We start from the raw sequence: 144,179 nt of genomic DNA on the forward strand, positions 1-144,179 counted from the left end.
AACTCTGGGCCTCCAATTACTGTGGCGGTCCTCATGAGATCCAGTTTCATCATAGCGCTTACTGGTTTTTGCGACTGAAACTTTCAAAGTTCATGAAATGTTCCGCATTCACTAACCTTCATGTCTTAAAGTAATGATGAACTGTCATTTATCTTTGCTTATTTGAGCTGTTCTTACCATAATATGGACTTGGTCTTTTACCAAATAGGGCTATCTTCTGTATACCACCCTACCTTGTCACAACACAACTGATTGGCTAAAACGCATTAAGAAGGAAGGAAATTCCACTATTTAACTTTTAAGAACGCAATTGAAATGCATTCCAGGTGACTACCTCATGAAGCTGGTTGAGAGAGTGCCAAGAGTGGGCAAAGCTGTCATCAAGGCAAAGGGTGGCTACTTGAAGAATCTCAAATATAAAATATATTTTGATTTGTTTAACACTTTTTTGGTTACTGCATGATTCCATATGTGTGTTTTCATAGTTTTGATATCTTCACTATTATTCTACAATGTAGAAAATAGTACAAATAAAGAAAAACCTTTGAATGATTAGGTGTTCGAAAACTTTTGACTGGTAGTGTAGATTTCTTTTAAAGGCACACATAGCCTACATATCAATGCATACACACAAACTATCAAACTGTCAAATAGGGGAGAGGCGTTGTGCCCGCGAGGTGTTGCTTTATCTGTTTTTTGAAACCAGGTTTGCTGTTTATTTTAGCAATATGAGATGGAAGGAAGTTCCATGCAATTAGGGTTCTATATAATACTGTACACTTTCTTGAATTTGTTCTGGTTTTGGGGATTGTGAAAAGACCCCTGGTGGCATGTCTGGTGGGATAAGTCTGTGTGTCAGAGCTGTGTGTAAGTTGACTTTGCAAACTATTTGGGATTTTCAACACATTAATGTTTCTTATAAAAAATAAAAAGTGATTCAGTCAGTCTCTCCTCAACTCTTAGACAAGAGAGACTGGCATGCATAATATTTATATTCCTTGCAGCACTTGACCACACGACTGGACAATAATGAGGATTAGACAAAACTAGAGCCTGCAGAACTTGCTTTTTGGAGTGTGGTGTCAAAAAAAGCAGAGCATCTCTTTAGTTTATGTTGATGTTAAATGTACTGTATGTAAATTGTAGTCTTTTGTGTTGTCACATAGTGGAGTTGGCTAATGGGGATCCTAATAAAATGAAATGTAAATAACATGATGCTGCCACCCCGATACTTGAAAATACAGAGGGTTTCACTCTGTATTGTATTGGATTTCACCCAAACCTGTAGTTTTAATTTAGGCCAAAAAGTAAATTTATTTGAAATGGTGTCTTGCAGTATTACTTAACGGCCATGTTGCAAACAGAATGGAAGATTTGGAGTGGACACAGGCTTCTTTCTTTTCACTTTTCATACAGGCCAGTAATGTGGAGTTAATGCAATATTGTTGATCCTCTGTATTCTCAAATATTGTGGTGGCAGCATCATGTTATGGGTATGCTTGTCATCTGGCAGGGATTGAGAGTTTATCAGCCTCAGTCCTGCTTTAAATCTGCTTGAAAATCAGAGCCAAATTTACTGAGCTTGAACAATATGGACAAAAACAACAGATATGAGTCTCCCGAGTGGCGCAGCGGTCTAAGGCACTGCATCGGGGTGCTAGAGGCGTCACTACAGACCCGGATTAGAACCCGGGTTGTATCACAACCGGCCGTGATCGTGAGTCCCATAGGGCGGCGCACAATGGCCCAGTGTCGTCCGGGTTAGGGGAAGGTTTGGCGGGGGTGGCTTTACTTGGCTCATTGCGCTCTAGCGACTCCTTGTGGCGGGCCGGATGCCTGCTGACCTCGATCATCAGTTGAACGGTGTTTCCTCCGACACATTGGTGCCGCTGGCTTCCTGATTGAGCGGGCGGGTGTTAAGAAGCGCGGTTTGGTGGGTCATGTTTCGGAGGATGCATGACTCGACCATCGACTCCAGAGCCCGTTGGGAAGTTGCAGTGATCATCACGATCGAGATCGAATTTGGGGAGAAAAAGGGGGTAAAAAGTTTTAATAAATGGATATACATTTCTGTTGCCCTAAGAGTTGTGCAAGGTTTATAGAATCTTATTCAAAATTATAAACTGGGTGGTTCAAGCCCTGAATGCTGATTGGCTAAAAGCTGTGGTATATCAGAGCGTATACCACGGGTATGACCAAAAATGTATTTTTACTAATTATGTTGTTAACCAGCATATAATAGCAATATGGCACAATATGGCACATGTGGTAAATGGCCAATATACCACATCTAACGGCTGTATCCAAGCACCCCGCGTTGCGTCGTGCATAAGAACAGCCCTTAGCCGGGCTATATTGGCCATATACCACACCTCCTCATGCCTTATTGCTTAATTATTCACAGCTGTATTGGCTGCCTAAGGTTCTTCCACCAAGTATTAGCTCTGGGTTGTGAGATATATGCAGTCAATACATATTTTATTAATTAGGAAAATGCTCTATAATTGTCCATTGACTTTGAAAATGTGAATTAGGTTGGATAGATCGGTAGGTAACAAATCTAATTTAATAATTTTTAAAATTTGCTTTTTAGGTAGCAAAATACGAAGACAGTGCATGGGGTGTGCAGACTTTCACTAGAGACTGTATGTAGTGCACTACCTTTGACAAGAGTAGTAGTGCACTACATAGGGAATAGGGTTCCATTTGGGATGTAAACAGGGAGCCCTTCATTGAGAGTATCCGCCACGCTAAGATCAATGTAGAGCCTAGCATTTGTGGCTAGTAATTAAAAGGAAGGAGGGAGGGAGGAAAGAGGGGGGAACATGTAACAGGTGAGTTACTGTTGTCCGTGTCCTAATGCGTTCGTCAATGTGTGATGTCTTTCTTTTCGAGGTACATCTGAGGTTATGCTAAGGACTAAAACATAACACGCACATCAACTGGCTTATTGAATCTCACTTAGAACTAGGACAGATTGCATACATACACTATGTCTGACAACAAAGAGGTTAACTGTTGTTACTGTGTGCTTTTGGTTCAGTTTGAAGTTGATGATCAGATTCCTTGATTTTCACATGGTAGTAGTCAAAACCAATGTGGTCTATATGAATTATGAATGATTGTTAAATAATGATTATTCAGATTTCATAAGTTGTTTTACCTGACAAAAATATTACCTGACTATATCTAAGTCTATTTTTCTCCGGACCCCAAAAATATTATCAGCACCTCCTGCTGGCAGGTTCAGCACTGTGATCCCTGGTCAAAAGTAGTGCACTACAAAGGGAATAGGGTGCCATTTGGGATGTAGATTTATGTCCATTTGGGACTCAGGAAATATATTGAGATATGTCTGGTTCTAGCTCACACCACACATAGCCAGATACCCATTAATTAAATCCATCTCTCACTGGAACGTGAACAGACCTATGTGTGGACTTGAAATCAGCTGAAAAGAGAAGTGTAAAAGAAAAACATGGTAAACAGAGAGCTGAGGAGAGATCAGGCCTGTGTCCTGTTGTTGTTTAAGCTCAGCTCTACCAGAGTAAACGGTGAGTGATAAGAAAAGGGCACAGTTGACATTAGAGTGGCAGAGGAACTAAAAGTTGCATCATGTGAAACCCCCTCGCCCCCGCACATATCGACACAGCCGGTTTCAAAGGGAATCCTCTCACCCACCACTGTTCCATGGCACTGTGTGTATGTGTGTGTGTGTGTGTGTGAACTTGTGTCTGTGTGTGAACTTAACGCTCTGAGAGAAGGGGAGAGCCTTTGAAAACACAGTTCTACAGAAAAAAGTATTTATTTTATTGGGACATGGTTTACAGCATTGCTAGCATTTCCTCATGTCTAAACAACCACGTGTTTGTGCAGGAAGACAAGACCTATAAGCCCCAGATATTTAGTGACACAAATTTTCCCTACAACTGCATAGGATCTTGCATCAACGATGTTACAGTGTAATGTTACAGTGTTGAGAAATTGGCTAGGTTTACGAGGAGTATTTTTTCCCTCTGTATTCAGCAGATGGAACCAACAGTATGATAAAATACTGAATTGTTTTTTTTTTAGAGAGAGATTTTTTGGACATTTCAGAATTTGGACATGTTCTCTCTGTTGCAAGGACTATGTGCAATGATTAGGGATGTGATCTCTAAACGAGTTACAGTATGAGTTAGCATGCTGCAAAATGACAAAACGCCTACAGCGTAAAGCCCACAAGACTCCACAGACTAGGAGAAGAAGACCCCCCCCCCCCCCCCCCCCCCCTCTCCATCAGGGAATCTATATTTCATAAACGGGCTCCAGTGCCCAATTATCAGCAGATAAGTTGCAGGACGCCCTGCAGCAGCGGCAGAGCTATTTAGACGGGGGGAAAGGAGGGAAGACAGGCGAGAAGGCAGGCAGGGACTCAAACCTCCAGGGGCACTTCGCCCTCCCTCCCTCCCTCTCTCACCACACTCCTTTTTTCCCCCTCCTTCCCTTCCTTCTCTGACAGCCTCCTCCCTTACCTTGCTGCCAGGGTTCAATAAGCGCTGGTGGCGGCTACGCTAGCACCCCAAGCCCTCAGTCAGGGAGCCACTATATTACCACCACCACGCAACGCTGAACTCAACCTGTACCCAGCTACGTCAGGGTTGGCCACACCACACGCACACCTTCTTATAAAGAAGCTATGGATTCTTCCTCAGCCTGGAAAACAATGGGGTAATTCATACAAACGTGGATGGTGGTTCCCTGTTTGTTTTGTGAAAACCAAAGCTTTTGATTTAAAGCTAGGATAGCTTATATTTATGATTCCTACCTTTATTTTGCAGTCGACAAAAACAGCACAGTTCTCATAGCGACTAACACTGGGATAAAATTGTATCCCCTTTGATGAGGCTTTGACCTCTACCTTGACCTCACGTTAAGTCATTCCTGTCTCTGCTAAAGTGCTTCATGTGGTCTTGTTTCCTACATATTATGGCGTCATCGGCTTCATCAGATAAATACTTTAATGTCAGGGGTTTTTCACGCCGACAAAATGAATGAGTCTGGAATAAATGACTTTGAACCCAGAGTTGATTCGTTTGAGAAAAAGCTGTATGTTGTGTCGGCGTCACACACTTTATTTTGCCTCTGTCTACTCGGGAGAGCAGCTCCAGGCACCAATGCTGTGCAAGGTTGAACAGAGGTCAGGCACGGCTCATGGATACGCAACGGATATCGATTCGGAGGGACAAATGACACACACACACTGTGCAGGGCATCTCAGCCCAGCCCATAGATCAGCCAAGGGCAGTATGCCGGCTGGGTCAGAGGGACGGTTGTGTGTGTGTGTGTGTGTGTGTTTGCTTGTGTGTGTTTGTGTCTGTGTGCGTGCGTGCGTGCGTGCGTGCTTGAAATGATAACACCAACATCACACACATACACACACAAAGCCTCTCACAAGGTACCTGTCTACCTTTAATTTTGCCACCCATTACCCAATGACATTGTGGAGCTATCCACCTTTCTTTCATGAAGAATAAATATATGGGCACTAGAATAAACTTATCATAGTGAATAATCCAAACTAGTATGCATCGGTTGGTCAAACACTAAAACCTATGGTTGACACTTGAGTTGTGCAAATAAAAAACATTTGCCCAAGAGAAAGTCTTCTTTGTAGCTTCAGTTTAGGCTACCATCTACCATAGCCTTTCAGAGAGACTGAGGCTGGGCCAGGGACAGCCTGGGTTTGGCTGGGGACTGAGCTGGCACAATGCCCACTCCTGTAGCTAGCAGTAGTTGAGGGGTTGTGTGTGTGTGTGTGCACTCACGTATGTGTGTGAGAGAGAGAGAGAGAGAGAGAGAGAGAGAGAGAGAGAGAGAGAGAGAGAGAGAGAGAGAGAGGTGTGGGAAGCAGTGAAGCGGAGAAGGCCAGGCAATGCTCCCGGGCATGGAAAGAAGGCCAACTCTATCCCCCACTACAGAGACCTCCAGAGTCCCTGCTGGACTGGAGGAGAGAGAGCGATAGAGAGAGAAAAGAGAGAGAAAAATAGAGCGAGAGAGAGAGATTGAGAGTGGAGGGGAAGGGGAATAAGGGCTTGGATTAGTATCACTCATACGAAAATGGAGATACAGACAAAATCAACATTCAAATTGAAACACAAACAAGTACACATACAAGTACACATACACACACACACACACTACACATTCTTGCCAAGCATGCCCACAAATTAAAACGATACATAATGCATGACGAGTCAGTCAAGTCGACAGTGGCCATGGCCCCCATCACTGCATCAACGTCGAGCTAACCACCATGAGGTTTTTTTTTATTTTTTTATAACCCCCTAGATTTCAAGGCAACAAACTCTACTTTCACACATGCACTCTCTCTCTTCCTCTCCCCTTTCTTTAGCTCTTGTTCTCAATCGATGTCTGCAAAAGCATCTCTCAACTGCCTGGCGCTCACCATGTAGCCCTAATGACTGATGGCTTTGAAAATACTCTTCACAGAGAGAGAGAGAGAGAGAGAGAGAGAGAGAGAGAGAGAGCGAGAGCGAGAGCGAGAGAGAGAGAGAGAGAGAGAGAGAGAGAGGGAGAGAGAGAGACAGAGAGAGAGAAGTTTCCCCTTTTTGAAGCACAGGTTCCATTGCGAGAATCCCCCGGCCCCAGACATCTGGTTACAGTTAGCACCGTGACGCGTTTCCTGTCCCGAGCCGGGCCCACGGTTCACTAGTCAAACGCCACAACAGCAACACTCACTCGCTGGCTCGCTGTCAGAGGTTGAGGCCCTGTACACGCTATTTATAAACACTCCGACATGGGCTGAGGTCTATGGCTTCCGATACCACTTTGACACTTTCAAAACACTATTCCATAGTGCAAGAACAATAAAGCTATAAAAAAAGCAAAGAGAGTCGCACACTCTAGATGTATAACCTCCCAGTAATGTATTGGGTAAAAAACCACCAACGTTTCAGTATCACTGTGCCTTCTTCAGGGTGCAAGAACAACACATACTAACACCATTGTGAGAGACTTATCTAGAAGCACCACTGTATTGAGGCCCACTCAGTGGTGTAGTAGTGGTGTAGTATAGCTGTTGATGCACCTTATTAATGGTAACAGCGTTTAAATCAAATCAAGTTTATTTTATATAGCCCTTCGTACATCAGCTAATATCTCGAAGTGCTGTACAGAAACCCAGCCTAAAACCCCAAACAGCAAGCAATGCAGGTGTAGAAGCACGGTGGCTAGGTTTACCTAACCTATATTGAAAATATTATGACCGCTACTTTTTTCACTGCTCATTTTTTCACTGCTCGTCACTAGGCCCAATGTCAGTGAAAAACTGGATACTTATGCTCTGTGACTGTTACTCTGCACTGAGAGCATGACCTTGATCAACCACATCCATTCCCAATAATGATGACATTATACAAAACAGTACTAATGTCATGAAACATAAACTGACTTATCTAACGATTTGAGCGGACCAACTTCTGTAGCATTATGTCATTAATGTATGTTGGTAGATTCAAGGGGTGCGTCAAGGAGTGGTTTCACAAACACAGATTTGAAATGCTAAAAAGCTGTTTCATTGGACACTCTTCTCTTTTTTAGTCCAGGAATAGGCTTAATCTGTGTCTGGGAGCTAACGTTCAGTTTGTAGAGCTGTGTTAAGCAGATATGTCCTGTGCCAATAGTCTTTGTGTGAGGTGGAGGAGTGGAAAAGTGTGACCCCAGAGAGTATCAGTGGAATGTGTAACAGAGCTGAGGGTTGAACCCACACACAGGCATTCTCTAGAGGGAAACCCTGTGTACTGACTGGGCAACGCCAGGGCTTGTGGGTAACGAAAGTGAGAAAGGAGGGGGAGAGATGCAAGACAGAGAAACAAAAATATGAAGAAGCGGAGGTGGAGAGAGAGAGAGTATAGGCCTCGGAAGGGCTTTCCTGTGTTGGAGGGACACCATTTTGACATTTTTTTATATTACACAAATGTCAGTTACCTCAGAAGTAAGGGTTTACAATTTGTAGGCTACTTCTCCAAATAGAGGAGGTTCTAGAATTCAGTTGGAAAATGCATACCGCATACACTGAAAAGACAAAACAGAAACGTATCGGTCCCATATTGCCTAATGAATCCTTGTGTCATAAACTCTCCTACTAATGTAGTGTAACCTCTGAACTTTACTCTTTAAATATCAGTTGAATTCGATCGTCCCACTAAATTTCCAATATTCATATCATTGACTAGAGATTCAAATGATATATAGGGGGAAAATGGTTCTAACCAATCCAATCTGAGCTGAAAATACACGTTTAGGTTTGCAATTGAATCAGAAGACGGGCAAACGAGAACAAATAAAAGTTTAAGGAGAGTATTGATCTGGTGAGGGTCACGGTGAGGTCAGCGCTATATGAGGTTCAAAACACGGGTCTCGGTGCAGTCCATGACCTCCTGACCCGCTCTACCGTAACAATGGCGAATGACCCACAGCTGCACCTGCCCGCCGGGTAGAATGTGGGTTAGCTGAGTTCTACTGACAAAGATGGCGGAGCTAAGCTAGCTGATGCTTTTGCACTGGAGCTAACTGATGGTGCATTTTATGTAGTCTCGTTTCTGTGTATGTTTCCTTCTCTATTTCTCTCTCTCTCTTTCCCTCTCTCTTTTCCAACTTAAATGATCCATCTCTCAGTCTCCATTTTATATATTCCTACCGTTTCTCCCTCTCCACTTTTTCTCTCCCTCCATCCCTCTCTCCCTTCCCCCTGCATCCATCTCTCCCAGGCAGGCGGCAGTAACCTCCCTCCAGCCTAATATCCTTCAGGAGCCCTCAGGTTCCAACCTGTCAATAACCCAGCGCCTCGCTCCTCTGTGGCCCAGTTAACCTCCTCACCGGCTGCAACATCATAGGTCCCGCATCCAAAATGGCACCCTATTCCCTGTGTAGTGCACTACTTTTGAACAGGGCCCATAGGTCTTTAGCGATAAATGTTGCACTATCTAGGGAATCAGATGCTATTTGGGACACAGCCAGGGTCCTCCCGTTCCTTAGCCAACCCGCAGCCCCAGCCCTGTGTCTCTCTGGCCAACCGCTAAGATCAGGGAAAGGGCAACACCTTGGCAGCGCCGTCGACCAATATGGCCAGTAATGTTTTTAGTTTACTGCTGAGTTAGATACATGGGATGCTGGTCACGTCTATGGAACACTCACAGGCAATGGAACTGCAGGAAGATGGTGAAATCTTTTGGTTGAATCTTAAATGAGAGCCAAGTTGAGTCCACTACCACTAAATGTTTTCTCTATACATTTTAGTGAAATACACTACAATAAAACATGTTTTTGATTTGGGAGTAGAAAATAAGGCAGTTAAGGAAGATTAAAACAGTTAAATGTATCTATGGCACAGACATAGAGATAAACATAGAATTCCAAAATGAATTCCCATCCACAGAAACTAAAGACACAAACACATAGTCTACTGTATACAATACCGTGGTGTTTGCACCCCAGTAAGAGCAGCCACTGCCTTGGCAGCAGCTAATTGGAGATCCTAATTAAATACTAAATACTAAACCTAAACCATGTTGGATACATGTGTAAGTACTTAAAGGAAACACACGCATACACCTGGTACACAACATTACACACACACACACACACACACACACACACACACACACACACACACACACACACACACACACACACACACACACACACACACACACACACACACACACACACACACACACACACACACACACCTTGAACATCCCGTCCACACACTTCACACACATCATACACACAGAGGACACAAGTTCCGCATGGCACCAACGGTCTTGTGAAGGCCTCATGTGAGTCTGGGATGAGGGTCCTCCCTAGACTACACAAGAATAACCTCCTCTCCTAACTCAGAGGCAGCGTGTCTCTCTCCTGTGATCTCCTGTTACTGCGGTTGGCAGCACAGACTTGATGAAAATCCTCTCCTCTCTAATGGAGGTGTCGGGTTGCCATTTTGCGATCGGCAGCAGGGCGGCGGCTTGATCTACAGTGCCTGCCTGCGTCATCCCCCGGGCCGACGGGTTAAGGGTACCACCACACTATCCTTTCCAGGTACAGGTATGATTTACGCACCCGGCTACGCCCCCCACCCTTCCCTTTCTTTCTTAATCACTATACTCTCTCTCTCTTAGGGTTTGTGATTTACTATAGTTCTCTATTGAATAAACTTCCTTGACTCTTTACTTACTTGAAATAAATTAGGTCAGTTGCTGGCCGTAACTACTGGTGTGTCCATGAGCCTGTTGAAATAGCATCGTTATTGGATGTTTTACAAGCGGCTGCTCTCTTGATTGTTGCCATACTTACAGACTGGTCTTCCCACTATACAGTTCATCTCTGCAACAATGTTTCTCCTAACCTGCACAGTGGTTTGTCTCTCAGTGTGTCATGGCTTCTTCGATGGAACAGACCATCCTGGGGAAGCAAGGGGGGTTTATTGCAGTGTCGCCCCGTCGAGGTGAGGTGCACTCGGGGGTCAGTGAATAGGACCCTCTAACTGCAGCGAGGGTGCATTAGCTCTCCCACTCAGTGTGGAATGGCACTCATGAATCATGCATGAGGGACATCTGCCACCACTGAATTATAGATATGTGGAGCCAAAACATATGGGAACAGTCTAGCGTGTGTTAATGGAAAACTCCCTATGACAAAATATGGGTTTTCCCACATGGTACATATCGTGTCAAACACATATCGTACGTATCTACAAATTGACATTTACATTTGAGTCATTTGATGCTGTTGACGTTTTGAAAGATGGTGCATGGAAAGAACCAAGACAGTGGCGCACATTCTACTCTGTATCAACCTGTTTTTTTTTAATTTTGCGCAAGCATTTACCCAATAATAGCGAGATATGCAGTGCATTGTTTATATAGGGAGGGTTACTTAACGGCGATCAGCGATTACCCTTCGATGTTTTTTTAACACTACGTAACTGTTCACGAGCATTTACAAAACATTGGATGTGCCAATGAAAAATGCACAGGTGAGGATGATGCATTGCTTTTTGTTTGATCAATATGACTGAATCAATCTGAAGGGGTATGGCTCAGTGAATACCAAGGTTAGCGTCAATTCCATCGCAATTCAGGAACTAAACTGAACTTACACTTTAGAAACGTTGAGGAACATTTGAATTTCAGTTACTTCCTGCAATTGGTGTATTTGAAATGGAATTGACTGCAACCTTGGTATAAAAAAAAAAGGTGACCTCCAATTTCCTCTTCCTGGTAGTTTGTAAAGGTTAATGTGATGGAGCAATTTTTCTAGGATTCCCTCTCACTTCTCAACTGAAGCCTGCTTGAATAGTCTATACTCTCTGCTTACAAATCCGCCCGTCTTTGGAGAGGGGGGTTTTCTTCCGGACCAGTTGAGCAGGAGGCCAAGTCCACCAGGGACCACTTCGATCTCAGCCTTTCTTCTGAGGATTATCCTCTTATCAGCGCATTAAAGCTGGGCTAAGAACTGCCAGTAATTAGCCTATCTTTAATTAACGAGCACCTCGCTCCAAACCACCCACATCTCACACGTAGACTACATCTTCGAAGACTGTATGTTCTTTAAATCAGGCCTGTTTTCTGTTGTGTTATTTTCTGTTGTTTAAGCTCAGCTCTACCAGAGTAAACGGTGAGTCTTAAGAAAAGGGCAAATTTGACTTCGGAGTAGTATGAACTGAAAGTTGCATCATGCGGAACCCCCGCGCCCTCACACATATCTACACCGCAGGTTTCAAAGGGAATCCTCTCCCCCACCACTGTTCCATGGCGACTTACTGTGTGTGTGCGTGTGTGTGTGTATGTGTGAAGGGTGTTTTGTGGGCCAAAACTGTGTTACCACTCACTCACCGACTATTTTCATGCCCATTGATGCTTGCCGATATTCGACAGTGGAAACAGGTGTAGGCTGTAGGTGGGAGAGTGGTGGTAGGAAACACCAGGATGATCTGAGAATGCTTCTCACAACCAAATATTTTGCCAACTACATAGCCAGATCTATGTACTGTATGTACTACATTAAAATAAATACTGATGAACTTGTCTTTCTTGCATTCACACTCGCACTTGTCTTTTCTCACTGACCATGATATATGGTTGTTTACTTGAATGCGCTGACTGCAAGTCATTTGACTAGAAGAGTGTCTGCTAAATGACTGAAAATGTCAAATGTCATGTAAAATGTACGTACGCTAGCTCAGTGTTCAGAGACAACCCAATAGTTTTGTAACACTGACAGTGGGCTAATTACTTGCTAATAAAATCCGAGAGCATGGGGTCATCTGAAGGCGAATGTGAGCACTGTGACAGCTGCACATGAAAAATATGGAGGGGAGGGAGGGAGCGGGCGGTGCCGCCGCTGTGCCCTGCCCTGGTGCTTGCCAAATGGAATGGGTGGAGGGGTGGAGGCCAGAGCATGCATACATTAGCAGGCCCCGGCACACTAATTGCTTCTCACTTAGACAAATCTCCCGCAAATCATGGCCGAGCCGGCAGCGTTGCTTGAGCCCCCCGGGACGTCAGGCAGGCGGGCAGAGGAGGAGGGGAGGGAGGAGGAGGGTGGGAAGGCGGGGGGGGGGGGGGGGTTCCGAGTGGAGCGTGAGCACCAGAGCAGGATGGAGGGGGGAGGGAGAAGGAGGGAGGGTTTTGCTCCCCTGAGACAGAATGGGAAAAAAGAGCTTCAACACTTGAGAGCACCTCTCTCTTTCTCTCCACTCATCCACAGCCTAGGCTGCATGCCCCCCCCCCCACCCCCTCAACCCCCAACACCCCCTATCCTCAGAACCCCCACCACTTCTCCACCCCCCCTCTCTCAGATCTCTGCTCGCACCTCTCTCTCTCACCTATCACTCTCTCTCTCTCTCTCTCTCTCTCACCATCGCTCCTCTGAAAAGAGTGGCGAGTGGAGGAAAGATGAAACTCTATAAAGATGGAGCGAAAAAAATCAATAACACAGATGGATAGCCGGATAACAGGGTCCAGCATGCTCTAGCATGGGGCAATACAGATGGTGCCCACACAACTTCCACACAGGCAGAGAGACGGGGGGGGGGGGAGAGGAAAACAAGGTGGTGGGGATCTAACTGAGGAAGCCTATAACACATACACACACACGCACAGCTAAGTTTAGTCCCAATTCAACCTAATTAGTGAAAACCATGTGCAGTACATTGAAGTTACCTGGTAAAATGAATGATTACCTTGTAAAATGCCAGGTAAAGATGAATACTATTCGGCCTGCCACCTGACTCTGGAGATCATCTGAAATACTGAATGGCTGGAGGCAATAGCTTTCTTATTTTCTGTTGTATAACATTTTCTGTGTTATATTATACCACACTATAACATACCATACTACTGTATGTTGTACAAATACACTCGCTGGGAAGTATCCATAATTCCCACATACAGTGGGGCAAAAAAGTATTTAGTCAGCCACCAATTGTGCAAGTTCTCCCACTTAAAAAGATGAGAGAGGCCTGTAATTTTCATCATAGGTACACTTCAACTATGACAGACAAAATGAGGGGAAAAAAATCCAGAAAACCACATTGTAGGATTTTTTATGAATTTATTTGCAAATTATGGTTGAAAATAAGTATTTGGTCAATGACAAAAGTTTATCTCAATACTTTGTTATATACCCTTTGTTGGCAATGACAGAGGTCAAACGTTTTCTGTAAGTCTTCACAAGGTTTTCACACACTGTTGCTGGTATTTTGGCCCATTCCTCCATGCAGATCTCCTCTAGAGCAGTGATGTTTTGGGGCTGTTGCTGGGCAACACGGACTTTCAACTCCCTCCAAAGATTTTCTATGGGGTTGAGATCTGGAGACTGGCTAGGCCACTCCAGGACCTTGAAATGCTTCTTACGAAGCCACTCCTTCGTTGCCCGGGCGGTGTGTTTGGGATCATTGTCATGCTGAAAGACCCAGCCACGTTTCATCTTCAATGCCCTTGCTGATGGAAGGAGGTTTTCACTCAAAATCTCACGATACATGGCCCCATTCATTTTGTCCTTTACACGGATCAGTCGTCCTGGTCCCTTTGCAGAAAAACAGCCCCAAAGCATGATGTTTCCACCCCCATGCTTCACAGTAGGTATGGTGTTCTTTGGATGCAACTCAGCATTCTTTGTCCTCCAAACACGACGAGTTGAGTTTTTACCAAAAAGTTCTATTTTGGTTTCATCTGACCATATGACATTCTCCCAATCTTCTTCTGGATCATCCAAATGCTCTCTAGCAAACTTCAGACGGGCCTGGACATGTACTGGCTTAAGCAGGGGGACACGTCTGGCACTGCAGGATTTGAGTCCCTGGCGGCGTAGTGTGTTACTGATGGTAGGCTTTGTTACTTTGGTCCCAGCTCTCTGCATGTCATTCACTAGGTCCCCCCGTGTGGTTCTGGGATTTTTTCTCACCGTTCTGGTGATCATTTTGACCCCACGGGGTGAGATCTTGCGTGGAGCCCCAGATCGAGGGAGATTATCAGTGGTCTTGTATGTCTTCCATTTCCTAATAATTGCTCCCACAGTTGATTTCTTCAAACCAAGCTGCTTACCTATTGCAGATTCAGTCTTCCCAGCCTGGTGCAGGTCTACAGTTTTGTTTCTGGTGTCCTTTGACAGCTCTTTGGTCTTGGCCATAGTGGAGTTTGGAGTGTGACTGTTTGAGGTTGTGGACAGGTATCTTTTATACTGATAACAAGTTCAAACAGGTGCCATTAATACAGGTAACGAGTGAAGGACAGAGGAGCCTCTTAAAGAAGAAGTTACAGGTCTGTGAGAGCCAGAAATCTTGCTTGTTTGTAGGTGACCAAATACTTATTTTCCACCATAATTTGCAAATACATTCATTAAAAATCCTACAATGTGATTTTCTGGATTTTTTTTCTCATTTTGTCTGTCATAGTTGAAGTGTACCTATGATGAAAATTACAGGCCTCTCTCATCTTTTTAAGTGCGAGAACTTGCACAATTGGTGGCTGACTAAATACTTTTTTGCCCCACTGTATGTACCTATTGGGATGACAGAGCCCACACTCATCAAACTCATTTCTGCTTATGTCATTGACATTTGTCACATTTGAGACATGGCAAGCTGATTACGCAAGGAAATGTATACTAATGTGAAGTTTTGTTATGATTTAGAATGTGGGATATGAGTATAGGTGTTTTACACTAGTGGTGCTTGAGGTATGATCTGGTGAACAGTTCTACATAAATACAATCAACTGTCACTTCATTTACATCCCATGAGAAACCATGACATAATCATTTACACATCCCAAAAGTATTCATACAGTTACTTTTGACTTGTGGTATATTCATGATACCCTTCTCTGAGCTGAATCTCTGGCGCAATCTGTGGACAGTTACGGTTAGGCACAGATTGTCTCAAAATTGTACATGGTTCTAAATGGTCCTGATGTTGGGTTAAATTCCCTGCTTGCTTTGTGTGAAACATAAAGACAGATTGGAACCAAATCTTGATGATAAAACATCAAATACTCTACAACAGTGTTGCTGTATGTTTCACCCACAAAGGCAAGAGAGAACTTCTTTGAGGATGCTGCTCTCTTGTGGTAATACAAGATACCCAAAACAGAATATAATTAATCTTCAAAATGTTCCCCATTCCCACTCTAAAATAACTAAATTATTAAAATACTACACATAAGTCAATTTTAAAGACATACTATACTATAGTGTATAGACTATAAGACACCGGGAAGTTTAAAGATCGTATCCCCCATATTTAAGAAAGTAACAAGTAACACGTCTCTTTCAGAGACAATTAAAGCTTCCTATAAATAAATATTCATGTGAACTCAGCAAAAAAAAGAAACGTCCCTTTCTCAGGACCCTGTATTTCAAAGAGAATTCATAAAAATCCAAATCACTTCACAGATCTTCATTGTAAAGGGTTTTAACACTGTTTCCCATGCTTGTTCATTGAACCATAAACAATTAATGAACATGCACCTGTGGAACGGTCGTTAGGAAACTAACAGCTTACAGACAGTAGGCAATTAAGGTCACAATTATGAAAACTTAGGACACTAAAGAGGCCTTTCTACTGACTCTGAAAAACACCAAAAGAAAGATGCCCAGGCTCCCTGCTCATCTGCGTGAACGTGCCTTAGGCATGCTGCAAGGAGGCATGAGGACTACAGATGTGGCCAGGGCAATAAATTGCAATGTTCATACTGTGAGACGCCTAAGACAGGGCTACAGGGAGACAGGACGGACAGCTGATCATTCTCGCAGTGGCAGAGCATGTCTAACAACACCTGCACAGGATTGGTACATCTGAACATCACACCTGAGGGACAGGTACAGGAAGGCTGCCCAAGTTACACCAGGAATGCACAATCCTTCCATCAGTGTTCAGACTGTCCGCAACAGGCTGAGAGAGGTTGGCTGAGGGCTTGTAGGCCTGTTGTAAGGCAGGTCCTCACCAGACATCACCGGCAACAACGTCGCCTATGGGCACAAACCCACCATCGCTGGACCAGACAGGACTGGCAAAAAGTGCTCTTTACTGACGAGTCGCGGTTTTGTCTCACCAGGGGTGATGGTCAGATTTGCGTTTACCGTCGAAGGAATGAGCGTTACACCGAGGCCTGTACTCTGGAGCGGGATCGATTTGGAGGTGGAGGTCCGTCATGGTCTGGGGCGGTGTGTCGCAGCCTCATCGGACTGAGCTTGTTGTCACTGCAGGCAATCTCAACACTGTGCATTACAGGGAAGACATCCTCCTCCCTCATGTGGTACCCTTCCTGCAGGCTCATCCTGACATGACCCTCCAGCATGACAATGCCACCAGCCATACTGCTCGTTCTGTGCGTGATTGCCTGCAATACAGGAATGTCAGTGTTCTGCCATGGCCAGCGAAGAGCCCGGATCTCAATCCCATTGAGCACGTCTGGGACCTGTTGGATCAGAGGGTGAGGGCTAGGGCCATTCCCCCCCAGAAATGTCCGGGAACTTGCAGGTGCCTTGGTGGAAGAGTGGGGTAACATCTAACAGCAAGAAATGCCCAATCTGGTGCAGTCCATGAGGAGTAGATGCACTGCAGTACTTAATGCAGTTGGTGGCCACACCAGATACTGACTGTTACTTTTGATTTTGATCCCCCCCCCTTTGTTCAGGGACATATTATTCCATTTCTGTTAGTCACATGTCTGTGGAACTTGCTCAGTTTATGTCTCAGTTGTTGAATCTTGTTATGTTCATACAAATATTTACACATGTTAAGTTTGCTGAAAGTAAACGCAGTTGACAGTGAGAGGACGTTTTTTTTTGCTGAGTTTAGATGTTATGCCATGTTTCCGTGAAGCAAATAACGTTACAGTCTCTGATGTCTCTCTGGAATGCTACCCTTGCTCGGATTTCATCAACCTTGTTGTCAAGAGACTGGGCATTGGCGAGTAGTATGCTCGGGAGCGGTGCGCGATGTGCCCGTCTCCGGAGCCTGACCAGAAGACCGCTTCGTCTGCCCCTTTTACGGTGTCGTTGTATTGGTTCGCCGGCTGGGATCCGATCCATTGTCCCGGGTGGTGGGCAAAACACAGGATCCGCTTCGGGAAAGTCGTATTCCTGGTCGTAATGATGGTGAGTTGACGTTGCTCTTATATCCAGTAGTTCCTCCCGACTGTATGTAATAAAACCTAAGATTACCTGGGGTACCAATGTAATAAATAACACGTAAAAAAAACAAAATACTGCATCGTTTCCTAGGAACGCGAAGCGAGGCGGCCATCTCTGTCGGCGCCGGAACCATCTTTTATATATCAAAGATAAACAAATTACTTTACACATTAACACAATACATCTTGATCAAATCAAAATGGCTGCAGCAACTGTGACTATCACCAGCGATGCAAAAGCTGATGATGTCAAGGAAAATGAGACCTGGAGGAAGGTTGTGGGACGAAATGCCTCAAAGGAGAATGCTTTACCCATGTTCATCTTAGAGAGAGAAATCCTGACAAAGGAGAAGGCCTTAGCCAACCCCATTAAGGAGGAAGAGCTCTACTTCAGTCTAATATATGAAATTCATTCAAACCACATGAGGTCAGTACAGACAGTACGTGAATATATATATTCTAAGTAAGGAAGCAAGAGCAAAGCTTCTGATCAGAAGAATAACAGTCAGAGCAAAACATAGTGTTCAAAGAGAACAATCCTTTCAGTTTGAAGTCACGCATGGCTGACCAGAAATCAATTCAAGTTGCAATTAAATAACTATTTGAATCAGCAGATGATAGTGTTGTGACTGAGTTTCTGGATAAAGCTGGATGCAAGGTGGTGGGGAGGGTGATGAAGCACATGAACCGATACAAGGGTCAACTCACAAACTGCTCAAATGGAGATTTGTATATGTTGAAGCAGCACCCATCACTCCCATAACACGTTCTGTAAAGATTGGCCCTCACTGGGTCAAAGTATTTTATGATGGACAAGGCCCTGCTCGTAGACAGGACTGGCAGACACAACCCGGCTCCAAAGGGAGTCAGGAGATGCTAGAGTACAGTCCTACTACACAGGAAAACATTAGGTGTATATAGTGGAAACTTTTTCACACTATGTACAGGACAACAATCCTGTACCCATGAGTATCGCAGACGTACCACATATCTCAATTGAAATGACATAAAGTGAGACTGAGGTTGAAGAGGATAATTCCTCGGCCCCCAAGGACAAAGGTGGACTGAATAAAATATTGGAGTTGGTACCTGGTAAGTCAAAGTCTACAACAATGACCTCTCAATCTAAAATAAAAAGAAGAACAGTAAAAATGCAAAAAGATGAAGCTAGGAAAGTGGTTACTAAACCCAGGGCCATCCATGGTTAAAACTACACAACCCACAGATTGACTGGGCCACCGGAAGGGTAACTACTTGGAGTCCATTTTGTCATTCCAATTGTCTACATTCTGCCCTTCCTCCTGCCTTGTTTGTACCCCAGTCCATTCCAGAACCCCCAGACCTGTCTTCTGTTCCTCCAGAGTATCACGGTCTAGCTCATGTATTCAGCAAGCACCACACCCCATCTCTGCCGCCTCATCGGCCGTACGACTGTGCTATCGAGCTTCAGCCTGGAGCTCCTCTCCCCAGTAGCAGGTTGTATAACCTCTCTCGCCCCGAGCAAGAGGCTATGGAGGAATACATCCATGATTCCCTGGCTGTCGGACATGTCAGGCCTTCTTCCTCTCCGGTGGGAGCTGGGGTTTTCTTTGTCAAGAAAAAGGATGGGTCATTGAGGCCGTGCATAGACTTCCGTGGGTTGAATAGTATCACTGTCAGGAACAAGTATCCCTTGCCACTCATCAGTTCTGCTTTAGCCCCCCTCAATGGTGCCACGGTGTTCACTAAACTCGACCTCCGGAATGCCTACCACCTTATCCGCATCAGAGAGGGGGGAAACGGCGTTCAACACACCTCTTGGACACTTTGAGTATTTGGTCATGCCGTTTGGTCTCACTAACTGTTTTTCAGAGCCTGGTGAATAATTTTGGAGGGATGGTATTGGATGCTTTGTTTTTGTCTGTGGATGACATTCTTCTTTTTCAAAGGACCTTGAGGCTCACAAGCAACACGTTCACCAAGTCCTCCAACGGCTGTTGGAGAATAAACTTTTTGTTAAGGCTGAGAAGTGGGAGTTCATGTTTCCTGTGTCCTTTTTGGGTTACATTATTGCACAAGGACAGCTACGAATGGACCCTGCCAAGGTTAGGGCAGTCACAGTGGCCTGTGCCCACTAAGCTGAAACAGCTACAGCATTTTCTGGGGTTTGCCAATTTTTACAGACGTTTCATCTGACTACAGTCGTTTGGCAGCTCCTCTCACCTCCACCTCCACTCCGTTCCACTGGTCCCCCGAAGGCAGAGGCAGCGTTCTGGAAACTCAAGCACCGCTTCACTTCCACTCCAATCCTTACCCTGCCAGACCCAGAACTCCAGTTCGTCCTCGAGGTGGACGCTTCCGACACCAGGGTAGGTGCTGTCCTGTCTCAACGTTCACCCTCTGATAAGAAGCTCCATCCACGTGCCTTCTTGTCCCGCAAGCTCTCCCCTGTAGAGAGAAATTTTGACATGGGTAACAGGGAACTTCTGGCTTTGAAGCTGGCTCTTGAGGAGTGGCGTCACTGGTTAGAGGGCTCAGTTCTCCCCTTCATTGTGTGGCCGGATCATAAAAACCTATCCTACATCCAGACCGCCAAACTTCTGAACTCTCGGCAGGCCAGGTGGGCGTTTTCTGAAAGATTCAACTTCACTCACTTATCACCCCGGATCTAATACTAAGCCCGACGCCCTCTCCCGTCAGTTCACCGCAGACAACACGTTCCGAGCCAGAAACCATTATGCCATACTGTAATTACATATGTTACTGACATCTACAGGCACAAGGGGGTAAGATAGGACACATAATTCTCTATGGCAGTTAATTCAGTTCAATATGTTGACTGCATAGATCAAAGGCAATCTAATTTCAGTCAGTCTCGACATTTTGAATGTGCTCCTACACCCCCCCCCCCCCCCCCCCCCCCCACACACACACACACTGTTCCACTACACAAAATTGACAGCCTGAACTGTTTCTCAGAAACAACTCCGTGCCAAAGTCGATATCAAACTGTACACTATCTACAGTTGAAGTCGGACGTTTACATACACCTTAGCCAAATACATTTGAACTCAGTTTTTCACAATTCCTGACATTTAATCCTAGTAAAAATGCGATGTCTTGGGTCAGTTAGGATCACCACTTTATTTTAAGAATGTGAAATGTCAGAATAATAGTAGAGAGAATTATTTATTTCAGCTTTAATTTCTTTCATCACATTCCCAGTGGGGTCATAAGTTTACATACACTGAATTAGTATTTGGTAGCATTGCTTTTAAATTGTTTAACTTGGGTCAAACATTTTGGGTAGCCTTCCACAAGCATCCCACAATAAGTTTGGTGAATTTTGGCCCATTCCTCCTGACAGAGCTGGAGTAACTGAGTCAGGTTTGTAGGCCTCCTTGCTCGCACATGCCTTGTTCAGTTCTGCCCACACATTTACTATAGGATTGAGGTCAGGGCTTTGTGATGGCCACTCCAATAACTTGACTTTGTTGTCCTTCAGCCATTTTGCCACAACTTTGGAAGTATGCTTGGGGTCATTGTCCATTTGGAAGACCCATTTGCGACCAAGCTTTAACTTCCAGACTGATGTCTTGAGATGTTGCTTCAATATATCCACATAATGTCCTTTCCTCATGATGCCATCTATTTTGTGAAGTGCACCAGTCCCTCCTGCAGCAAAGCACCCTCACAACATAATGCTGCCACACCCGTGCTTCACGGCTGGTATGGTCTTCTTCGGCTTGCAAGCGTCCCCTTTTTCCTCCAAACATAACGATCGTCACTATGTCCAAACAGTTCTATTTTTGTTTCATCAGACCAGAGGACATTTCTCCAAAAAGTACGATCTTTGTCCCCATGTGCAGTTGCAAACTGTAGTCTGGCTTTTTGATGGCAGTTTTAGAGCAGTGGCTACTTCCTTGCTGAACGGCCTTTCAGGTTATGTCAATATAGGACTCGTTTTACTGTGGATATAGATACTTTTGTACCTGTTTCCTCCAGCATCTGCACAAGGTACTTTGCTGTTGTTCTGGGATTGATTTGCACTTTTCACACCAAAGTACGTTAATCTCTAGGAGACAGAAAGCATCTCCTGAGCGGTATGACAGCTGCGTGGTCCCATGGTGTTTATACTTGCATACTATTGTTTGTACAGATGAATGTGGTACCTTCAGGCGTTTGGAAAATGCTCCCAAGGATGAATCAGACTTTTGGAGGTCTACAATCTTTTTTCTGAGGTCTTGGCTGATTTCTTTTGATTTTCCCATGATGTCAAGCAAAGAGGCACTGGGTTTGAAGGTAGGCCTTGAAATACATCCACAGGTACACCTCCAGTTGCCTCAAATGATGTCAATCAGAAGCTTCTAAAGCCATGACATCATTTTCTGGAATTTTCCAAGCTGTTTAAAGGCACAGTCAACTTAGTGTATGTAAACTTCTGACCCACTGGAATTGTGATACAGTGAATTATAAGTGAAATAATCTGTCTGTAAACAATTGTTGGAAAAATTACTTGTGTCATGCACAAAGTAGATGTCCTAACCGACTTGCCAAAACTATAGTTTGTTAACAAGAAATTTGAGGAGTGATTGAAAAACAAGTTTTAATGACTCCAACCTAAGTGTATGTAAACTTCCGACTTCAACTGTATGTCTGCACATATCTGTCGGTTTCCAGAGTAGGCCCAATGTGGTTTACGGGGACTTGAGGTTTGGTCTCTAATGGGCCACAGAGAATGAAACAGGGAAAGAGGAGGCATCAGAGCCAGGAGGATGGAGGAGGAGTGAAGCTGCCAGGAGGAGTGGACCTGCTCTCTATAACCAAAGGTGGGCATGAAGAGGTGAATCCAGGTGGTGAAATGTGGAACCAGTATACTGCGTTTCGACCTGAAGGTCTTCGTCAGGCTGAAGCCAAGTTCATATCTGCTCTCAGTCTTGCCAAAGGGGCCTCCAGGCTGGGTTTGGACCCCCTCTGGACAGCGGAGAGAACATTTTTAGTTGTACAGGTAATTTCCTGTAATTCTACCAATTTTGCCATGGGGTGGAGAGAAATGTTTTAGTTTTACATCTAATTTTCTGTAATTCTACACATGCTGCCATGACTTATGCCATGTTAATGATATCTGAGTGAGAGTGACTTACAAAATCAATGGGGCCCCCCTAGAGGTCAGGGCCCCTGGGTATTCTCGAAAACCAGACCTTAGGCAACCGGAGCATTTGAAAAAAGTAAGAGGCAATGCAGATGTCTAGAGAGAATAGCCCCTGGGCACGTGACCTGTAAGCAAGGTCGGTATTCTGCCATGATTACTACAAGTTTAGATTGCTGGCTAGACTAATTTACCAATCGAAAAATTGTTAGCTGACATGGCTAATTGAGTGACTCTCAGTGACTGACATAAGAAGAGAAAAACTCCTAACGCACAACCACATTTCAATATTGCACCTAGTGTAATCTACTATTCAACAGTAAATTGAGACCCTGACTGAGTTCCTTATTTATTTATTTTTGGTCGGCGGCCCCCTAGTGGCCAGGTACCCTAGGCAACCGCCTATGTTGCTTATGCCTGGGGCCGGCCCTGAGCCAGCTCCTTTACCAAAGGGAGAGCAATAGCAGGACAACAAGAGAAACCTAGCACACAAGTTGTTCACACCAACCAGCATCAGTTTCCTGAACTATAAGGACTATAAACTATAACCCAGCAGCTACACAGCAAATGTACTGTATGTCTGTCTGATTATGTCTTGTGATATCCTGTGATATGTTGAAGTGGTGTGTGTGCCAGATTCCCTATGGGACAAAATTTTTCTTGCTTCCTTCCTTCCTTTCCTCCTTCCTTCATACATTCATTGTACCACAGACTACTGGGACACACTACAGAAATAAAGGCTTTTCTAACTATGGCTTTTGTAAACACAAACCGAAGAAGTGCCTGAAAAGGAATCTACATTGTATTTGTATTTTTTATGGATCCCCATTAGCTGCTGTAATCATGACTAGTTTGATGCATGCATAAAAAAAATATATATATATTAATTGTTTGTTATGATGCTATGTTTTTGTATTTATGTTTTGATGGTCTGTTTTAACCTGCCCAGTGACTATGGATGTGAAATAGCTTCCTAGTTACGTTTAAATGAATAAATATATAAACACATGAATAATGATGAACATATTATGATGATTATGGTTATTATTATTATTATTGTCACGTTATTGTTGTTGGCGACAATGAATTCGCTATGAAAAGTTAATGAAGTATTGAATATGGGGACTAGTTATGGGATGTTCTGTTGTCTGACAGTGGTGCATGGATTTGCCTTCAACGTGCTCCGTCTGGCATTGGAAGTAGTTCCGGTGGTTTTGGAAGAGAACTGAGTCGGAGCGGGGAGACCCGGCGGGATTCTGTTGTTGGAGAAGCAAATGCGAATAGCCGGGTGAGGAAGTCTTCAAATCAAGGGACGCAACTGACCACAGAACCGGTCAATATGACACGAGTATCGCATGGGGCATGCAACTTCAGTGACAGCCCTAGAAGGTGAAGTAGCTCCGTCCTCGGAGGAAATGTTCAAGTGCAGCACTGGAACAGCTGAACCTCTCAAATTTGAACCGGTTAATAACCATCCACCCGGGTAAGTAAAGCGAATTTGGGAATGTCGTAACGTTAGGCCTAATAAGGCCTGGAGAAAATATCTCACATAGGCAAAGAAATGTACTTGAGCTCCGGGGTTGCGCTGTGGACAGGCCCTGACAGGTTCTCTCTCCCTGTCATCATACTATGCAGATAGACAGCCCATGTTATTTGAGGATATTAACTTCAAGTTTGCAATATCCTATACCTTTTTTCAGGGTGATCCTCGGTCGTGATGCTCAGATTGATTCTGCTGTTTAATTGCCTTGCAAGTAGTAAAATGACTTTTACATTGAATTTCGATTCGTCGAAATTGAAACGGATGCTCAAACATTCTGACATGTAACGTTATGCATCCATACATGCGTTATAAGTTCTACTTTTTAGACCCGCGTGAACTTTTGAAGCGATGACAGTTGTGAAATGTCAAAGTAGGCTACTGGGGCTGCCTCTCAGTAACTGGTAAATTACAGAACAAAAATCTAGTGCAATTTTAGTGACGTAAGTAGCATTATTGTATTACGATGTTGTCACTTCCCACCTATGTGTCAGTTTAATGGATGTGATGTTGTGTTTGCAACAATTGTTGCACACTAAAATTCAGCAAATAGTTACAATATTTATATTTCGAAATGGTCCGTTGCAAAGTTTCCACTGATTTTATCTTGTCGAAGACAGGTAATTTTCTTGCTACAATTTAGCCATGTACGAACTAATATATTATTTAGTCATTTTTATTGAAAGCGTCAAACTAAGTGCATGTCAAAAGGAAGGTACCGGAAATACAAGAATGATGGCTATTCACTGGCAGCCTACTCATGTCCATGACAAATAACATCTGTAGCCTACAGTATATTGGCATGTTTTTGTTTGAATAATGACCATGGCTTTTATGTCTGCCTATGAATACAGACAGAACCTACTACATTAAGATTTTTTGCATTATGCTATATCTTCAGACGTGCATTTGTTCTATGGGCCTTGTATCTTTTATCCATTTTTGGTGTTAACGCCTGTATTCAAGTCTCATAAAATCAGGTTTGCCATAGAGGAGTTGGGAATGACTCCTTTCACAACACTGCAGTTTAGGTGTACTGGAAAAATTGAATGTTTAATCTTACCAGACCATTAAGTGAGAGGGTGAAAGAGAATTGTTTATTTTATAAAGAGAGAACACTGGTTCCTGATTTGGACAAGTCCCTTACTCCTATCAAGATCAGAGTTGTCTGAACAGATTTTTCTCCACATTTTGTGTTGAGTTTTACGTGCAGTCTTAAATGGTGTTGATTGAAGGTAATTTGGCATTTTAATTGTAGAACAGCTGCCACACACTCTCGGCTAATTGCCATGTAGACGTTCTCAATAGATCACTCATAGACCATTAAGTGCCTCATTAAGATATATTATGCAGATTCCCATTAAACGTGATAAAAAGGAACCCTCCTAATGTTTTTTGATTTGTATTTTAATCTCTGAGGTCAATATAATTACGGTCATTGTCAGCAAATGCATCACTAATAAATTAGGGATTCAGCATCAACTCACTTAGGAATTGAAATTGGAGATTCCGTTTGGTTGCTAGGTGTTGGGAAATTGTGCTATATTTTCATGAATATTGTTTATTATTTACTCTCCATAATGCCATCGATGCTGTAGAGATTCACGAGGCTCGAACTCAGGTAGCCATGACCAAAGGCAGCGACCGTTACCACTGCTCCAAGAAAGCTATTTCCATTGGGTGAGAGGTTTGGTCTTATTAACAGCCACCCACTGGAGAGCTTGTCCCTCATGTGTACATGCATCTCCGATAGCCAAACCAGGTCATCCTCATTCCAACACTATTGTAGCGATTTTTTGGGGGAAAGTGTTGCTTCTCCTTGTACCTATGAACACAACATAGCACGGACAATACCTATGACCACAAACAATAATTCACTCATAATTCACTCCCCCTCCCCTCATGTATTGATGCTTTTATATACAGTGGCAAGAAAAAGTATGTGAACCCTTTGGAATTACCTGGATTTCTGCATAAATTAGTCATAAAATTTGATCTGATCTTCATCTGTCACAACAATAGACAAACATAGTGTGCTTAAACTAATAACACACATTATTGTATATTTCTTGTCTATATTGAATACATCATTTAAACATTCAGTGTAGGTTGGAAAAAGTATTTGAACCCCTAGGCTAATGACTTCTCCAAAATATAATTGGAGTCAGGAGCCTGGAGTCCAATCGATGAGATGAGATTGGAGCTGTGGGTTAGAGCTGCCTTGCCCTATAAAAACAATCACAAAATTTGAGTTTGCTATTTCCAAGAAGCATTGTCTGATGTGAACCATGCCTCGAACAAAATAGATCTCAGAAGATCTAAGATTAAGAATTGTTGACTTGCATAAAGCTGGAAAGGGTTACAAAAGTATCTCTAAAAGCCTTGATGTTCTTCAGTCCACGGTAAGACAAATTGTCTAGAAATGGAGAAAGTTCAGCACTGTTGCTACTCTTCCTTGGCCATACTGCCATGGGAGGATCCCACGGAAGAAGCCACTGCTGTCCAAAGAAAACATTGCTGCACGTCTGAAGTTTGCAAAAGTGCACCTGGATGTTCCACAGCGCTACTGGCAAAATATTCTGTGGACAGATTAAACTACAGTTGAGTTGTTTGGAAGGAACACAACACTGTGTGGAGAAAAAAAGGCACAGCACATTAACATCAAAACCTCATCCCAACTGTAAAGTATGGTGAAGGGAGCATCATGGTTTGGGGCTGCCTCAGGGCCTGGACAGCTTGCTATCATAGACGGGGAAATTATTTACCAAGTTTATCAAGACATTTTGCAGGAGAATGTAAGGCTATCTGTAAAGAGGAATGGTCCAAAATTCCTCCTGACCGTTGTGCAGGTCTGATCCGCAACTACAGAAAACATTTGGTTGAGGTTATTGCTGCCAAAGGAGGGTCAACCAGTTATTAAATCCAAGGGTTCACATACTTTTCCCACCCTGCACTGAATGTTTACATGGTGTGTTCAATAAAGACATGAACACGTATACTTGTTTGTGTGTGTAAGCAGACTGTGTTTGTCTATTGTTGTGACCTAGATGAAGATCAGATCAAATTATATGACCAATTTATACAGAAATCCAGGTATTTCCAAAGGGTTCACATACTTTTTCTTGCCACTATTATCTGTGAACATTTCCTGTAACCTGCAAAGGTTTCAAAGTTGTATGCTGTTTTATGTATGCTTTACTGTAGAATGTATAGTGGTTCCTTTCAAAGTTGTGTCGTACTGCAGCACAGTTTGTGGTCTACCACAGAATTCTATGGCACATTATTTAAGTGTCAGCTAGGGCTGGACGATATGACGAGATATAAACTCAGCAAAAAAAGAAATGTCCTTTTACTGTCAACTGCGTTTATTTTCAGCAAACTTAACATGTGTAAATATTTGTATGAACATACGATTCAACAATGGACTAAGTTCCACAGACATGTGACTAACAGAAATGGAATAATGTGTCCCTGAACAAAGGGGGGGTCAAAATCAAAAGTAACAGTCAGTATCTGGTGTGGCCACCAGCTGCAATAAGTACTGCAGTGCATATCCTTGTCATGGACTGCACCAGATTTGCCAGTTCTTGCTGTGAGATGTTACCCCACTCTTCCACCAAGGCATGAATGGCCCTAGCCCTCACCCTCCGATCCAACAGGTCCCAGACGTGCTCAACGGGATTGAGATCCGGGCTCTTCGCTGGCCATGGCAGAACACTGACATTCCTGTCTTGCAGGAAATCACGCACAGAATGAGCAGTATGGCTGGTGGCATTGTCATGCTGGAAGGTCATGTCAGGATGAGCCAGCAGGAAGGGTACCACATGATAGAGAAGGATGTCTTCCCTGTAACACACAGCGTTGAGATTGCCTGCAATGACAACAAGCTCAGTCTGATGAGGCTGTGACACACCGCCCCAGACCATGACGGACCCTCCACCTCCAAATCGATCCCGCTCCAGAGTAGAGGTCGACCGATTAATCGGAATGGCCGATTTAATTAGGGCCAATTTCAAGTTTTCATAACAATCGGAAAACGGTAATTTTGGATGCTGATTTTGCCTATTTTTATTTTTTTACACCTTTATTTAACTAGGCAAGTCAGTTAAGAACACATTCTTATTTTCAATGACGGCCTAGGAACGGTGGGTTAACTGCCTTGTTCAGGGTTAGAACGACAGATTTTTACCTCAGCTCAGGGATTCAATCTTGCAACCTTACGGTTAACTAGTCCAACGCTCTAACCACCTGCCTCACGAGGAGCCCGCCTGTTACGTGAATGCAGTAAGAAGCCACACATAAAAAACAATCAATCATAATCACTAGTTATTCACTACACATGGTTGATGACATTACTAGTTTATCTGGCGTGTCCTGCGTTGCATATAATCGATGCAGTGCGCATTCGCGAAAAGGACTGTCGTTGCTCCAATGTGTACCTAACCATAAAAATCAATGCCTTTCTTCAAAAAATCAATACACAGAAGTATATATTTTTAAACCTGCATATTTAGCGAAAAGAAATCCAGGTTAGCAGGCAATATTAACCAGGTGAAATTGTGTCACTTCTCTTGCGTTTATTGCACGCAGAGTCAGAGTATATGCAACAGTTTGGGACGCCTGGCTCATTGCGAACTAATTTGCCAGAGTTTTACGTAATTATGACATAACATTGAAGGTTGTGCAGTGTAACAGGATTATTTAGACTTATGGATGCCACCCGTTAGATAAAATACGGAACGGTTCTATATTTCACTGAAAGAATAAACGTTTTGTTTTCGAGATGATAGTTTCCGGATTCAACCATATTAATGACCTAAGGCTCGTATTTCTGTGTGTTATTGTGTTATAATTAAGTCTATGATTTGATAGAGCGGTCTGACTGAGCGATGGTAGGCACCAGCAGGCTCGTAAGCATTAATTCAAACAGCACTTTCGTGCGTTTTGCCAGCAGCTCTTCGCAATGCTTCAAGCTGTTTATGTCTTCAAGCCTATCAACTCCCGAGCTTAGGCTGGTGTAACCGATGTGAAATGGCTAGCTAGTTAGCGGGGTGCGCGCTAATAGTCAAATGTCACTCGCTCTGAGACTTGGAGTAGTTGTTCCCCTTGCTCTGCATGGGTAACGCTGCTTCGAGGGTGGCTGTTGTCGATGTGTTCCTGGTTCGAGCCCAGGTAGCGGCGAGGACAGGGATGGAAGCTATACTGTTACACTGGCAATACTAAAGTGCCTATAAGAACATCAAATAGTCAAAGGTATATGAAATACAAATCGTATAGAGAGAAATAGTCCTATAATTCCTATAATAACTACAACCTAAAACTTCTTACCTGGGAATATTGAAGACTCATGTTAAAAGGAACCACCAGATTTCATATGTTCTCATGTTCTGAGCAAGGAACTTAAACATTAGCTTTCTTACATGGCACATATTGCACTTTTACTTTCTTCTCCAACACTTTGTTTTTGCATTATTTAAACCAAATTGAACATGGTTCATTATTTATTTGATTCTAAATTTACTTTATTGATGTCTTACATTAAGTTAAAATAAGTGTTCATTCAGTATTGTTGTAATTGTCATTATTACAAAAAACAAAAAACAGCCGATTTTAATCGGTATCGGCTTTTTTTGGTCCTCTAATAATCAGTATCGGTATCGGCGTTGAAAAATCATAATCGGTCGACCTCTAGTCCAGAGAACAGGCCTAGTTGTAACGCTCATTCCTTCAAAGGTAAACGCGTATCCGACCATCACCATTGTGAGACACAACCGCGACCCGTCAGTGAAGAGCACTTTTTGCCAGTCCTGTCTGGTCCAGCGACGGTGGGATTGTGCCCAAAGGCGACATTGTTGTTGGTGATGTCTGGTGAGGACCTCAGTCCAGTCTCTCTCAGCCTATTGTGGACTGAGCACTGATGGAGGGATTGTGCGTTCCTGGTGTAACTCGGCAGTTGTTGTTGCCATCCTGTACCTGTCCCACAGGTGTGATGTTCGGATGTACCGATCCTGTGCAGGTGTTACACGTGGTCTGCCACTGCGAGGACGATCAGCTGTCCTTCCTGTCTCCCTGTAGCGCTCTCTTAGGCGTCACACAGTACGGACATTGCAATTTATTGCTCTGGCCACATCTGCAGTCCTCATGCCTCCTTGCAGCATGCCTAAGGCACATTCACGCAGATGAGCAGGGACCCTGGGCATCTTTCTTTTGGTGTTTTTCAGAGTGAGTAGAAAGGCCTCTTTAGTGTCCTAAGTTTTCACAACTGTGACCTTAATTGGTCACCGTCTGTAAGCTGTTAGTGTGTTAACGACCGTTCCACAGGTGCATGTTCATTAATTGTTTATGGTTCATTGAACAAGCATGGGAAACAGTGTTTAAACCCTTTACTATGAAGATCTGTGAAGTTATTTGGCTTTTTACTAATTATCTTTGAAAGACAGGGTCCTGAAAAAGGGATGTATTCTTTTTTTGCTGAGTGTGTGTGTAATATATATATATATATGTCAAGTTTACATACACTTAGGTAGGAGTCATTAACTCGTTTTTTTCAATCACTCCACAAATTTCTTGTTAACAAACTATTGTTATGGCAAGTCGGTTAGGACATCTACTTTGTGCATGACACAAGTATTTTTTCCAACAATTGTTTACAGACCGATTATTTCATTTATAATTCACTGTATCACAATTCCAGTGGGTCAGAAGTTTACATACACTAAGTTGACTGTGCCTTTAAACAGCTTGGAAAATTCCAGAAAATTATGTCATGGCTTTAGAAGCTTCTGATAGGCTAATTGACATAATTTGAGTCAATTGGAGGTCTACCTGTGGATGTACACTGCTCAAAAAAATAAAGGGAACACTAAAATAACACATCCTAGATCTGAATGAATTAAATATTCTTATTAAATACTTTTTTATTTACATAGTTGAATGTGCTGACAACAAAATCACACAAACATTATCAATGGAAATCAAATTTATCAACCCATGGAGGTCTGGATTTGGAGTCACACTCAAAATTAAAGTGGAAAACCACACTACAGGCTGATCCAACTTTGATGTAATGTCCTTAAAACAAGTCAAAATGAGGCTCAGTAGTGTGTGTGGCCTCCACGTGCCTGTATGACCTCCCTACAACGCCTGGGCATGCTCCTGATGAGGTGGCGGATGGTCTCCTGAGGGATCTCCTCCCAGACCTGGACTAAAGCATCCGCCAACTCCTGGACAGTCTGTGGTGCAACGTGGCGTTGGTGGATGGAGCGAGACATGATGTCCCAGATGTGCTCAATTGGATTCAGGTCTGGGGAACGGGCGGGCCAGTCCATAGCATCAATGCCTTCCTCTTGCAGGAACTGCTGACACACTCCAGCCACATGAGGTCTAGCATTGTCTTGCATTAGGAGGAACCCAGGGCCAACCGCACCAGCATATGGTCTCACAAGGGGTCTGAGGATCTCATCTCGGTACCTAATGGCAGTCAGGCTACCTCTGGCGAGCACATGGAGGGCTGTGCGGCCCCACAAAGAAATGCCACCCCACACCATGACTGACCCACCGCCAAACAGGTCATGCTGGAGGATGTTGCAGGCAGCAGAACGTTCTCCACGGCGTCTCCAGACTCTGTCACGTCTGTCACATGTGCTCAGTGTGAACCTGCTTTCATCTGTGAAGAGCACAGGGCAGAGCACATTTGCCAATCTTGGTGTTCTCTGGCAAATGCCAAACGTCCTGCACGGTGTTGGGCTGTAAGCACAACCCCCACCTGTGGACGTCGGGCCCTCATACCACCCTCATGGAGTCTGTTTCTGACCGTTTGAGCAGACACATGCACATTTGTGGCCTGCTGGAGGTCATTTTGCAGGGCTCTGGCAGTGCTCCTCCTGCTCCTCCTTGCACAAAGGCGGAGGTAGCGGTCCTGCTGCTGGGTTGTTGCCCTCCTACGGCCTCCTCCACGTCTCCTGATGTACTGGCCTGTCTCCTGGTAGCGCCTCCATGCTCTGGACACTACGCTGACAGACACAGCAAACCTTCTTGCCACAGCTCGCATTGATGTGCCATCCTGGATGAGCTGCACTACCTGAGCCACTTGTGTGGGTTGTAGACTCCGTCTCATGCTACCACTAGAGTGAAAGCACCGCCAGCATTCAAAAGTGACCAAAACATCAGCCAGGAAGCATAGGAACTGAGAAGTGGTCTGTGGTCACCACCTGCAGAACCACTCCTTTATTGGTGGTGTCTTGCTAATTGCCTATAATTTCCACCTGTTGTCTATTCCATTTGCACAACAGCATGTGAAATTTATTGTCAATCAGTGTTGCTTCCTAAGTGGACAGTTTGATTTCACAGCAGTGTGATTGACTTGGAGTTACATTGTGTTGTTTAAGTGTTCCCTTTATTTTTTTGAGCACTGTATATATATTTTTTTTCACATCTAGCCCGAGCTATCCTTTTGTAAAGGTTGAAGAGTCTATTGTCCTGCTAATAGCCCATCATGGAAACGTTGTTTGCACCCATATGTTTAAGGCCTACAGTAGGTTATATTAATCCACGCCTTCTGGGAATGTGTAAAAGTCCAAAGGTTATGGGTGGAGTTAGATTTTTTTGCTGTCAGAAGTATTAAAATCCACCAATGTCAGCCTTTAAATGCTTTATTATCCAAATGTTTAAAGTACATGTGGGCGACGGAGAGAATGCCTTTGACTGTTTTTAATATTAGGGCTTCCAGGAGGAACGGAAAATTGCGTGTCAATTCATAAACCATGTGCCATGGAATCGGTACATCGAGGATCTTCCCAACTATTTTGCAATCTATATGGTAAAGCTGTCATTTTTTTGGTGCTTAAATGAAAATTCAAATGTATACCACTTATCACAATTTTCTTTAAACAATTTTGGTATTTAATGCAGGGCCGACAGACAAGTTCCTTTCTTTCCTCCCCCTTCCACTTGATGACGGTTCCAATTGATAAAGTAATTTCTGCCCTGACTGTAAAATCAATCAAGGCTAAAGTGACTTTAATTTAAGGTTTCAATTAGAAAAATGTGGCGCTGTACAATGTGACCGGTCGAGAGTATTGTAAATTTAATATCTGATTGATTTATCAAGACCAGTCCCCATTCTGTCATTCAGTAATAATAATAATAATAATAATAATCGTTGGATAACAGATCGTCTCCCGGAACACATTAAGAGGCGGCTTCTATCTTCAATATAATCATTAATTCAGAAGGTTAAACCCATAGGTTTTAGGCCTGCAGTAGGTTATAATAAACAAAAATTGTGTGTCAATTCATAAACCATATGCCATGGAATCAGTACATTGAAAATCCCTTCCCAACTGTTTTGCAATCTATATGGCTATCAAAAAAACAAAAAAACAAAAACTGGTATATATTTTTATTTATGACAATTTTCTTTAACCGATTTTGATATTTTGGACATGATTTCGTTTCAAATAACCAAAAGTGAGCGGTTGTAATCTGAATAAAGGGGAAAAGGCCATTCTTGAACATGGGGTGAGACATTCTTACTAATTTGTAATTGAAGCCAGTTTGTTATTTGGAATTATTTATTTCTGTTTTTTAGAGGAAGAGAAACCAAAAGCCCACTGTGCCTATTTTTCAAAAATCATCAGTTCACATGTCAAGTAAAATTCCCCCACTGTATTTACCCAAGTTCCCTCTTAACTCCAGGACCACCAACAGTTTTATTTTATTATTATATATTTTTTTGCCTGATGCAGGACTCTACTGCCGGAGAAGAGAGACTCTCAGACTGAAAATGCCTCCATTAATTGCCACAGTTTCGACTACCGATAGATCAGCGTTCTAACTCCCCTTTGTGATAGTGTGGTGCAATGACAGAATGCCACAATCTACCACTAACGGTCGCAGCATAAGCTCGTAACTTTTAAAGGAAGAACCACTAACTACATTATACCTGGTTAAATACAAGGTAAATGTTTGGGTTAAGCAACATTAAATATGAAAAAGACAAAGGGATAGTTGAGGATTTTGGCACTGAGGCCCTATATCTACTTCCCGAGAGTCAGATTAACTCGTGTATACAATTTTTATCTATCTGCATCCAGTATGAAGGTTGTTTCACGAGCCACTGCTAAATAGCGTTAGCTCAATGACTGGAAGTCTACAGGAACAGCTAGCAGTTAGACTTCCAGTCATTGCGCTAACGCTAGTTAGCAATTGCACTGACGCTTGTTAGCAACTTCCTTCAAACTGCACGCAGATACATAAAAATGACATTCACAAGTTTTCTGACTATGAAGAAGTAGATAAATGGCCTCATTGCCAAAATCCCAAACTATCCCTTTAAAAAAACTGTAGGCCCAAGTTCCAGTTTAGTGATTACAATGCCATGCCATATTTAAGTGATCAATCCTGAGAAGCTGGTGTTTGGAGGATATATTGGCACTGGTGTTAGGCCTGAGACTAAGTCAAGGGCCGGCAAACCATGCCAATATATCCTCCAAACACCGGCTTCGAAGGCATTATCACTTTTATACAACGGGTTGCCAACATATTCAAATAATGATTGACATATTTTCATTAAACATTGTATTTTGCTTTCATTCATTCTATTTAATCCTTCCACAAGATATAGTCATGACACATCTAAGGTTGCTACCCACACCGGCTGGTTGTTCGTTCTATCGGTTCGGTTGACAGACATTTATTTGGATACATCCATAACAATGAGCTAATGATCTGCGATTTTGCTTGTCATAAAAGAATGTGCTCTCTTGTCAGGACACTGTTGTTCAGAAGATCTAGCCAACAACACAGCTAACACAATAACTTCAAACTGAAGCTGGAAAGACTAGCTGCATTTTGTTTAGTTTGACCTGTTTTTTGACCTGGCTGATGAGACAGTGGATTGCGCAGTGAGATGGAACAGAGTAAATAGGCATTTTAACATCATAGATTTAGCCAGTGGTAACTTGTGGAATAGACACCAGCTGGAATGTGGTTTTAACCAATCAGCATCCAGGATTAGACCCACCCGTTGCATAACATATAACATCATTTGATAACCTCTTTGGTCAAAGAGTAATGCTGTAACATTACTGACTATTATTTTCATAGGAGTGTAGATGTCTGTAAATTGTGCATTTAAATTACAGCTCCAAATCAGACGACATGTCTCTGAAATTGTGCAATCGTCTCTCCAGTGACATTCATCCAAGGGAATATTCCCACCTTTGCATACCAATTTGATCATTTGGAAATCCAGTCCTTTGCCCCGAAAGCATTATTAATGCCCCCTTGTTAAAGTGATTATTCAAATGATCTGCCATTAGGGGGAGTAATGTGCATTTAAGTCTCCATTCTGCTTGGGCTATTCCCAACATGTAACTAACTTTTATATTGGATGTTTTCACAGTAAATGTATACCTACTGTGCTGTATTTTCTTTTTCAGAATATAGCCTATTTTGTTGGACAGACTGCAAAGAGAGACAGGAAAGGGAGGAGGAGAGATGGTGTGCTAGAAGGGCATAGGCTGGATTTGAACCCACACCAGCACTGGTATATATGTGTGTTCCTGAAGGCAGTGGCAGTAACCGTTACACCACCCCAGGCCACTAGTGTGCTGCACCTTTTAAATGCATTCTACCTCTTGTGTGTCACGATGAAGAGGAAATTATATTACTGACAGCGTGTACCTTGTGTTATTGCCCAGGTACTTCTAGATTAATCTGAACATCCATTCTGTGAACCTGGGCTGTGTACTCTGATTGTGGTCCGGGCCCTCAAACTGTTGCACATCACCCGAATTGATGAGATTTTCAACCATTAGAAAGACCTTTCTGATTTCCGTTGAATAGTGTGTTCTGTCATTTCAAAGCTAGGGAAAGACGTCAGAGTGGGACTCATTACATTGAAAGGGTGGCAGTAGTTAACATTAGACACGCATTAGTTTTTTCTCGCCAATGTAACAGTGTGGTCAAAGACTTAGTAGCGTAGTTGTAGTCACGATCTGGTTACATTACCTATAAGTACACATTGTTACGTTTTTGGGTTATTAAATATTTATTAACTTATTTATTATTTCCGGATATCTTCTAAACTACCCACTATGCACAATTTCTCAAGGTCATATGGAGGACCTACTCTGTGCTACCGAGTTTGTATGCTAGCACGGTAGCTGGCTAAAGTTATCCATTAGCCATGCTAGCATGTAATTACATTCCAGATCCAAGTGTTGGTGGTGGTGAATTACAATCCACCAATTACGAGGAAGTGTGATGTAAACAAAGAGCAGGCTCTAGTGCTTTCTTGCCGTGGGTTAAAAAGGAAATCAAAAATCATACCTGCATGCTAATTGTGTAGTACCTCTTTGGTTCTTATTTTTGTTTTGTTAACATTTCGGCATGTTCTCTTTGAAGTAGTCTTGTAATTTTGCTAGCTGACTGACATCTGGAATCTATCTATTTTGGATTTTGACCTGGTGAAGCGCCCGCCTCCTCCTTGCTTTGGTAGCTAACTTGGCCGCCACTCTTTTAAAGGTTTTACCATCGATGGGCCCCAACCATCAATCTCTAAAGTGTCTGCTCTCTCCTTTGCTTATAATCTGCGGTTATGTTTCGGTTGTGTTCTAGCTGGTCTTCAGTAGTTGGGCTCCAGCTTTCTGAGAGTAACCGTGGAGCTTGGCTGGCTAGGCTAATAGCTAGTTGGCTAAATAGCTAACGTTAGCTGGCTGGCTAGCTTGCTGGTTAAGATAACATTATTTCATAACTGGTGAGATGGCGTAATGTATTTGGAAAACATTGGTTTACTGTTGATAGCAACTGGCTGACTCAATAAATCAACTTGCAAGGTTTCTAGCCAACTAGCCTGCTATTGTTATCCCTACTAGCCGGCTAACGTTAAAATATTTGCTTGTAAATTAAATTAAAAAGAAACCAGTGCAAACAATTTGGTTTAATTTAAAGTTAAACATTTGGAGTTTACATTATAGGGAATAGGCTGGCTTGCCGGGTCCTCCAAATTGCATCACACCCCGGATTTTTTTTTTCTTTCCCACATGACTTCAGCATTCTTTGAAATTCTGATCAGTTTTATTTAATAACTTGTAACAGTTTTTAATTGAGGTGTAACTTTGCATTGGGACTTTTGATGTGTGTACTAATGCAAATCCATATGCTACATGTGATTTACGTTTATGCTACCTACCCTTTAAGTGTCTCGTATAGAACTGGTTTGGCAGAACTGAACTGGCATTTGCAAACTTCTTATTGCTGCCAACTATCTTAGTGAGAAGAACACAAAGCTCCACTTCTGAACATTGTGTAAAACCTTGGGTTGACACAGTATTGCATTGTACTGGTTGTTTTTAATGAGTAACAATTGTCAGCCTATTTGCACGTGAAACAATGTTATTATAAATAACCATAAAAAAGCTGTGATACTTCTAAAACATGTAAATTTCTCCCCATTTTAAAGTGCAACAAAACCAAAGCCGTTCCTTCAAGTGAATGCCTCTAGGTTTTGGGGGTTGTTCCATTATTAATGCTATGCAGAAGCCAAACTTTTAGGTTGGCGCAGTTGGGTGCTTTAATCTATTTTTGCTGTAAATCAATGCATTTTTAAAGAGGACAACTGAACATTGGTGGATGTGGGAATGCAGTTGATTTCTCGGTGATGCAGTGCTGTAACCTTTACTGTGCTGAGCCCGAGTTCACAAACAGCATCCTTCCCTCTCCTGGGACCTCTCGTAGGGGGAGTGTGCCCAAATGCTGCACTCCCATATTTTATTTATGGAAAAATACACCTTTTTAACTTTGCTGTTCTCTGGATTTTTTCTGGTTGTCGATGGGTTGCAACCTCTTCTCTCCTGTAAGCCGTTTTTAGGTGTAGGCTAGATATTTGATTCTAAGTTCTCGAGGGCCACAGTGTGTTGGCAGTTCATTAGCTATTGGTTGAGATCTGAAAAGCAGTGCTGGGGTGAATCATTTCCATTTTCTCCTGTTGATCTGGGATGTGAATTGATAACATTTCATGAATAATTTGTATTTTATTTTCCCTGAAATAAAAATGTATTTCACTTATTTAACCTCTCTAGGGTACGTGGGACGGTAGCGTCCCACCTTGTCAACAGCCAGTGAAACTACAGGGCGCCAAATTCAAAACAACAGAAATCCCATAATTAAAATTCCTCAAACATACATGTATTTTACACCATTTTAAAGATACACTTCTTGTAAATCCAGCCACAGTGTCCGATTTTCAAAAAGGCTTTATGACGAAAGCAAACCAAACGATTATGTTTGAGTGCCTATTCACAGAATAACACAGCCATTTTTCCAGCCAAAGAGAGGATTCACAAAAAGCAGAAATATAGATAAAATTAATCACTAACCTTTGATCTTCATCAGATGACACTCATAGGACTTCATGTTACACAATACATGTATGTTTTGTTCGGTAAAGTTCATATTTATATCCAAAAATCAGAGTTTACATTGGCGCGTTCAGTAGTTCCAAAACATCTGGTGATTTTGCAGAGAGCCACATCAATTTAAAGAAATACTCATTATAAATGTTGATGAAAATACAAGTGTTATGCATGGAATTTTAGATGCACTTCTACTTAATGCAACCGCTGTGTCAGATTTCAAAAAAAGCTTTACGGAAAAATCAAACCATGCAATAATCTGAGGTCTGCGCTCAGAGCCCAATCAAAACAAAAGGATATCCGCCATGTTGTGCGGTCAACAGAAGTCAGAAATAACAATAAACATTCACTTACCTTTGATATTCATGAGAATGCACTCCCAGGAATCCCAGTTCCACAATAAATGTTTGTTTTGTTCGATAATGTCCATTTATGTCCAAATTCCTCCTTGTTGTTCTAGCGTTCAGTACACTTTCTAAACTCACGACACGCGGGCAAGTTCAGCGGAAAGTACGGACGAAAAGTTAGTTATATTACAGTCTGTAGAAACATGACAAACGAAGTATTGAATCAATCTTTAGGATGTTTTTAACATAATTCTTCAATAATGTTCCAACCGGAGAATTATTTTGTCTTCAGAAGTGCGATGGAACAGAGCTCTCTCTCAAATGAACGCGCATCGTCAGCGCATGTTCAGCTCATGGTAGACCTTACTCAATCCCCTCTCATTCGGCCCCACTTCACAGTAGAAGCATCAGACAAGGCTCTAAAGACTGTTGACATCTAGTGGAAGCCTTAGGAAGTGCAACATGACCAATATCCCACTGTATCTTCAATAGGGAATGAGTTGAAAAATGACCAACCTCAGATTTCCCACTTCCTGGTTGGATTTTTTCTCAGGTTTTTGCCTGCCATATGAGTTCGGTTATACACAGACATCATTCAGTGTTTTCTATCCAAATCTACTAATAATATGCATATTCTAGCTTTCATGGCTGAGCAGGCAGTTTACTCTGGGCACGCTTTTCATCCGGATGTGAAAATACTGCCCCCTACCCCAAAGAAGTTAATCAATTTGAAATTATTAAATCAGCGTGGATTCAACCATAATCTCTGAACCCAAAACCAAATCTTGCACTAGCTAGCTGTCTACTTAATTTGACTGTGGGCGAGTGTTTAAAATCTGAATACACTTGGCCTGAAATAAAGGGCGTGGTCAAACATCAAATTGACCACAGGCCCTTTTCTTAGGATGAATTTACAGTCAGCCCTGCTGAACTCAGTAGCCTACTTATGGCCCCATCCTTCCATGGGATGTTTATTTATTCCAAACCATGCACAAATTGTCCATTGATCAATGTATGATTCAAATCGAGTTAGGGCGCATGCATCTCAAGTCAGGATTCGACCCAAAGAGGACACCTACATTTACATTTTAGTAATTTAAGTAGACGCTCTTATCCAGAGGGACTTACAGTAGAGTGCATACATTTGAATTTTTTTCGTAACTAGTGAAGTATCAAACAGTAATTACAGTCAAGGGGCTTAACTCAATTTTATTGAAAGATGAGCAAGAACCTTCAAATGACGACATCGGCTTTGGCATCGAGGTGGAAAGTAATTACAATGTTGTTTTTGGCTTTTTGGACCCTTTGCTCCCTCTTTTCAATGCCCATTACTCCCAGACATGACAGTTCTCGACACGCCGACAGGCTCCTTTAGAGACATTAGGTTACCCACACAACGCATGGGTGTGCAACATGGGTGTGCAACTTTAAGGGGCTTTTTGAACAACGTTCAAATTGTTTTCAGTTTCAATCAAAATCTTTGCTCATTATATTTTATTGGTCATGTTTTTTTAATGTAGGCTAATAGTTGCTAATAAGTGTAAAACTGCTCTATTGCTCACTATTCTCTCTTGAAGGTACTCCCTCTTCCCTCCCGTATGGCAGGTGTGATTTTAGCTCAAAGAAATTGTGGGGTAAAGAATAGCATATTTCAGGATTTATCTGAACTCGTTCACCAATATATGCAGAACTTGTATTCAGTTTCAGGCAAATTATGAAATAATGAGCATCAGGATAATAAGGATTTATAGGAAACCAGGCAATTACCAAACTCCTGCTAATCTAATCCTCTTTGGGATCACCCCCTTCTCTCTGCCCTGAGTGTTTATAATTATACTTTAGTGTCATGCATAGGCAGTGGCTGCTAGACTGACAATATATATATATTTTTTCAAGGTACATAAGTTAAAGCATGGTCTTAAGATGTAAGTCCTGTGATTATATTGGTGTCGTTGCTGTGCGACTAGGGCTGGGCATTATATCGAATTAGATCAATTAGAATTAATGTTTCTGCGCGGTATTCCAAATGCATGTATCGCAAGAAATCAAACTTTTTGTTATTTTTCATTTGTATAAGCGTTTTGTCCCCTTGTTTTCATGTTGCATTTTTGGTCTCATCTCCTTCACTCCTCTGTGCTGTGTGCAGCTTCCCATTTTACACCAGCGATCTGTATATAATGACGAGATGCACTTCTCTGCCCTAACAATGAGATGCTGTACAAAAGGCAGGCAGGCAGGCGATAAGCTTAGGTCCAAAATAAGCCCATAGAAACGTAATGGCCTTATTTTGGACAGATTTTAGAAGCATTTTAGCCAAACACTGTTATACTAGCTGTCTAGTCTGTTTTATAAATGTGCAATAAGCATAAACACAATGTTATATAAGGAATTGTCATTCTGAGAAGTAAGGTAAGCCACTTGATTTCAATATCTGAACAAGTGGACTGGCTAACATGCTTTTCAAACAGTTGGAGACAGAAGTGTGTGTTCGTAACAATTCAACCTTGTTCGCTAGCAAATAGATCCAAGTTGGCTAAACGTGAAATCACGGCCGGCCTGCTCATTAGGCAGGATTAGGAGGCCCCCTATGGCGGCAGATTGACGAGGGCGCCATTTTCTGAGCTAGACTGACCAAGACGCACCTCCAACAACACATAAAACCTAACATAATTCTGCCCAAAAACAATGACAATTTCTGTCAACCTGTGGCATATTGGCTTTTTAGGTGAGCGCTGATGGCACCCTATGATAAGCAGTGCCCACTTTGTCAAAGGCAGGACTCAATATTTATCTTGTCCATTCCCAGCACGCCTCTCTAGGGTTGTTGAAGAGACGCGGCGCTCCACGTTCCATCCCCAAAATTATTGCATATAGTAGAAAGTGTATGCAGCCTTCTTTGTAGCCTACAGACTGGAGATAAAATGTATGACAAACTTTTTACATCATGAAGGTTTTTCTGATCAAATAGCCTAACCTAAAGGGCCTCCTGGGTGGCGTAGTGGTCTAGGGCACTGCATCGCAGCGCTAGCTGTGCCACCAGAGACTCTGGGTTCGCGCCCAGGCTCTGTCGCAGCCGGCCGCGACCGGGAGGTCCGTGGGGCGACGCACAATTAGCCTAGCGTCGTCCAGGTTAGGGAGGGTTTGGCCGGTAGGGATATCCTTGTCTCATCGCGCACCAGCGACTCCTGTGGCGGGCCGGGCGCAGTGTGCGCTAACCAAGGTAGCCAGGTGCACGGTGTTTCCTCTGACACGTTGGTGCTGCTGGCTTCCGGGTTGGAGGCGCGCTGTGTTAAGAAGCAGTGCGGCTTGGTTGGGTTGTGTTTCGGAGGACGCATGGCTTTCGACCTTCATCTCTCCCGAGCCCGTACGGGAGATGTTGCGATGAGACAAGATAGTAATTACTAACAATTTGGATACCACGAAATTGGGGAGAAAAGGGGGTAAAAAAAGAAGAAAAAAAATTTCCTAACCTAAATGGCAACCAATCAAATAAATAAAATGCGCTGACCATGCGCGTTCATGTGAGAGAGAGCTCGGTTCCATCGCACTTCTGAAGACAATGGAATTCTCCGGTTGGAACATTATTGAAGAATTATGTTAACATCCTAAAGATTGATTCAATACTTCGTTTGTCATGTTTCTACGGACTGTAATAGAACTAACTTTTCGTCCGTACTTTCTGCTGGACTTGCCCGCGTGTCGTGAGTTTAGAAAGTGTACTGAACGCTAGAACAACAAGGAGGAATTTGGACATAAATGATAGACATTATCGAACAAAACAAACATTTATTGTGGAACTGGGATTCCTGGGAGTGCCTTCTAATGAAGAAGTGAATGTTTATAATGTTCTGACTTCTGTTGACTGCAAAATATGGCGGATATATTTGTCTTGATTGGGCTCTGAGCAACGACTCAGATTATTGCATGGTTTGCTTTTTCCGTAAAGCTTTTTTGAAATCTGACACAGCAGTTGTATTAAGGAGAAGTGCATCTAAAATTCCATGCATAACAGTTGTATCTTTTAGCAATGTTTATTATGAGTATTCCTGTAAATTGATGTGGCTCTCAGCAAAATCAAAGGATGTTTTGGATCTTCTGAACGTAACACGCCAATGTAAACTCCGATTTTTGGATATAAATATGAAATTTATCGAACAAAACATACATGTATTGTGTAACATGAAGTCCTATGAGTGTCATCTGATGAAGATCATCAAAGGTTCGTGATTAATTTTATCTATATTTCTGCTTTTTGTGAATCCTCTCTTTGGCTGGAAAAATGGCTGTTATTCTGTGAATAGGCACTCACCTAACATAATCGTTTGGTTTGCTTTCGTCGTAAAGCCTTTTTGAAATCGGACACTGTGGCTGGATTTACAACAAGTGTTTCTTTAAAATGGTGTAAAATACATGTATGTTTGAGGAATTTTAATTATGGGATTTCTGTTGTTTTGAATTTGGCGCCCTGCAGTTTCACTGGCTGTTGAAGAAGTGGGACGCTACCGTCTCACGTACCCTAGAGAGGTTAAACAGCCTGGAGGTGTGTTGGGTTATTGTCCTGTTGAAAAGCAAATGATAGTCCCACTAAGCGACAACCAGACGGGATGGCGTATCGCTGCAGAATGCTGTGGTAGCCATGCTGGTTAAGTGTGCCTTGAATTTTAAATAAATCACTGACAGTGTCACCTGCAAAGCACCCCCACACCATCACAACCCCTCCTCCAGTCTTCACAGTGGGAACCACACATTTGGAGATCATCCGGTGACCTACTCAGCATCTCACAAAGACACGGCGGTTGGAACCAGAAATCTCACATTTTGGATGCATCAGAACAAAGGACAGATTTCCATCTGTCTAATGTCCATTGCTAGTGTTTCTTGGCCCAAGCCAGTCCCTTCTTCTTATTGGTGTCCTTTAGTAGTAGTTTCTTTGCAGGAATTTGACCATGAAGGCCTGATTCACACAGTCTCATCTGAACAGCTGATGTTGATGTGTCTGTTACTTGAACTCTGAAGCATTTATTTGGGCTACAATTTCTGAGGTGCAGTTAACTCTAATGAACTTATCCTCTGCAGCAGAGGTAACTCTGGGCCTTCCATTCCTGTGGCGGTCCTCATGAGAGCCAGTTTCATCATAGCGCTTCATGTTTTTTGCACTTAAAGAAACGTTCAAAGTTCTTGAAATTTCCCGGATTGACAGACCATGTCTTAAAGTGATGGACGTTCGTTTTTCTTTGTTTATTTGAGCTGTTCTTGCCATAATATGGACTTGGTTTTTCACCAAATAGGGCTATCTTCTGTATACCACCCTTACCTTGTCGCAACACAACTGATTGGTTGAAACGCATGAAGAAGGAAAGAAATTCCACAAAGGCAATGGAATTGTATTCCAGGTGACTACCTCATGAAGCTGGTTGAGAGAATACCAAGAGTGTGCAAAGCTGTCAAGGCTACTTTTAAACAAACCAAAATATATATTTGAGATTCTTCACACTTTTTTTTCTGGATTCTTGCACAGTCTCATTGAATATCTTGATCTCTTTTCTAGCCTCTCTGGATTAAAACCTAATTATGACAAGTGTACCATATTACGTATTGGATTGTTGGTGTTTACACTACCGTGTAGTTTTCCAATAAAATGGGCGGCTGGTGAAGTAGACATACTTGGTATTCACATTTCAAAAAATATAAATGAACTTACCACAATTAATTTCTATAGAAAGTTAGCAAAAATAGATAAGATTCTTCAACCAAATACCTGTGTATTTATGGAAAATAACTGATTAACTCTTTGGTTCTATCACAGTTTACTTACTTACTAATGGCACTGCCTACTCCAGATGACTCGTTTTTTTTATATCATATGAGCAAAAAATATTTCATTTCATTTGTAATGCTAAGCCAGACAAAATTAAACGTGCCTATTTATAGAATGAATATGAGTTTGCGGTGCTAAAATTAAATATTAAAGCTTTAAACCTCTCACTAAATACATAAATTATACTTAAACCCCAAATGCTTCTCCAGTAGATTATTAAGAAAGGCTAATCCTTTGTTAAAAAATTGCCTTTTGCCTTTATACAGATTACAACTGCTCATTTCCGACTAATAATTGTATCACCCTTTCTTAAACAAGCCAAACAAAGCTGGTTACAATTTCAGTTTTATCCTCCAGAAAAGAGAGAACAAATATTATGGTTAAATTCAAATATACTGATTAATAAACAAATATTTTATGGATTTTTTTTTATTTTTACAAATTTGATTATATTTGTTAGTGATATTATTAATAGAAACTGAGGAGTTATGTCACATGCAGTTATCGAAAATATATGGGAATATCTGCTCTATCCAAATTTACAACCATATATATATATATATATATATATATATATATATATATATATATATATATATATATATATATATATATATATATACACACACACACACACAGTGGGGAGAACAAGTATTTGAAAATGTAAAATTAATTACTTAAATCATACAATGTGATTTTCTGGATTTTTGTTTTAGATTCCGTCTCTCACAGTTGAAGTGTACCTATGTATACACACACACACACACACACACAATTGAAGTTTACATACACTTAGGTTGGAGTCATTTAACCGTGGGAAATAAAGCCCCAGACCATTATTCCTAATCCACCAAACTTTACAGTTGGCACTATGCATTTGGGCAAGTATGGTTCTTCTGGCATCCGCCAGGGGAAGCTCTAGCAGGGCATATTTTTGACGAACAGACTTGTTAGAAAGGTAGCATCCTATGACGGTGCCACATTGAAAGTAACAGCTCTTCAGTAAGGCCATTCTACTGCCAATCTTCGTCTATGGAGATTGCATGGCTGTGTGCTCGATTTTATACACCTGTCAGTAACGGGTGAGGCTGAAAATGGCCAAATCCACTCATGTGAAGGGGTGTCCACATACTTTTGCATATATAGTGTATATTCAGTGCATTTGGAGAGTATTCAGACTCCTTGTCTTTTTTGTTACGTTACAGCCTTATTCTAAAATAGAGGGAAAACATTTTATTTAATCCATCTACACACAATACCCCATAATGATATAGTGGGGGGAAAGAAACACAATATAAATAATTATACAGCGCCTTTGCTATGAGACTCGAAATTGAGCTCCGGTGCATCCTGTTTACATTGATCATCATTGAGAAGTTGCTACACTTGATTGGTGTCAACCTGTGGTAAATTCAATTGATTGGACATGATTTGTGAAGACACACACCTGTCTATATAAGGTCCCACAGTTGACAGTGCATGTCAGAGCAAAAACAAAGCCGCAAAGTCGAAGGAATTGTCCATAGAGCTCCGAGACAGGATTGTGTCAAGGCCCAGATCTGGGGCAGTGTACCAAAACATTTATTCTAGGAATGCACAATATATCGGTGAACATATCGGAATCGGCTGGTATTAGCTAAAAATTAACATTGGTATCGGCCCGATGTCTAGTTTAATGCCAATCTGCAAAACCGATATCAAAGCTGACGTGCACACCTACAGTTGAAGTCAGAAGTTTACATACTTAGGTTGGAGTCATTAACTCGTTTTTCAACCACTCCACAAATTTCTTGTTAAACTATAGTTTTGCCAAGTTCGTTAGGACATCTACTTTGTACATGACAAGTAATTTTTCCAACAATTGTTTACAGACAGATTATTTCACTTATAATTCACAGTATCACAATTCCAGCAGGTCAGAAGTTTACATACACTAAGTTGACTGCCTTTAAACAGCTTGGAAAATTCCAGAAAATTATGTCATGGCTTTAGAAGCTTCTGATAAACTAATTGACATCATTTGAGTTAATTGGAGGTGTACCTGTGGATGTATTTCAAGGTCTACCTTCAAACTCAGTGCTTCTTTGCTTGACATCAGGTGAAAATCTAAATAAATCAGCCAAGACCTCAGAAAAAAAATTGTAGACCTCCACAAGTCTGGTTCATCCTTGGGAGCATTTTCCAAACGCCTGAAGGTACCATGTTCATCTGGACAAACCATAGTACCCAAGTATAAACACCATGGGACCATGCAGCCGTCATACTGCTCAGGAAGAAGACGGGTTCTGTCTCCTAGAAATGAATGTACTTTGGTGCGAAAAGTGCAAATCAATCCCAGAATAACAGCAGAGGACCTTGTGAAGATGCTGGATGAAACCGGTACAAAGTATCTTTATCCACAGTAAAACGAGTCCTATATCGACATAACCTGAAAGGCCGCTCAGCAAGGAAGATGCCACTGCTCCAAAACCACCATTAAAAAAAAAGCCAGACTATGGTTTGCAACTGCACATGGGGACAAAGATTGTTCTTTTTGGAGAAATGTCCTCTGGTCTGATGAAACAAAAATAGAACTGTTTGGCCATAATGACCATCATTATGTTTGGAGGAAAAAGGGGTCGCTTGCAAGCCGAAGAACACCATCCCAACCGTGAAGCACGGTGGTGGCAGCATGTTGTGGGGTTGCTTTGCTTCAGGAGGGACTGGTGTACTTCACAAAATAGATGGCTTCATGAGGATGGAAATTATGTGGATATATTGAAGCAACATCTCAAGACATCAGTCTGGAAGTTAAAGCTTGGTCTCAGATGGGTCTTCCAAATGGTCAATGACCCCAAGCATACTTCCAAAGTTGTGGCAAAATGGCTTAAGGACAACAAAGTCGAGGTATTGGAGTGGCTGTCACAAAGCCTTGATCTCAGTCCCATAGAAAATGTGTGGGTAGAACTAAACAAGGCGTGTGTGAGCAAGGAGGCCTACAAACCAGCTCTGTCAGGAGGAATGGGCCAAAATTCACCCAACTTATTGTGGGATGCTTGTGGAAGGCTACCTGAAATGTTTGACCCAAGTTAAAGTGCCTTAGACCACTGCGTCCATGTGTGCGTGTTAACTATTTAACTGTACTAGAATGCTTAAAAGGCCGCTAAAATTCTAAATATCAGTTATCGGTATCGTTTTTTGGGGGGGGGGGGGGCAAGGAAAATATCGGTATCGGCCAAAAATGTCATATCGGTGCATCACTAATTTCTACAGCATTGAAGGTCCCCAAGAACACAGTGGCCTCCATCATTCTTAAATGGAAGAAGTTTGTAACAACCAAGACTAGGAAGAGTTGTCCGCCCGGCCATCCTGAGCAATCGGGGGAGAAGGGTCTTGGTCAGGGAGGTGACCAAGAACCTGTTGGTCACTGTGACAGAGCTCCCGAGTTCCTCTGTGAATATGGGAGAACCCTCCGACAAGGACAACCATTTCTGCAGCGCTCCACCAATCAGGCCTTTTGGTGGAGTGGCCAGATGGAAGCCACTCTTCAGTAAAAGGCACATGACAGCCTGCTGTTTGCCAAAAGGCACCTAAAGGACTCTGACCATGTGAAACAAGATTCTCTAGTCTGATGAAATCAAGATTGAACTCTTTGGCCTGAGTGCCAAGCGTCACGTCTGGACAAAACTTGGCACCTATTCCTACAGTGAAGCTTGGTGGTGGCAGTCATGATCGAGAGAAAGATGAACGGACCTCAGACTGGGGAAAGGTTCAGCTTCCAACAGAACAACAACCCTAATCAAACGACCAAGACAAAGCAGGAGTGACTTCGGGACAAGTCTCAATGTCCTTGAGTGGCCCAGCCAGAGCCCGGACTTGAACCCAATCTCTGGAGAGACCTGAAAATAGCTGTGCAGCGATGCTCCCCATCCAACCTTACAGAGCTTTAGTGGATCTGCAGGTGAAGAATGGGGAAAAACTCCCCAAATACAGGTGTGCCAAGCTTGTAGCATTATACCCAAGAAGACTGGTCTGTAATCACTGCCAAAGGTGCTTCAACAAAGTACTGAGGAAAGGGTCTGAATACTTACGTGATATTTCAATTATAATTTTTTTAATGAATTAGCCAAAATTTCTTAACCTGTTTTTGCTTTGTAATTGATATTGTGTTTAGATTGATGAAGGGGGAAAAAAAACAATTTAATCAATTTTAGAAGAAGGCTGTAACGTAACAATATGGAAAAAGTCAAGGGTCTGAACTTTCCGAATGCACTGTGTGTGTATAATTGAATGTATAGACAATATAGAATATGTAGTATATCTGAAGAATAGTATATGTGACCAGTGTTCCCTGACTATGTAGGGCAGCAGCCTCTAAGGTGCATGGTAGGCGGCTAGTGACTAATGTTCAGGGCAGGGTACTGGGTAGAGGCTGGCTAGTGGTGACTATTTAACATACTGATGGCCTTGAGGTAGAAGCTGTTTTTCAGTCTCTCTGACCCAGCTTTGATGCACCTGTACTGACCTTCCCTTCTGGATTGAAGCGGGGTGATCAGGCTGTGGCTCGGGTGGCTGAGATCCTTGATATTATTCTTGGCCTTCTTGTGACAGAGTGCTGTAGATGTCCTGGAGGGCAGGCAGTGTGCCCTCGGTGACGTGTTGGGCTATAACAGCACCAACTGCTTCCTCATCACGCTTTAATTTACCACCCTTAATGAATGCATTTGCAGACGTGGCACAAGCCCTTTCTATCCAAGGTCGCAGGGTTTCTACTAGTCTTGCACTTTTGTCTGTAATTCCTGTGTCAAGTCACACGCTTGACAGGCAATTATTCTATGGATGGCTGTGGTTCAAGGTGTGGTTGCATTCAGAGATTTTATTTTGGAGCTTGCTTCATCATGGCTGAGCCGTGGTTACATTTACATTTACATTTAAGTCATTTAGCAGACGCTCTTATCCAGAGCGACTTACAAGTACATACATTCATACTTTTTTTTTTGTACTGGTCCCCCGTGGGAATCGAACCCACAACCCTGGCGTTGCAAGCGCCATGCTCTACCAACTGAGCCACACGGGACCAGGTTACAGAAGCTAAATACCTCTGATGGTTTTAACACGTAACCAATCAAACCTGTGGTAAGGACCTCAGTGCTTCTCAATAGCTAGCCTATTTAACTGTTTTACGCAGCAACGCACAGCACAACCTAGCAACCTAGCAACCTAGCTTGCCTCTGCAGACTTGAAAGAAAACAAATTAGCATGATTTGTAATGGCACACTTGCTTCAGATACAATAGGGGAGCGCTCCCAGATATATGGGTTAGGCCAGTCACTGTGGAACTGGTTGACTGGGTAATCACCGTCTTTGGGTGCTCACCCCCCTTCCCCCAGCAGCAGTGCTATGACCCCTCTCTGTTGTAACGTATTACTCAACCTAGCACCTCCACTACTCTTAACGCCGCCACAACATTCAAGCCCACGCTCTCAACTGCAACAACAACCGCAGCAGCACAGCAGATCGGGGCTTGTGGCAGCTTGATTTGCAGCTAAAGCCTACTCTTAATGAGGGAAAAAATAAGAACTTGTGCAAAAGCTCACCTGGCATTTTCCTTTTTCTTTTGCCATGCATGTTTGACTAGATGAATATGTGTTAAACATTTGGGGGTTTTTCAACTGAAAAATAAACTGGTTTGCGGGCGGAGTATTATCTCTGTTTTCTCCTCTTGTATGTTGCTCTCCAGGGGGATCCGCAGAGACCGAGAGTTTTGTATTCCGGGTAGATCGGCTCGTTGAAGTTTCAGGAGACGATAGTGTGTGTGATTGCGTGGGCTGGTGTGTTCTGTTTAAGGACATGTGAAGGTTGTTTTAATGACTCAAAGATGTGCAGGTATCCTTTGGAGACTTAGCTCTACTCCTGACCAGGTTTAGTCAGGAAATTGTCTTTACAGGGTTCAAGCAGGACGTTGGTCCACACTGAAATGATCCTATACTCTGAAATAAATATTTAAGATTTTATTTATATATAAACTGCGATTTTAGGATCTTAATTGTGTACAGCATCATTTAGCCTTGCTTGTGTTCTGACAGTGAATGTTATATACACTGAGTGGACAAAGCATTAGGAACACCTTCCAAATCTTGAGTTGCACCTCCTTTTGACCTCAGAACAGCGTCGGGGCATGGGTCAAAAGTGTTCCACAGGGATGCTGGCCCATGTTGACTCCAATGCTTCCCACAGTTGTCTCGATGTCTTTTGGGTGGTGGACCGTTCTTGATGCACACGGGAAACTGTTGAGTGTGAAAAACCCAGCAGCGTTGCAGTTCTTGACACACCTAAACCAGTGCGCCTGGCACCTACTACCATACCACGTTCAAAGGCACTTAAATATTTTGTCTTTCCATTCACCCTCTGAATGGCGCACATACACAATCCATGTCTCTTATCTCAAGGCTTAAAAAGACTAACCTGTCTCCTCCCCTTCATCTACACTGATTTGAAGTGAATTTAACAGGTGACTTCAAAAAGAGATCATAGCTTTCACCTGGTCAGTCTGTCATGGAAAGAGCGGGTGTTCCTAATGTTTCGTACACTCAGTGTATACAGTGCCTTCAGAAAGTTTTCAAGATTTTGTTGTCTTAAGTGGGATTAAAATGGATTTAGTTGTCTTTTTTTGTTAACGATCTACACACAATACTTTAATGCCAAAGTGGAAGAAAAAGTATTAAAAATTATATTTGAATTTTATTTTCCATTATCATATATCTTGATTAGATTCAAAAGTATTGGAAAGAGCAGGTGTTCTTAATGTTTTGTATACTCAGTATATATATCTTTTGTTTTATTTATTATTTCTGGGGGGTTGGGCCCCCCCCCCCCCCCCACTATGCTTAAGTTAACTATCGAAGCTGTTCCAAATCAATGATATCCAGCTGAGGGCTCCAGCTATGCATTTGGTTTGCTAACTTGACAGCTATGTGGCTAGATGGCAAGATTAATCTTCTTGGTTAAAGCAGAGACCATCAATCCCATCCTGGATGAAGACCCATGTTGCCTAAATTGTTTGGTGTTTATTTAATAATTTTTTACAAATAGCGCCCCTTGTGTGCACTTCTGGTAATACCGTATACCCCGGTATGGAACAGAAACTGTATGAAAATCTGGATTCTGCTCAACCCTAATCACTATAATGATTCACAGGTATTCACTATTAATCTCTAATAGCATTAACATTCTTGTTAACAAACTATAGTTTTGGCAAGTCGGTTAGGACATCTACTTTGTGTATGACACAAGTCATTTTTCCAACAATTGTTCAGACAGATTATTTCACTTATAATTCACTGTATCACAATTCCAGTGGGTCAGAAGTTTACATACACTAAGTTGACTTTACCTTCAAACAGCTTGGAAAATTCCAGAAAATGATAGGCTAGTTGACATAATTTGAGTCAATTGGAGGTGTACCTGTGGATGTATTTCAAGGCCTACCTTCAAACTCAGTGCCTCTTTGCTTGACATCATGGTGAAAATCTAAAGAAATAAGCCAAGACCTCAGGAAAAAAAATGGTAGACCTCCACAAGTCTGGTTCATCCTTCGGAGCAATTTCCAAATGCCTGAAGGTATCACGTTCATCTGTACAAACAATAGTACGCAAATATAAACACCATGGGACAATGCAGCTGTCATACAGCTCAGGAAGGAGACACGTTCTGTCTCCTAGAGATGAACGTACTTTGGTGCGAAAAGTGCAAATCAATCCCAGAACAACAGCAAAGGACCTTGTGAAGATGCTAGAGGAAACGGGTACAAAAGTATCTTTATCCACAGTAAAACGAGTCCTATATCGACATAACCTGAAAGGGCGCTCAGCAAGGAAGAAGCAACTGCTCCAAAACCGCCAATAGAAAGCCAGACTACGTTTTGCAACTGCACATGGGGACAAAGATCATACTTTTTAGAGAAATGTCCTCTGGTCTGATGACATAGAACTGTTTGGCCATAATGACCATCGTTATGTTTGGAGGAAAAAGGGGGAGGCTTGCAAGCCGAAGAACACCATCCCAACCGTGAAGCACGGGGGGATGGTTGTGGGGGTGCTTTGCTGCAGGAGGGACTGGTGCACTTCACAAAATAGATGGCATCATGAGGGAGGACATTTATGTGGATATATTGAAGCAACATCTCAAAACATATGTCAGGAAGTTAAAGCTTGGTCTTCCGAATGGACAATGACCCCGAGCATACTTCCAAAGTTGTGGCAAAATGGCTTAAGGACAACACTCAAGCTATTGGATTGGCCATCACAAAGCCCTGACCTCAATCCTATAGAAAATGTGTGGGCAGAGCTGAAAGTCTTTGCAAGCAAAGAGGCCTACAAACCTGACTCAGTTACACCAGCTCTGTCAGGAGGAATGGGCCAAAATTCACCCAACTTATTGTGTGAAGCTTTTGGAAGACTACCTGAAATGTTTGACCCAAGTTAAACAATTTAAAGGCAATGCTACCAAATACTAATTGAGTGTATGTAAATGTCTGACCCCCTGGGAATGTGATGAAAGAAAAAAAGCTGAAATTAATCATTCTCTCTCTTATTCTGACATTTCATATTCTTAAAATAAAGTGGTGATCCTAACTGACTTAAGACAGGGAATTCTTACTAGGATAAAATGTCAGGAATTGTGAAAAACTGAGTTTAAATGTATTTGGCTAAGGTGTATGTAAACTTCCGACTTCAACTGTAGATGTCCTAGCCTACCTTTTTCAGGTAATACATTCAAGCCTTGTTTTTTGCTCATTTTGGGTTATGCATAAGCTCAACTTATCCTCTGTCTGTCGCGCAGTAAGTAAGCACCTGTGCTCCGCTGGCCTCCTTAAATGCTCCTTAGCTCTTGGGGTCCCATGCAGTAAAAGCTTGACTAGAATAGCTTGCTGGACATTTCTTTGTTGCATTTCCTACACCAATGGACTACTTGAAGAGGGACGCAAGCTCTTGGGGGTAGGCTGTAGCAGTTATTTATTCAGACCCATAACCATTCAATCAATCTTTGTGAAGAAAAGAAATCCTTTTGCATATAATTCCAGTCCTATGTTATTCAAGGATGTCATTAGGGACAACGTAACGTATTTATTTAATTGTTGAAAGCGAGGAAGGATAGGCTAATAAGATTAGTGGAAAAATATATGTCAGCCTACTAATTATACAATTAGGCCCTATTATATTTTATAATCCAAATCACTAGCCTATACTTGTGACTTTGTAGGCCGCATCTGCTGCACCAGAATCACAATTTCTCTTCTGCTTTATCATGGTTTGAATGATGTGTGTAATTCCAGTCCATATAATTCAATAGGCTACTCTCAAAAAGATGAACCTACGGGAGCTAGTTTAATTTATTTGCCCAAGATACCATATAGCCATCAACATCAATGGGCTTTTCATGTTTTTCTGTCGTACGTAATGGGCAGTAGCCCATCATATATGTATTGGATAAGGGCACAATCATTTGGGCATGGGCTCATAAAATGTATTTAATAAATGGCTCATCAGGCTCCGGTAGCATCAGGTTTTAATTTTCATGCTGATCAAAGCTCTTATCAAATGCAGACATTTCCGGTTTTGTCAGGAAATACGGGGTTACCCGGGAGAAAATTAATTTATTCTCGGGATGGAACATTTCTAAAATACCGGGAAAATATTCAAACCTATTCTGTCCTTCCGGGTTCCGCTGAAGAATTGGAATTCCTCCCGAGCTGTTCTCTCATTTTGGCAGGCAGTTGTGAAAACAATTCCCAAGCTTTTAGTCACTCCAGATCGAGTTGCCATTTCTCCTTTGTTGGATGGAGAATGACAGAGGGAAGCTGGATAGACAGAACTCTGAGGAATAGTTTTGCTGTTGTGGTGGGTGGCTTTGTGATATTGCGAAGGCATTTATTTATGGATCTCTGAGTGTCAAGTCCTGGCTGACAACAAACTCACCTTCTTGCTTTCTGTTTTACAGCATTGGAGCCTGAATGAACATGCACCTTAGGACTACACTACCTTTGGGTACAGTACATTCCACAGATGCGTGAGCCAGAGGAGAGATGGAAAGAAACGAAAAGAGTAAGAATTTTATGTAAATATGTTCGTTTGCTGCCGTCTTTGTTTTTTTATGGTCAATTGTATAGGTTTGAGTGAAGTTTAGACTTAGAGGAAACAGTTGCTAGGCTATATAAGATATATTTTTTAAAGCTGCAATATGTAACTTTTTGGGCAACCCAACCAAATATACATATAATTGTAACTTATAGATCTGTCATTCTAATTGAAAGCAGGTCTAAGAAGAAAGGTAGATATGTTCTATGTGTGCTATTTCTATGCTTCCCGTTAAGTTTCGTATACTTTCGGTTTTCTACACCAGCTGAAAATACAATATTTTTTGATTATGGTCAGTGTTTTTGATCAGTGTTTTAGATGGTACAATGATTCTCTACACCAGGTATTACCAAACTGGGGTACGCACAATGCCGCTGGGTGTAAGGCAAAAAGAATTCTTCACATTTTCAAACACTCCATTTAGATTTTTCAATGGGGCTATATATTTGGGTGAGGTTTCTTTCTCGCCTGACTAGCCTCATTTCACTGCCAAAAACATCCAATCACATTAACCGTTACTCTCGCGTGAATATCCACGAACGGTCCGTATGTAGCCAAATGTAGCTGCTGCTCATTCCGTTTGCTCGAAAACTGATTCATGATAAAAAAAAAAAAAAGTAAAGCCAAAGTCCATAGAGACACATACCAGCTCTACTGGTAGTACTGCTACTACCAGCAGTACTACACCTGCAACTGTTGACGACACACAAGTTGTTCTGCTTCCATGAGCACATCCAATGCTAACATCAGTAATTCTACATTTCTTGTTAGCCAAGCTAGCATGGACACTGACAGTTGTCAATCTGATGCAGCCGAAGAGCTACTGCCCCCTTACCCGGGAAAGCACCGAACAACAGACAGGGACGTTGGACCATCGAAGAGGCGCAAAGATGATGAGAACCTCATTGATTTGGGGTTCACTTATATTGGGAGTAGTGCCTTTCCTCAGCCATAGCGTGTTATATGTACAAAAGTACCATCTCACAAATCGATGAAACCGTCACTCTTGCGCAGACATTTAGAAACAAAACATGCCAATTTGAAAAATAAGCCACAGGAGTTTTTTGAGCAAGAATTAAGATGACTTTCGAGTAGAAAGACATTTTATAAGAGCAACAGATACCATTAATAAGAAAGGTCTGGAAGCGTCTTATATGGTGAGCTACCGAGTGGCTAGGACAGGCAAGCCTCATACTATTGTGGAGGACAATTCTTCCTGCTGCCGCGGATATGGCTGGGACAATGCTGGGGGGAAAGGCCAAAAAAACTATACAAACAATGTCTTCATCAAACAACACCGTTTCATGATGCATCAGTGACATGGCAGGAGATGTTTTGAAACAATTACTGCTTTGCATACAAGCCAGTGAATTCTATGCGTTACAGCTGGATGAGTCAACAGATGTGTCAGGCCTGGCACAGCTCCTGGTATATGTCCGTTACGTTTATAGGGGGTCAATAAAGGAGGACATCCTCTTCTGCAAACCACTGGAAACCAGGACAACAGGAGAGGATATTTGTTTAAGTACTGGACAGCTTTGTGACCTCATGTAACTTTGGTGGTCAAGATGTGTTGGCTTTTGTGCCATCCGTACAGATACCATGACAAGGAGACATAGTGGAGTGGTAACGCGTGTGCAAGCAGTTGCTCCTGACGCTACTTGGGTACACTGCAGCATCCACTGAGAAGCTCTTGCTGTCAAAGCAATGCCTGACAGCTTGAAAGATGTTTTGGACACTACAGTGAAAATGGTTAACTTTAAAGCAAGGCCCTTGAACTTTGTATTTTCTGCATTATGCAATGATATAGGCAGGGACCATGTAACGCTTTTACAACCTACAGAAGTGCGCTGCTTATCAAGGGGCAAAGTATTGACACATTTTTTTTAAATTGAGAAACAAGCCTAAAGTTGGCCTATCTGGGTGATGTTTTTTCCTCGCCTGAATGATCTGAATCTAGGATTACAGGGACTCTGATTACGAAGTTGGAGCTCTTCTCTGTCTGCATTAACAAGGACAACACACAGGTCTTTCCATCATTGTATGATTTTTTGTGTGCAAATGAACTCAAGCTTACGGACAATGTCAAATGTGATATAGTGAAGAACCTGAGTGAGTTGGGTGCGCAATCACGCGGGTACTTTCCCGAAACTGTTGACACCAACAACTGGATTCGTTATCCCTCTCATGCCCTGCTTCCAGTCCACATTTCCGATATCTGAATTGGAGAGCTTCATCAAAATTGCGTCAAGCAGTTCTGTGAAAATGTAATTTAATCAGAAGCTACTGCCAGATTTCTGGATTGTAATCCTGCATTGGAAAATCATGTTAAGACACTGATGCCATTTGCAACCACGTACCGATGTGAGTAAATTCTCGTCCGTCACTAGCATGAAATCTAATTACAGGCACAGACTGTGTGTGGAAAATGATTTAAGACTGAGACTCTCCAGTACAACATTGCAGAGTTATGTGCATCCTTTCAAGCACACCCTTCTCATTAACCTGTACTGAGTGTTTCACAATTTATTGGACAAATAAGGTTTTATATGTAAGATGGCTAAATAAAGAGCAAAATTATTGATTATTATACTTGTGCCCTGGTCCTATAAGAGCTCTGTCACTTCCCACGAGCCAGGTTGTGACAACTCACTCATTCTTATGTCTAATAAATGTATTGTGTGTGTGTGTGTTTTGAAGGCTTGCAATGATGGCAAAAAACAATATTTGAGAGTGCGCTTCCCCTGTTGCTAGAGGGGGTACGCAGCTGGAGGTTGAATGTTTGAAGGGGTACAACGTTTGGGAACCACTGCTCTACAGTATACTTGCTTGTATTGTCACAAACGGAAATTAGGCGAACTATTAGAATTGTATCAACCAGGAAATGGCAGGGCGAGTTAGCATAGTGCGTCTTTAAATAGAAGGAAGCTATGCCAGACACAGTTTTGCTGTGCTGAAATCTGGACCATTCCATGAAAAGAATAACATAATGAAATAAATGTATATCCTGACACATCTATTCATCTGTAGCCCAGTCAGCTTCAAGCCATATATCTGTATGTTTATTCTAGTGTTCTTCTTTATCCACCCAATACTGTTGTTTTTTTGGCTATGATTAAAAAACAGAACTTACTGCATAACAGATATGCTATCAAAATGAGCAGTTGTTTAGCAAACATCTTTTCTTCCAGAATTCAGCTGGGACCGCCGTGCAACAGCAATCCAGTGAGCCAAAGGAGAGCATCCCCCTGCCCCTGAGTCCCTCCCCTCCCAACTCCCACAACCCTTCACCACCATGACCACTGAACTAGGGAGCAGCCTGACCTCCATGGACTGGCTTCCCCAGCTCACCATGCGGGCAGCCATCCAGAAGTCCGACTCAGGGCACCACCACCCCCACGGGCATCATGGCCACGGGCCGGGCAAGAAGAGCACCCCGCTGGACCCTGGCACAACACTGGACCAGGAGGAGGCGGCCCAGCACCGGGACGGCAAGCCACCCTACAGCTACGCCAGCCTCATCACCTTTGCCATTAACGGCTCGCCACACAAGAGGATGACCCTCAGTGAGATCTACCAATGGATCTGTCACAACTTCCCCTACTACTGGGAGGCAGGCAGCGGATGGAAGGTAAGGGGTGGAAACGGAGGAATAGAAGTGTGAGGGTGCGTTAAAGGGATGGTTCACTTAAGAATCAGTTCATTTGGGATTGACGGCTGCAGTTTTTTGTGAACTCATGAAAGGTGTGATTAACATTGGACTATCCCTTTAAGGAACTAACTTACTAAACATCCTGGGAATACAGGCACACTGTATTGTGCATGTCAATTTTGTTGACTCCAGATGATGAAATATATAGTATAATCTGGCACATGAACTAATAGGCCCACTTCTCAGCCTCAAGCTTTAAACATTTACTCCCAGATGTACCTGGCCCAGTGCAGAGATGCTGTGATTGAAACGGTGATCTGCATCAAAGGGAACGTGAGCAAATTCATTACAGTCAAGGTGATTACTATCAGCTGCACACAGTGGGAGACAGACATGAAGCCCAAGCAGTCTCTGGGTTCTTTGATTTGGAGAATATACTGTTAATGTACAACTAAAAGAGCTTGTACTGCACACACACACAAAAAAGCATGCACGCACACACAGTTGCACAGTCACACACACTCACTCACGCACATTGAGTAGGAGAGACTCTCACTCGGGTTGGCATACGTGTGCAGTCTACAGATTAGTGGGCCAGCTCAGCTAGAGAAGATGGGTATCGGGGAGTTTACTACCCAGCCCAAGCACGCGTTTGCTTAGTATGATAATGTGGATACGCAGGCAGGAGAGGCTGGAAACCAATGCTAACTCCTCTCCCATTTTGAACCGAAGCGCTTTAGCCACAGGATACACTGAGTGTAATAAGATAACTCGTCAAGGTCATAACACGTCCACATGGTATGAGGGAGCAGGACATGGGATGTGTGTCCCAAATGGTCCCCTATTCTCTTAACAATGTTAAAGCTTTTGAAAAGTAGTGCACTACAAGGGAATAGGGTGCCATTTGGGATCTCAACAGCTCGTTTGATACCAGCTGTTATGGAAAGAGGTACTCTGCTGCGGCTTTATAAGCCGTAATAAACATGTTTAGTTACTATGAGCTATGATGACGTGTTTCTACATGTTACCTGTGAAAATGGGGAAAAAAAGACCGTTACAAATCGGGATATTATTTTTGACAAAATCACAATATTATTTTTGTGCTAGTTGGCTGTACCTGCACCAAAACTCCAGTATTTTTCCTTCCTAGCTTGGTCTGCATCTTCTTCTTTTTAAACAGGGAGACCATTTGTTTTCAGCACTTCTATTTCTATGACTGATCTAATCTTGTTTTCTCATGGCTCTCTTTTCCCTCTGCCACTGACATATGGTGAGAAATATTTTTGAAACACTGATTTATATTGAGATTCGGAGTATCAAATGCATATACAATCGCAAAACATATCGTATCGGCACCTAGCTGTCATGATATCATATCGTGAGGGCCCTGGCAATTCCCAGATCTAATATGTACTTAAAAATATATATGTATATTAATAATAAAAACATACATACATACACTACTGTTCAAAAGTTTGTGGTCACTTAGAAATGTCCTTGTTTTTTAAATAAAAGCACATTTTGTCCATTAAAATAACATCAAATTGATCAGAAATACAGTGTAGACATTAATGTTGTAATTAACTATTGTAGCTGGAAACGGTAGTTTTTTTTTTTATTGGAATATCTACAGAGGCCCATCAGCAACTATCACTCCTGTGTTCCAATGGCACATTGTGTTAGCTAATCCAAGTTTATAATTTTAAAAGGATAATTGATCATTAGAAAACCATTTTGCAATTGTTAGCACAACTGAAAACTGTTGTCCTGATTTTAAAGAAGCAATAAAACTGGCCTTAGACTAGTTGAGTATCTGGAGCATCAGCATTTGTGGGTTTGATTACAGGCTCAAAATGGCTAGAAACAAAGTCCTTTCTTCTGAGAAATGAAGGCTATTCCTTGCAAGAAATTGCCAAGAAACTGAAGATCTCCTACAACATTGTACTACTCCCTTCACAGAACAGCACAAACTGTTTCTAACCAGAATAGAAAGAGGAGTGGGAGGCCCCGGTGCACAACTGAGCAAGAGGACAAGTACATTAATGTCTAGTTTGAGAAACAGAGTCTGGTCTCAAGTTTAAACCAGATCGGATCCACTAATTTCTTCCTTTTGGACTACACATCGCATTTGGTCTCCGCTGGATCTGTTGGCAGATTGGATAGTCTGACTGACTACAACTTTTTTGCGTATGGTTTTTAATTTGTTTTAGTGGGATTTATACCGTGTTGATTTGTGGTCAGTTGTACAGTAGTTGAAGACTACTGAGATTTGATACTCTTTATGGTTGTGTGATAAAGTTTCAGATTTTGATTGTATGATTGAGACTGGGTTTACGCTATACATTATGAACAGACAAACATTGCGTGACTAAGGTCACTGCACTCATTTACCGGGCTGGACACTTTTTAGGCCCAAAAATGTATTTAACTATGCAAGTCGGTTAAGAACAAATTCTTATTTACAATGACGGCTGGGGATCAGTGGGTTAACTGCCTTGTTCAGGGGCAGAATGACAGGATTTTTAGCTTGTCAGCTCTGGGATTTGATCCAGCAACCTTTTGGTTACTGGCCCAAAGCTCTAACCACTAGGCTACCTGTGTGATTATTGTGATAATGCAACAAACGCAAAAGAACAGTGGTTTTGATATATTTTTTTTAAATATATGTTTTAAGGGTTTATGAGAAGTGTATTTCCATACTGACTTTTACATGAATCTTTTGTATCGGTGTAGAGTTGACGGACCGGACGAGACTCATTCCCTCTCAAACAAAAAGGAAAAATAAACATGTTCTCTGGTAGGCATAACCTACCTGGCACCCCTAACAATAACCCCAAGTCAAAACAGTTACAATATGATCAGTGTTTTATTACGTTAGAATAAAACCGAGAAATCTGAAACGTTTCAGTATGTCTTAGCCTACATGCAATACTACTTTTTTGTGTTTTTGCTATTCAGTTGTCATTAGGTGGCATTTTATGAACTGAACTCCTAGCTCACACGCAGAATGCCTAATTTCTTATTTGCCCCTGGTGTTCTTCCTAGATAACATATCCTCCTTTTAGGTTCTACTGTCCCTGGCTCTACTTTCCTATGCCCTCTACTTTGCCCTAGCAGCCCTTTCACATCCATGTGTCCTTCTACCCCACACTGCCCCTAGGCCCTCTTCACCAGAACCCGTATTCAGTATTCTGCTGCCAGCCGAACTACAGGGATTTCCCCTCTTCTCATTGGTTGATAAGTTTCTTTATACCATTATTATTATCAGCGGACAGGGAACCCAACTGAGGCTGAAAAGAATAAGCGTAAAATTTGTACTTTTAGTTTGACTTGAAAATGTAACACAAGTTACCTACAAGGCTGACTTGATTATGGTATCCATTTTTGTAAATCTAGATGTAATGTTATACTATGTCTGCTATGACCTGTGCCTGCCTCTGTGGTCCTTCCCTTATAGCCAGCTAATTGGCTATGAATTAGCGCCCCTAATGTGACGGTGAAAGAATCTGCTCTGTGATGGCCTTTCAACAGATGCCGCGTGTCACACTCAATGATATCATATGAGCAAGTGTCATGGATTTTTTTTCTGACTTCATTCATCGGTTGGGCTTATAATAGTGGGGATTCCTGCATCAGTGATTTTGGGGTCATGGAACTACATTTTTGTGTGTGCGTGAGTGTGTTTCAATTAGGCATGTGACAAATGGACAGTTTTTCTTAACGTTTAAACTGCAATTATTTTATTTTATTTATTTTTCGTTAAAACGATACGAACATTTTATAAAATTCCACGTGAAATCCTATTGCATGGCATGACAGCTAGGCGGCAGTGAAGTTCTACTGCAGTCATACAGTAGGCTCAGGCATCTGGAATCTGCATTGTGGCTGCCTGAACGGGCAGTGAAATGTTGTCCCGAAGACAACTGTTAATTCACCTTGACTCTAGTGTTCCTTCCCTTTGTTTAGTACATTAGCAGCTCAGAACAAAAAATAAATCTAGCCAAGTGATCAGTTATTTTCCCTACATTCTCATTTCCCTCTGTTACGTGTCTCTCACTTGATTTTGATCCGACCACTCCCTCTAGACACACACACACACACACAAGTGTTGTGCACCCAAATTAACAGCGATATTGATGAAAAAGTCGCGTCTCAAATGCCGCTTGCAGCACTTCATTTAGCAAATGACCTCGTAACTCCAGTTGGTCATTGGCAATGGCTGCATATTAACTGCAATAATTTCTGTAATCAGTGCTTTCTTTTCCAACTGTTAACAACAAAGACATGCAGAGTGCTTTGTCCGTGGCAAATAATTAAGGATGCATATCCCCTTTTACTAAAATACATATTTTGTATGGAATACTTTATATCAGTGGTATTCAAAGTCGGGGTCGGGAATTGCAGTGGGGGTCTAAAAATAAAACTATGTTTATTATATTTTGGGGGGGACCAAAAATGAAGAGTACAGATTATTTTATGGGACAATATACAAAAATTTATTGAGAAAGATAATAAAAAATAAATGATTGAGTAAATGTATGTATTGGTTGAATGAATTGAAGATTATTTTTTTGATGTGAAAATCAAATTTTACTTTTTTTATTTAAGGGTGTCGTTAGATTTGGGGTGGTGGGGTCAACAGAATTTGTGGTGATAAAAATGGGGTGCATAGATTCTGGCAAAAAAAGTGTGGGTCCCTGCTATATGGATGTTTTGCTCATTCTTTGTTTACTCTGTTGCTGCAACACAGACACATCTGTAGCCAGTTACATACAGTGCCTTCAAAGTATTCATACCCTTTGACTTGTTCCACATTTGTTGTTACAGCCTGAATTCTAAATTATTCTAAAATCTAATTATTATTCCACCCATCTACACACAATACCCCATAATGACAAAGTGAAAACATGTTTCTAGACATTTTTGCACATTTATTGATAATGAAATATCAATGTAAGTATTCACAGCCCTGAGTCAATACATGTTAGAACCACATTTGACAGCAATTACAGCTGTGAGTCTTTCTTGATAAGTCTCTAAGAGCTTTGCACACCTGAATTGTACAATATTCTTCAAGCTCTGTCAAGTTTGTCGTTGATCATTGCTAGACCATCATTCAAGTCTTACCAAACACTAGGCCACTCGAACGTTCAATGTTGTCTTGGTAAGAAACTCCAGTGTATATTTGGCCTTGTGTTTTAGGATATTGTCTCCCAGTGTCTGTTTTTAAAGCAGGTTTTCCTCTAGGATTTTACTGGTGCTTAATCTATTTCGTTTAATTTTATCCTAAAAAACTAATGTCCTTGCCGATGGCAAGCATACCCATAACATGATGCAGCCAACACCATGCTTGAAAATATGAAGAGTGGTACTAAGTGATATATTGTTGGTTTTGCCCAAAACATAACGCTTTGTATTCAGGACATAAAGTGCATTTCTTTGCCACATTTTTTTGCTGTTTTACTTTAGTACCTTATTGCAAACAGCATGCATGTTTTTGAAATATTTTTATTCTGTACTGGCTTCCTCTTTTTTACTCTGTCAATTAGGTTTCTGTTGTGGAGAAACTACAATGTTGTTGATCCATCCTCAGTTTTCTCCTATCACAGCCATTAAACTCTAACTGTTTTAAACCAGTTAAATGTCACTAAAAGTCATCAAATGTAAATACGTAATCCCCAAATGTATTATTTATCATGAGGGCCATAAACAATAACTGATAATGCTGCATACTCCAAGAAAGGTTAAGATCTCACCTTTCTGGTAAAAAATAGTTATCAATTGCTGAGGTGTTGTCACTTTTGAGGACACAAGCTCAAGTACACAGTACAAATGTTAAGAAAATGAAATATTTTATGATGTATTTCCTATTCAACAAAACTGTACTAATAAGTCTTGATTATATGCTTTCTAAATATAGTATAAACAAATTACTAAGATTTAACCTTTGTTATAACTGTGAAAGACATATTTGTATGTTTAGTGTTGGAGGAAATGTGCATATTTTCTAAAGGTCTCTCTTGATCAAAACGTCTGCCCCAATCGCTGTGAACGTCTCCCAGAGCTCTAGCTTGGCTTCCTGAACTCGTTAGGATTAATTTGAGATGAAAGGAGAGTTCATGTCTATGAAAAACAGTCCGCTTACTGCGGTGGCGGTCTGCCTGCTCATTCTGACGGTGTGCTGGAGTCTCACGTGAGCCTCACTCCACACTTCCTCTGCGCGCCTGAACCACGCATCAACCGCAGGAGCTTCGTTCTGGTCCAGTGGCCACGGAACCAGAGCCGGCTGAAAACCCAAAACACAGTGACATAACGAATTCTGGGCGTAACCCACCCATGGAAGGAATCATGCCCACTCTCCCTGCCGGTCCTGGCAGTGACTCCTCAGGAACCTCCCTAGCTCCTGGTTCATCCTCTCCACTTGCCTGTTGGACTGAGGCCTATACCCAGAAGTGAGGCTGACCGTGACCCCAAGCTTCTCCATAAAGGCTCTCCATACCCGTGAAGTGAATTGGGGCCCACGGTGAGAGTCTATGTCCTCTGGAATGCCATAATCCTGGAAGATCTGCTGGAATAGTGCCTCAGCGACCAGAGAGAGGAATGAAATGACAGGATTTAGAAACTTTCCACAGACACCAAAATGGTGGTGAAACTGTCAGAGGGGAGATCAGTGACAAAGTCAATGGATAGATGAGACCAGGGACGCTGAGGCACGGGAAGGAGTTTCCCTGCTGGAACGTGCCGGGGGGACTTGGTTTGAGCACATACGGAACGGGTTGACGTAGCGACTAACATCCTGCGCCAAAGTAGGCCACCAATACTTCTCAGATTGGGTAGTGCAAGAAATACCTGAATGTCCAGAAATGACAGCTGTGTGCGCCCATGTCAGCCTGCTTGCCCCTAGCCAGTGTCTCCACTCCTCTAATGCCAACTTCACCACTAGGAGCTCTCGATCACCGGCGTCGTAATTCCTCTCTGCAGGGGACAGTTTCTTAGAGTAATACACACAGATACAATTTCTGTGGATTACCTTGTTGCGACATAACTGCCCCCACGCCCACCTCTGAAGCGTCCACCTCCACCACAAAGGATATCATGATGTGGGGGTTTGAGCAATGGGGCGGAGTGACATGTTCCTTCAGTAGGCTTAAAGGCTTCGTCAGCTGCTGGACTCTACACCAACCTACAGGGACCACCCTTGAGGTGTGAGGAGCAGCAATGTAGCGGAAGTTCCTGATGAAACGGCAGAAGTTTTCAAACCCCAAAAACAATACATGGGTGTAACCCTCTGTCCTTGGCCACGAAGAAACCTACGGGCGAATGAAACCTTGGAGCGCCTCATGGATGTACTCCTCCATGGCCTGGGTTTCAGCCACCAACAGATGTCTGTGCGAAGCCGCAGCACGGGTTTTGTTAAATACCTCCTGCAGGTTCTGGTATACCTCCAGGATGTTGGGCTGAAGGGCAACCACAGGACTCCGACGAGGAAGCAGGTCCTCCGGCACTTAGGTGCCCAGTCTGTGATTATCATCCTCGACCATGAGATTGAAGCCAAGGGAGTCTGAGGATGATCTTGTAAGCTAGTGATGAAGGGGATGTTCTCCTGATGACTAGACTACATGGTCAGTGGTTTGGTTGTGTGTGTGATAGTCCCGGAACCTAATGGCTGATTTTATCGAGGATTGAACCAGGAATGGAGAGGAGAGCGGGTATGAGGTGATGTTGAGAGCGGAGGCAAGGGTCTGGTCAATAAAGTTCCTTGTGGCACCGGAATCGACTAATGCTGTAGACACAGTACATGAGGAACAGTCAACTTGTGTGATCGACACCAAAAAGGTTTTGGCAGAAACTGATAAAGAGGGGATACTCACACCTGCCCCCTGACCTCCTGGGGTCCCAACTGGGGAAAGCTCTCGTGGATCCCAAGTTGGGACGTACTGGACACCGCGTCCTCCTTGACCACAATAGAGACCGAGTACCAGCTCTGTCTGCGTCGCTCCGCCGAGGGGAGGCATGTGACCCCTTACCTCCATGGTTCAGGCTCTGATCCAAAGTGTTCACTGAAGGAGGGAGAGAAGGGATGGGAATGCCGACACACCCAAAGGAGGTTATCCTCTCCTCTCTCCCAGACGGCCGTAGCCCATTCCAACGCCTGCCCAGTCAGCAGAGAAATAACTGTGGCAACCTTGGATCTCTCGTGGTACGAGCTCCTATCTGGAACGCAATGTCAAGGTGTTTTAAATGGGGTGCCATCATCTTTATCTGGGAGGGACAAACGGGCTTCGCTGACCTGGGCATGATGCTGAATGGGCTGGTGTGCTGGGTCAACTGGTGGTAGAGTATTCTCTGCTAGTTGAAGGCAACGCCTCTCGGGTAGAGGTCGACCGATTAATCGGAATGGCCGATTTTTAATTAGGGCCGATTTCAAGTTTTCATAACAATCGGTATTTTTGGACACCGATTTGGCCGATTTTCTTTTTTTAAATAAAAATAAATAAATAAATCATACACCTTTATTTAACTAGGCAAGTCAGTTAAGAACACATTCTTATTTTCAATGACGGCCTAGGAACGGTGGGTTAACTGCCTTGTTCAGGGGCAGAACGACAGATTTTTACCTTGTCAGCTCGGGGGTTCAATCTTGCAACCTTACGGTTAACTAGTCCAACGCTCTAACCACCTACTTTACATTGCACTCCACGAGGAGCCTGCCTGTTACGCGAATGCAGTAAGAAGCCAAGGTAAGTTGCTAGCTAGCATTAAACTTATCTTATAAAAAACAATCAATCAATCATAATCACTAGTTAACTACACATGTTTGATGATATTAATAGTTTATCTAGCGTGTCCTGCGTTGCATATAATCGATGCAGTGCGCATTCGTGAAAAAGAACTGTCGTTGCTCCATGTACCTAACCATAAACATCAATGCCTTTCTTAAAATCAGTAAACAAGTATATATTTTTAAACCTGCATATTTAGTTAATATTGCCTGCTAACATGAATTTATTTTAAATAGGAAAATTGTGTCACTTCTCTTGCAACAGAGTCAGGGTATATGCAGCAGTTTGGCCTTCTGGCTCGTTGCGAACTGTGTGAAGACTATTTCTTCCAAACAAAGACAGCCAACTTCGCCAAACGGGGGATGATTTAACAAAAGCGCATTTGTGAAAAAAGCACAATCGTTGCACGACTGTACCTAACCATAAACATCAATGCCTTTCTTAAAATCAATACACAGAAATATACACTGCTCAAAAAAATAAAGGGAACACTTAAACAACTCCAAGTCAATCACACTTCTGTGAAATCAAACTGTCCACTTAGGAAGCAACACTGATTGACAATAAATTTCACATGCTGAGCAGACACATGCACATTTGTGGCCTGCTGGAGGTCATTTTGCAGGGCTCTGGCAGTGCTCCTCCTTGCACAAAGGCGGAGGTAGCGGTCCTGCTGCTGGGTTGTTGCCATCCTACGGCCTCCTCCACGTCTCCTGATGTACTGGCCTGTCTCCTGTTAGCGCCTCCATGCTCTGGACACTACGCTGACAGACACAGCAAACCTTCTTGCCACAGCTCGCATTGATGTGCCATCCTGGATGAGCTGCACTACCTGAGCCACTTTTGTGGGTTGTAGACTCCGTCTCATGCTACCACTAGAGTGAAAGCACCGCCAGCATTCAAAAGTGACCAAAACATCAGCCAGGAAGCATAGGAACTGAGAAGTGGTCTGTGGTCACCACCTGCAGAACCACTCCTTTATTGGGGGTGTCTTGCTAATTGCCTATAATTTCCTCCTTTTGTCTATTCCATTTGCACAACAGCATGTGACATTTATTGTCAATCAGTGTTGCTTCCTAAGTGGACAGTTTGATTTCACAGAAGTGTGATTGACTTGGAGTTACATTGTGTTGTTTAAGTGTTCCCTTTATTTTTTTGAGCAGTGTATATTTTTAAACCTGCATATTTAGCTAAAAGAAATCCAGGTCAGCAGGCAATATTAACCAGGTGAAATTGTGTCACTTCTCTTGCGTTCATTGCACACAAATTCAGGGTATATGCAACAGTTTGGGCCGCCTGGCTCGTTGCAAACTAATTTGCCAGAATTATGACATAACATTGAAGGTTGTGCAATGTAACAGGAATATTTAGACTTATGGATGCCACCCGTTAGATAAAATACGGAACGGTTCCGTATTTCACTGAAAGAATAAACATTTTGTTTTTGAGATGATAGTTTCTGGATTCGACCATATTAATGACCTAAGGCTCGTATTTCTGTGTGTTATTGTGTTATAATTAAGTCTATGATATGATAGAGCAGTCTGACTGAGCGATGGTAGGCACCAGCAGGCTCGTAAGCATTCATTCAAACAGCACTTTCGTGCGTTTGCCAGCAGCTCTTCGCAATGCTTCAAGCATTGCGCTGTTTATGACTTCAAGCCTATCAACTCCCGAGATTAGGCTGGTGTAACCGATGTGAAATAGCTAGCTAGTTAGCGGGGTGCGCGCTAATAGCGTTTCAAACGTCACTCGCTCTGAGAGTTGGAGTAGTTGTTCCCCTTGCTCTGCATGGGTAATGCTGCTTCGAGGGTGGCTGTTGTCGATGTGTTCCTGGTTCGAGCCCAGGTAGGAGAGAGGAGAGGGACGGAAGCTATACTGTTACACTGGCAATACTAAAGTGCCTATAAGAACATCCAATAGTCAAAGGTATATGAAATACAAATCGTATAGAGAGAAATAGTCCTATAATAACTACAACCTAAAACTTCTTACCTGGGAATATTGAAGACTCATGTTAAAAGGAACCACCAGCTTTCATATGTTTTCATGTTCTGAGCAAGGAACTTAAACGTTAGCTTTTTTACATGGCACATATTGCACCTTTACTTTCTTCTCCAACACTTTTGTTTTTGCATTATTTAAACCAAATTGAACATGTTTCATTATTTATTTGAGGCTAAATTGATGTATAATATTAAGTTGTGTTCATTCAGTATTGTTGCAATTGTCATTATTACAAAAAACAAAAAAACAATCGTCCGATTAATCGGTATCGGCTTTTTTTGGTCCTCCAATCGGTATCGGCGTTGAAAAATCATAATCGGTCGACCTCTACTCTCGGGTATGTTCGAGACGTTGAACACTGCGAAGAACCTCTTCCATAGCCATCCCTAGTTGTGCCAGCTGGTCGGGGTGTTGACAAAGTAGGTGTCCCTGCTCGTCGACCGTCTGGGAGATGTTCTGATTTCCTGCTGCTTCTATTTTTGTGGCAATATTCTGTAACGTAGACACTGGGAGTCGAGATGCAGGTGGTAAGTTTAATATAACAATACAACGTAGGAGTAGCATCTAGACATGAGCAACAGAAACAATTCTGCCTGGGTAAGGAACCTAAGGGAGTGCCAGATAAAGGGGAGGTAATGGAGTCCAGGTGTTCGTAATGATGAAAGCCAGGTGTGCGTAATGATGGTTCCCAGGACCGGTGGTTAGTAAACCGGCAACGTCAAACGCTGGAGGGGGGGAGCGGGAGTAGACGTGACAGTGTCACCTTTTCTTATATAATTAGTGTATCAGTAGTACATTTTTTGGTACGGGTTAGGTTCAATAATCTTTGAGTATTGTATTTAGGCATAGGGAAAATACAAAAAGGACCTGTCTCTGAGGGTAAGAAGGATTTTCATAAGGGTTGGAAATTAGTAATCTGTCAGGAGTTAGAATGTTTTGCAGAAATTAATAGAAACCACCTGTCTGGGTTATGATACGTTCGAGGTTGAGTTACTTGCCGTCTAGTTTCTGTGGGAAGTGAGGAGATGACTTTCAACGTCATAGCTGGGGAGTGGAGTGAGGATAACAGGATGCAGATAGCTGAATTGTATCTCAAGAAGGGAAGACCGAGCCAGACCACCTTCTGGCCCAGCCTGGGTCATCCCACTGTGATGTTACCTCATGTACTGTATTGAAGTTATAAGACTATCTTTATGTTCTCAGTTGAAGCATCCAGTTGGGTGTAATAAATCTAGTTTGAGCTTTCTTGGTTTCCGCCTGGAGTTTGTACCAGAAATCTAGAACGTAACAAAAGTCTAAGAAGAGGTAGATCTGTTCTATGTGTGCTTCTTCTATGCTTCCCTTTCTAAAGTTTTGATTTTGCACCTTTTACTTTTGGTTTTGTACACCAGCTGAAAAGACAATTTTTGGTTATTGAAAATATATTTCACAGCGTTTTAGATTGTACAGTGATTCTCTACACTACATTGCTTGTTTTGTCACAAACTGAAATTATATAACATTGTATTCGTTTATATTATTCTGATGACTGTTCGGTTTTCGTTTTTTTTATGAGGAAGAATATGTTTATCTGGATGTGACGTTAGGGAGATGACGTCAAGGATGCTTGATGCAGTGAAGGGGATCTTAGGTAGATCTGATTCAATAAAATACAAATTCCATGTATGATCACTGGGTCGACAAATCCACTAAGGACGGAGCCGGTCACCATGGCCAACCTTTCTCCAGTTTCTGCCATCTTGAAGATTACCAAGTTTTCTTTCATTCCCAGTCTGGCAGCAGATTCGTTCAAATCCAACCACATGCTTTGCTGCACTATAGTGTATTTTTTTGTCGGCCTATAAAAATCTCTCACACACACGGATCCTCGCTAGGTCCCCAGGGAGAGTGGAAGCTCTGTCTCCTTGTGCCCATCACTCACACAATGGGCTCCACCAATGGCAGACTTACCATTCTCCACTGAGCGGGTGGGGTGGTGCTCCATCAAATGAAATGTTAATCTATTTGGCTGCGTTTGAAGCAGTGACTCGTATTCAACCCCCTATCCATACAGGATGTGTCTGTCACCTGTAGTTAAGGTGTCCCAGTGATGTCTCTAGATCCCAGGAGATATTTAGATGTTACAATGCCTCTCCCGTCCCCAGACTCCCCATTCTCTTCCAACCCCTCCACCACACACTGTCTTTATCTCTCTCTACCTGTATCCTCATCCTCTCTCATAACAAGTTTGTTTGCCATCTTACTGTGTTTCTCTTTCCCTTTCAATCTCTGTCTTTCTCTCTGTATCTGGCTCTTGTCTCGGTCTCCATATCTCTCTCTCTCTCTCGCCCTCTGACCTGACCTCGGCCCACATTTCATTGGTATTCAATATGCTACATCTTAATCAGCAACACACAGGTTTTAATTCCAAATAAAACATAAGCAATTCTGTTCACCAGGAGTCCACTGTCCTCCCTCCATTCATTTATCATTTGTTTTAATCCATCCCAACGTTTATGTAGCTTGTACTACCCTTAGACATGGCGACATTCCTCTCACCACTGAGTCTAACAATTTACTCCCGTATATGACGTATATGTCTCTCTCTTCCCCTGCTGCCCTACACTCACCTAAAACAGGGCTCTGATGCCTAGCGCCTTGGGACTGATTCACTGCCCTTTCTTCCTTGTTTCTTTGTCTTACCTTGGTCATTGAAACCACTGTTAGTGACTTTCACTGTGGCTGTATTAACCACACGCACGGTTGCGAAGTGAGCAGAATTAGATTCCACTCTTAAGGCCGGCTGTACTATTTCATCCCAGTGAAAATGTTGATCCACTACCCCCGCGATAACATGTTTCAAACCTGCCATCAAAACGCTGGTCTATTGCGCTTTTGATTTTTCCTTTGTCATTGTGCCAACTCACAACAGCATCTCTGAAATCATTATTAGATTGGAATTTTTCTTCAGCATGGAAGTGCTGACCAATTTTATCCACTTTGCTCAATTTAACCATTACTTGAGCCGAATTGCTAGTTTGATTGTGCACTTCTTTTAGTGCATCCATGGCTTTACTATAGTTTTCCTCTTATTCCCCCTTTTCGGGAGTGTCAGAAACAACGGATGCCATTTCAATGGTGGCTATTTCTGCGCCTCCCTTGACGTTGCTTATGGTGTTTGGATTTCCTCATTCACGGCTCTAATACACACCCTCTAATAACTATTTCCGAAGATAGTAATACCCACTTCCCCGGGGAGTAGTTATGGTATTTGTGCCTATTAATTAGTCACGTCACCTGATACCTTGTATTTGAACCAATACTGAAGCGTCTGCTAATTTACTACTGGTGAATACGGATGACCTTATGTCTTATACCAGTGTTATGCCTCAAATATCACTGTGGTCAACACACACAACCAAAATGATTCACAGTTGTCTCCCTATTTCCACAATCTGCATAAACCAACCTCACTAATTATTGTTATCGTTATGCTTTTCTAACCATGAATGTGGCTCTCCTCCAGAACTTATAGGAAACCTTTTATCACCATCCACGTTCCCTCCTGTTGACTTTCTCCATGGACTACTTCTCTACAACCAACAGGGACCACCCTGTTCGGAATTTACCCTCCACAGGGACCACCTTGTCCGGGACGACTTACCCTCCACAGGGACCACCTTGTCCGGGACGACTTACCCTCCACAGGGACCACCTTGTCCGGGACGACTTACCCTCCACAGGGACCACCTTGTCCGGGACGACTTACCCTCCCCAGGGACCACCCTGCTGGGACTTACCCTTTATCCACGACCGGTCGTAACACAATGGGACTTCTGAATAAATTCAAGCTTTTAGATTTGTATCCTATGACTCACCTCCCCAAGATGTCAGAATGAGTGTAGGAACTGTGCCTACCTTGTTTTTTTTGTGCCCACTCCTGCTCCACTGATTCGGGCTCTCCAGTTTGACTGTTAATCGTGGAAAATCCTGCTGACAATGCCAACTGTTTGGTTCAGACAGAGTGAAAAACTGACAACTAGTCAAAGTTCAAACCAGGTTTATTCACCCACTGGGTCAAACAGCTGAAAAGACAAAGATATGGTTCCACCAGCACAGGTATTTATACCCTCCTATTAGTCTCCTCCTTGCACATATAGGCAGCCAATACATCTCTGTTGCTAGGCAGGAACTTACGTGGTGTGTGTGTGTGTGTAATAGAACTGTTCCTTGTCACTTCATCTGACCTGACTTCGGCCCACATTGCTCACTCCTCCCTAATCCACGGCTATCCAACCTTATCAGCGACTGAAACCAGACTGTTGCCCTTTTGTCCTCTCCATAAGATCCATGAGATTTAACAATTACATTATACATGTAAAGTAGTTATAGTATAGTAACAGGAATGAATATATATTTAAAGTTAGAATCCAACACCTTGATTAACCAGGTCAATCTATGTCATGGAAAGAGCAGGTTTTGTACACTCAGTGTAGACCCTTTATCTTCACCGTAGCCCACACATCACCCTCTTAGACGTATAAATCTCCAGCGCTCCGATTCACTTTGACTAGTGTTAGGGGGCCCTATAAAATCTGAGATATACAGAAGGCGGACGGAATCACAGAATCCAGACAATAAAACGGAAATCAACAATATTCAAAAATGTATTGAACTTAAGTAGGGAATCAACTAAATGTATTAATTTGCCCAGTTTATCATAAGACATGAACAGAATGCGTCAGTGATTTGTATTTCTTGCAACTTTCTGATGAGGCAATGAGAATTCCGTCTATGTGCAGTGCACACAGCTACCACTTTGTGTAGCCGTTATCGATGATGCTAATAAAAAATCTTCTAATAGATGGAAAGGCTTCCCCATAAACCTTGTCAATGAAATCTTAACTACAAAGTAGTCTATACATACCTGGCAGAATGATACAGTATCATGATTATTTGCATCAATCCAATTGCTGTGGACTTAAACATCGAATTTAGCTGTTTTTCTATTTTAAAAAGTGTGATTTTGAGTGAAAACCTGAAAAAACAGGGGACAATGGAAACCTGGGGAAACGGAATTTGTGAGAAAAAAAATATACACATTTTATAGGGCCCTATTACTGTCAATCCCCAAAAGCACTGTCACATTGCACTCTTAGCTAGTAGCTCCAGCACGCTTATGTCACCTTCTGGCCTATATCCTCTAACCATCTGCAGAAAAGCTCCAGCCTCTCTTTCTGTGCATCTGAAAACCCCACATTTTTCAAACTGGCTCTTGTCATGCTTCAGCATAAGCCTTACGTAACAGCCTGCAACCCTTTACTCATCATAGATATTACTAAAGCAGAGTTCTAACAATAGTCACAATGATTATAATCTCGAATCCCCACATCCCCAAATGTATCCAGAGAACAAGGAAGTAGCCTATGATGTAAATTTTACAATCTGCTTTTCCACCTTATGCTGCCTTTCACCAAGATTCATTTAGAAGCTGGGCAGTAGCAAACGCCCCAGGTGTGCCCAATAAGCTACTTATTCACTCCGTCATGAATGGGCGGATGCGGCAGCGAATCACATTAGCTCTATTCCCGTCGTAGCCGCTCAGTGCATTATTGTCAATGCCATCTTGTCGGGTTATGACAAAATCAGCCCATTCAGTGAGAGCGGCACTGCCTCTCGTCGTGGTAACGGTTTATGCCCTGGTACAGCTGGGGGGGGCTGGCTTGCTACAGTAAATTAACTGGTGAAGAGGCCTCATTGTGGAGAGATGTGCTCAGTCTTCAGCTTTCTATATCTGTCTTCTGGGGGACCAATGATGTCACCGCTCAGAGTAGTAGACAAAGCTGTCGTCTTGTGTGTGAGAGGCCTGGTGGTTTTTAATACAGGGATATTTGCGTCTGTGTGTGTTTTGGATCATGGTTTAATCTCTTTGGAAAACTGTCCAGCATAGGATGCCATGGACATAAATGAATTTGTATTTCATGTAGTCACTCTGTTTTAACATGCTGCGTTCTCAAGTAAAGGAAACATACTTACTTCACTCTTTCTCAAACTCGGCCCTACTCAGACTCCTTTTCCTCTATTCGTACCATAGGCGTTCAGCTCACATAAGAGGTGGAGAGAGGATTGAGACGGTGAGGAGCGAATGAAGACCCAACTGTTGATAGAGCGGGAGGGAGAAAGGGATATTAAGAAGAAGGGGAAATTAGAGCGAGAGCGCAGTACTCCGTCGTCTTCTCTCCCCAGTGGTATTATTAGGAGCCCTGAGGGAGAAGACCGTTCATGTCAGGCCAGCCGCACTGGAGCTTTACTGTGTTATAATGTAGGTACAGGAGCTACACACCAACAGGCTGGGAGAGGCTGCTAGCTCCATAGGTTTCCACTGCCATAAGTGGGAATGTTTTACCATTGAGAACCACTTGTGCATTTGATCCCAAAGGATATCTTGTTTGATATAAACTGAGTGTACAAAACGTTAGGAACACCTTCCTAGCATTGAGTTGCGCCCCCTTTTGCCCCCAGAACAGTCTCAATTCGTTGGGGGCTTGGGCTCTGGAAGGTGTCAAGCGTTACCCATGTTGACTCCAATGCTTCCCAAAGTTGTCTCAAGTTGGCTGAATGTCCTTTGGGTGGTGGACCATTCTTGATGCACACGGGATACTGTTGAGCTTCAAAAACCCAGCAGTGATTCAGTTCTTGACACACTCAAACCGGTGCGCCAAGCAACTAGTACCATACCCCATTCAAAGGCACTTAAATCAAGCCCCTTATACCACCCACCACTGCGACCTGTATGCTCTAGTCGGCTGGCCCTCGCTACATATTCGTCGCCAGACCCACTGGCTCCAGGTCATCTATAAGTCTATGCTAGGTAAAGCTCTGCCTTATCTCAGCTCACTAGTCACGATAACAACACCCACCCGTAGCACGCGCTCCAGCAGGTATATCTCACTGGTCATCCCCAAAGCCAACACCTCCTTTGGCCGCCTTTTCTTCCAGTTCTCTGCTGCCAATGACTGGAACGAATTGCAAAAATCGCTGAAGCTGGAGACTTATATTTCCCTCACTAACTTTAAACATCAGCTATCTGAGCAGCTAACCGATCGCTGCAGCTGTACATAGCCCATCTGTAAATAGCCCATCCAATCTACCTACCTCATCCCCGTATTGTTTTTTAAAAACTTTTCTGCTCTTTTGCACACCAGTATTTCTACTTGCACATCATCTGCTCATCTATCACTCCAGTGTAAATTTGCTAAACTGTAATTACTTCGCTACTATGGCCTATTTATTGCCTTACCTCCTCAAGCCATTTGCACACACTGTATATAGACTTTATTTTTTTTCTATTGTGTTATTGACTGTACGCTTGTTTATTCCATGTGTAACTCTGTTGTTTGTGTCGCACTGCTTTGCTTTATCTTGGCCAGGTCGCAGTTGTAAATGAGAACTTGTTGTCAACTAGCTTCCCTGGTTAATTAAAGGTGAAATAAAATAAAATAACAATGTTGCTGTGAATACATGTCTGACATGTCTGTTCTCTTCTCTCTCATCCCTCCCAGAACTCCATACGGCATAATCTGTCCCTGAACAAGTGTTTTCTCAAAGTGCCTCGCTCTAAAGATGACCCTGGAAAAGTAAGTATTCCCTGACCACTATAGTCTGAGTACATATTTCACCTTGAATGACCACATGTTTTGGTAGGAGAAAACAGAGTCAAGTGTGTTTTCTATCAAATCGCCCACAAATGAGGTTGAATATGATGCGTCATTTCGTCATGCTCAGACTCCTCCCTGTACAATGAGAAGAATGAGGAAAAACTGAGAATAAACCAATAGAAAGAGTAATTGTTTTGGAGGATTTCTGGAGGAAAGACAGTACATGCCTTGATAAGAAAAGAAAAAAAAAAAAAAAAGCACAAAGGTGAGGTAGAATCATTCGGGACATTGTAACTGATGTGGACAGTGTTAATTACACTAAAGTACACATTTAATAGCTAAAAAGTGCATTGTTTAAAATCGGTGTACACAGTTGGTGCATTATTTGAATAAGTGCATGCATTAATGATAATCAATCAACTCTAATGAAAACAATTTCTAAAAAAAATATTGTCAACAGTAGCAGGAGCTTGGCCCATTCCATTTGATTTACCAGCTGAAAAGAACTCTGAACAGCAGCGTTTGTTTTTGATGCTAAGGGAAAACCCAGAGACAATTGCTGATTATACCCTAATTGGAGACAAGAATACAATCTCTGACCTGCTCTTCTATACAATGCATTCTGCTGCTTGGTATTCTGCCGCATGTAGGCACTTTGGCCATGCCAGAAAGGGAGGAATCACTAATGGTCGACAGATCTTGTTATTTGATGAAAAGGTGCCTGATAATCAACTCTTCACCATTAACCCTTTGAAGCGTACGAACAAATATGTGATTGGAACAGTAGTAACATAACAAATGCGCCTAAACACCATTGTTGTCTGAACAGCATCTAAATATTTTTTGGTACTGATGGAAAATAAAGGTCTTAAACTGTATTCCTCAATCTGACAGTTTATTGTAAAAGATAAATGCAAACGTCATCATCCATGCATCACACGGAACACATCCACAGCTAAACTCATTCCATAAACCAGTCTAAATAACAGGGAACCTGTGTTTGTCTGTTGTGACTTAGATGAAGATCAGATTGAATTTTATGACCAATTTATGTAGAAATCCAGATCATTCCAAAGGGATCACATAATTGTTCTTGCCACTGTATAATGTGAAGAAATAGCCTAATAGTTTATCAATGTTTTAAGTGATGCGTACTGAACTGTTGTCAGCCTCATTGCGTAAAACAGTTTTTTTTTTATGCTAGTGGTTGTATAAATTTGGGATCTATCGCATCCAACAACTATTCCAGACTATGTTTGGAATATTTATTTCTCGCACAGAATTGGTCAACTTTTGTACTATGGGGGATAGTAGATTTACATAGGCTTGTGATTTTGTTGTTCGTTAGGCCTACTCATCTTGTTGGCTGACGAAAAGTAAATGTGGACAGTTCTTCCAATATCTTCAACACGTACCTCGGAATTGGATAAGGACACACGCAGTTGCATCCTCGATGTGTCTGTCTTCACTTGTAGCCTGTGAGAAAGACCTGATCACGTGATGGAGAGCCTTGTGCAGGAGCAGCTGGAGGTCATTTTGCAGGGCTCTGGCAGTGCTCCTCCTTGCACAAAGGTGGAGGTAGCGGTCCTGCTGCTGGGTTGTTGCCCTCCTACGGCCTCCTCCACGTCTCCTGATGTACTGGCCTGTCTCCTGGTAGCGCTGGCCTGTCTCCTGGTAGCGCCTCCATGCTCTGGACACTACGCTGACAGACACAGCAAACCTTCTTGCCACAGCTCGCATTGATGTGCCATCCTGGATGAGCTGCACTACCTGAGCCACTTGTGTGGGTTGTAGACTCCGTCTCATGCTACCACTAGAGTGAAAGCACCGCCAGCATTCAAAAGTGACCAAAACATCAGCCAGGAAGCATAGGAACTGAGAAGTGGTCTGTGGTCACCACCTGCAGAACCACTCCTTTATTGGGGGTGTCTTGCTAATTGCCTATAATTTCCACCTTTTGTCTATTCCATTTGCACAACAGCATGTGAAATGTATTGTCAGTCAGTGTTGCTTCCCAAGTGGACAGTTTGATTTCACAGAAGTGTGATTGACTTGGAGTTACATTGTGTTGTTTAACTGTTCCCTTTATTTTTTTGAGCAGTGTATATATATGTGTGTGGGTGTAGGGTCAGTGCAATATATTTTGGGGACCAATAATTGACTATTTAGCAGTCTTATTGCTTGGGGGTAGAAGCTGTGTCGGAGCCAGTTGGTCCGAGAGCTGATTCTCCGGTATCATTTGCCAGACAGTAGCAGAGTGAACAGTCTATGGCTTGTTTTAGGGCCTTCCTCTGACACCGCCTGGTATAAAGGTCCTGGATGGCAGGGAGCTCAGCCCCAGTGATGTACTTGGCTGTCCGCACCACCCTTTTGTAGCACTTTGCGGTCAAGGGCAGTGCAATTGCAATACTAAGTGGCGTTGCAGTCTGTCAATATGTCTCGATGGTGCAGCTGTAGAACTTTTTTGAGCCGTGCCCTCTTCACGACTGTGCGAGTTAATGTGGACCATATTAAGTCCTTAGTGATGTGGATGTCAAGGAACTGAAAGCTCTCGACTCGCTCCACATCAGCCATGTTGATGTGGATGGGGGCGTGCTCTCCCCTCTTTCTCCTATAGTCCACGATCAGCTCCTTAGTCTTACTGACGTTGAGGGAGAGGTGGTTGTCCTGTCTCTTACCTCCTCCCTGTAGGTTGTTGACTCATCACCGTTGGTGATCAGGCCTACCACCATCGTGTCGTCAGCAAACTTGATGTTGGAGTTGTCGTGACATGACTATCAATGTGATGACTGTTATTTTATTAAATCAATCATGTTTAAGTATTACGCGATTAAACTAATCATGTAACAATTATCTCATTAGCAATCTTGGGGCACCATGGAAAAACTATCTCCCGACTTAAAGTCTAAAGATATAAACATCTCGTACATCAATTATTAATTATTACCTCATCAGTCTTATTCTGAACGTCGTTGACTTTGTGAATCTGCACGAACCCTAACCTAAATGATGAACACACAAATTGGCTTAATTATTTATTTACTAACTAAATAATCACACAGAAATACATAAACACACACACATTATAGGTTTAATTGATTACTAACATAATGCAATGAAAAGTCCCTAGTGGACTAACCCGAAATGACGGCTTGTTACACAATGGAAATGGGGTGGAGACTGGTAAAGAGCGGGTGAGACAGAGGGTGGACCCATATCTACATACATGTGGAAGCTATGCTCATGGAGAAATGAATACTTTGCACATGAACGACCGCTCATTCAGATAAGAAATGCAACACGTATTTACGCTTGTATGTCTTTGTCGTTTCTCTGTTGAAACAGATACATCTATGAGAAGTGGTTCGATGTAAGTCTGGTTTGTCCACAAGAGGTCACAATGTCCTTTGTAGTGGTAGTAGGCTTCTTTGTTTCTTAGACTGGATCCTTCAGACGTAACACACGTTGCTGAGGGGTCTGTTCTTCCTCCTGTTCGTTAGAATTGATACCTCAAAGGTACCTATGGTGGTGAGAGGAAACCATACTTTGCCGTCCGTCTTTGGTCGAGTTTCCTAGACTATTTTACATATACAGCTGCAGATTGTGAATGTCTGGTCTTCACCTTCGCTCGTCGAGAGTTTGAGGGTCTTACCATTTTCTGGTATTGTAGTTTTAAACCATTTGTCACGTTCAGCTCACGCTATCTGTCACACTGGTCTGGTAGAGTCTTAACCAGTCTCAACGTCTGGCTTACATCGTCCGCCTGCTTGGTCTATTCTAAATTTCGTCACGAGTCCTTTTTAAGCACTCTGGTCAAAGGAGTTGTTCCATCACGCCGGCATAATGTCAATGCTCACGTGAGCATGGTTACTGAAGGCTAAAATCACATTGCTATCTTTTCACATTGTTTCATATTTAATCATAAGCTTTCCAACATTTAGATGTAAATCCGATAACTAGGACGTGTACACTTACAGAGTTAGTTATCTTGTTATACCATTCTTAATGACATCACAAAACAACAAATGACATGATTATTGTTTGGATCCCCACCAACCATTTCCCAACGTTTGGATTCCAAAACGAATGTTCCAATGTCCAATCTTTTTGTTTTTAACTTTTTAAACTCAATAATGCATAGCAGAAGGGAGAGTTTCTGACAGGTATTTACGATCTGGTTAAGTCATAAAACTTTGGCGAGGGGGGAGGTCTGGTTATCTGTCAGCCCTTTGCCGAGCTGATCTGACGCTTGTGGTCCTCACCCAAGAGAGAGAGAGTGTCATGACAGAGTTGTCCGCGGCCACGCAGTCGTGGGTGAACAGGGAATACAGGAGGGGACTAAGCACACACCCTTGAGGGGGCCCCGTGTTGAGGGTCAGTGTGGCGGAGTTGTAGCCTTTCCTCACCACCTGGGGCCAACCCTGAGCTTGGAGGGGACAATGGTGTTGAACGCTGAGCTGTAGTCTATGAACAGTATTCTCACAGTTATTTCCCCTGTTGTCCAAGTGGGAGAGTACAGTGTGAAGTGCAATTGAGATCACGTCATCTGTGGAACTGTTGGGGCGGTATGCGAATTGGAGTGGGTCTAGGGTGTCTGGGAGGATGGTGTTGATGTGTCATGACCAGCCTTTCAAAGCACTCCATAATTACAGATGTGAGTTCTACAGGGTGATAGCCATTTAGGCAGGTTACCTTAGAGCTCTTGGGAACAGGGACAATGGTGGTCCGCTTAAAACATGTTGGGATTACAGACTGGGACAAGGAGAGATTGAAAATATCTGTGAAGAAACCTGCCAGCTGGTCTGCGCATGCTTTGAGAACGCGCCCTGTTATTTCATCTGTGATTGTTAACCTCTTTAAAAGCTCATGGCTGGCTTTCCCTTTGTAATTCGTTATTGGCTGCAAGCCCTGACACATACGACGAGCATCGTAGCCTGTGTAATAGGATACCACCTTCCTCCTATATTGTCTTTTTGCATGTTTGATGTCTCGTAGGTCGTAGGGGAATTTCTTGTAAGCGTCCGTGTCCCATTGTAAGCTCTAGCCTTCAGCCCAGCTCAGAATGTTGCCTGTAACCCATGGTTTTTGGTTGGAATACGTTCTTGTAGTCAATGTGGGGACGACATTGTTTATGCAATTTTTGGGGGGTGACACAGAGGAACCCAGATGGAACTTTGTTGCATTCAACATAAATTGCATTCAGAATGCTTTGTGTAACATCGGCTTTAGCAAGGAGTTACAGTCGGTGTCAGAATGGATAATTAACAATAAACTAGTCTTAAATATATCTAAAACCAAAAGCGTTGTATTTGGTTCAAAGCATTCTCTGCGACCTAAACCTCAACTGGAGTTGTGCATAAAGGGTGTACAATTGAACAAGTTGAAGGACTCTTAGGAGTAACATTGGATGGTCAAGTCATATTGACAAAGTTGTTGTGAAGATTGGGAGAGAGATGTTATAAAAATATGTTAAGTGTTTTTGACATACAGATCAACTGTACTACTTGTTCAGTCTCTGATCTTATCCCATCTTGATTACTGACCGGTGATATGGTCAGGTGCAGCAAAGAAAGACCTAGCAAAGCTGCAAGCTGGCTCAAAACCAAGCAGCACGCCTTTCCCTTAAAGGAAAGGCACACACAGAACTATCTCAGTTGCCCGAGAGGAAGAAAACCACTCAGGGATTTCATCATGAGGCCAATGGTGACTTTAAAACAGAGGTTAATGGTTGTGATATGGGAAAACTGAGGATGGATCAACAACATTGTAGTTTCTCCACAATACTAACTAAATGACAGAGTGAAAAGAATAAAAAATATTCCAGAACATGCATCATGTTTGCAATAAGGCACTAAGTAAAACTGCAAAAAATGTGACAAAGAAATTGTATTGTTTTATTTAACTAGTGTGAGCGGACTAAGTAATTTGGTGTCACTCTAAAGCGGAACGGTGGAATAAACGAGTCAGGAGTAGGTTTTCTTGATTGAACACAGTTCTCTATTGAGAGATTTCTGACAATGCAAACACTCCAACACAATCAAATGAGAATCTCCCGAGGAACAACATACATCTTCTTCTTTAGATGACACAGGAACACAAGACGATTATCTTTATCCTCTCTGGGATCGTTCGGGACGCTAGCGTCCCACCTCGCCAACAGCCAGTGAACTTGCAGGGTGCCAAATTCAAATAACAGAAATCTCAATTAAAATTCCTCAAACATACAAGTATTATACACCATTTTAAAGATACAATTCTTGTTAATCCAGCCACCGTGTCCGATTTCAAAAAGGCTTTACGGCGAAAGCACACCATGCGATTATGTTAGGTCAGCGCCTAGCCACAGAAAACCATACAGCCATTTTCCAAAGAAGGAGAGGTGTCACAAAAGTGAGAAATAACATTAAAGTTAATCACTAACCTTTGATCTTCACCGGATGGCACTTCCAGGACTCCATGTTAGACAAATGTGTGTTTTGTTCGATAAAGTTCATCTTTATGTCCAAAAACCTAATTTGAAATTGGCGCTTTATGTTCAGAAATGCATTGTCTCAAACAAAACATCCGTGAAAATGCAGAGAAATACTCATCATAAACATTGATGAAAGATACAAGTGTTATACATACGATTAAAGATAGACTTCTTGTTAATCCAGCCGCTGTGTCCGATTTTCAAAAAAGCCTTACGGCGAAAGCACACCATGCGATTATGTTAGGTCAGCGCCTAGCCACAGAAAACCATACAGCCATTTTCCAACCAAGGAGAGGTCTCACAAAAGTCAGAAATAGTGTTAAAATTAATCACTTACCTTTGATCTTCATCTGATGGCACTCCCAGGTCTCCATGTTAGACAATAAATGTTTGTTTTGTTCGATAAAGTTTATCTTTATGTCCAAATACCTCCTTTTTATTCGCGCGTTTAGTCCAGTAATCCAAATGCACAAGTGCGAGCACAAAGTCCAGACAAAGTCAAAAAAGTTCCATTACAGTTCGTAGAAACATGTCAAACGATGTATATAATCAATCTTTAGGATGTTTCTATCATAAATCTTCAATAATATTCCAACCGGACAATTCCTTTGTCATTAGAAAGGGAACGGAGCTCGTGCGCGATAAACAACTAAAGGCTTTCAGCTGAGCCACCTACTGTGAGTGGTCTTATTCGCTCCCCTTTCACATTAGAAGCCTGAAACAACTTTCTAAAGACTGTTGACATCTAGTGGAAGCCTTAGGAAGTGCAACCTGACCCCATAGACACAGTATATTGGATAGGCAATCACTTAAACTATAACAACAATCACAGATTTGTCTTAAAGGATCTTCTTGGATAGCTCCCCTCTCTTGGTAGCCATTCTACAGAGATAGTTTATCTTCTTCCTTCCTGCTGGTTCCCTCCTCTCTCTTATAGGGGAAAGAGAATATGTCATTAGTACCATCAGCTGTGCTTAATTGCCTCTGGTTGGTTACCTTGTCTCACATGCCTTGTTGGGCTACTATCCGTGAGCCCAGCCTGCCCTCTGTTGGTCCTTCCACACTAGGCAAGTCAGTTAATAACAAATTCTTATTTACAATGACGGTCTATCAAAAGGCAAAAGGCCTGTGGGGACGGGGGCCTAGGAATAAAATAAATACAATATAAATAGGACAAAACACACATCACAACAAGAGACAACACAACACCCCATAAAACTGTCCAATTTGAGTGTTTGTTGCAGCTCGTTCCAATCGCTAGCTGCAGCGAACTGAAAAGAAGAGCGTGTGAGTGTGAAATGTGAGTGTGAAAACCCCATCAGCATTGCAGTTATTGACAAACTCACACCAGTGCGCCTGGCCCCTACTACCATACCCCGTTCAAAGGCACTTCAATCTTTTGTCTCACCCTCTGAATGGCACACATACGCAATCCATGTCTCAAGGCTTAAAAATCATTCTATAACCCGTCTCCTCCCCTTCAGATACACTGATTGAAGTGGATTTAACAAGTGACATCAATAAGGGATCATAGCATTCACCTGGTCAGTGTATGTCATGGAAAGAGCAGGTGTTCCTAATGTTTTATACAGTCGGTGTATAGTGGAGTTGCATACCAACACGACATTGAATGTTCCTGAGTTGCCTCGTTTCAGTTTTGACTTAAATCGGCTGTCTAGCAATGATCAAGATTATTGTACAATCCAGGTGTGCAAAGCTCTTAGAGACTTACCCAGAAAGACTCACAGCTGTATTCGGTCTCAAAGGTGATTTTTAACATGTATTGACTCAGGGGTGTGAATACTTATGTAAATGAGATACTTTTTGTCATGTAGTGTATGTGAACACCTACTTGTCTAACGTCTCATTCCAAAATCATGGGCATTAATATGGAGTTGGTCCCACCTTTGCTGCTATAACAGCCTCCACTCTTCTGGGAAGGCTTTCCACTAGATGTTGGAACATTGCTGCGGGGACTTGCTTCCTTTCAGCCACGAGCATTAGTGAGGCCTGGCACGCAGTCGCGTTCCATTTCATCCCAAAGGCGTTCGATGGGGTTGAGGGGTCAGTTAAGTTCTTCCACACCAATCTTGAGAAACCATTTCGGTATGGACCATGCTTTGTGCACGGGGCCATTGTCATGCTGAAACAGGGAAGGGCCATCCCCAAACTGTCGCCACAAAGTTGGAAGCACAGAATTGTCTATAATGTCATTTTGTATGCTGTAGCGTTAAGATATCCCTTCAATGGAACTAAGGGGACTAGCCCGAACCATGAAAAACAGCCCCAGACCGTTATTTCTCCTCCACCAAACTTTGCAGTTGAAACTATGCGTTCGGCCAGGTAGCGTTCTCCTGACATCCGCCAAACCCAGATTCGTCCATCTGCCAGATGGTGAAGTACGATTCATCACTCCAGAGAACGTGTTTCCACTGCTCCAGAGTCCATTGGCGGTGAGAATTACACCACTCCAGCCGACGCTTGGCACTGCGCATGGTGATCTTAGGCTTGTGTGCGGCTGTTCGGCCATGGAAACCCATTTCATGAAGCTCCAGATGAACAGTTTTTGTGCTGACATTGCTCCCAGAGGTAGTGAGTGTTGCAACCGAGGACACTCTACGTGCTCCTGTTCTGTGAGCTTGTGTGGCCTACTACTTCACGGCTGAGCTGTTGTTGCTCCTAGACGTTTCCACTTCACAATAACAGCACTTACAGTTGACCGGGGCAACTCTAGCAGGGCAGAAATTTGACACTGACTTGTTTTGGAAAGGTGGCATCCTATGACGGTGCCACGTTGTAAGTCAATGAGCTCTTCAGTAAGTCCATTCTACTGCGAATGTTTATCTATGGAGATTGCATGGCTGTGTGCTCGATGTTATGCAACGGTGTGGTTGAACTAGCCAAATCCACTAAATTGAAGGGGTGTCCACATACTTTTGTATATGTAGTGTATTTCTGTATTTCATTTGCAAAGATTTCAAAAAATATGTTTTCACTTTGTCATTAATTTAATCAATTTTGAATTCAGGCTGTAACACAACAAAATATGAAATAAGTCAGTGTATGAATACTTTCTGAAGGCACTGTCCATACCCCAACAGACATGCCACTATGAGTTTCTTCACAGTACCCAAACCAAAAACAGATTTATTGCGTCGCTATCAGTTATGTGTAGAAAAACGTTGGCCAGTAACCAAAAGGTCGCTCGTTTGAATTCCCGAGCCGTCATGGTGGAAAAATCTGCCGTTCTGACCTTGAGCAAGGCAGTTAACCCCCCAACAACTGCTCTCTGGGCTCCAGGCGCTGACTACGTGGATGTCGATTAAGGCAGCCCTCGCACCTCTCTGATTCAAAGGGGTTGGGTTAAATGTGGAAGAGAACATTTTGGTTGAATGCATTCAGTTGTACAACTGGCTAGGTATTCCCTTTCCATGTCATCGTGAATGCTCTGCCACCAGAGGTTACTCAGGCAAAAACAGATCAAATCATATTTTATCTCAGCACCTCTCCTCTTTCTAAAGATTTGATTTAACTGTCCTGTATATAAGAATATGTATATACTGTAGGAATGGTATATGACTAATATTTTAGTTATCTTTCCAATGTATAACTCTTATTTTTTTATATATGTCTAATGTTCTTGTCTATAACTGTTCTGTACTTTGTCTTGTATCTGTACATTTTATGTAGACCCCAGGGAGAGTAGCTGCTGCATGTGCAGTAGCTAATGGGATCCTAATAAAGTCAACTAAATCAACTACTGGTCTTGGACCAGGGTAGTCCTGATCAGAGTTAGGCAAGCACACACCGGTGAGAAGAGGAGGAGGATGGAAGGTGTTCAGCCCCCAATCCTCAGAAGGCTCACAGCCCAAGTCTCAGGCTTCAGTCGAACATCCAGATCTTCTAGATATGCTGAGCAACATGGACAATAGGCAAATGCTTGCAGCTCACAAGGGCCCAGGATACAGGACGGAAAGCTCTGCCTAGCTACCTGGTACGAGCAACCCCTCCAGATGCCACAGACCTCTATGCCCACACCTGGACACGGTTCCCCTTCCAGGGGAAGCTTCTCCCCGGACCCATGGGTGTACTCTTACCATCCGGATGCAGCCGCTGTGGCCTTCACTTCTCCCCATAAGCTGCCAGTACAGCCCCTATGCCAGCAGCAGCCCCGGCAGAGACTGGCAGCACCCGAGGCCAGCAGCTTTATCCAGTGCCGCCGCCTACACATACTCACTTCAACAGCCAGTGTTCCCGCCGTAACCAAGCTTTTCTGCGGCTCCCACGTTGAGTGTCTCGGCTCCCCTCAGAGAACAATGCCAAATTCAAAAGCCATATTTACACCACATAACCACAAGCTCCCCCACACCCTTCTGTACCTAGCACAATGGCTGAAGATGGAAGCAGAGTGCCAGAGCGGCTGCAGATCAGCCATTGCCCATACTGAGCAGGAGAAGCCTGCAGCCTTTCAGCAGAAACACTCTGGTGCCACCATGTACTATGGGGCAACAGAGCCTCTTCCACAGGAACTACCACCTGGCTGTAGAAAATCGTCCTTCTATTCAAGGACTTGTTTATTCTTTTGAGGTGCAAGGCCTGCTAGAGGGGAGAAGCTGCCCTCTGCTCTAATAACATGTTAGGGCATGTCTCCCCAGTGATCTTTCATTGGACCTCTTGACCTGTCCATCACCACCTTTGACCTGGCCCCAGGCCAATGGGCAGGGAGGTTCCACCCTAACCTGTCTTTAGTGCAGAGTTCTACCAACAGAGATGGTCTTTAGTGCAGAGTTCTTCCAACAGAGACGTGTATTCCAATTTTAACTGAGTAGTGCATACTGGACTGCAAACTTTTCCTAACATGGTATGGTGCTAGTCAATGCAAAAAAAAGTACTTCAACTACTACCACTAGTACTTCTATGAGTCAATGTTGTGTGTGTTTGTGGCAATAAATTAGTGACTTGAGTATGTCTTCTGCTGCGTCATTGTCTCTAGTTTAAACCGGCACTTCCTTTCACCATGAAGTGGTTGGAAAGGTAAAGTGAAATTGCTGTGCCAGGAAAAGTGTGTTTGGTAGAAGAGTTTTCTCTAGTCCTTGTTTGTGCTGTGTTTTAAGAAATTGCTGATCTGAGTAAATGTATAAACACAAACATTTAGTGAAGCCCCATTTTTAAGTTAACACATTTCTTATTTTTTTTACTGTGACATCTTACAAGTGTACTGTATCTGTACTCGTAATTACTGTGATCTGCCGAGTGCTGCGCTTTGAGTTTGAATTCCAGGCTAGCATTCTTTATAGGTTTGACCAATTTTGTTTTCACCAAAGAGTGTTTCTCATGGCCATAGGGATGTGAACCGTTGAAAAATGAATTGAGAGGAAATCAACTCAATAATTCAGCTGGAATCCGCAGCCGAGGCCTGTAGTTTGACACGGAGGTTCTCACCTGATTAGCTCTACGTGGACCTGACCAGAGCCTTAACTCGCACAACAGGTCGAACCAATCAATAAAACTGCAGGGGAGACCCAATGCGCAACATGAGGGTAGCCATACATGTATCCTTTTTATACACTGTGGAGAACCTCCGAGATATAACGATAGCCACATCATGTACTCACGTTATCAACTTGTTCTGTAGCCCACCTCCCTGGGTTGTGATACCGAGGGGGGAAAAAGAGTTAGAAAGAGAGGAGATTCGCAAAGAGATGAGAGCAGATAATCCATATTTGTGTTCCTATATGAACTTCATTCTGTCAGGCGCAGTGGGCCTCCTAGGGAGAGAACAAGGGAGAACAGAGGGAAAGATATAGGGGCACGCTATGCTCTATATAGTGCATTACTTTTGGGCCCTATGGACGATGGTCAAAAGTAGTGCACTATATGGAGAATAAAGTGCCATTTGGGATGCAGCCGGTAATTGATTTACTCCACTTATGTCTTGTTGCTTGTTGCTGTGGGATGCTGCTGTGTTGGGTTGGTGTAGAAAATCAGTGATGTATTATTGCTATATGTAGCAGAGATTCTTGTGGGATGACTTCATTTCAACATTATTTTTATTAGTGCTTAATATTTAACATCAAGTGGGTGGATTGTCAAGCAGGGAATCTGTTAAACCACTAATAGCATTTGTATGGCCCTAGTGTTAATATCTGGTTTGTTGTCGTCATCTCCAGGGTTCCTACTGGGCTATAGACACCAATCGTAAAGAGGACACACTTCCCACCAGGCCAAAGAAGAGGCCACACTCTGGAGAAAGGGTGAGTACTGGACTGGTGTCAAACCTTGCTTTCGACACCGCCGACCTTTCCCAGCATGGGCCGACATACAATTTACACTGTTCCGATTAATGGTCACCCACGGCGTGCACAAATGTAGCGGGATAGCAGGTTGGGCAACAAAATATCCCAGATTGACCGGGGAGTCAGCTAAAATAAAGCATCACATCACAGCCAGACTGCTCTGAACTATGTCATTGGGCATTGCATTATTGGCTTAATTTTAAACGACTCGTGATGCTGTCTCATTTCGGCCTACAGTCATCCCCTATCTTCTTTGAGATGGTGACGTCATGCCATGAAAAATCACGTCTCTCCTGTCCCTAAAGAATTAGCACTACACCACTGGTGTTCAGTGATCTGAGCGCCTGACTGAACACCGTTCTGCAGCTCACTGAACACCGAGTAGCAGCAGACCCATTCTCCCCCTACGCATCTACCACTGCCTCTGCCCTACCCATCACCATGGAAACAAAGGATGCATGGAGCGGCAAAGTGCACAATCATCGCAGTCCAACGAAAAGAGGAAGAGGGGTGGGCAGGTATAGGGAAGGGAGGAAAAGAGAAGGGAAGGGAGAGCTAGCAGAAGAGGGCAAGAGAAAAGGAAAGGGGGGGAGTATTCTAGGCTTCTGTTCTAGTTAATTACCCTACACAAGCCCCTAGGCTGCCATTTAGACACACAGTATTTTCTTCTGGAATATTTTTTTTTATCACAAACATTAATTAATTCAGAGCCTTGTCATTTTTTTTACATGCAAGCCCTTCAACGCTTTTATTACACTTCGGTTGCATTTCTGGGCAGACTTGCTTGTTACATTGTCTCACAGGAAGAGTACTTTGCTTTACTCACCCCTGTGTTCCAATGGCACGTTGTGTTAGCTAATCCAAGTTTAGAATTTTAAAAGGTTAATTGATCATTAGAAAACCCTTTTGCAATTACGTTAGCACAGATAAACTGTTCTGCTTATTTAAATAAGCAATAAAACTGGCCTTTAGACTAGTTGAGTATCTGGAGCGTCAGCATTTGTGGGTACGATTACAGGTTCAAAATAGCCAGAAACAAAGACCTTTCTTCTGAAACTCGTCAGTCTATTCTTGTTCTGAGAAATGAAGGCTATTCCAATGCGAGAAATTGCCAAGAAACTGAAGATCTCGTACAACGCTGTGCACTACTCCCTTCACAGAACAGCACAAACTGGATCTAACCAGAATAGAAAGAGGAGTGGGAGGCCCTGGTGCACAACTGAGCAAGAGTACAAGTACATTAGTGTTTAGTTTGAGAAACCGACGCCTCACAAGTCCTCAACTCGCAGCTTCATTAAATGGTACCCGCAAAACACCAGTCTCAATGTCAACAGTGAAGACGTGACTCCGGATGCTGGCCTTATAGGCATACTTGCAAAGAAAAATCCATATGACAGACTGGCCAATAAAAAGAAAAGATTAAGATGGGCAAAAGAACAGACTCCACCGTATTACCATTCATGTGTGGGGTTGCTTCTCAGCCAAGGGAGTGGGTTCACTCACAATTTTTCCTAAGAACACAGCCATGAATAAAGAATGGTACCAACACATCCTCCGAGAGCAACTTCTCCCAACCATCCAGGAACAGTTTGGTGATGAGCAATGCCTTTTCCAGCATGATGGAGCACCTTGCCATAAGGCAACTAAGTGGCTCGGGGAACAAAACCTCGATATTTTGGGTCTATGGCCAGGAAACTCCCCAGATCTTAATCCCATTGAGAACTTGTGGTCAATCCTCAAAAGGCAGGTGGTCAAACAAAACCCCACAAATTCTGACATACTCCAAGCATTGATTATGCAAGAATGGGCTGCCACCAGTCAGGATGTGGCCCAGAAGTTAATTGACAGCATGCCAGGGCAGATTGCACTTAACTTCTTGCCACTATAGGGGGTGCTGTTTCGCATTAGCATAATTTGCTCTACAGATTAAACTGCCTAGTACTCAATTCTTGCTCGTACAATATGCATATTATTGTTATTATTGGATAGAAAACACTCTCTAGTTTCTATAGCCGTTTGAATTATGTCTCTGAGTGAAACAGAACTCATTCTACAGCACTTTTCCTCCCAGTGTGTGAGATTTCAGAAATCTTGGCCTCTGGTTCCAGATCAGTTTTAAAGTCCCTGTAAATCCTATGAGGATACAAACACTGCCCACGCCTTCCTCTAGATGTCAGTAAGTGGTGACAATTTGAATGGAGTCGATTGCGCAATCAGGGCCTCTATAAATCACCAAATACCGGAAGTAGCGTTCTTTTGGACCCTGCGCTCAACGCAAGAAGGACGTCGGACTGGCCTTTTTCCAAGCCTTGGTTTAGCCAGTAATATAGCGCCGGTCATGTTTTTACTCGTTATAGGTGTTAAAAACATCATAAGGTAGTTAATTTAAACCGTTTTATAGCAATTTATATCCGTTTAGTGCGATTTTGAGGCATTTCTATGTGATGCTCTTTGAAGCGCCGGGCACGTTTCGGGGTCCCGGTCGAACGTTAGTGGGCATTTCGACGGACAGAGGACATCTTTCGACCAAAAGAAGATTAGACCCAAGAAAGGATACATTGCCCAAGATTCTGATGGAAGATCACCTCATAGTAAGAAATATTTAAGATGATAAATCGTTGTTCTGTCGAAAAATTTTAAACGCATATTCCGCCATTTTGTTTGGTATAGCTTCGCTTGGCGAACCCTGTATTGCACAGTAAGGATAATTTTAGAAATGTAATTCAGCGATTGCATTAAGAACTAATTTGTCTTTCGATAGCTGTCCAACTTATATTTTTTTAGTCAAGTTTATGAATAGTTATCCATGAGACAAGATCACTGTGAAAGATGGCGTCCGACATTTTCAGGCTAGTTTTGCTAGTATTGTCATTGTATAACCACGGTTGTTTGTGGCTAAATATGCACATTTTCGAACAAACTCTATATGTATGTTGTAATATGATGTTACAGGAGTGTCATCGGAAGAATTCTGAGAAGGTTAGTGAAAAAATTAATATATTTTGGCGATGATAACGATATCGCTCTCTTTGGCTTGAATCAATGGTCGGGTAACGTTTGCATATGTGGTATGCTAATATAACGATTTATTGTGTTTTTGCTGTAAAACACTTAGAACATCTGAAATATTGTCTGAATTCACAAGATCTGTGTCTTTCCATTGCTGTGAGTTGTGTATTTTTAAGAAATGTTTTATGATTAGTAATTAGGTAATACACGTTGCTCTGTGTATTTATTCTAGTCGAGTTGTGATGGTGGGTGCAATTGTAAACTATGATTTATACCTGAAATATGCACATTTTTCTAACAAAACCTATCCTATACAATAAATATGTTATCAGACTGTCATCTGATGAGGTTTTTTCTTGGTTAGTGGCTATCAATATCTTTATTTGGCCGAATTGGTGATAGCACCTGATGGAGTAAGAAACTGATGGAGTTAGGAAAGTGGTGTCTTTTGCTAACGTGGTTAGCTAATAGATTTACATATTTTGTCTTCCCTGTAAAACATTTTAAAAATCTGAAATGGTGGCTTTATTCACAAGATCTGTATCTTTCATTTGGTGTCTTGGACTTGTGATTTAATGATATTTAGATGCTACTATTTAATTGTGACGCTATGCTAGCGATGCTAATCAGTGTGGGGGGGGTGGGGGGTGATCCCGGATACGGGGTTGAGGTTCGGTAAATTAAGCAGCAAACTTTGTGAAAATTAATATTTGTGTCATTCTCAACTTTTGGCCAGGACTGTACAGCAACCTGTACAGCATTTCGCTACACTCGCATTAACATCTGCTAACCATGTGTATGTGACAAATAAAATTTTATTTGATTTGAACCGTCATTGGATGAGCTGGAAAAGCCAAAGGAAAACACCAGAACTGGTACTCTGAGCAAGCTACACTTTCTGGTACAACAGGTTCAGCTGACCTGTCACTTGTAGATCATCTCAGAATTGAACCAATGGAAAATTGAGAAAAACAGAATGACATTCAAAATTATGATGTACTTGAAATAAAGGATGTGTCATTTGACTCAGCTAAGCTAGATGAGCTCAGTAATTGGAGGAAAATTTGAGTGTTTGAGGAAGTCAAAGACATTGGCCAAAACTCTGTCTCAATAGGGTGGGTTTGCACCCTTAAAGAATCCTTAACTGGAATGGTGCCAAAAGCACATCTAGAGGTTTTGAGGAGCTGGCTGCTAAAGAACTCCCAAAAGATTCACCGACATGCGCCTCAGTCACTCAGATTGCCGCTGACAGTGATCTACCAGAAGAAATGGAACCTTCATTCCATAGACATCAAATCTGCATTTTTGCAGGGAACAGAGTTGTCAAGGGACATTCACATCAGATTTTAGCCTGAAGCGAAGAGCGAAGGAACACTGTGGAAACTAAAAAAGTGTGTGTATGGCCTGGGAGATGCATCACTCTACTGGTACAACAAAGCCAAGGCAACAATGCTGAGTACAGTTGGAAAAATGTCACAAGTGGATCCTGTAGTCTTCTATTGGCTTGATCAAGACTGGAGTACTTGCCTGTCATATTGATGACTTTATCTGGGGTGGCTCACAGACCTTTGCTACAACTGTGAAAAGCTGTTTTCCAGGTCGGCCGTGAGGAGCATGATGATTTTTGTAATGTTGGCATAGAATTTATTACAGTTGATGGAACAATACTGATGCAACAGGAGAGCTATATAAAGAATCTTCAACCTATCCATATGGATTCTTCAAGACCCGTACAAAGGAATTCCCCTCTGTGGAATTTAAGCTGATCAATTGAGGTCAAATTCTATGGGTTGTTAGACAGAGTAGACCTGATGTAATGTTTGATGGCTCTCACAAGTGGAGCAGTGCTAGTTGTGCCACTAGAGATTCTGGGTTCGAGTCCAGGCTCTGCCGCGACCGGGAGACCCATGGAGCGGCGCACAATTGGCCCAGCGTCGTCCGGGTTAGGCGAGGTTTTGGCCAGCAGGGATGTCCTTGTCCCATCGCGCACTAGCGACTCCTGTGGTGGGCCGGGCACAGTGGATGCTGACATGATCGCCAGGTGCACGGTGTTTCCTCTGACTTGTTGGTGCGGCTGGCTTCCGGGTTAAGTGGGCATTGTGTCAAGAAGCAGTGCAGCTTGGTTGGGTTGTGTTTCGGAGGACGCACGGCTCTCAACCTCTCCCGAGTCCGTACGGGAGTTGCAGCGACGAGACCAGACTAACTAACAATTGGATACCACGAAATTGTGGAGAAAAAGGGGTATAAGTAACAAAATTAAATAAGAATGTTTGATGTCTGCAACTTGGCATCCAACACAAAACACACCACTGTACAAACCATTCATGAGGAAAACAAAGTTGTTCGTCAACTGAAATCACAACAAGTGAGTAAAGTTTCAGCATGTTGGAAAAGGTGACTCTCTGAAATTAGTTGCCTTCAGTGATGCTTCCCTAGGGAACCTTACAGATGGAGGCACACAAGGTGGACATCCAATCGTGTTAATAGATTCTCACCTATCAGTTGGCAGTCAAAAGGATCAGAAGGGTTGTCCGAAGCACACTTGCTGGAGAAACCCTTGCTCTTGCGGATGGAATTGACATTGCTATCTTTCTTGCAACTCTGTTCTGAGCTTACCACTGGTGAGACAAAACGGCACGTTCTATCTGTAGTTTGTGTCACTGACAACTACTCCTTAGTTGATGCTGTGAAGTCAACCAAGTCTGTCACAGAGAAAATACTTTGTCTTGAGATTAGCAGCATCAAGGAATTTATTCAAGCACAGAGAAACCAGCGGATTCAGTGGTCGGCCACAAAGGAACAGTTTGCTGACTGTCTGACTAAAAACGGAGCACCTGGTCTTGTGCTCCTAAAGGCCTTCAGTAATGGAAAGTAGCAGCTTGAGTAACACAAATAAAAACTTTGTCGCACAAACCATTTTTAATAGGTAACTTAAATAATTCTTGGGACATTTTAATTGTTTTATTTGTCTTTAAAGAAAAGTGGGAGATTTAAGTTCATGTATCCCTATATTTCTGTTATTATGGGGCTATCACTCTGTTATTAGTGCGCCTGCGCAGGAGTCTCGTTGTAGATGAGTGCAATGGCAACCATGTATTGTGCTAATACGGTGGAGTAAACGTTGTTAAACTGGAACCTTGTCGTTGTCATTTTGAGTTAACACCAACTGCCATCCTCTCTTGTAAATGTACAGTAGCACTAATTCTCACTGTCTCCTTCCTCCTGCATTGCTCTTATGTTCATACAACTCTTGAATCAAGCCGTTCCCTTAATTCTATATACGCACCTGTCAGGGAACCTGCAACCCGCTCCTCTCTTTTAGAGTTTACCATAAAGATTGGTTTGCAACAATGCAATCTTCTTTCAGTTAGCAGCTTTGGGAGACCAACTGACTGTCGGTCCGTCAGATGTTTTCCCTTATGCACAAATGTATCTAAATGTACTGTATATTAATATGTGATGGTTTACTGTGTAACACAGCCTCAGAGGGTGGTACCTGCTCCAGATTACATGCTATCCCATTCCATCAATGTTCTGCAGAGCTCTCTCTCTCGCGCGCTCTCTCATATCTCTCTCTCCTTCTCTCCAGGCGTACAGCCTAGAATCGGAGACCCTGCGAATGGACTGTATAATGTACGGAGATGCCTCGCCCACTCTGGCAATCAACACAGTAACTAACAAGGTAATCGTCTGTCATAATGACATGCAAACCCTTTGCCCTCTTTGTCAATATGTTAACGCTGGCCATTGTACCAGCAAGTGACTTAACACATTGTCCATCTGTGTTCCAGCAAGTGATATATTAACGTCGACCATCTTTGTTCCAGGTAGCGTTGTATAAAACAGAGAATAAGGGCAGCGATAGCCCCCGGCGCAGCCTCAACAACAGCCTCTCAGACCAGAGCCTTGCCGCCGTCAACCTCAACAGCGTGCACCGCTACACACCGGTACGTCACGCCTCCATTCAGTCACCACTAACACTGCCACAACAGGATGTTTCATGTACAACGTTTTGAGGAGGAGGTAGATATACTAAGATGGCACTCCCAAATGGCACTCTATTCCCTTCATAGTGCACTACTTTTGACCAGGACCAATCTAAGGAATAGAGTACCATTTGGGACACACATTAAGTGGTGTGTCAACTTGTAGAGGTAGGGAACATGTAACCCAAACTGCCTATATAAACTGAACAAAAATATAAATGCAAAATGCAGCAATTTCAAAGATTTGAAGGAGTTACAGTTCATATAAGGAAATCAGTCAATTGAATTAAATTCATTAAGCCCTAATCTATTCATTTCACATGACTGGGAATACAGATATGCATCTGTTGGTCACAGATACCTTTTTAAAAAAAGTAGGCGTGTGTATCAGAAAACCAGTCAGTATCTGGTGTGACCACCAGAACTGGAACACACTGTCGTACACGTCGGTCCAGAGCATCCCAAACATGCTCAATGGTTGACACGTCTGGTGAGTGCAGGCCATGGAAGAACTGGGACATTTTCCACTTCCAGGAATTGTGTACAGGTCCTTGCGACATGGGGCTGAAAAATTAGGTGATCGCGGCAGATGAATTGTACGATAATGAGCCTCAGGATTTTGTCACGCTAACTGTGCATTCATATTGCCATCAATAAAATGCAATTGTGTTCATTGTCCGTATCTTATGCCTGCCCATACCATAATCCCACCGCCACCATGGGGCACTCTGTTCACAACATTCACATCCGCAAACCGCTCGACCACACTACGCCATGCACGTGGTCTGTGGTTGAGGCCGGTTGGACGCACTGACAAATGAACATTCAATTCTCTGGAAACAGCTCTGGTGGACATTCCTGCAGTCAGCATGCCAATTACACATTCCCTCAACTTGAGACACATGTGGCATTGTGTTGTGTGACAAAACTGCACATTTCAGAGTGGCCTTTTATTTTCCCCAGCACAATGATCATGCTGTTTGATTAGCATCTTGATATGCCACAACTCTCAGGTGGATGGATTATCTTGGCCAAGGAGAAATGCTCACTAGCATGGATGTAAACTAATTTGTGTACTTTTTTTTAAAATTAAGCTTTTTGTGCGTATGGAACATTTTGTGATCTTTTATTTCAGCTCATGAAACATGAGCAACACTTTACATGTTGCGTTTATATTTTTGTTCATTGTAGCATTGAGAGCCCCCTGCTCATTTTATTTTATTTATCCATTGTTGCTATAGAGCCCAACAGTGGTTGTGTCCCATAAAATCTAGCGGTGAAACAGGGAAATGTTTCCAATCGTTTTTCCACCATTCATTTTTCCCATAGGGAGTTTTAGAAACACTTAAAATATGGGCTGTGTTTCATGTAGGCTTACCATGGCATGAAGTTATGATAACCATGTAAATCTCTCTCGGACAAGGAGACTTTAATCAATATCGTCGGCTCTATTTACTCTTTGATTCAAAAATGCTAATTAGTATCAAAGCAAGACTACAATTCCCTACAAGCTCCTGCACGTCATCTCTAGCTTGCACAAGACAGTTCACACAATTGGTTATTTAAATAAATGTTGCCAGTTTATTAATTACAAAATGTAGCTAATATTAGTTAGTTAATCCAGAGATTCTTACCTTTGCCTTGATTCGGCAATCTCGTCCAGATCATCCTGGCATTTTTTGTTCTTTATGATGCCACATTAGCAGCTAATTAGCATTTCATTTTTGGGGGGTAAATACAGGATAATATATTGATAAGTCACCTTGTCCTAGATAGATTTACACTTATCAAAACGTCACGAAACACAGCCCTTTAAGTGTTTCTTAAATCCCCTATGGGAAAAAACGATTGGAACCATTTCCTTGTTTGAACGCTAGGTTTTATGGGTATTATGATTCATAATGTGGTACTATATTGGTGGACCTTTACTGCTGTACTTGACCTTCGTCTTGGATCAGTGTTTGCTGACTAACTACCTCAGTGGTAATTGCGGCAATTACCTTGTCTGAGGCTGTGTTATTGTTTGTGTCTGAGGTCACGGCATTGTGACACAGTCACTACACACAACCCCTGATCTATTCTAGGTCGCACACATCGTGTGGTAATACCTACTGAGGCAAATACCATTTATTTGGGGAATTTTAAGGGGTAGAAAAAATGCTCTTGAGAGCCTGTTTTATTCTACACCGGGCACCTGGTGTGTTCCCGGTGGAAACTTGAATCCCCAGTAGGCCTAATGTTCTTCTTCTGCCTTACTGGCACGGAGCACTTACAGTAGGGCCGGTTTCCGGGAAACCATCCCCTAATACCTGCCCCAGTATTTTGTATTCTTTAACGTGTTTAAGACACTACTTTATGCCGTTGCTCGTCTCCTCTTTCCCCTCCCACTCTACAGATACCTTCCAGCACCTCTACTCTTGCGGTGCCCTCAGGATTGCCACAGGCAGTTTATACCAAGGCACTCCTGTGGCATTGTGGTGTTTGTCTACTGTGACTGTCTCGTTGCCTGTAGTGTCGGCCAAAGAAAATAACCCCAAAGACTTAGTACATAATAGACTAAGGGACTAATTTTGCCACAGTGTGGAAACCAATCTTCTTTTTTTTCAGAAAAGGTCATTGGGTCTGTGTGACTGAGTAGACAATGTGGACGTGACGGAATTCTTTGCTTAGGATCATTGGAAGAAACCGTTCAAATTGACATTTTTTGAGTGGGCGAGGTAGCTGCGCACCTTTTTGTTTACCAATCACTGCCCCCCCCCCCCACCCTCCTTAGCCTGGTTGCCGTTTCTGTTCAGCTATTATATTCCGCTCCTTGCCATTTGCCTTTCGGCAATGTTAAAGTCTGAACATTCTATCATTGATGAGCTCGAGGAGATCAAAGGATTTGATCCTGATTCGATAACCCTCACATCATCCAATCAATGTTTATGCAAATTAGACTGATAAGAATACGTGCTAACTTAATTCATACATTTGATTGGAAACATTTTAACATTGGTTGTGGGGAGAACAGAGTATTCCTGTTTATTGCAATGTGATCACAGCACACCAGAGAAGCTCTCGCCATTCAAACTTCCCCGTCAGTTCATTGTGAACACTGTAGCCTATTTTATATCCAGCAAGCAAGAGCAAGGTGTTTCTTTCCTTGAATATATATATTTTGAATTGCTCAAAATAAGTGTCCAAACTATATTGCTACTACTGGGACGTGCTTTGTGCTAGGCTACTGATTCAAGAGTTCTAAGAGGAATGGGGAGACGATGGAAAAGAGAGGCCATTGGAGTTGCCAGCTACGGTTGGGCGGTATCCAGCTAGAGACACGACTCAGTCATTCAGTCTTTTTGTTCTGTATGTATGGAAGCAACCCAGTCGTTCATTGTAAATGTTCCATTGCCATACTGGCTGTTAACATTCTTAGCCATAGTTGGCTAGCTAGCAAACAAGGGTAGCTGCATTTGCATTTGTTTAAGCTGTTTTCTAGCTAATGAGGTGCAATTTCACCTGGCATAGAAAATGTGCTCGCTTGTCAGGTCACTGTTGTTGAGAGGAGCTAGCCAACAACAAAGCTACAGTAACACAATAACTTCAAACTGAAGCTGGAAAGACTGCAAATTAGCTGCGTTTCGCTTTACCTTTTTTGAATATATATTTTTTTGTGTATACCCATTAAAAATGATGCCAGCTGATTCATGATTTCGAAGGGCTGAGGATAGCTGCCTGCCTGTCTCATCCTGACTCCCGACATAATCATTACTATTGGACAGCTGGAGATCGAATTTGAATATTGAAACAATCTTGCAAACGTTGGAGAGACAGACAAAGGTTTATACAAATCTCTGGCTAAAAGAAATGTAAGAATGTCTAGATCAGGGTAAAACCTACAGGAAAGTAGATATCCAGGAAGAGGGTTGGGCAGCCCTGATCTAGACATTATCTTACATTTCTTCTTACATTTCTTGTATGTGTGTGTGTGTGTGTGTATATATATATATATATTATAACACACACACACACATATTATATATATACACACATATTATATATATATATACACACACATATTATATATACATATATATATATATACACACACACACACATATTATATATGTATGTATATATATATATATATATGTGTATATATATGTGTGTGTGTGTGTATATATATATATATATATATATATATATATATATATATATATATATATATATATATATATATATATATATATATATATATATATATACATACATACATACAGTGGGGAGAACAAGTATTTGATACACTGCCGATTTTGCAGGTTTTCCTACTTACAAAGCATGTAGAGGTCTGTAATTTTTTATCATAGGTACACTTCAACTGTGAGAGACGGAATCTAAAACAAAAGTCCAGAAAATCACATTGTATGATTTTTAAGTAATTCATTTTCATTTTATTGCATGACATAAGTATTTGATCACCTACCAACCAGTAAGAATTCCGTCTCTCACAGACCTGTTGGTTTTTCTTTAAGAAGCCCTCCTGTTCTCCACTCATTACCTGTATTAACTGCACCTGTTTGAACTCGTTACCTGTATAAAAGACACCTGTCCACACACTCAATCAAACAGACTCCAACCTCTCCACAATGGCCAAGACAGCTTGGTGAGAAGGCAACAACTCTTGGCGCAATTATTAGAAAATGGAAGAAGTTCAAGATGACGGTCAATCACCCTCGGTCTGGGGCTCCATGCAAGATCTCACCTCATGGGGCATGTGTATAGTGTGTGTTACTAATGGTTTTCTTTGAGACTGTGGTCCCAGCTCTCTTCAGGTCATTGACCAGGTCCTGCTGTGTAGTTCTGGGCTGATCCCTCACCTTCCTCATAATCATTGATGCCCCACGAGGTGAAATCTTGCATGGAGCCCCAGACCGAGGGTGATAGACCGTCATCTTGAACTTCTTCCATGTTCTAATAGTTGCGCCAACAGTTGTTGCTTTCTCACCAAGCTGCTTGCCTATTGTCCTGTAGCCCATCCCAGCCTTGTGCAGGTCTACAATTTTATCCCTGATGTCCTTACACAGCTCTCTGGTCTTGGCCATTGTGGAGAGGTTGGAGTCTGTTTGATTGAGTGTGTGGACAGGTGTCTTCAAATACAGTGTATCAAATACTTGTTCTCCCCACTGTGTGTATGTGTGTATATATATATATTTGTACCACCACTTTAAGACAGTCAGGCGCCCATGACTATACTGTAGGTACAATCGGCCTGGGCCCTCGGGTTAGAAGGGTGAATGACCAGCAGGAGACAGGGATACTGAACACGCGTTTACCATTGCCATGCCCAAAACAGACAGTGTGGATATCTCAAGTTAGAATTCAGCCTTTTTAGTGATTGGACCTAAAGTAATGAAAATAAGTGACTGTCTCTCTTTCTATCTCTCTGTAGGTCAGTAGTAACTTGGAGCCCTCCCAGTCTCTGAGTCTACAGCAGCCTCTTCCCCCCCCTCCCTCTCCCCCTTCCCAACCCCAGTACAGTGTGGCCGAGCAGGACAAGCAGCTCCTCTTCTCTGATTTCGAGGACCTCAGTGTCTCGTTCCAAAACCTCTATAAGTCTGTCTTTCAGCAGTCCTTCAGCCAGCAAGGTGGGTCATGGGAAACAGTACTCTGAAGCAGACCGGGGTTGAAATAGTGTTTTAGATGAGCCTGCTTGGTGTGACAGATGGGTGCATTTTGCAACCAAGCAAGCTCTATCAAACGTCTTCAAAGTATTTGAAAGAAAACGAGCACGTTCACAGCTAACGTCTTACCCGGTTGATGAGAAAACAGTATGGCTAACACTAGTGCGAATGATTACCTTGTGCTTTTAGCTAACCTATAAAATAATCTCATAACACCACAGATTGGACACTTATGTTAAACAGTAATAAAAGCATTTGTGTGTGTTCCTCTTTTGTACTTGCATATACAAATAATAAATTGTGCCACATGTCTACAATCGTTGCGTTGCTCAGTCAAACGAGCGAGGCGAATTTGGAGAAAAACAAAACATTGTATTGACACTTGAGTGGAGAAAAGTGCTGTGGGAGTAGCTTTGAAACTTGCTAATTAGATTGTGAAGCTTCTCTGTAATTGCTTCCTATTTGGTCAACAGCCTTCCTCCTGCTTCTATTACGATCCACATTTTTAACCCCAGACATGAACACGCTCTGTCGATCGTCTCACTGTTGCCTGAAATCAACCTTTTAAAAATATTTTAAGTCGCAGCAACGAGCTGAATTGTGTACAGCAATACAATTATGAAAATCAAAACTGAACAAATATACATCACTGCGAGAATAAATAACACTGACACATTCTAGGGAGCATTGAAACCCAATGGCTGGAATGGCAGCGCTCCATCCTGCAGTGTATAAGGTCCAAGCCCCTTTTTTATAAATTGGCAGTTTGCTGTACTCCCACCATACAATATGGGCAAATGTATCATGCAAAGAACACATACAGTGAGGTCCAAAGGTAGTTGACACATTTAGTGGTTGTTTTGGCTCTGTACTCCAGTTGCTTGGGTGCCCAAACTCCTTGCTCGGGCCAAACTGGTAATCCTTTCTAGATCTGATTGGTCCCAGAAACTGATGGGTTGTGCCAGGGCCATAACACACGTGGCTGAAGCAGCATTTTGAACGTTCATCATTGGCTTTGATACTCTGATTGGTTAGAGATCATCCAATCGCTGATTACTTATTTTTTTTGTACAACACCCCTCATTTTGACAACCAAACAACTTCAATTATGGCAGTCTCAGACTGAAGTATGTAGCGAATGATAGAGCAGAGGATAAATTCAGTTTGAGTTGTCAGGTAAGTACTCCAGCACTTTGGATTTTAGATGATACAATGACTGAGGTTAAAGGCCCAGTTCAGTAAAAAAATAATATTATTCTGTGTTTTATATACTTCCACACTGAGGTTGGCATAATACTGTGAAATTTTGAAAATGCCCTTTTTTTGTGTAAGAGCTGTTTGAAAAGACCACCTGCAATTTAAGCCTGTTGTGGTGGGATGGAGTTTTGGCCTGCCTGGTGACATAACCAGGTGGTAAATTAGTTAAAAGACCAATAAGAGAGTTCCAAACCTCTCTGCCAATAACAGCTAGTTTTCCATCCCCACTCAAACCCACTCCGAGAGTACTAGCTAAGAAGCAATTATTTTTTGGTTGACCATTTTGATTTAAAACAAATCACAGTAAGGTACTTAATAGTTACCCAGAAATGATTTGATATTGAGATAGAAACGTCTGCATTGGACCTTTTAAAGTGCAGACTTTCAGCCTTTATTTGAGGGTATTTTTTATCCATATCAGGTGACTCGTTTATAAATTACAGCACTTTTTTTGTACATAGTCCCCCCATTTTTAGGGAACAAAGTATTTGGACAAATCCACTTATGTGTATTAAAGTAGTCAACGTTTTTAGTATTTGGTCCAATATTCCTAGCACGCAATGACTACTGTACATCAAGCTGGTGACCACACTTGTTGGATGCATTTGCAGTTTGTTTTGGTTGTGTTTCACATGGTGCATTGGCCAATTCATTGAAAACTTCAGCTTTGGCTGCTTATATAGAGCGATACTACCTGTTTTCTGACGTGAGTGCACGAAGGAAGTTCGTAACGTGGCTTGAGCACTTTCACGAGATGCTGAAACACCCTATTCTCAACCACTGGGAATGGGCGCATATCCGCAGCTATAAACCAAAGACCATAAGATGTAAACATAGCCTACCTACCGCTCTTGTGATTTATTTGGCTCGGTCAGAATCAGCTGCCAAGGGCTGCTTGAATGAAGATGGGAGACTGTTGTGTTGCTTTACGTTTCCGTCTTGCTCCGGCGTAATGTCGGTGTAAATGTGTTAACAGCTGCATTGGCTATTTCTCATTGAGCGTGCCGACATACTGTTAACGTTTTATCCACAACTCTGTCAACCAGCGTTGTAATCTAATGGGAAGCCAAAATGTGGGGATTAAAAGGATGATGGAGGATCCTCCAATTTTGGTTTATTGACCCCACCACTCGCCATCGTACAGAACTAGTTCCCGGCTGCGCCTCAAAAAAGGACAGTTTGAAGTGCGCCTGAAATGTTTGGTTTTTTTCAGCTCAGATTTACTCAAACGGCATAGATCTACAACACAACGCAAGCATAGCATATAGGCCTAGTGTTTTAATTTTGTAAATATATTTTTTATGTGCTTATTCGGTTTCACAATACTGACCAAACCGAGGTCCCCGGTACGGTACAAATATGTGTACCGTTACACCCCTAGCGTTAAAGTGCATTCATTTAAGGAGGCAACTATTTATGCCGGGTTTGGTGAACTTTAGTCGAGTTAAATATATCGCCTCCTTAATGTTAGATATATTTAAATGTTACAAATTATATCACGCTGCGAGATTAAAATTAGGTTTATGGTATTTTTTTGCACCGATCTGTGCACTTTTGTGTGAAGAAAATGTCGCTCTGTTCCATTCTATTTTAAGAGTAAATTCCCTTAAACCATCCGAATGAAATCCCTCTGGTTTGTTTCAGTATTATATATTAGAGACGACATCTCTGCAGCTGTCAGTCACATGCTGCACTGTAGTAGCATAGTAGCATTTATTTTGTTGTGGCAAACAAGAAAATATATATAAATATGAACATAGTTTTAAAGCTGGAATCCTTAATGGTGAAACTGCCATGTCTGTTTGCGGTTTTACAACAAAGACGTTACTACAAACAACAAACACTGAAGAGAAAGGACAGTCAAGGAAAATGCATAAGCAAAATGATTTACAGGTAGGCAGAATGGTTAGTTAATTGTCTGTCTGTCTGTCCTTGTGTGTGGTTGGCCCTGCAGGTATCACGGGTATGCCCAGTGAATTGAGCCAGCAACCGCGGACGTCATGCTCCTATCAGCACTCCCCCTGTGTGGGCAGCAGCGGCAGTGCCCACAGCCACCAACACAACCACGGTCACGTTCATAACCTCCCCCACCACCACCCGCCTCTCTCGCAGCACCTCTCTCCCCACGTGACGCACAACCAACATCAACCTCATCCGAACACTCAACATGGGCAGCACCCTCAACACAGCCAGCACCCCAACAGTGGGCAGCAGACCCAGCACCATACTGGCCAGCCACCACAGATGACCTGCACTAACACTTGTAAGACACGAGAGTACAGTGCACACTACACACTACTGTACTGTCAGAGAGCAAACACACCCAAACGATGGACAGCAGAGTGCCTCTGACTAGACTATTAGCCATAGTTTTCTGTTAATTTCCCGCCGATTCTATATGTTGAATCATCAGCGCAAACAACCACCACTTGTCGCTATAACATACCGTGGCGACAGCAAGCGATAGGACGGTCACGCTCAGCTTTTAGCTGTTCATCGTTGCGCGTGTCTGGAATTACAGGCAGGCCTCAGGAACAGTGACTATCCTTAAATGCTAGTCCCTTACTATATATAGCATTGATATCTACATGCTCTGCATGGATTCCATTATATTCTGTGTTGGGGAAGCTACTCTGAAAATAGTTTATCAAGCTACCAATTACTTCACACTGGAAGAAGTTAAACTACACTAAAGCTACCCCTAAGAAAAATATAGTTTACTTTTCAAAAGTAGTTCACTACATCCAAACTACTTTGTGAAAAATGGTCATATTAAAATCTGAAATGTCAGACTATAAATTGCAAGAACAGATCACTTTGGGATCATATGTTAACAGAATGTGTAGTTTAGCCTATTAAACACAAAAACTGTTTAAAGTGAGAATTAAGCCGGTCTGATACAGAAAAAGGAAATTCTACATTGCCCAGATTTTCATTTTTTTGTGCAAAAATAGTAGTGTAGTTCTAGTAGTTATCTACACTGCTACATGGTAAAACAGTAGTGTGTAGTTCCAGTAGTTAGCTACACCGCTACATGGTAAAAAAAAAAGAAGAAGTAATTAACTACTGAAAACAGGACCTAGATTTGAATTTAGTTGAACTACCATCAAGCTACTGCACAATGTAGTTTAATTACAAGTTGAACGAAATGTAGTTCCATACTCTCCAACACTGATATTACAGTGGCTTGTGAAAGTATTCACCCCGCTTGGCATTTTTCCTATTTTGTTGCCTTACAACCTGGAATTAAAATGACTTTTTGGGTGGTTTGTATCATTTGATTTACACAACATGACTACTATTTTTTTTGTGAAACAGACAAGAAATAAGACAAAACAGGAAACTGGAGCGTGCATAACTATTCACCCCCCCCCCCAAAGTTAATACTTTGTAGAGCCACCTTTTGCAGCATGTACAGCTGCACGTCTCTTGGGGTATGTCTCTATAAGCTTGGCACATCTAGCCACTGGGATTTTTGCCCATTCTTCAAGGCAAAACTGCTCCAGCTCCTTCACATTGGATGGGTTCCGCTGGTGTACAGCAATTTTAAGTCATACCACAGATTCTCAATTGGATTAAGGTCTGTGCTTTGACTATGCCTTTCCAAGACATTTAAATGTTTCCCCTTAAACCGCTCTGGTGTTGCTTTAGCAGAAAGCCTAGGGCCATTGTCCTGCTGGAAGGTGAACCTCCGTCCCAGTCTCAAATCTCTGGAAGACTGAAACAGGTTTCCCTCAAGAATTTCCCTGCATTTAGCGCCATCCATCATTGCTTCAATTCTGACCAGTTTCCCAGTCCCTGCCGATGGAAAAACATCCCCACAGCATGATGCTGCCACCACCATGCTTCACTGTGAGGATGGTGTTCTCGGGTGATGAGAGGTGTTGGGTTTGCACCAGACATAGTGTTTTCCTTGATGGCCAAAAAGCTACATTTTTAGTCTCATCTGACCTTCATCCACATCTTTGGGGAGTCTCCCACATGCCTTTTGGCGAACACCAAACGTGTTGACTTATTTTTTTCTTTAAGCAATGGCTTTTTTCTTGCCACTCTTCCGTAAAGCCCAGCTCTGTGGAGTGTACGGCTTAAAGTGGTCCTATGGACAGATACTCCCCCGCTTTGCAGCTCCTTCAGGGTTATCTTTGGTCTCTTTGTTGCACCTCTGATTAATGCCCTCCTTGCCTGGTCCATGAGTTTTGGTTGGCAACCCTTTCTTGGCAGGTTTGTTGTGGTGCCATATTCTTTTAAAAAAAAAAATTAAAAAAAAATGGATTTAATGGTGCTCCGTGGGATGTTCAAAGTTTCTGATATTTTTTTATAACCCAACCCTGATCTGTACTTCTCCACAACTTTGTCCCTGACCTGTTTAGAGAGCTCCTTGGTCTTCATGGTGTTGCTTGGTTGGTGGTGCGCCTTGCGTAGTGGTGTTCCAGACTCTGGGGCCTTTCAGAACAGGTGTGTGTGTGTGTGTGTGTGTGTGCGTACATATGTATACTGAGACCATGTGACAGTGACACTTAGATTGCACACAGGTGGACTTTATTTAACTAATTGTGACTTCTGAAGATAATTGGTTGCACCAGATCTTATTTAGGGGCTTCATAGCAAAGGGGGTGAATACATATGCACGCACCACTTTCCAGTTACATTTTTTGAAACAAGTAATTTTTCACTTCACCAACTTGGACTATTTTGTGTATGTCCATTACATCAAATTCAAATAAAAATCCATTTAAATTACAGGTTGTAATACAAAAAAATAAGAAAAACACCAAGGGGGATGAATACTTTTGCAAGGCACTGTAGCTGTGTCGTTTGTTTTTCTGCTACTCCTCAAACGCTGTGTGAAGCTGACAAACTCAGAGACAGGCGTTTCTGAAACTCGCCGACGTTTTTCATTTGCCTAGACTTTGTTTTTCCTGTGTCTCTGCACTGTGCTTTCGGCTCAGAGAGAAGCCCTATACAAATAGACGCTCCATTATCTGGGTTAGTTCTCCCTCCACAGTGGCTGGGATGAATAAAAGCAATCCCCGTCTTTGATCCACAGCTTCAAATGTGTTGCCATTTGGGTTTGTGATGAAAGGCAGAAAATCATTCCTCTTCACTAATGTCTGTGACGTGAAAAAACAACATCTTGTGGTCAAAAGCATCACTGCATCGGACTCAAACATGACATTACTTCTGTTGGTCCTTGACTGTCACTCTGTTGATTACAGCACCGTGCTCTTGTCAACATTTCCCTAACCTCGTTTCCAGGGTAATTGCTACAATGTTATAGAGAGCTGGCTGGTGGACAAGACTAACATTTCTCCTACCGTTACTTAGTTGTGTCTTCCTGCCTAGCCTGTTTAGCTCTATTACCCACTCCCCCCTACCTGAAATAATTTGTCTTAGAAGAAATCGGGAGGAATCACTGCAGGGTGTGTGTGTCTGTGTGTCTGCCTGCCTGCGCAGGTCTGTCCGCCAACTGGTACCCCAACCTGGAGTGGCTGAAGGAGAGCTGTCGCATTGCCAGCAGCTACAATTGGGCTGACGTGGACCTCTCTCCATTCCAAGGTAACAGACTTGCATTATCCTAAAGTGAAGAAACTGTGGTAACACTTTCTTTGGACCACCATGTGTATAATGCTCTTATAACGTCTTCTGTCACACTCATAGTAATAATAATAATGCATTGAATTTATAACTCACTTTTCATTGATAGTTTTTCAAAGTCATACAGTGAATGCATTACAATAAATAAAAACAAGACATAGACAAAGGACACAACTAGGCAGGGCATCTTACACAAAGAACATAGCTGACGGTACAAGGAGCAAGGACAACAAGGAACACAGCAATATCTAATGGAAGGCCTTCATAACGAGGAGGGTTTTTAAAAGGAGTCTGATGCCTTCAGCTGGTCCGAGAGTGCATTCCAGAGGCGGGGGGCGGTCGAGCAGAAAGCCGATTTCCCCTGTGGAGCAAAGCTTGAACGTAGAGGAGCAGGCTATCGCTCTATCTGAGATTACAGGTGGGGTTATGGGATACGAGCAATTCTTTGAGCTATGGAGGGGCATTGCCATGGGTAGGACGTCATTGTAAATAAGAATTTGTTCTTTACCTGACTTGCCCAGTTAAATAAAGGTTAAAAAAAGAATTTGATGCAATGTCAGCAGGAGGGTTTTGAATTTGATTCTGATTGAGACGGGGAGCCAGTCCAGAGATGCTTTGTCTCCTCAAGGCTGAACTACTGTAACACACTCTTCATCGGGATCACTGGCAGGAGTCTCCAAAAGCTCCAGTATATTCAGAACAGTGCTGCCAGGATCCTGATGAGTGCATGAACACTAACACTTCGCCCCTATCCTGGCATCTAAAGACATGGATGATCTTCTCAGCATCAGACGGAGTGAGGGTGCGACGGAGTTTGGCAATGTTAAGGTGAAAGAATGATGCTTTGCACTGATGTTTTATGTGCTCGTCGAAGGTCAGAGAGGAGTCGAGCTTAACACCCAGATTTTAGACTGAGGAGATCAATGTTCTGGCCTGCAATGGTGAGGTGGGTTATGGGTGAGTGCTGGACCGCATGTACAGTAGCTTATTGGTGGCACTAGTCAGAGGCTCCATGTGTAGCAACGTGAAGTGGGAGATCTCTAATCAATGCAACATAGTTAAAATGATGGCATGAAGTTAGCTAAATGGAAGGAGTATGCTACAATGAGCAACCGACAGGGAGGCTGTTTAATCTGAATGGAGTTGCTGTAGACAAGGATGGATGGGGAGTGCAGCCAAATAGCCTCAACTAGCCTAGCTATGTAGCTGGCTAGCTATCTTAGCTAGCTTCTTTACATCGATTTGAGTAACCGGGTATCTGAAAATTTTGTATTATATTTGAATAGTGAAATTATTTCAAATTGCCATCTCTACTCAAGGCAGGTGTTCAGACAGGCACACACAGCAGAGGGACTTGGGGCAGTTTTTACATTCAGAATAAAATTCCATGCCGGCTTATGACACGGCCAAGGGGTAGCTAATACAGAATGAACAGGATGGGTCCAAAAATGGATCCTTGTGGGACACCGCAGTTGACAGGGTGGGTCTGGGACCTGGACCCACCTAGGGAGGCATATTCCGTTCTGACGGAGAGGTATGAGCAGAACCAACTCGGGGCTGGTCCGATGGTGTCCCGGAGGCGTTCGAGGAGGATAGCGGTATTGAACGCTGCACTCAGACTGGACTTTCTCAAACAGATTGTTTCGATTGGGATGATCCTGGAGCTGTACGGCAACCACTTTTTCCAACACCTTGGAGAGGTTCACAATGTTGACATCAGCAAACCGCTCACCCACACAACACCATACACGCTGTCTGCCATCTGCCCGGTACAGTTGAAACCGGGATTCATCCGTGAAGAGCACACTTCACAAGCGTGCCAGTGGCCATCAAAGGTGAGCGTTTGCCCAATGAAGTCTATTACGATGCCGAACTGCAGTCAGGTCAAGACCCTGGTGAGGATGACAAGTACTCAGATGAGCTTCCCTTAGATGGTTTCTGATGGTTTGTGCAGAAATTCTTCACTTGTGCGAACCAACAGTTTCATCAGCTGTCCGGGTGGCTGGTCTCAAGTCGGATGTGGAGGTCCTGGGCTGGCATGGTTACACATGGTCTGCGGTTGTGAGGCCGGTTGGACGTACATTCAAATTCTCTAAAACTACGTTGGAGGTGGCTTATCTGGCAACAGCTCTGGTGGAGCTGGAGATTCCTGTAGTCAGCATGCCAATTGCATGCTCCCTCAACTTGACATCTGTGGCATCATGTTGTGACAAAACTGCACATTTTAGAATGCCCTTTTATTGTCCCCATCACAAGGTGCAGCTGTGTAATGATCATGCTTTTTGACATGCCCCACCTGTCAGGTGGATTATCTTGGCAAAGGAGAAATGCTCACTAACAGGGATGTAAACAAATTTGTGTACAAAAGTCGAGGAATAAGCTTTTTGTGCATATAAAAAAATGTCTGGGATCTTTTATTTCAGCTCATGAGACTTTACATGTTTGTTTTTGTTCAGGTAACATTTTTTCTACATTTTCTCAATCGCAACTTTGACACTGAAAGTATGATAGATAATGACAGTCTTAACTTCAATGTGAATTGTCTAAATGCATTTTGCTATTGTACTAAACAAAGTACAAGGATGTGAATGGGCTAAATTAAAAACTACAGGTTTGGATCAAATACAACACAGAGTGAAACACTTGTATTTTCAAGTATTGTGGTGGCAGCATCATGCTATGGGTATGATTGTCATGTGCAGGTGAGGGAAAGGAGACTAGGAGAAGAGGAAACCACTAAGGACTAGTGAAATGAGAACGACTGTGTGTGTCTATGACAGGACTGAAGGAGAACATGAGGCAGGCGGAGCTGAACAACTGGTCCCTGGACCTGGCCCAGATAGCAGACCTATGCTCCTCCATCAACCAGTTCTTCACACGCACCGGTATCATCCCACCACAGGGGCCACCCCTGCCCGCCTGCCACAGCCCCATGCACACCAGCAAGCCCAGCCAGCACATCAACACGGGTCAGTGGCCATTAGGATGGCGTTGCCTCACTAGACACCGATCTAAGTTCAGTTTTGCGTTTTCCCCTATAGTAACTGTTAGGATTGAGGACGGTAGCTGATCCTAGGTCTATGCCTAAGGGCAACCTCTAACGTGTGTCCCGTAGATCTGAAAGGGTTGGATTGCTTAAAACAAAGTCTCCTTTTACTGATCTTATCACAGTCTATAGATCAGTGGAGTTGTGAGGTAAGAACTGAATGACTGTTGCTTCCTGTTGGATGTCTTCATCTCCTGTAGGTAATCTGTACATGGACTCCAGACAGAACATGTCTTCAATGATGGGACCCCCGGGTTACCCCCACATGCCCCCCATGAGCAATGCAGGCTCCACGGTGACAGGTACTACTGCTAACTACTCAGACCCTCTTATAGTGTGTGTGTGCGTGTGTGCGTGCAGCTGCCTTACACGCCTACCTCCATTCTCAGGGCACCATGGCCAGATGAACCAGCAGCACATGATGCCACCTGGGCACTACCAGATGAGGCTGCCCACCAACGACATCCAGGACGACTTTGACTGGGACGCCATCGTTTAGAATCACCCTGAAGAGAGGAAGAAAAGGAGGGATAGGGAGAGGGCGTGAGGAGAGTGGAAACAACCACCTGCCCTGAAAAAAAAGACATTCCAGAAGAGGAATATCAATCCCATGATCTTGGTCTTTTTATACGAGAGTATAGAGAGTGACTTAGAAGACAATCATACACAGAGGGAGACTAGTCAATGTTTGCCAGTAGACAAGTTGGATGGTCACATTTGAGAAAAAAAACACTTTTGGAATGGTTTGCATTGTCTCGTCTCAATGTTCTGAGTACAAACAGTTTTACAAGTGTCGGTGAAGTATATATTTTTTTATTCATGCTTCTATTCTCGTTTCTTTCCACTGAAGACTGAAAGTGGAAGCTAGGGTTTGTGATTCACAATAACTTTTTTTTCAAGGAACGTCCGCCTGCCACTGAACTGAAAGGAATGGGAGTGGATGAAAAAGATAGTGCCATTATACATATGAACAAGACTTGCCTCAAAGTGATTAATTTTTGTTCCATCGCTACACAAACATCTGGCATCTTGCCAGTTAGTCCGGACAGTATTGCAACTCCTTGTACCTCAATGTAGCAGCCCTCACCTATCTGACAGGAGTGATTCATGGAATGATACTTTCGCCACTTCCAAGAAATAAAGTTAGTTCAACATTTGATAAGGGAAGACCAGATAAGGATGCTCATTCTAACAAGTGTTTGATCTCTTTGACCGACTCAAACAATGCCAATTGTATGGAATTGAGCACCATCTTGTGGTTGCAGGCTTATATTGCAGAGGGAATTGACCGTATTTGGTCAGAGGAGAAATCACAATCACCAGACCTCGGTTCAAATGCTTTTTGAAATCATTCAAATTCTTTTAGCATTTGTTTCAGCCCGCCTTGAGTGCCAGATGGGTGAGGCTTGCACTTTAAGGACGGTTCTATTGGTTCCATCGCAAAAGGCATGCTCAATCAAGCACAGCTGAAGTTTTATATAGAATTTGAACCCAGGTCTGAATTGCACCCTTACATTTTTTTTATTTAAAATCCTTAATGTCTATGTAACTTGCTTTAACTTTCAATGGTTTGATGAACAAAAATCTTCCACTGTAGCAGTTATTTTGTGCTTTGTATGTCACCACTTAACTCTGTGCTCATGGGAAAAAAATTGTGACGCTGGGCTATGTATGTATCACCTGTCAATCCCTTACTGGTGGTGTTATGGTGTCTACAGTTGTATCTATCTCGGTGTCTGTGTGCGTGTGAGTGCATGCGCCTGTGCCTGTGTGAGAGTGTGCAAGTATGTGTTAGCGTTCATCAGGAATGTCCTGTTAGTAACTCCATGGTACGAAGCACTCAGGGCCCCTGTTTCCTCTTATTTCAGAATAATGCATAACCCCCACTTCCTTTTTTAGCATTACCAAAACGTCAAAGGTCAAATGGGTATGTGTGTAGTTTAATGTACCTGTTGGCAGGTGTTTCGACCACTGTGGTGGAAAGGTACACCCAATGTACTACGTTATAAGCTAAATTAAGTGAAATGTGGATTTAGGACTTAGTATATAGTAGACTCGCGTGCCAGGTGAACTGGTGAACGAGACTACTATAACGTGACTTTAGTCAAGGATTATATTAATTTAGACTGACACTAAATAACATGTAATCCTCCTGTTCAAAATGATCACATGGTTACAGATTGGCTACATTCCGATTCTCCCGAAGTGTGCAATCGTATCCTTGAATTGCCCCTCATAGATTTAAAAGGAATTAACTTGCACCAATCCAGTTATTTGAAATGCGGGGGGGGGGGGGGGTGGTGAATGAGTGTACACTTTTTGAGGGTAAAGAATCGGAATGGACGGGGACACCGATGATTCCAAGGTGCCTAGTCATAGGATGGGAGAGGGTGAGACGTTTTTGCACAATGCTGGGTACGGTAGCATCAAGTAGAGAAAATGGTTGGACTGATAGGCCTAACCTGTCCCCTATCTTCTGGGGGAAAAATCATTAAAAGAGCTCAGTGAGGGGAAAGAGCGTGGTGGACAATGCAGTAGAAACAATAAATAAACAGACAAAATGATCAAATGAGCTGCATTTGAACTGTGATACTTACATTGTTCAGTGTCTTGTTCTCTGTATCCCTTTAGTATACCTACAGTTCCATAATTGAAATCATATCCATTGAACGACGTAAATCAGTATTTAACTGAATATATACAGGGATGATTATTAAACGGGACCCAAAGTGCTCGTGTCTTTTTAAAGAACTCAAACGAGTTCTAAATGCGGTAAAGAGGTCAATGGAACAGATGCCGGATTGCCTCACGTTCAACAAATCTGTTCTAACAAAGTGGATATTCGTCAAATCCGTAATGATGGATTTATTGTAACGGGCCCACAATGTGGTTACTAGAGTCAGACTTAGATATATTTGGATGTTTTTGCTACATAACATTTAGAAGTAGTCCCTTTTCAGGTTTAGAAGGTGACTGCTAAATGCTAGCTCACGTTTATGAGCGAAATCGGTGGTGTTAGTTGTTTTTAACTGTAATGCATAATGCGGTTGATTGGTGACGATGAATGAACATGTATTGGGCCTGACATCCATACAAGCATTGTACTCCAATTTTTACCTCAACATAGGCTATTGTTTACATGTGTACTTCACACTAAGTGTAGGATCATTTTGCTGGGGGGTAATGATGAGATTCGGGAACGTTCCCCATATGTTTCCATGGCATTTCCATTGACCTCTTTACCGCATCTATGGTCAAGATTCCTGATTTCTGTCATGTGCTGGTTTTTGATGACGAGCAGAAACAATATATTGTATGTCAGTGTGTTATTGTGCTAACTGTATGTCATTGCAATCATCAGTGAAGGGACTCATGAATTAAACAAATGGAGGGAGGGGTAGTATTTTGTTCTTCCTCTTTCAAGAGGTATGTGTGTATATATAAATGTGATCAAATGCATTGGCTTTTTGTGTGACACTCTTCCTTGTACTGCAGTCTTATAGTTAAATGTTTCAATGTTTATTAAAATGGTATTGATCAATTTTACTTCATTTTGTTGTCTTTTTGGGTCAATTTCCCACCCCTTTTTCTCCCCAATTCCGTGGTATCCAGTTGGTAGTTAGTCTTGTCCCATCGCTGCAACCCCCGTATGGACTCGGGAGAGGCGAAGATCGAGAGCTGTGCGTCCTCCGAAACCCAGCCAAGCCGCACTACTCCTTGATACAACGCTGCTTAACCCGGAAGCGGAGGAGGAAACACCATACACCTGGCGATCGTGTCAGCGTGAACTGCGCCCGGCCAAACCCTACCCTAACCTGGACAACGCTGGGCCAATTGTGCGCTGCCCCATGGGTCTCCCGGTCACGGCCGGCTGTGACAGAGCCTGGATTTGAACCAGGATCTCTAGTGGCACAGCTAGCACTGTGATGCAGTGCCTTACACCACTGCGCCACTCAGGAGGCATAGGAATGATTCTTGCTCACAAGAAATTCTCCAATACAGTCCATTCGTAAAGTATTCAGACCCTTTTGACCTTTTCCACATTACAGCCTTATTCTACAATTTGTATTTAATCAATCTACACACAATACCCCATAATGAGGTCGAAGGAATTCCCCGTAGAGCTCAGAGACAGGATCGTGTCGAGGCACAGATCTGGGGAAGGGTACCTGCAGGATTGAAGGTCCCCAAGAACACAGTGGTGTCCATCATTCTTAAATGGAAGAAGTTTGGAACCACCAAGACTCTTCCTACAGCTGGCCGCCTGGCCAAACTGAGCAATCGGGGGAGAAGGGCCTTGGTCAGGAAGGTGACCAAGATCCTGATGGTCACTCTGACAGAGCTCCATGGGAGAACCTTCCAGAAGGACAACCATCTCTGCAGCACTCCACCAATCATGCCTTTATGTTAGTGGCCAGACGGAAGCCACTCCTCAGTAAAAGGCACATGACCGCCCGCTTGGAGTTTGCCGAAAGGCACATAAAGACTCTCAGACCATGAGAAACAAGATGCTCTGGTCTGATGAAACACAGATTTACTCTTTGGCCTGAATGTGCAAAGCTGTCATCAAAGCAAAGGGTGGCTACGTTGAAGAACCTCAAATATAAAATATATTTTGATTTAACACTTTTTTGGTTACTACATGATTCCATATGTGTTATTTCATAGTTGTGATATCTTCACCATTATTCTACAATGTAGAATATAATAAAAATAAAGAAAAACTCTGGAATGAGTAGGTGTGTCAACTTTTGACTGGTACTGTATATCTTAGCACAGACTGGAATATGTTCTGGGACTCATCCAATGGCATTGAGGAGTATATCACATCAGTCACCGGCTTCATCAATAAGTGCATCGATGACGTTGTCCCCACAGTGACCGTACGTACCCCAACCAAAAGCCATGGATTAGAGGAAACATCTGCACTGAGCTATAGGGTAGAGCTGCTGCTTTCAAGGAGCAGGACTCTAACCCGGACGCTTATAAGAAATCGCACTATGCCCTCGGACAAACCATCAAACAGGCAAATCATAAATACAGGGCTAAGATTGAATCCTACTACACCAGCTCTGACGCTCGTTGGATGTGGCAGGGCTTGCAAACTATTACGGACTACAAAGGGAAGCCGAGCTGCTCAGTGACACAAGCCTACCAGATGAGCTAAACCACTTCTATGCGCGCTTCGAGGCAAGCAACACTGACGCATGCATGAGAGCGCCAGCTGTTCTGGACAACTGTGTGAAGTGTTAAACAAATCAAAATATATTTCATATTTGAGATTCTTCAAATACCCACCCTTTGCCTTGGTGACAGCTTTGCACTCTCTTGGCATTCTCTCAACCAGCTTCACCTGGAATTATTTTCCAAAAGTCTTGAAGGATTTCCCACATGCTGAGCACTTATTCGCTGATTTTTTTCATTCTGCGGTCCGACTAATCCCAAACATCTCAATTTAGTTGAGGTCGGGTGATTGTGGAGGCCACGTCATCTGATGCAGCACTCAATCACTCTCCTTGGTAAAATAGCCCTCACACAGCCTGGAGGTGTGTTGGGTCATTGTCCTGTTGAATAACAATTGATAGTCCCACTAAGCGCAATCCAGATGGGATAACTTTTCGCTGCAGAATGCTTTGGTAGCCATGCTGGTTAAGTGTGCCTTAAATTCTAAATAAATCAGACAGTGTCACCAGCAAAGCACCCCCAAACCATAACACCTCCTCTTCCATGCTTTACGGTGGGAAATACACATGCGGAGATCATCCGTTCACCCATACCGCGTCTCACAAAGACACGGGAGGTTGGAACCAAAAATCTCATGTTTGGACTCCAGATCAAAGGACACACTTCCACTGGTCTAATGTCCATTGCTCGTGTTTCTTGGCCCAAGCAAGTCTCTTCTTATTGGTGTCCTTTAGTAGTGGTTTCTTTGCAGGAATTCAACCACGAAGGCCTGATTCACAGTCTCCTCTGCACAGTTGATATATCTGTTACTTGAACTCTGAAGCATTTATTTGAGTCTGGTATGTCTAAAGAACTTATCCTCTGCAGCAGAGGTAACTCTGGGTCTTCCATTCCTGTGGCGGTCCTCATGAGAGAACGTTTCATCATATCGCTTGATGGTTTTTGTGACTGCACTTGAAGAAACATTGTTGCCATAATATGGACTTGGTCTTTTACCAAATAGGGCTATCTTCAGTATACCCCCCCCCCCCCCCCCCCCTACCTTTACACAACAGAACTGATTGGCTCAAATGCATTAAGAAGGAAAGAAATTCCACAATTTAACTTTTAAGAAGGCACACCTGTTAATTGAAATGCATTCCAGGGGACTACCTCATGAAGCTGGTTGAGAGAATGCCAAGAGTGTGCAAAGCTGTCAAGGCAAAGGGTGGCTATTTGAAGAATCTCAAATATATTTGGATTTGTTTACTACATGATTCCATAGTTTGTCTTCACTATTAATCTACAATGTAGAAAATGGTAAAAATAAAGAAAAACCCTTGAATGAGTAGGTGTGTCCAAACTTTTGACCGGTAGTGTACATATTACCTTGATTAACCTGTACCCCCGCATATTGACTTGGTACCTGTACCGCCTGTATATAGCGTCGTTATGTCATTATTGCTCTTATTTACTTTATTTAGTAAATATTTTCTTAACCAACAATGCAGAAAAATAAGAGTTAAGGGCTTGTAAGTAAGCATTTCACTGTAAGGTCTACACCTGTTGTATACGCTGCATGTGACAAATAAAATTTGATTTGATTATTTATTTACTACATTTTACACACCGTGCTGCTTTTTCCTCCAACAGGTGTCACTAGTGTGCAAAGCTAGAGCATGTTTGCACTTTCGTCAACTATTTGGACCACCATGACCGCATGTGTTAGTCACATAGTGTTCAAACTGCATTTACTGTGGAGGCCACTCTGTCAACAACGACTGGATGTTAACCTAAACCATGTAGTGAAACCACAAGATAAATCTATTAAAACAGTAGTGTAATGCCTATAGACTTCTCTATAGAACTAAATGGGCACTCCTTTTAGTCAAATGTATTTGTATGTATATTGGGGAAAACTCACCATTAGCTGAATCTAAAATCACAATCTGATTAAGTACATAACTTATTTCCTGGTGGAATTTGATCCAATTGGACTGCTTGCATATCATTAAATGGTGAATTCGAACAAAAAAACATTGTTTAGAATGTTTTTCTCCACTCACTGTAAAGGTTTTGTGTGGATAGAATGTGTTTGTTTTGAGGGTATATTTGTATGTAACGGATTTCTTATGTTTTTGTGGTGTCTACCTTGTGTGTATAAATATATTGGTGTATTTATTTATTTTCAGTATTTCTGTGTGCTGCTGGTATTGCAAGGCAGTCAGCAGCCTCAGTGGACTGGAGAGGGGTGGACTACATGAAGAGTGGGGCTCACTCAGGACTGGCCTGTTCAAGTAGGGAGGCAGGACCGGGGCTGAGACCACCTTACACTGCTCAGCCCCCCCCACCCCCCCAGCCCCCCTCCTCCACTCCCGACACACTCGCACTCTCTCTCCCTTGCCCTGTGCCTGTCTCTCTCCATTCTACCAAGCAGCCAGCCAGACCTCCTCTCTCTTCTTCTGCCCTGTCGACATCCCTCGAGCGTTTCACGCCTTTCTCCCTCAGCCGTGCCCGTCTGCCCTCGCCGCCGCTGACGGTCCAAGTCTATCTATCTACAACTGCAACAAGTTCCCTGGGACTTTTTCAGAAACTTTTTCCTCAATAGCTTTTTTCTTTTTTGATACCTCCCTTGAGACGCCAGTGCGGGTTGTGCTGTGTGTGATAGGGTCTAGTGTTGCTCTTCGCCATTGGGGTCTCTGTACGCTGTTGACCGGAGGAGGAGAAGACTACTTGTCACCATGATCAAAGTTCAGCTGCTGCTCTTGCTGGGCCTGGTCGGCCCCTTCTGTGCCGTCGCACGAGCAAGTAAGTCAACATCCAGGGCTCGAGCCCTCGCAGCACACCGTGTCCGCTCTGTCCGGTCACTCTGCTCGGCTCTCACACTTACTCACATACACCACACCTCTCTTCTCATACTCACTCACTCTTTGTCTGTTTGGCTTGTATCCGGGAGCGTCCTGAATTTGAATCTCGGGGCTGCTCTAAGCTCTTTGTCCTTAGTTCAAAAGTTCCACTCTCAAGGAAGAGCGTACACATGTTCTCTTTGGTTTTGATTGATGTAGGTTTTATTTTATTATTCACAGTAGTCTTTGTCATTTAACATTTGCTCAGCTATGGTATAGGACTCATGTATTCTCCTCTAGGTATAAGTTCATTTAGCAGTGAATTTCTTTGGCTCATCCTGGATGGAAAAAGACAAGCCTTGGCTGAGGGTGTTAATGTAATACAGAGGGCCGACTGGGTGGATAGTCTGTGTCGAATCTACCCCCCCCCCCCCCCCCCCCCCCCAAGCCTCGGGGATGAGGAAAAGTTTGATTTGGAGACAAGGGGGAATGTGATGTAATGGTGCTAGGTCTTGTGCCTCATGCACATGAGTTCTTGGCTGCCGGCAGGGAGTAAAAGGAATATCCTTTGGAAGGCTCCCAAATAGTGCTCGGGTCTGACTCGCCAAATATACACACTGTACACGTTTATCGGAAAGCTTACCCCTATCCATCGCTCTCCCTTTCCCACTCTCCCTCGCCAATCCTGGGTTCCAAAGTATTTCCCCATGGGGTGGGAGGGAAGGAGAGAAGGGGGCAGAGACTGAGTGCTGCAGGGCAGGGCCGGTTTGCGTGTGGGTATTAATAGAGGGAAGCTCTATATTTTAAGACTGTCATGGATGGGACCGGGAGAGCGAACACCCGGCTACGTGAGAGCTTAACAGTGAGGGCTGCTGCTGCTGCCCCACCCCTACCACATGTTGTTAGACTGCCAGGACCCACCGCCCCCCTCCACATTTACCCATCTTAGGCAGGGTATCAAGCTTTACAGGCCCCCTTCACCCCTCATTCCGGCCGCCCCCTGATACTATTCCCCCTACTCCCGGATGATGAGTCTAGGGGCGGAGGAAGTGGTGGGATTTATTTTTAAACGGCAACCTTTACCAACCAGACGTGCCTCTTTCCAACGAAGGCCTGTTTGTAACAGTGTTAACTCCTCAAGCTTCTCCTCTCTGCTCCCTGACAACAATAAAGAAACGGAACAACCTGCACACGCTCCGAACACCAGCGCCTGTTGACTCTGGACTCCCCTACATTCCTCGCCGACGCCCCACCCAGCTCATAATGAGCTTTGTCTGAACCACTCGTCTTTTTAAAAGACTCCATCCGGCACATCTGGCTGCAGACACGGGTCAATGCTCTCTGTCCGTGCCGGCTTGTAAAGTGAGTCAAGTGTGTGCTCATTCGCCAAATATGAGGCGTACGATGTAAAATCCCCTCAGGAAAAGCATTGCTTACATCGATAAAAAAATAAAATAAATTGCCATCCAAAATGTAGAGTTGAAAGTTGTAAGCCTACCTCTGTAAAGCAAAATCTGTGCGGTGAGAAAACAAACATCTATTTGAGTCGGCCCAGGCGGAGGCCATTTTAGCTCACGAACGAGGTAGCCCCAGACGTAGTTGTAGGGTTGGTGTGGCAGGCACTGACAGAGAGGGTAATTCAGCCCTGCCATTAGACCAAGGGGGCACTCCCACAACATGGCCGAACCAAGGGTTTGTGTGTCTTCACTATCAGCATGAACGTCTCATGTCTCTAGCACCTACGCCACAGTGCCAGACACGGAGCGAAGAAGAAAAAACCCACAGGGCTGCAGAGAAACGTATACACCAGTGGACTGAGAATAATTTGATGTTTTTCTGGACGTTCATTTGATATATTACTAACGTTCCCTGATATTTATTGTGGCTCCCTTTTTAAGTAATCTCAATTCATTTTTGCTGTACTTAATGTAATGAAAAATTGATTGAGTTTCACAGCATATATTTATCCCTATACACTCAGTGGCCAGTTTTAGGTTCACTCATTTAGTACCGGGGTCGGACCCCACTTTGCCTCCAGAACAGCCTGAATTCTTAGTGGCATGGGTTCTACAAGGTGTGGCATTCAAATGTTGCTCAAGAGACCTAACGTGTGCCAGGAAAACATTCCCCAAACCATTACACCACCGCCACCAACCTGTACCGCTGACACCAAGCAGGATGGGGCCATGGACTCATGCTGCCTACGCCAAATCCTGACTCTGCCACCAGCATGACGCAACAGGAACCAGGATTTGTCGGACCAGGCAATGTTTTTCCACAACTCAATTGTCCAGTGCACCGTTGATCGGACCATGCTCAAAGTCGCTTAGGTCACTTGTTTTGCCCATTGTAACGTTCAATCAAACTGTAACTGAATGCCTGCCTGCCTGCTTTATAAGCCACGGCCACACTGTCTGTAGGAGCGAACATTTTTGTGAATGGGGTGGTGTATCTAATAAATTGGCTTAATTGGAGTATTTCTGTGATGACTTTATTTCACAAGTCCGTTATTGATGATTATTGTTTGCCCGATATATTGTTCAAGTACATTTGATATAGGCCCATGGCTTCATAGAAGTCTTGTGCCATTGGTTGCCTCACTGATGTTGTCCAGAAGATAAATGTTTAATGTCCTGTATCTCCACTCATGGGAAAATAAACGCGGCCTGTATGTGGACACTATTGTGTCTAAGATAAGAGCCAGTTAGCCAGAGTGGAATATTCTATCGGACCTCTCCCACTCAACTCAAAGTGCCAGGCAGCGAGGTGCGGCGCTCTATGTTTATGCATGACTCCTACAGCTAGCGTGGGAGGCTAGCTGGGCTGCAAGGTGCCATACTGTGATGAGATGGGCAGATACCTCCCTCCCCAGCTAAGGAACAACATTCTTGGGCTCCGGGGCCACAGCAGACACACACTCTCTCACAAGTCTGGAGATGGGCCCTTCCTGTCTACAGACAGCTTAGCACAGACTTACACACACACTCACTCATATGCACACACAGGGGAGCCTCAGTGGCAGCTGATTGTGATGGTGATGGATGTGTCCTGCTCCCTCCTTCGCTCTTACACTATCTTTCTCTCTCCCCCTCTCACGATGCCATTACTGTCCGACAGGCAGGATCTCCACCCCATACGGGCCCCACCGCTTCTCCTGGCCCTTTGCTGTATTCTCTCACTTTTCACTCTCGCCCCTTTGCCTGCCTGCCTTGTATGCCCCCCTTCTCTCCAAAAAGCTTGTTTGAGAGAGATTTTAATGCAGGGCGATTGAGAGACATTTAATGCGCAGCGGTGGTTAAGGGAGCTGATGACACACTCAAACTCAAGCATGCACGCACTCACACATGCACACATCTGCTCTGAGGTCAGGCTATCATGGGACATTAAATCAGAGACAGACTGTGGGACTAGGCCCCTGTTCACAAAATAGAGCTAGAGAGAGCGAATAAACGGAATGGGCTGCCGCTGAGCTCTCCCCTCTAAGTAACAAAACATACCGTTCCCTTTGGGGTTCCCTCCACCCTTTTACACCACTCTCCTCTTGCAGAGCTACAGCATTCCCAAAACCTTTATCAGGACAACTTAATCCACGGGGTGAGGCGGGGCAGAGAGAAGATAGGGGGAGAGTGGTATGGTGGGAGAGAGATGTCGTGTTCTCTTACTCACTAGCGCATCTGTATTAGCCAACGCAGTGGAAAGGAAATAGTACTTAGAGCTAATTGTGAGCACAGCAGACATAATGAAGCAATTGTTAGCGGAGTGGGGGGGGGGGGGGGGCATGAATACATATAGCGCAAGGCTATCCTCACTCAAGCATGGGCACTTTATCATCACAGACATTCCAAACAAACATAAACGTTGCAGTTTCAAGTGCTTCATGATCTGTAGTGGGAGAACAACTTCTGTTATATTTAAACCTGCTTGTTTCTAATGAACGCTAGAGCAAATAGGGAACTAAGAATAATGGGTCTGGGACAACTCGAGAGAGAGAGAGAGGGAGTCATCTATTCAATGTTATTTAACTCATAAAGAATTCTCTATTACGAACGGTCTCGAACAATCAGGGGAAAGGACGAAGAAATGATGTCAGGTTCTAAGTTTAGACCGATCGCTCAGCTTCTTATTTCTGGAGTTGGGAGAAGTTTTGAACTGCACATTCGAAAAGAGCAAAAAGTACTTTCAGGGAAAAGGAGGGATTGCAAAAGGACATGTTGCCAGTTTGCAAGTTAACCATAATTTCAGTCCTTCACTGAAATTGACTTCTGCTTCTTAATTTCGAAGCTGCGCTGTCCAAGCAAAGCTTTCAGTTGTGGAGGGGAATATTTCCAACAGGCACAGATAGGACGGGTTGTAGAGCACAACAGTAAGGTCTCACTCAGCTTGTACTTTGCGGTCCAACCCTTTGATCAAAGAGGCTATTCTTATTACAAGAGGGTTACATTCAATTATAGGATAGATGATGGTAGATTTCACTTCAAGCATTGACAACAGCATACCACCCTGCATCCCACTGCTGGCTTGCCTCTGAAGCTAAGCAGGGCTGGTCTTGGTTGGTCCCTGGATGGGACACCAGATGCTGCTGGAAGTGATGTTGGAGGGCCAGTAGGAGGCACGCTTTCCTCTGGTCTAAAAAATATCCCAATGCCCTAGGGCAGTGTTTGGGGACATTGCCCTGTGTAGGGTGCCGTCTTTCAGATGGAACATTAAAAGGGTGTCCTGATTCTCTCTGGTCACTAAAGATCCCATGGCACTTATCGTAAGAGTAGAGGTGTTAACCCCAGTGTCCTGGCTAAATTCCCAATCTGGCCCTCATACCATCATGGACACCTAATCATCCCCAGCTTCCAATTGGCTCATTCATCCCCTCTCCCCTGTAACTATTCCCCAGGTCGTTGCTGTAAATGAGAATGTGTTCTCAGTCAACTTAACTGGTAAAACAAGGGTCTTTTTAAACAGTCCACTGAACTCAGAGCTTCCATTACAACTCTTATTGCCATCAAGAAATGGCTTGATGAGAGGATGTTTTGAAGTTGAGATCCATGTAGGTCTTTGGTCTCTCGTAATATCACCAACAACAAATTCCAACACATCCAAGTCATGTGGATCCCGTTATCTCTGTTAAACACCCAGTTGTGTTGTTTTACCCTGAATTGTCCATTGTTGCCTCCCCCTCTTTCCCCTCTTAGTGACTATGTTTTAATGGTATGGCCTCATATGCTGACTTCCTGCCATCCCCATCCAGGGGCTGTTATGGCGGAGACTCCATGAACAGGAAATGAGGCAGCGGATGAGGCATGCGAGTGCACAAACACGGCCCAAGACAGGATGGAGAGGGGCAAGGTGGATGGCACTGGGGAGGAGGGAGGACCAACATTTGTTCAGTCATGGGGTGTGGCAGCCATGTTCTTACTGCTACTGATGTGTCAAGCTATGGGCTGGGAGAGAAATAAAAAAATGTCAAGGAAGAGCTAATATTTGTCGGTTTTTCTTTAGAGTTTTCCCACAATGCCCTTGCAATGAGGGACTTTCCAACTGTTCCCTCTTTCCAGCGAATACATTTCAAAACGATTGTGAAATGACAGAGTGAAGTTATGGTCATACTCAGAAAGTAATTCACCTCAGTTGTCATGTATCCAATCACAAGTGGTAGCCCTTCAGCGTGTGTAAATATTGTTAATTTGCCTCTAGCAGTCTTTGACCTCTCTTTGCTGCCCCTCAGGTACACTGGTGACACCATTAGACAGGGTGTCAGATACCCCTGCTGCCACTGATACCCTCAAAGAAGAAGGCGCCACCGATGCCCCCACGGCTGAACCCAAGACTGCGGCCGACGAGGACGTAACGAAAGCCCCTGCCACCGATAAACCTGTCACTACTCAGGTCGATGAGGCTACCCCGAAGGTGACAGAGGCCGCTCCCACGGAGACCGAGGCCACTGAGGCTGCCGAGCAGGAGGCGGCCACAACGGAGGCCCTTCCTGTCGCCACCACGTCCCCGGCGTATCCCGAAGCAAAGGCCACGGCAGCTGCAGAGGCTGAGGAGGAGTTGGTGGTGGAGGAGGGTAAGGATAGAAGATGTCAGCTACAGATATAGAGGTCATGAAGCTGAGAAACCCTGTCAATGCTACAGTCTGTAGATGCTCCCATAGGCGGGAATCAAAGAGGGCAAGGACATATGTAGAGCTCAAGACACGATGAAATTGCTCTGCCCCCTGGTCTCTAAATTTCTATCCTTGCCTTTGCCTCACTCTCCTCATTTCCATAATTTTCCCCCCTTCTCTCGGTTTCCTTCCTGTTTCACCAAACGTGTTGATTCCCTATCGAGGTCAGTCTGGTGGGGTAACTTCGTCTTTTGTGTTCCTTCCACAGAGGGCACTGGCTCTGGACAAGTGGTGGGTATTGTGATTGGCGCATTGGTGGCAGTGATCATTGTCATCGCCGTGGTGATCGCCTTGGTGAGGAGAATGGGCAAATACTCGTAAGTACCTCCAAGGGATACACCCATTGAACTAGAATTGGTCAAAGTATTGGTCAATTTATTTCTATGAATATATATATATACACACACACACTCATGTGCACATGTACGCACACTCTGCATGTCCTGTTTGCCTTGTGATCTTATGAGAGGACTAAGCTTCATGCTGCTACAGCATGCTACTACTGTATAAAACCATGCGCCATACTCTCATTTTCACAACTTATACATGTACTTTAAAGGGCTAGTTTGGGATTTTGGCAATTAAGCCCTTTATCTACTTTCCCAGAGTCAGATGAACCATTTTTTTTCTCTGCATCCAGTATGAGGGAAGTTAGAGGTAGTTTAGCAAGCCAATGCTAACTAGCTTAGCGCAAACACTGAAAGTCTTCGGGATCAGTTAGCATCCGTTATACTGGACGCAGAGACATAACATTTGCTATCACAGGAGGTTGGTGGCACCTTAATTGGGGAGGATGGGCTCGTGGTAATGGCTGGAGTGGAATGGTTTCAAATACGTCAAACATGGCTTCCATGTGTTTGATGCCATTCCATTCGCGCCATTCCAGCCATTATTATTAGCCGTCCTGCCCTCAGCGGCCGACACTGTTTGCTATCCACGAGTTCATCTGACTCTGGGGAAGTAGATGAAGGGCTTCATTGCCAAAATCCCAAAATACTATGGTGAAGTGGGTGCAACGGGTGCTACGACGCACATGGTTTAATAGATAAGACAACCTGCATCACTTGTCAACCATAACTGGTCCTCTGAACATAACACATTTGAATCATAGATTCAAATATAAGTGTCTGTATTCCTTTAAAAAGTCAGTTTTGGCCTCCCGAGTGGCGCAAGGCACTGCGGCGCAGTGCTAGCTGTGCCACTAGAGATTCTGAGTTCCGAGTCCAGGCTGTCGCAGCCGGCCGGTAATTTTTGACATTTATTTATAGATATTTTAAATGGGAACAAGAAGTGTCTTCCAATAGAGGACACGACAGCTGCTGTACTCCTTACCACACCGCACACCTTTTCCTCTGAAAATATTGTTATGTTTGGGGATGTGCTTGCCTGCTAACAGGGAACGTTTTTTTTATGCCATAGGGCTGCTGCTGCTAAGAAAAAGGCTGACACAAAAGAGAGCATCTTAGTTTCTGTAATTTTCTCTTTGATTGTTTTCCCAGTTAATCATCTTAACCCCATGACTCAGACACAAAACAAATGATGCGTCTCATATCCAACCCTATTCCTTTTATAGGGCCCTGGTCAAAAGTAGGGCTCCATAAAGGGGAATAGGTGCCATTTAGGATGCACGCTTTGTGTCTGTCCGTCGCCGATCGACAGGCTGTTGGCTGCAACTGCTCTCTGAGACATCCACTCATGGGCCAATGAGCCATCAGGCATTGTTCATTCAGTGAAACAAGTGGCTTCATTTGCACTTCAATTTCAGTCAAAAGGCTCATGTATGGACTTAGTGGGTCCATTGACACATGGTTTCCCAGCTGTTTGGCTTTACATCAGTTCTGATTGATTATGCTGGCTGTCTCAATGGCATAATGGTTCGAAACGGAGTAGCAACTCAACGGTGTCTTCTTGAATGAATTAGTTATCAGGATATCACAGAGATGTTGTTGTTGGTCCGTTTTGAATCACTTTTGTTTTTTATTGTACCAACTTGACCTAAACTGTGTAAACTGAGTAAAATGTATTAAATAAATAGCATTATGTTAAGTATGTTTCTCCTTTAAACCATTCAAAACTAACTATATCCTTATACAAGCTGAATGGCTGTAGGGCCCATAACTAAGATAGCATGCAGTATATGAGTGACTTTTGAAATTAATTCAGTTACAATCACTGGTGACTCCCCCTACGAATGATCACATTTCATGAAAAATGTACTAAAAGTCATGTTCTCCATGTGCTGTGGTATCGTTAAAATCATAAACCAAGCAGCTTTTTAGATATCATTTATCCAAACCATTTTTTCAATCATCTGAAATGTATGAGCCGTGAGCAGATTTTGTTTTGAGTGTTGGCCTGTGTGTTTTACTCTTTCACCTTCTCTCTTCATCCCTCAGCCCCTGAGGAGAAAAGCTGCAAGACAGGAAGTCCCCAAAAAGTTATGGCAATTCTGAACTGCTGAACTACGTCATTTCCTGTCATTAAACAAGCATGCTACCAGCACTAACCTAACCAAGATCTTGTACTGTTGCCAAAAGGAGGGGGAGGTGTGGGGGGAGAAGAATGTTTCTCCCCCCAACCCCCAGACGGAGCCATTGATATCAATGGTCCTGCCCAACCCCACAGCAACCCTCCACACCGATAACCAAACGGGGGGGTGACCCCCCACTGACATCCCACAGGATGACCCACAGGGTGTCAGTGAATTTCAGGATTTTTCATATGTGTTTGTAAAAAGAAAGGAAGTAAGGGATTATTTAATTTGTGGTAGAAAACGCTCTCTTATGCAGTGGTGTGTACATTAATTCCAATTTGCATTTGAGTTGAAGACGACCTAAAAACACGACACAAAAGAAACAGAAAATAAAAAGTTGAATACAGAAGGGGGAAAAAGGCGGAAGAGAATGTGGTGAATTTAATAAGGTGTATATACCACGCAAAGGGACTACAGTTATTACTTGATTATATGTTGCAGTTGCTTACTATAGTATTCAGTTAATGGAACATTGCAAAGCAGCCAAAAACATCCACATAGTATTTTCTCACCTTAACACCTAGCCAACGAGTCCCTACCTACCAAAGTGTTCAACAACTATATGAAGCACTGTATGCAGAAGTTGTTTCGACATTGTGCTCATGTTCTGAGGGTTAGCGAGGGGCTAATGAAAAGACGCCTCATTTGCAAGTGTAACGTGACATTCTGCCAGCTTTAACACTGACATATAAAAACCTAATACAGATCTGTGAAATTTTGCAGAAGGGTTTGTGCCACTGTCTCTGGTATTCCCTGGATAGTTTTGAGATTTTACTTTTGAAGTGCATTAATGTGAATGGACTGTACTTTAACTGTCACCCATTCCAATAGGACAGCTTTGATGACTTCAGGTTTTCACAAAAATCATGTGTTCCATATACAGGTAGAAGTCATCAGCCCCCATTCTGCTAGCATTGTCCTTTACAATGTATTCACTGTACTTCTGCTTACTTTAGAGTATACCAAGCAAACACACAATCTTTAAATGCAGGTTCCCCCCTGAATGCATGCAAAGGATGTTTTGACTTCCATGGTTGCACCCAGTTTTAGGCACATTTCCTTCATAATCATTAGGACATCAATGGGTGTCAAAATTATTCAGTTTCAGCTTAGCTCCGCTTGCTTTAAGAACTGTTAATAAGTGCACTGAATGAGTGATGACAATTGTTTAATGGATCCGCTTTAGACACTGCAATCGTTTGCAACGATGTTTGTTTCTGCTTCTGCTCCATAGTATCAAATCTAGGTCTTTCATTTTACTCCTCAGATTTTTTTTAGAGTCCTTTTATTTAATTGCAGTGTTTTTGTTCATACTGTTTCAATAAACAAGTGAAAACACTCCAAATATACGCTGGCTTGAGACATGTTTTTATTTGTGTGTGTTGGTAGAATTCAGACATTATATTGTCTTTGTTGCTCCATTGTTTTTTGGCTGTTGCTTATCAAATCAAGTTTCCCAAGTAATTTCCCCCAAAATTGCAACAATAGGTGCTGACACAGGAAGAAATTATCTCATGACTCTGCTTTTTACACAACCTTCAGTGTAAAATTAGCACACACCACTACCCAGCATGCACTGGGGTAGAAGTCAGTGGCGAAAGCTGATTGCTCCAGTCAGGTAATGCACAAAACACCCCTCCACTGAATCAAGACAAACTACGGCCAAATGCGGTCCTGTATGGACTGCCTGAGACTGCTGAGTCCGTTAGCTCTCTCCGGCTGGGGTGTTTCTCTGACAGTTACGTGTGTTTTTTTTTTATGTTGTGGAGTTTTTCGTACGGCACTGTTAACCTGGGGCAGCTCTCCAACAGTGAGCTGTGAGGCACACAGAGCTGGCCTGTGTCTTGCTCTCTCCTCCATGTGGTTTTAGGCAGCGTCCCAAAACCCACTGCCCCAGCCGCCCCCAGTCTGCCAGCTTCATCCCCTTTTAGCTCTGCTCTCTCCCTCCACACAGGGAACAATGGAGTCTTTTGAGAGGGAAAAGATGGAGAGGCTATGGGCCGTTGTGATGCTCACCCAGCTCTGCTCTCCTTCTGTCATTACACAGCCTGCATGGACTCCCCACGCACCCCACAGGAGGTGCTAGGGCAAATTCTGTACATTGCTCCAGGGTGGAGTCACTTCCTCCATTCACTTACATGCAGATGTACACAACTGTATACATTATTATTTACAGGTACATACTGTACACATGAATGCACGCACACACGGAAGACTACAAGCATCACCTTCACACTGATGCAGAAGCCCGGATAGGCACACAGCCACACTCAAACTCAGGCTGCCCAACTCTCACAAATTGGTATTTTGACCGATCAGATCAGCTCTGAAAAATATTTGATGTGATTGGTTGAAGAAAAAAATTAATTGGCCCGCCCCGATTCATTTTTTTTTTTTGTAAACACGGCTTCAGTCATGTCTGTCTGCACACACATTCACAACTCCCTGCCTCAAGTGAACAATACCTCCCTCATAAGCTCCCACTTGTGCAGGTGTAAACATGAGCTTGGTGTGTGTGAAATAAATCCTTGTGCCGGTGTCCTCCTGCCTGGGTTTTTATGGCTGCTTCCCCCAGCATCCCTGCGCGCGCACACGTACACACCCCTGTCCTGCTCAAGAGGTGGCGGGCTGTTTCATAGGCCTGTCGACTCAGGAAGGCCGAGCAGAGGGAAAACGCGCAGCACTACAGTAACTCAGGCAAGCAGACAAATTCCAAATAGAAAGTCCTTAGAGATCTTGTGTAGGTCATGTCCATGTAAAAGGACCAATGAGTGCCAACATGTGAAGTTCATAGGAACATGTCAAATGAAAGCTAAGAGTCTAGATTTCTTTCAAAATGAAGGCATATCTACATTTTCAACCATTTTCCAACCCAAAAAATTGCAATAAGCAAAGGCCTTGATTTCTGGTCAAATAGATACACAACATCGACCAGAAAAAGTCTTAAAGTACATCAAATCACAATAATGGTCACGTAAAGACCCCTGCCAACTGACATGAGAAAATGTTCTGCCTTCTGGAAGTTAAAGAAACGTTACCTTGTGCCTTGGAATTCCGTTACCAAAAACCCACATTCTTAACATATTTCTAATTTCTCTCCCTCATGAGTGGGGAGGATAATAAAAGTTCACAGAAATAACAAGTAAAGGTAGACCAATCAATTAGTTAGTGTTTTTACTGATATCAATTTTGTTAAGTGATTAAAACTTGAAATTAAAATCTAACAGAATATCTGCAATTGAATTGGCTACAATGGTAAATCATAGTAGTCACAAAGTTGAGTTCACAAGTTTGGACCGCACAGGAGAGTTCAGTACAGTACACGAGTTGAGTACACCAATTTACTGTACTTTACTGGGCTGTACTTTGATGTCCAAACTTGTGAAACATCGACGTCTAATGATTGGTTCAGATTTGATCTTGTTTTGGGTGCAGAGCTCATTAAAATAACAGCCAGTGTGTAGAATAATACCCCCAAATCCAAAGGATGGTATTGCATCTTCTTACCTCTGTGTAGCTATTTAGGATACATCACCATGAAGAGAACGACATTCACATCCATAATTATGTATTTCTGTGTAGTACAGATCAGCGACCCATGATGAAATTCCGTTACTGCAATTCCATTACTGGGTGTAAATCCACTTCACTTACTGTAGTTCAATAAACAGAGTAGATTCAATATCAATGTGTCATGATATCGCTGGCACCCCATTCTTTCTGCAGACATCGTTGAATCTTAATTCAGAGCAAATATTTGGCAATTGTGAACACCCAAAAATTTGGGAGATTTGACCAAAATTCTGTTACCAAACTCTGCATCTGCACAGTTCTTCCAGTAAATGTGCTTTTGTTAAATTGTAAAAAGTAGTCCTTGTGCATAAAATTGTATGGTTTGTTAATCTTTGAAATTATTGGTTTTTGTTTGGCATACATTTTAAGTGAAAAGAGCCAGTCCATTAACGTGAAAATGCCCTGTAACAAAACAATACTTGTAACCTAGCTTATCCAGAACCCACTACACAGACGTGAGTTAATTTGTGACTGGAAATGTGATATTATTATATGCCGGGATTCAATCCGATTGGGCGTTATCGAGAATGCACCTTTTAAAGACAATGTTCCTGTGATCGCAGAGACCACATTCACGGTGAACGCTGCATAAGTCAGCTCAAATCAGAAAATATTTAAATGTCAAGTGTTCTACACTCCGGATTGAATTCCAATTCTGTCAATAATGCTAGAACATGCGTACATGAATGTTTGCAATTTAGCTAGTCCAGCATCAACTACACAAGTCAGATGAATTTGAGGTCAACTGTGAAGAAAAACAGGCCACAAACAGTGCATTCTGGAAGTATTCAGACCCCTTAACTTTTTCCAAATGTTACATTACAGCCTTATTCTAAAATTAAGTAAAAAAATTCTCATCTACAGACAATACCCCATTTTTTTTGCAAATGTATTATGAATAAAGAATAGATACATTATTTACACAAATATTCAGACCCTTTGCTATGAGACTCGAAATTGAGCTCAGGTACATCCTGTTTCCATTGATCATCCTTGATGTTTCTACAACTTGATCCGATTCCACCTGTGGTAAAATCAATTGATTGGACATGATTTGGAAAGCACACACTGGTCTATATAAAGGTTCCACAGTTTGCAGTGCATGTCAGAGCAAAAACCAAGCCATGAGTTCGAAGGCATTGCCTGTAGAGCTCCGAGACAGGATTGTGTCGAGGCACAGATCTGGGGCAGAGTACTAAAACATTTCTGCAGCATTGAAGGTCCCCAAGAACACAGTGGCCTCCGGCATTCTTAAATGGAAGAAGTTTGGACCCACCAAGACTCTTCCTAGAGCTGGCCGCCTGGCCAAACTGAGCAACCGGGGGAGAAGGGCCTTGGTCAGGGAGGTGACCAAAAACCTGATGGTCACTCTGACAGAGCTCCAGAGTTCCTCTGTGGAGAGGAGCTCACTGGATCCTATTCCAACTAAACTACTGAAAGAGCTGCTTCATGTGCTTGGCCCTCCTATGTTGAACATAATAAACGGCTCTCTATCCACCGGATGTGTACCAAACTCACTAAAAGTGGCAGTAATAAAGCCTCTCTTGAAAAAGCCAAACCTTGACCCAGAAAATATAAAAAAACTATCGGCCTATATCGAATCTTTCATTCCTCTCAAAAATTTTAGAAAAAGCTGTTGCGCAGCAACTCACTGCCTTCCTGAAGACAAACAATGTATACGAAATGCTTCAGTCTGGTTTTAGACCCCATCATAGCACTGAGACTGCACTTGTGAAGGTGGTAAAGATATCAGTTTGTCTCTGTGAATGGTTTGTCCTCTGACAAATCAACTGTACATTTCGGTGTTCCTCAAGGTTCCGTTTTAGGACCACTATTGTTTTCACTATATATTTTACCTCTTGGGGATGTCATTCGAAAACATAATGTTAACTTTCACTGCTATGCGGATGACACACAGCTATACATTTCAATGAAACATGGTGAAGCCCCAAAATTGCCCTCGCTAGAAGCCTGTGTTTCAGACATAAGGAAGTGGATGGCTGAAAACTTTCTAGTTTTAAACTCAGACAAAACAGAGATGCTTGTTCTAGGTCCCAAGAAACAAAGAGATCTTCTGTTAAATCTGACGGTCAATTAATCTTGATGGTTGTAAAGTCGTCTCAAATAAAACTGTGAAGGACCTCGGCGTTACTCTGGACCCTGATCTCTCTTTTGACGAACATATCAAGACTGTTTCAAGGACAGCTTTTTTCCATCTACGCAACATTGCAAAAATCAGAAATTTTCTGTCCAAAAATGATGCAGAAAAATTAATCCATGCATTTGTTACTTCTAGGTTAGACTACTGCAATGCTCTACTTTCCGGCTACCCGGATAAAGCACTAAATAAACTTCAGTTAGTGCTAAATACGGCTGCTAGAATCCTGACTAGAACCAAGAAATTTGATCATATTACTCCAGTGCTAGCTTCCCTACACTGGCTTCCTGTTAAGGCAAGGGCTGATTTCAAGGTTTTACTGTTAACCAATAAAGCGTTACATGGGCTTGCTCCTACCTATCTTTCCGAGTTGGTCCTGCCGTACATACCTACACGTACGCTACGGTCACAAGACGCAGGCCTCCTAATTGTCCCTAGAATTTCTAAGCAAACAGCTGGAGGCAGGGCTTTCTCCTATAGATCTCCATTTTTATGGAATGGTCTGCCTACCCATGTGAGAGACGCAGACTCGGTCTCAAACTTTAAGTCTTTACTGAAGACTTATCTCTTCAGTAGGTCATATGATTGAGTGTAGTCTGGCCCAGGAGTGTGAAGGTGAACGGAAAGGCTCTGGAGCAACGAACCGCCCTTGCTGTCTCTGCCTGGCCGGTTCCCCTCTCTCCACTGGGATTCTCTGCCTCTAACCCTATTACAGGGGCTGAGTCACTGGCTTACTGGTGCTCTTTCATGCCGTCCCTAGGAGGGGTGCGTCACTTGAGTGGGTTGAGTCACTGACGTGATCTTCCTGTCTGGGTTGGCGCCCCCCCTTGGTTTGTGCTGTGGTGGAGATCTTTGTGGGCTATACTCGGCCTTGTCTCAGGATTGTAAGTTGGTGGTTGAAGATATCCCTCTAGTGGTGCGGGGGCTGTGCTTTGGCAAAGTGGGTGGGGTTATATCCTTCCTGTTTGGCCCTGTCCGGGGGTATCATCGGATGGGGCCACAGTGTCTCCTGACCCCTCCTGTCTCAGCCTCCAGTATTTATGCTGCAGTAGTTTATGTGTCGGGGGGCTAGGGTCAGTTGGTTATATCTGGAGTACTTCTCCTGTCTTATCCAGTGTCCTGTGTGAATTTAAGTATGCTCTCTCTAATTCTCTCCTTCTCTCTTTCTTTCTCTCTCTCTCTCTCGGAGGGCCTGAGCCCTAGGACCATACGTCAGGACTACCGGGCATGATGACTCCTTGCTGTCCCCAGTCCACCTGGCCTTGCTGCTGTTCCAGTTTCAACTGTTCTGCCTGCGGTTGTGGAACCCCTACCTGTCCCAGACCTGCTGTTTTCAACTCTTAATGATCGGCTATGAAAAGCCAACTGATTTATTATTTGACCATGCTTGTCATTTATGAACATTTTGAACATCTTGGCTCTCTCTAATTCTCTCCTTCTCTCTTTCTTTCTCTCTCTCGGAGGACCTGAGCCCTAGGACCATACGTCAGGACTACCGGGCATGATGACTCCTTGCTGTCCCCAGTCCACCTGGCCTTGCTGCTGTTCCAGTTTCAACTGTTCTGCCTGCGGTTATGGAACCCCTACCTGTCCCAGACCTGCTGTTTTCAACTCTTAATGATCGGCTATGAAAAGCCAACTGACATTTATTCCTGATTATTATTTAACCATGCTTGTCATTTATGAACATTTTGAACATCTTGGCCATGTTCTGTTATAATCTGTTATAATCTCCACCCGGCACAGCCAGAAGAGGACTGGCCACCCCTCATAGCCTGGTTCCTCTCTAGGTTTCTTCCTAGGTTTTGGCCTTTCTAGGGAGTTTTTCCTAGCCACCGTGCTTCTACACCTGCATTGCTTGCTGTTTGGGGTTTTAGGCTGGGTTTCTGTACAGCACTTCGAGATATTAGCTGATGTACGAAGGGCTATATAAAATAAACTTGATTTGATTTGATTTGGAGATGGGAGAACCTTCCAGAAGGACAACCATCTCTGCTGCACTCCACCAATCAGGCCGTTATGGTAGAGTGGCCAGACGAAAGCCACTCCTCTGTAAAAGGCACATGACAGCCCGCTTGGAGTTTGCCAAAAGGCACCTAAAGGACTCTCAGACCATGAGAAAAAAGATGATCTGGTCTGATGAAACCAAGAGTCACGTCTCGAGGAAACCTGGAACCATCCCTACGGTGAAGCATAGTGGTGGCAGCATCATGCTGTGGGATGTTTTTCAGCGGCAGGGACTGGGAGACTAGTCAGGATCGAGAGAAAGATGAACAGAGTACAGAGTGATCCTTGATGAAAACCTGCTCCAGAGCGCTCAGGACCTCAGACAGGGGTGAAGGTTCACCTTCCAACAGGACAATGACCCTAAGCACACAGCCAAGACAATGCGGGAGTGGCTTTGGGACAAGTCTCTGAATGTCCTTGAGTGGCTCAGCCAGAGCCCGGACTTGAACCCGATCTAACATCTCTGGAGAGACCTGAAAAAAGCTGTGCAGCGACACTCCATTTTAGAATAAGGTTGCAATGTTGCAAAATGTGGAAAATGTCAAGGGGTCTGAATACTTTCAGAATGCACTGTACATGAATAAAGTCATTTTTATTACAATCCTCTCACCACAAGCTTGGTTATCATATTTTCAAGATATTGCTAGTCTAGAGTAGTCAGTCGCTGTCATCTACAAAGCTTCCCACTGGGCACAGACGTCAAAGTCTATTCCACATTGAAATGATGTGGAAACAGCGTTGATTCAACCAGTGTGTTCCCAGTGGGTTGTGAAAGGTTGGATGGACTATGCCAGGTATTCTCAAACTGGGGTACGTGCAATGCCGTCGGGGGTACACCAAATAAAAATGTGATTCACATTTAAAAAAATATTAATAATCTTCACATTTTCCAACGGGGCTATACATTTGGGTGAGATGTTTTTCTCGCCTGAGTAGCCTCGTTTCACTTCCAAAAATAGAATTAAACCATCTAGTGTTCACCGAAATAACAACAATGTCAAATACAGGTAGCCTAGTCAAATAATTAACATCCAATCACATTAACCGTTATGCTCTCGTGGGAATTCCACTAACGGTCCATATGTAGACAAACGTAAGCCACAGGAGTTTTTTGAGCGACAATTAAGACGACTTTCGAGTAGTAAGACATGTATAAAAGCAACAGACAACATTAATAAGAAGGGGCTAGAAGCGTCTTATATGGTGAGCTACCGAGTGGCTAGGACAGACAAGCCCCATACTACTGTGGAGGACTTAATTCTTCCTGCTGCCATGTATATGACTGGGACAATGCTGGGGGAAAAGGCCCAAAAAACTATACAGACAATGTCTTCATCAAACAACACCGTTTCATGATGCATCAGTGACATGGCAGGAGATGTTTTGAAACAATTACTGCTTCGCATACAAGCCAGTGAATTCTATGCGTTACAGCTGGATGAGTCAACAGACGTGGCGGGCCTGGCACAGCTCCTGGTTTATGTCCGTTACGTCTATGGGAGGTCAATTAAGGAAGACATCCTCTTCTGTAAAAACCACTGGAAACCAGGACAACAGGAGAGGATATTTTTATAGTACTGACAGCTTGGTGACTTCAAATGGACTTTGATGGTCAAGATGTGTTGGTATCTGTACCGATGGCACAAAAGCCATGACAAGGAGACATAGTGGAGTGATAACGCGCGTGTGCACGTGCAAACAGTTGCTACCGACGCCACATGGGTACACTGCAGCATCAACCAAGAGGCTCTTGCTGCCAAAGCAATGCCTGACAGCTTGAAAGACGTTTTGGACACTACAGTGAAAATGGTTAACTTTGTTAAAGCAAGGCCCCTGAACTTTGTGTATTTCTGCACTATGCAATGATATGGGCAGCGACCATGTAACGCTTTTACAACATACAGAAGTGCGCTGGTTATCAAGGGGCAAAGTATTGACACGTTTTTTTTAATTGAGAGACGAGCTTAAAGTTTTCTTTACTGACCATAATTTTGCATGATGACGAGTTTCTTACACGACTGGCCAATCTGGGTGATGTTTTTTCCTTGCCTGAATGATCTGAATCTAGGATTACAGGGACTCTACGCAACTAGATTCAATGTGCGGGACAAAATTGAGGTTATTATTAAGAAGTTGGAGCTCTTCTCTGTCTGCATTAACAAGGACAACACACAAGTCTTTCCATCATTGTATGATTTTTTGTGTGCAAATGAACTCAAGCTTATGGACAATGTCAAATGTGATATAGCGAAGCACCTGAGTGAGTTGGGTGCGCAATTACACAGGTACTTTCCTGAGACGGATGACAAACAACTGGATTCGTTATCCCTTTCACGCCCTGCCTCCTGGCCACTTACCGGTATCTGAACAAGAGAGCCTCATCGAAATTGCAACAAGCGGTTCGGGGGAAATTTGAATTTAATTAGAAGCCATTGCCAGATTTCTGGATTGGACTGTGCTCAGAGTATCCTGCTTTGGCAAATCGCGCTGTTAAGACACTGATGCCCTTTGCAACCACATACCTATGTGAGAGTGGATTCTCGGCCCTCACTAGCAAAAAAACGAAATACAGGCACAGACTGTGTGTGGAAAATGATTTAAGACAGATTCTCCAATACAACATTGCAGAGTTATGTGCATCCTTTCAAGCACAATCTTCTCATTAACCTGTTGTGAGTTATAAAACTTTATTTGTTCTTCGAAATTGTGAATATGTAAGATGGCTAAATAAAGAGCAAAATGATTGATTATTATTATTTGTGCCCTGGTCCTATAAGAGCTTTTTGTCACTTTCCACAAGCCGGGTTGTGACAAAAACTCACACTCATTTTTATGTTTAATAAATGTATCGTATAGTGTGTGTGTGGCAGGCTTACAATGATGGCAAAAAACAACATTTGAGAGTGAGCTGACCCTGGAGGTTGAATGTTTGAAGGGGTACAGGACTATAAAAAGTTTGGGAACCACTGCACTATGACAAACTAACAGATCTTAACAATTCTTGATCCTAAACAATTTACCTAGTTGGTAAGGAAGAGAGGAGAACATATTTTTTTATGAGTTATATACACTGCTCAAAAAAATAAAGGGAACACTTAAACATTTACATTTTAAGTCATTTAGCAGACGCTCTTATCCAGAGCGACTTACAAATTGGAAAGTTCATACATATTCATCCTGGTCCCCCCGTGGGGAATGAACCCACAACCCTGGCGTTGCAAGCGCCATGCTCTACCAACTGAGCCACACGGGACAACACAATGTAACTCCAAGTCAATCACACTTCTGTGAAATCAAACTGTCCACTTAGGAAGCAACACTGATTGACAATAAATTTCACATGCTGTTGTGCAAATGGAATAGACAAAAGGTGGAAATTATAGGCAATTAGTAAGACACCCCCAAAAAAGGAATGGTTCTGCAGGTGGTGACCACACACCACTTCTCAGTTCCTATGCTTCCTGGCTGATGTTTTGGTCACTTTTGAATGCTGGCGGTGCTTTCACTCTAGTGGTAGCATGAGACGGAGTCTACAACCCACACAAGTGGCTCAGGTAGTGCAGTTCATCCAGGATGGCACATCAATGCGAGCTGTGGCAAAAAGGTTTGTTGTGTCTGTCAGCGTAGTGTCCAGAGCATGGAGGCGCTACCAGGAGACAGGCCAGTACATCAGGAGACGTGGAGGAGGCCGTAGGAGGGCAACAACCCAGCAGCAGGACCGCTACCTCCGCCTTTGTGCAAGGAGGTGCACTGCCAGAGCCCTGCAAAATGACCTCCAGCAGGCCACAAATGTGCATGTGTCTGCTCAAACGGTCAGAAACAGACTCCATGAGGGTGGTATGAGGGCCCGACGTCCACAGGTGGGGGTTGTGCTTACAGCCCAGCACCGTGTAGGACGTTTGGCATTTGCCAGAGAACACCAAGATTGGCAAATTCGCCACTGGCACCCTGTGCTCTTCACAGATGAAAGCAGGTTCACACTGAGCACATGAGCACATGTGACAGACGTGACAGAGTCTGGAGACGCCGTGGAGAACGTTCTGCTGCCTGCAACATCCTCCAGCATGACCGGTTTGGCGGTGGGTCAGTCATGGTGTGGGGTGGCATTTCTTTGTGGGGCCGCACAGCCCTCCATGTGCTCGCCAGAGGTAGCCTGACTGCCATTAGGTACCGAGATGAGATCCTCAGACCCCTTGTGAGACCATATGCTGACACATGCACATTTGTGGCCTGCAGGAAAATGTGTGTGTGTGTAGGGGGGGGGGGGGGGGGGGGCAAGTGTGGGTGACAGGGAGAGCACTGAGCAGGGTGTGTGTGTTTTTGTGTGTATGATGCGCGGGTCAGCTGTTTGTTCACCTGCAATTGCTAATAACCCATCCGCACGACTATGTGATAAAGTGAAAATCTGACACCTGCCTCCAATCCTAACCCGCAAATATAGAAAATGCGCTGTACAGTATATGTTTCTGATTATAATTTCCGCCATTTTATTTTATTTATTTTATTTCACCAGGTAGGCAAGTTGAGAACAAGTTCTCATTTACAATTGCGACCTGGCCAAGATAAAGCAAAGCAGTTCGACACATACAACATCACAGAGTTACACATGGAGTAAAACAAACATACAGTCAATAATACAGTCGAAAAAATAAATACATCTATATACAATGTGAGCAAATGAGGTGAGAAAATGGCAAAAAAAAAGGCCATGGTGGCGAGGTAAATACAATATAGCAAGTAAAACACTGGAATGGTAGATTTGCAGTGGAAGAATGTGCAAAGTAGAAATAATGGGGTGCAAAGGAGCAAAATAAATAAATAAATAAATAAATACAGTAGGGGAAGAGGTAGTTGTTTGGGCTAAATTAGATGGGCTATGTACAGGTGCAGTAATCTGTGAGCTGCTCTGACAGCTGGTGCTTAAAGCTAGTGAGGGAGATAAGTGTTTCCAGTTTCAGAGATTTTTGTAGTTCGTTCCAGTCATTGGCAGCAGAGAACTGGAAGGAGAGGCGGCCAAAGGAAGAATTGGTTTTGGGGGTGACCAGAGAGATATACCTGCTGGAGCGCGTGCTACAAGTAGGTGCTGCTATGGTGACCAGCGAGCTGAGATAAGGGGGGACTTTACCTAGCAGGGTCTGTAGATGACCTGGAGCCAGTGGGTTTGGCGACGAGTATGAAGCGAGGGCCAGCCAACGAGAGTGTACAGGTCGCAGTGGTGGGTAGTATATGGGGCTTTGGTGACAAAACGGATGGCACTGTGATAGACTGCATCCAATTTATTGAGTAGGGTTTTGGAGGCTATTTTGTAAATGACATCACTGAAGTCGAGGATTGGTAGGATGGTCAGTTTTATGAGTGAAGGATGCTTTGTTGCAAAATAGGAAGCCAATTCTAGATTTAACTTTGGATTGGAGATGTTTGATGTGAGTCTGGAAGGAGAGTTTACAGTCTAACCAGACGCCTAGGTATTTGTAGTTGTCCACATATTCTAAGTCAGAACCGTCCAGAGTAGTGATGCTGGACAGGCGGGCAGGTGCGGGCAGCGATCGGTTGAAGAGCATGCATTTAGTTTTACTTGTATTTAAGAGCAATTGGAGGCCACGGAAGGAGAGTTGTATGGCATTCAAGCTCGTCTGGAGGGTTGTTAACACAGTGTCAAAAGAAGGGCCAGAAGTATACAGAATAGTGTCGTCTGCGTAGAGGTGGATCAGAGACTCACCAGCAGCAAGAGCGACATCATTGATATATACAGAGAAGAGAGTCGGATGCAGGCAATGAGGCAGTGATCGCTGAGATCTTGGTTGAAAACAGCAGAGGTGTATTTAGAGTGCAAGTTGGTTAGGATGATATCTATGAGGGTGCCCGTGTTTACGGCTTTGGGGTGGTACCTGGTAGGTTCATTGATCATTTGTGTGAGATTGAGGGCATCAAGCTTAGATTGTAGGATGGATGGGGTGTTAAGCATGTTCCAGTTTAGGTCGCCTAGCAGCACGGGCTCTGAAGATAGATGGGGGGCAATCAGTTCACATATGGTGTCCAGAGCACAGCTGGGGGCAGAGGGTGGTCTATAGCAGGCGGCAACGGTGAGAGACTTGTTTTTAGAGAGGTGGATTTTTAAAAGTAGAAGTTCAAATTGTTTGGGTACAGACCTGGATAGTAGGACAGAACTCTGCAGGCTATCTTTGCAGTAGATTGCAACACCGCCCCCTTTGGCCGTTCTATCTTGTCTGAAAATGTTGTAGTTAGGGATGAAAATGTCAGAATTTTTGGTGGTCTTCCTAAGCCAGGATTCAGACACGGCTAGAACATCCGGGTTGGCAGAGTGTGCTAAAGCAGTGAATAAAACAAACTTAGGGAGGAGGCTTCTAATGTTAACACGCATGAAACCAAGGCTATTACGGTTACAGAAGTCATCAAAAGAGAGCGCCTGGGGAATAGGAGTGGAGCTAGGCACTGCAGGGCCTGGATTCACCTCTACATCAACAGAGGAACAGAGGAGGAGTAGGATAAGGGTACGGCTAAAAGCTATGAGAATTGGTCGTCTAGAACGTCTAGAACAGAGGGTAAAAGGAAGTTTCTGGAGGCGATAAAATAGTTTCAAGGTATAATGTACAGACAAAGGTATGGTAGGATGTGAATACAGTGGCGGTAAACCTAGGTATTGAGTGATGATGAGAGATATTGTCTCTAGAAACATCATTGAAACCAGGTGATGTCATCGCATGTGTGGGTGGTGGAACTGAAAGGTTGGATAAGGTATAGTGAGCAGGGCTAGAGGATCTACAGTGAAATAAGGCAATAAACACTAACCAGAACAGCAATGGACAAGGCATATTGACATTAAGGAGAGGCATGCTTATTCGAGTGATCATAAGGGTCCAGTGAGTAGAGTTTGGTTGGGGACACGGCGATTCAGACAGCAAGCCGGGCCATCGGTAGCAAGCTAGCATAGGATGGAGGTCTGTTTAGCCACCTCATGCGTTTCCGTCGGTAGATTAGTGGGGTTCCTAGAGGGGATCAATCCAATTGGCAAAATAGATATAGTTATAGTGACCCAAGAAAATAATTGTCCGATAGACTTATTCAGATAGCAGCCGATAAGACAGCTAACGATTAGCGGGCCCCAGATGGGCGTTCAGGTAACGTCGCGACGGAGGTGCCAGTTGGATAACTCCCTCGGGCAGATAACGTCGGTAGTCCAGTCGTGAAGGCCCGGTGGGGCTCCGCATTGGCAGTAAAACGGGTCCGGATAGGTGATTGTAGCCCAGGAGT

The 144,179-nt window shown here is 43.1% G+C and overlaps 2 protein-coding genes across 3 annotated transcripts; both read left to right on the forward strand.

Moving 5' to 3' along the window:
• The first annotated feature begins 24,058 nt into the window (after positions 1 to 24,058).
• On the forward strand, positions 24,059 to 114,780 carry LOC120060963 (forkhead box protein J3-like). The gene is made up of 13 exons (XM_039010416.1): positions 24,059 to 24,310; positions 54,928 to 55,031; positions 58,256 to 58,695; positions 77,048 to 77,122; positions 89,786 to 89,869; positions 96,510 to 96,602; positions 96,748 to 96,867; positions 102,338 to 102,533; positions 105,781 to 106,089; positions 109,281 to 109,382; positions 112,202 to 112,390; positions 112,668 to 112,769; positions 112,857 to 114,780. Exons 3-13 carry the CDS (start codon positions 58,360 to 58,362, stop codon positions 112,964 to 112,966), a joined length of 1,716 nt encoding a protein of 571 aa, XP_038866344.1. The 5' UTR covers positions 24,059 to 24,310; positions 54,928 to 55,031; positions 58,256 to 58,359; the 3' UTR covers positions 112,967 to 114,780.
• Positions 114,781 to 120,066: 5,286 nt separating this feature from the next.
• Positions 120,067 to 136,126, forward strand: si:ch211-156j16.1 (uncharacterized protein LOC564557 homolog). Of its 2 annotated transcripts, none has more exons than XM_039009983.1 (4): positions 120,067 to 120,438; positions 126,196 to 126,537; positions 126,845 to 126,953; positions 136,090 to 136,126. In XM_039009983.1, exons 1-4 carry the CDS (start codon positions 120,372 to 120,374, stop codon positions 136,094 to 136,096), a joined length of 525 nt encoding a protein of 174 aa, XP_038865911.1. In that variant the 5' UTR covers positions 120,067 to 120,371; the 3' UTR covers positions 136,097 to 136,126. The 2 variants fall into 2 exon arrangements, with proteins under 2 accessions (XP_038865911.1, XP_038865909.1); XM_039009981.1 differs by lacking the exon at positions 136,090 to 136,126 and adding an exon at positions 129,033 to 130,500.
• The last annotated feature ends 8,053 nt before the right edge of the window (positions 136,127 to 144,179 follow it).

The sequence above is a fragment of the Salvelinus namaycush genome, chromosome 16, assembly GCF_016432855.1.
Source record: "Salvelinus namaycush isolate Seneca chromosome 16, SaNama_1.0, whole genome shotgun sequence".
Taxonomy (NCBI): domain Eukaryota; kingdom Metazoa; phylum Chordata; class Actinopteri; order Salmoniformes; family Salmonidae; genus Salvelinus; species Salvelinus namaycush.

Excerpts from the sequence above, each read along its gene's own strand:
- LOC120060963 (XM_039010416.1), top strand. The coding sequence starts at position 58,360 with ATGACCACTGAACTAGGGAGCAGCCTGACCTCCATGGACTGGCTTCCC. Across the intron at positions 58,696-77,047 it reads AGGCAGGCAGCGGATGGAAG|AACTCCATACGGCATAATCT; the intron begins GTAAGGGGTGGA and ends CATCCCTCCCAG. Across the intron at positions 112,770-112,856 it reads TGCAGGCTCCACGGTGACAG|GGCACCATGGCCAGATGAAC; the intron begins GTACTACTGCTA and ends CTCCATTCTCAG.
- si:ch211-156j16.1 (XM_039009983.1), top strand. The coding sequence starts at position 120,372 with ATGATCAAAGTTCAGCTGCTGCTCTTGCTGGGCCTGGTCGGCCCCTTC. Across the intron at positions 120,439-126,195 it reads CTGTGCCGTCGCACGAGCAA|GTACACTGGTGACACCATTA; the intron begins GTAAGTCAACAT and ends GCTGCCCCTCAG. Across the intron at positions 126,538-126,844 it reads GGAGTTGGTGGTGGAGGAGG|AGGGCACTGGCTCTGGACAA; the intron begins GTAAGGATAGAA and ends TTCCTTCCACAG.